This window comes from Strix aluco, chromosome 10 (genome assembly GCF_031877795.1).
Source record: "Strix aluco isolate bStrAlu1 chromosome 10, bStrAlu1.hap1, whole genome shotgun sequence".
Taxonomy (NCBI): Eukaryota; Metazoa; Chordata; class Aves; order Strigiformes; family Strigidae; genus Strix; species Strix aluco.
In genome coordinates, this window is record NC_133940.1 from 9,827,541 (window position 1) to 9,971,719 (window position 144,179).

At 41.1% G+C, this 144,179-nt stretch overlaps 4 protein-coding genes and 1 long non-coding RNA gene across 10 annotated transcripts; 2 read left to right on the forward strand and 3 right to left on the reverse strand.

Annotated features, from left to right (window-relative positions):
• Nucleotides 1-4,501: 4,501 nt before the first annotated feature.
• Nucleotides 4,502-17,365, reverse strand: FAM199X (family with sequence similarity 199, X-linked). The gene is made up of 6 exons (XM_074835185.1): nucleotides 17,031-17,365; nucleotides 13,918-14,137; nucleotides 12,002-12,151; nucleotides 11,541-11,702; nucleotides 10,171-10,431; nucleotides 4,502-9,280 (listed from the first exon to the last, which is right to left on the reverse strand). Exons 1-6 carry the CDS (start codon nucleotides 17,216-17,218, stop codon nucleotides 9,110-9,112), a joined length of 1,152 nt encoding a protein of 383 aa, XP_074691286.1. The 5' UTR covers nucleotides 17,219-17,365; the 3' UTR covers nucleotides 4,502-9,109.
• Nucleotides 17,217-36,399, forward strand: COMMD5 (COMM domain containing 5). The gene is given in 9 exon segments (XM_074835186.1): nucleotides 17,217-17,362; nucleotides 17,364-17,426; nucleotides 17,428-17,651; nucleotides 20,820-20,980; nucleotides 22,110-22,138; nucleotides 26,055-26,105; nucleotides 30,079-30,174; nucleotides 32,018-32,093; nucleotides 34,634-36,399. Coding segments are annotated over 9 exon segments (948 nt in total). The 3' UTR covers nucleotides 34,736-36,399.
• LOC141927857 (uncharacterized) lies at nucleotides 34,177-42,248 on the reverse strand. Its single transcript, XR_012624596.1, has 3 exons — nucleotides 41,684-42,248; nucleotides 36,853-37,673; nucleotides 34,177-34,506 (listed from the first exon to the last, which is right to left on the reverse strand). It is a non-coding gene; the product is annotated as an uncharacterized LOC141927857 (long non-coding RNA).
• A 210-nt stretch (nucleotides 42,249-42,458) lies between these two features.
• Nucleotides 42,459-63,472, forward strand: LONRF3 (LON peptidase N-terminal domain and ring finger 3). 2 transcript variants are annotated; one of them, XM_074835182.1, is made up of 13 exons: nucleotides 42,459-43,187; nucleotides 44,441-44,559; nucleotides 45,159-45,281; nucleotides 47,440-47,595; nucleotides 49,007-49,250; nucleotides 49,934-50,024; nucleotides 53,280-53,394; nucleotides 53,819-53,940; nucleotides 54,602-54,760; nucleotides 55,772-55,934; nucleotides 56,784-56,933; nucleotides 57,659-57,819; nucleotides 58,547-63,472. In XM_074835182.1, the coding sequence occupies exons 1-12, from the start codon at nucleotides 42,551-42,553 to the stop codon at nucleotides 57,815-57,817; spliced, it is 2,238 nt and encodes a 745-aa protein (XP_074691283.1). In that variant the 5' UTR covers nucleotides 42,459-42,550; the 3' UTR covers nucleotides 57,818-57,819; nucleotides 58,547-63,472. The 2 variants fall into 2 exon arrangements, with proteins under 2 accessions (XP_074691283.1, XP_074691284.1); XM_074835183.1 differs by lacking the exon at nucleotides 47,440-47,595 and having other exon boundaries at nucleotides 57,659-63,472.
• A 19,709-nt stretch (nucleotides 63,473-83,181) lies between these two features.
• KIAA1210 (KIAA1210 ortholog) lies at nucleotides 83,182-127,977 on the reverse strand. Of its 5 annotated transcripts, none has more exons than XM_074835177.1 (12): nucleotides 127,809-127,977; nucleotides 112,325-112,401; nucleotides 107,206-107,374; nucleotides 102,431-102,560; nucleotides 99,740-99,898; nucleotides 98,628-98,693; nucleotides 94,640-94,852; nucleotides 93,435-93,537; nucleotides 90,758-92,356; nucleotides 89,847-89,998; nucleotides 89,050-89,155; nucleotides 83,182-85,322 (listed from the first exon to the last, which is right to left on the reverse strand). In XM_074835177.1, exons 1-12 carry the CDS (start codon nucleotides 127,868-127,870, stop codon nucleotides 85,150-85,152), a joined length of 3,009 nt encoding a protein of 1,002 aa, XP_074691278.1. In that variant the 5' UTR covers nucleotides 127,871-127,977; the 3' UTR covers nucleotides 83,182-85,149. The 5 variants fall into 5 exon arrangements, with proteins under 5 accessions (XP_074691278.1, XP_074691279.1, XP_074691281.1 ...); XM_074835178.1 differs by lacking the exon at nucleotides 127,809-127,977 and adding an exon at nucleotides 118,002-118,159; XM_074835180.1 differs by lacking the exon at nucleotides 107,206-107,374.
• Nucleotides 127,978-144,179: the final 16,202 nt, after the last annotated feature.

Here is a 144,179-nt window from a genome sequence, read left to right on the forward strand (position 1 = left end):
TCAGCAACTCCTATGATGAACTGCCACGTTGTACTCACTACTTAATGTAGCAATGTATACTTCCTGAAGGAAGTATAGACAGGAACTAGGTGACAAGAAAAACAAGTTGAGAGAACTATGTAGACATTAACAGCTATATGTCACATGTTAAAGCTCTTTACTCTGCAATCATAATTCAAAACTTTACTTCTTCCTTTCAAGATTATTTGGGCACACATTTTCCCTAGGGGAGATATCCTAGAATTAATGACTTAAGAATCTGCTACTTAGAGCCTGAGTAGGAAGCATACCTTCACAGGAGCCACCTTACAGACGGGCATCTATACAGGCGTTAAAGTGCTATTTTGAACTTGGCACCGCAGCTTTCAGACCACTTGCTCTGTATTTTTTCCCCATTTACGAGCCATCAATAAGGAGGGATAAGCAAAGCATTCACAAGAAGCTTTATACCCTGGTCACAGTGGAACTAACAACCCTTCAGATCAGTTCCCCATTTTCAAAGGAAAAGTGCATTGGGCGCCCAGCCACCCCAACTCTCCCACAGCAGAAGCAGCATACTGCTCCGAGACGTAACATTCTGACAATATACTGGTATAACACAGCTCATTAAACTCAAGATGGCAGTATTTAACCAACTGATATGATTACGAGCATCCTGTCTTCTTGCAAGGCCGTGCTGTAGCGATCAGGAGAAATACAGTGCATGTGCTTATGAAGTCCAGGATTCCACAAGTACTCGGCCAATGAGCTCAGTTCTCCCAACACTGAAGACAGCAGCCAAGTATGCTGTGAACATCGCTAGGTCGTAGGATACGCATGATGATGCTTCTGTGAAAAGAAAGAACTTAGAACAGAGAAAAAAGAACTTAGAGAAAAAATACTGCTTTTCTTAAGGGAGCATGGCTAAGGCAAGGACCAGACATCCTGTTTGCAGCAAGCTGCCTCAGGTCCCCCTGCAACCAGCCAGCATGCTCAAGACCTGCCGACAGTAATTTCCCAGCTGAACACAGGGAAGTATCTCTCTACCATAGTAATGTGACAGTTTTAAACCAAAGACGTTATAAACCATACACTGAGCAAAGATTTGTCTAAATAAGTATTTCACTTCATGACTAGAACTTATATTTCTTTTGTATTTTGTTTTTATGACAGCTACTGACACAGAGACAGAAGAGGATGAGTCACTAGCACATCTGCACAATCGCATACAAGCATTCAAAGCCTTCCTGTTTCTCCCCAGGACCATTAAAAGCTTGACTTCCAAGAATGAACCTGAGGTTCCAGGGAGAACTCCTCACATGCTCTCTGCAGTTATACCATGTGTTAGCAAGCTCTTTTTAAAGCTAGCAGTAATTGTCAGACAAGTAGAGACAAAAAAACCCCGTAACTACAGAACAGCTCCCGTTGAAGCAACATTTTCCTTTGCTCTAAAGGAAGCCCCAAAGCCCTATTCACAAGTTATTATTCAAAAAAATAAGGCAGTCAAGCTCCATCTTCTCTCCCCTGCCTCCCAGGGACAGACAGGTATCTACATTATGAGACTTGGAACATTAAAAGCTGACTGCTTGTTTTCTATCATCACTCAATAATTCTCAGCCCACGTTGAGGAAGGCTGAATTTAAAACAGACCTGAAAATTTAAAGCAGTAATACAGTATGCGTACAAAAGTTAACACTAAACAGGAATATACTTCCACCTTTCAATTGTAATAAGCAGTGCCAGGCAGGAATTAGCAACCACAAACAGAAAAAGCAAATTTTTTCCTTACTCACTAGAAAAGTTATTATCGTAAAACGAACTCTTAACAGATACATTCCTCTTTCAAAAATAGCATAAGAGGAGAAGCAAATCCCGCTAATATTTTTTTAATAGCACATAACAGAATAAAGGAAAGTGTCTTAGCAAAGCAGCGTTGGCAGCTGTAGTCTCAAAGGCGAGTTAGACGACTACAGTGCTCCCTCTAGTGACAATATACATGAGCGAGTTACTCGCCTGCCGTTAAAATGACAGCAAACGTGTGGTCAAACTAAATTCCAGCTACAGCAATAAATCTTTCTCCGAGAAACTTTGTAGCAATACAGCAAGTACTTCAACTGAAGGAGCATTTGAAGGACTCCACGACCATGATGAATTATCACACTTAAGCCTCAGGAATGTGGTCTACTTTATGAGAAACAAGCTTTTACACCAGTGATGCTGCCACTTGCAAGCCACTGCAGCATGTAGAAAAGAGCATGAAGTGAGGTCTCAGAGCAGAAATGGGGATTTGAATTTAAATTTGATCTCAGCACCAGAGAAACCATTTACAAGAGATGAATGTTCTGAAAGGAGGTGAAAAAAAATATTTTCTATCTAGTAGAACACAGGATGCTTAGGAGCACATACAAAGGTGTCGGGGGAGGCAGCGGGTCTGCCTCTAGTCTAACTGAAGAAGAATTTAACCTTGACGAGATTCCAGTGTATCCATGAGAGGCCCGAAAGTCCCAAGAAGTGCCATGGAAACAAGATTAGAGAACTAAGATAAGAACTGTCCTGATGATTCAGCCGAGAAACTAACACCCAATCATGAACTGTTAGTTGCTGTAAACCAATCCTGTATGAACACCTACTTTGAAGAAGGTTATAAAAAGGCTTGTTAGAACAATAAAGTAGCCTTTGTAGCCATTTTGGCCATTTTATACAATCTAATGTTTGTCGTGTCCGTCTCTACTGCGACACAAAGGATCTCCAGAAACCAAACTGTAACTATCTCTGTACTGGAAAATGTTTGGATCAAGTGTACAGTTCAGGCCAGTAGTAAGAGAGGGCTGAGGACAGCATGATTATAGCCAATGCCATCTTTCCCTATCAATTTAGTAAAGGAAGTTTGTCAATTTGTTTTGCCAGTGTGGAAATTTTGGTTCAGTTTGTGCCCAGATAGCGTTTGGCCATCAAATGAGACTTTCTCATTGCAGTGAAACTTGATACAGGAGAGATAAATGAAGAAATGTTTAAGGAGGGATAGTAAGAGATCCATAATGTGCATTGTTTAGTTGTGACTGCATGACCTCACTTGACCAAGCTGCTTGCAGGAGGTACAGCAACTCATCCACGCAACTGTTACCTCGGTTGTGAACTGCCACAACAGGACTGACTGGGAAAGTTCTGAAGTCCAAAGCAGAGCACACCAGCCCACTGAAATCCTGTGATTCAGAAAGCATAAATATCAATCAACTTCCCTGCAGCTTCTAGGTGCTATCCAGGGAGCAGTAAGTCCTTACTACAAGCCACCACCACAACGGTCAAGGTCCTTGGCACATTTCAGGGTTTTTTTGCTGCAAAATACTCTGCACTGTCACTCACCTTTGTGTGAAAACAAACAAAAAAACCAAGCAGGTTGCTGAAGGTAAAGCACCACAAGAGCAATAACTTCTGCAGTTACATTCTGCATCCTCCCAGTCACAAAGTCACAACAATTAAAGGTCTCTGCCACTTTGACAAGACTTGCTGTGATACGCAGTGTTTCTGCCCTCATCTGTCCCTCTCCATCCCTCAGTATCTACAGAAACAGGCTGAGATGGTAACATCTGGTCAATTTTAACTTCTGTAAGTGTTTGATGAGAATCAGCTTCTGTAAGTGTTTGATGAGCCTTAGCTGGGATGAACAAGGCAGTTTAGATCCCTGAGATGCTGCAGGAGACTTTCTGAAGGCTGAAGAATACATCCTTATGCCAGCTATTCTCCTCTCTGGTTTTCAGGATATTTCTGCTGGATTCCAAAGGGAAAAAGGAATTTTTGTAATATTACACTTGAAACTTCAGTATCGCAGAAGGCAAATTTGGTTCAGGGACTACACAGAACATAAAGGCTGGCGAGTGTCCTCACTGTCACCTACTGACACTGGTGATTGCAAAGCCATTGTCACTGCCGTGTCCTTGCTGGTGCTGCGTGTCTTGCTGTGCATCACTGCAACTTCTGGTACCACCAAGCATACCTGCTTCTGCTGTAGCAAATGAGATCTGGATGTACAGCAGTGACACAGTGGTGCCTGCGTGATGAACTGTAAGGCTGTCAGCTTTTAAGTCCTGTTAGGGATTTTAAGCATCCCAGGATAGGTGGTGGTTTGATGGCTATGGGTACTGAGGGTGACGGCAGAAGAAGATTCAGAGTTACTGCTGGCAACAAAAGTGATTAGATTTCCTACACCCACAGCTATAGAGTATATAGTATAGAGATAAAAAATCCTCTGGCACAGAAATCAAAACTAAGGACAGACAGCTTTCAGTACAAGATCTTGGGTTATACCATTCACAACAAGTTAACTGTTTTCCTGTGAAATAATTCTGATCAGATTTTGTGGATAACAAACCACAATAGTTAAGGAGGGACTGGTTAAACTTTGTCACAAAGAATAATTAACGTGTGCCACTTTATTTTTACTTTCTGCCTGAACAGTGAGTATGCAAGCCCTGTATATGAATCCCTCTGCTCTGAAGATACCACATAGTTTCATCAGAGTATCTTTGCTATGTCATCAATTTTAATTCCAACCTGTACTTCAGTATGCACATAACTATTTTCAAATACAATGAAAACTTGAAGTCAACAGCATCCGTCACCAGCATTGCAGCTTTCAGTAAATCCTTCACAACTTCAGAAAAATCTCTATAAACATTGTGTAAAGTAGATACAGAATGTACAGAGGACAGTTTTCTATACAAAAGTGCATTTTAGCAATACAATTAGCAGAGAACCTGGGGAAAAAAACCAACTCAATTTAAGCAGTACCATATACTCTAATCTATACTCCCATCTCATCTCCCCCCCAAAAAAACCCATCACAAAACCCCACTTTCCCCTTGCTTTGGTTATGAACTATATTCAAGGCTTCAACATTACAATTTTTTTTTTAATTGAAGAATTTATTTGTAATTTGGAAGTGTTTTAAAGTTAGCCAGATGAAAGAGAATGCAAGTATGATTAATCAGAGTTAACAGTCAAAATAGAGTTTTGAATATTACTAGGATTTTCCCTTGGCAAACTATTCGAGCAATCCTCGAATGGAAAATTGCATGTTGACTTGTCTTTTCTATGCCCAAGAACTGCAAGATCAGTAAGCTAAAGAACATTAAACCAATGAATCTAACAACACTTGCCATGAAAATCTGGCTTATAAGAATGAACTTCAAGAGCACCCAAAACAGTCAGGTTTATTAATATTTATAGACCAATGCATCAACTGATTTCAAAGCTGAAAGTGTGTTAGGAGAAAAGAAATGGCTTCAGGCCATTTAGCATAGATGAACAGTAAATATTGCCATTTTTATATGTTTCTATATTGTATATGCTCTCTGATGTAAATGCATATGAGTAAGTTCAAGCAAGTTGGTTTGATTTTTCCCCAGAGAATGATCTTCACAGGTTTCAAACCACAATATGAGAACTAAAAGTTAAGCCCAGGAAAGTCTTGCAAAGACTCTTCTTGTTCTTCTTAGTAAGCATCCCATACTGAGCATACTATAACCATCTTTCAGTCAGTTTCCCAGATAAAGAAAAATAGATATTATCTTAACAGAGACAAAGGATGACATTAGATACACAGACAAAAATTAAGACAGGTTTGTCAGGCAGCTAGTTTTCTTCCGCATATTTAAAATCATATTAGAAAAGAATGTTCTCTATTGTTTACAGTCCTATTGCAATCAGACTTTCAGTGCTCCTTCTAAGCCTTTTTAGAGAAAAAGTTACCATGGAAGCAAACTGTTAACGTTACAGAGTGTAAATTGATTACATTCATATTACAGTGAGTACAAAGCACCTAGATATACAGCTTCAGTACCACGGAGCCATACAACTGAGCTTTCTCATGTTTGTCTCTATTTTGCTTTTAAGCTTGACATGTTTTATCTATGAATAAAAAGCAGAAATTTGGTTCTTTTTTGAAAAAGCACTAAATAAGAATGCACGATTTTAGCAGTCTGTTACTCTTCTTTCTCTATCTGAACCCGATAATCTGTAGATAACTTCCTGTAAAACAAAGCAGTAGCCACAATGGCCAACACTCGAACCAGCAAGACCAGGTTTAACTAAAATTCCAACCCTTCGACTAATGCCACGGGTACCCAATACAAATTCATAGAATCATTTAGGTTGGAAAAGACCTTTACGATCATCGAGTCCAACCATAAACATAACAATGCCAAGTCTACCACTAAACCATGTCCCTAAGCACCACATCTACATGTCTTTTAAATACCTCCAGGGACGGTGACTCAACCACTTCCCTGGGTAAGCAGAGAGCATATTGCAGGGAAAGACAAGAATCTGACAAAAATCATCTCCCCCTCCATAAAATGAGTGTGTCACTAGAACTAAGAAGGATGAAAAAAGAAAAAAACCCAAACATGTAGAAGTATGTGAGAACTCTTGAATCCCACAGCTACTTCAGGCCTGATGCTCTAAGATACCAAATACTTGGCAAAGACCAACATTCAGGCAAGCAAGATGTTATTCTGCATTCTTAGCAGAACATTCAGAGTTTTGTATTCTTAGGTTACAAGCATCCTGGGACTACGAGATCACAGAGCTATAAATTATTACCATGGAACCCCTAGAAATCCTCTCTCTTCTATCGTTTTAACTGTCGCACGAGTGACTGAAGTACCCAGCTGGAGACAACTTACTACAATCAGCTCCTGTGGCACCCAGGACCTTTTCATCCAATGTAACAGATGAGCAACTGGACCCATCTAATCGCTTGGATTAATTTATACGTATGTGCTCACACTAAGATCAAGATGGAAATACTATCCTCCCATTTCATGATCTCTGGAAGCTAGTAGACAGGTGACCAAAAAGAACTGTACCTCATCAAAACAAGGGGGTCTTCTCTCAACAAAGCCTGAGGGATTTTAAACTCTGAAGAGCTGCTGAAACAGAATAAAGTGACACACTTTCAATGCTCCACACACTGAGATATTGCACTTTTCTTACAATTCATTTCAGAGTCTCAATTCTCTACAGGATTAAGCATACGTTTTTCTTTGGGGGGGGAAAAAAAAAAAATCACATTTTAAAGTCACTGCAGAAATTAAAGGTTGTACTGTACTGAACTGCAACAGTGTACACAGTGAAATGTTTCATGATGAATTCATCCATTACTGCCATGGTAAGTTGCAAGAGTTCAATGACTGCACCCTGAAATCAGCTGAATAGACAGCAATTCAATTTTTTCTTCCATCCAAAATATTTTAAAAAAGCTCCAGATTTAAGACAATCTAAGTTCTCAGTAACATACTGTTAAGAAGTTTTTGGTATTGTTTCTACAGGGGGAAGGGAGGCATCAACCAGCTATGTAGTGCAGTACAAGCAAATACTGACAGGTAACAGTCCCTTCTGGGTAGTGGCCAAATAATTGGCCATATGAGATAGCTAGCACTCGAGTTTAAAATGACATTACGTAGCTTTTAATCAGTCAGTGGGCAAGTCTGGGTACCTGCTGTCTAGCAGCTGTAAGAGTGACTAAGTTCACACACACTAGTTTGACTATGGACCTTGCTTATTTCTCATCTAAGACCTTTCAGAGGCCATTGTTCAGATACCTTACCCGGCTGTTTATTTTGAGGCTGCAAGGAATGCCACTTCTGAAAGAAAAATACTTCAGCTGTCAGGGCTAATAAGTCTGTGCAGGACATGCAAAATGAATGTGAGTAGTCCTATATAAAGTTGATCACGCAATTCTAGAGGATTTGGCTAGATCCTGCCATTACAGGCACCCGTGGCCACACTGAACTGCCAAGCTCCTTAATTCACAAGAGCAAAATGAAAGTAATGAAGCATGATGATAATGAAAAGTTACTTCCTAAACTCAGAACTAGAAAATACTTTCATAATCTTTTAAGTTTCACATTGAAATTTAGAAGTATCATTTTTAGCTCAGCTCTGAAGGGAAGGAATTCTGTAACAAGTAGTTCCAAGATAAAGGCAAAAGTCACCTTACAGATTGTCAGAATTAGGAAACAGGTTAAAACTACTTTTACCTCCCTACCCAAAAGCCACAATTTTAACTCATTTTCTTAGCAAGAGAAATTTCAAAAGCAGATAGACAACAAAAGGAGAACTCTGAAACATGTAATGGTGTAACAACCCACACAGAAGACACATCCTCAGCTAAACATACAATTAAAAAGCACAGCTGCATTAATTAAGTTCTCCTGCCAACTTGAATCTATTCAGATATGCTTCTGGGGAAAAAAGCCACCAAAGTTGTGTGCCACTTGTTTGCACTTCTGTTTCCAGTAGCATTTTTAACTATTGTAAGTAGTGTCCTAGACATCTTAGTTGCAGATTAGTGTACTTTCAATGCATAAAGATGTTTTTATTTGAATCTTTTCATAGTAATACTAGGGATGTACTGGTCAACCATTAGTAATAATCATACTATAAGATATTGAGCAGCAAAGTAACTTTCTGAAGACCAAGCTTGCAAGTTGTTTTTCTGAATTCTAATTGCTTCCCAAAGAACGACGTTATTAGGCATTATCTGTGTTACAGATTCCCTGCATTAGAAGTCCTGCTTCTCATTTTCTGTGTAGTTTGAGTTAAACCACAACTTCTAAAAAAGCCTTTATCACAGTACTTGGATTTTGCACGATCCAAGAGCAAGACTTGAAGAAAGCCCTATAGAACGAAAGATATTTTTCCTGTGCTAAACAGTCTTCCTAATAATGGGAAAGGAAGACAGAACAAGCCAAGTGTAATATTAACTCTAAGTTGGAAAAAACAAAAAAGATGAAGCATAGTAATGCATGCCTAGTGTCATTCAAAAGCACCCTTAGATTTACATCTTGCAAGGAAGACAGCATGTTAGCCAAGTTCAAATTTCCTTAAAATTGTATCTATTCGGCAGCTTTTCAGAAGACAGTTAAGTTTCTGAAGTCTTTGTTGCAAAATTAGTCTCAAAAAGCTGAAGTTACTCAATACTTAGATCTTCTTACCAAAATTACACTTGAGAAAAGATCTGGTTTACTGTTAACTGTTAACACTAATCAAAATTTGGTCAAGAAATATATGTAAACAATAAAGATAATACATTTAAGGCTTAGAAAGAACACTGATAAATTCACCCCTGTCACATCAAAACATCCACATCTCCTTCATGGTCCTCCTCAGTCACTTTTAAAGAGAGCACTTCTTCATTAAGAAATAATCCACTCAGTCTTTCCTTACGAGCTTGTCTTTGTTCTTTCAGCTGTCTCTTGCGTAAGGCCTTTTGCTGTAGTTTCCGTTGCTTGGAACGTTTCTGCCAAAATACAGAAGAGAAAAAATAAGATTTTGTTCTGTAGATTAGACACCACCTTTAAAAGCTGGCAAATATAAACTAAACTCTAAAATAATGTCTGCTCTGAAAAATAACTAAAATGAATTCTCAGACGTGGTGCAAACATTCATCCAAAATCATATCCAACATTACAATACCAAGACCATTTACCACGTCTGAGTTACGAGGCACAACATGGGATGTTGCATAGCTGAGTCTTTGACTGGAAGAATCTTTACTGTACAGGAAATGTTACAGTCTTACAGTAACAACCTGACATGTTGAAGAGCAAGCTGGAACTGCTCCTCCCCTTCACTCTTGGATTTAAGGCGAGAGGACAAGTGCCTCAGTAATTCAACTTCAATTGAAACACACTTCACCAAGTAATCTCATGAGACACGTTGGGAAAATAAACTGAAGAAGATTCAAAAAGCCTGATGAAACTTCTGGCTGGGAAAAAAACCACAACTAAGACAGTCTGCTATCCAAAAATTATGCCTAGATTAGGTTGATCAGTCTTGAATAATTTTTTTTTTTTTTTATAAAACTGTGTGTTCATTCAAGGAATTAAGTTAGATGCATAAGCCCTTATTTGAACCCCACCCACCTTATTCTAAACAAAAGTAATGAGAAGATCTACTACATACAAACATCAGGCTTTCATTTAGAAGAGAAGTGATGGGAAGAGCACAAGTTTAAATTCCTTATGGCCATGTCAGAGGAAACAGTCAGCATTGGTTTAGCCAGATAACTTCAGCAGATCCTCAGTTACTAACCATGCTCCTTCAGTACAAATATCCCAGTTAAGATCACATAAGCAAACTTAACAAGTTAGACAGCTCAATGCACATGTACATAATTAGAAACTTTACTTTTGAATCCCGGATTCTTTCTGCAGCACTTGTGGACAAATTACTATCACTGTGCGCTCGACTCATGTTGGCACTCGAGTTTGAAGCGGAGTTAGCAACACTAGAACCACTGCTGCTTGCTGAGCTGACCATGCTGGCGCTGCTGCTGCTGGCACTGGCACCGCTCACACCACTGGTGCTTGCACAACTGTAGCTACTCCTCTTCCAGCTTTCTCTTGCAGACCGTTGACGAGGTCCATGTTCCTTGATGTAGTTTCTCACCTTTAGAACAGAGGCAGCAGAATTACTGAAACCTGATAAATACTGTACAGAGATACTCCTTTTCATGGAAAAAACATAATTTGCCTATTAATAATGGTCAAGTTATTGGACCAGTTCAGTTAGTCTTAAAACATTTTGCTGTGGCTGCTTAAATCCCAACCCATCTGGCAGTCATCAAGAGAACTTAACCAAGAACTAAGTTAATATTAACTTCATTATGGAAGGAAGAAAACTAAGTAACGAGATTTGGGGTTTTTTTTTCCCCTATCCTGCCCCATAAATTTTCTACTACATAACAGTAAGTTATTGTAACACCAAACACAAATATCAGTCAAGTTCAACTAAACTAAGTTGTTTACCTAATGTATCAAACCCCTTTATTTTGCTAGGTATACTCAAACAAAGGTGGGTGTAAGGAAAGTGGTACTTTTCTACTTTAAGATGACACTTATAAAACGTTCAAAATATGAAATAGGCCAGCCCATATGAGCAGTGAATGTTTTCCCTTTTCAATCTTTCCCTTCATCACAATCACAGAGTAACACTGAGGAGTTCTACTTGTTTGGATACTGCATCTTTTCCCAACAACACATCACAATAGTACAAAGACTAAAAAGCAGTAGCATAATCTAGATCAATCAGGTACCCTGCTTTGTTGTAATTTGTATTTTGTAACATCTTTAAAACACATTTTTCTGAATCCCTTTTTACATGAAATTTATGGTCTTCCCCAATGAATTCCAATCCTTTGGAGTTTTAAATGTTAGTTTGTATCCAGCGAGCAAATGAAGACCCTCAAGCAGTTGATGGTCATGAAGTAGAATATGCTTTGTCATAAGTGGTACTGGGCCCACAGCATAACTCACTACACACACACCAGTTTAGGCTTAACGCATATTGAGAATATATAACCACAGTCTTCCATATAAAGGTTTATTACATACAATATGCTTTTGAACTCTGTTTTCCCTCATTGACAATATCATGCTCTAGTGTATCTCCCTGTATCTAATGACTATGTATAAAAATTGATCACAACTCCGTAAGAGATTTTGCAAGGCCTATCAGATGCTGAAACCCCAAAGTCAAATGTACAAACCTTAACTCACCTGTTTCAGTTTTTCATCTGTGAGACAGTTCAATTCAATAATGAATTCACTATCTGTAGGTGAGATCTGAGCAGTAGGATCAATAATTTTAATAATATCAAGTTGCTCTCGAAGGCCCATCTCTGTACTGACTTTGCGACTCAAATATTCAATATATTCAACCTAAGACCCAAAGAAAGGCAGTATTAAAGTAGTATTGATTCCAAATGAAAAAAAGCAAGGACCAACAGAATAAAACATGCTCATCGAGTATCCTCAGAAACTCAGGGTGAAAACCTGCATAGATGTTAAACTGCCTACTACAGATGCAGAAGACAAGAAGATTTAGTTGCAATAATCCAGTAGTTCTGAATAGGTCTACATTTACACCTACAGCAATCAGTATGTCCTTCAAGATGTGGCACAAATTGAAAGATCTTCTGTATATTACAGTTCTCACATAGGAAAAAAGTCGATTTCACCTGTTCATCATTTGTCATTGCACTCCATGGAAGTTCATCAAGATTCCTATGCTTGTTTTTCTTTTTTGGAAGCAGACAAGGAGAGCTCGGAATACTAGGTATAACATCGGAAAGTACATCACTCCCACTTGTAATGTCGCTGCCAGGCAACTTGTAATATGCAAGAGAAAGAACAAAGCCTTAGAATACAGTAGGCAGATTTAAAATCATTCTAACACTATTAACAATTCAAAACATACTGTCAAATTAGCAAAGCATCGCTTATCTATGTACTCTAACAACTTAATAATTACTCATAATCCTGCAGCACTCCTTTGAACCTTCCAACAAACAGCAAGTGCAGCAAACTCTATTCACACTATGCTCTGCTTATCAATCCTCTTTTTAAAAATTTGCATTTAAGAAAACAGCAGAATGATGTGGCATTTCAACTATTTCCCTTCTCCATCAGTGTAAATTGTCCATTACAATCCAAACCTGAATCTAAACCTCCCATTTTAAAGCATAAGTCTAGTTTAAGGAAGATCATTTCAAAGTAGGTTTGTAATTTATACCACACCCCATAATTACACAAGACAATTCAATTAAAATCACTGTCATTTTCCTGGAAGCAACTGCAGAACTTTAGCTAGCTTCATTTATACAACTGACATGTAACTTCTGAATGCAGTTCCAGTCTGAGTGTGACAGTTGGATTACTCATGCTCAGATATTGCCAGATAACACCATAAAGAGCCACAAAAAAGTCTTTCCAAAATTCTACAAGTCCAATCAAGTATGTCTCTTAAGAAATGCTTGTTTTAAAAAACAAAGAATAATAAAAAAAGCTAGTTACTAATCAAACATGCTGCCAGCTAACTAAGACACGGGAAATTGCTTCTTTTCAAAACAATTGCCAAGTTTATCAGACAATTAAAATTTCACAACTCGACGAAGCTCTAACTCTTCGGGATCCAATCTGAGTTGTTCCTACAGGCTGCATTATACAAACACACTTGTAGCTTCTATGATACAATATACATAGAGACTAGCAGTTAGACTAAAACAGTGAGAAATTCAGAGCTAATCTCAGTCCACATTATCTTAACTTCATCTGCATCTTCTGGAACAAGATTTGCGCTTTCTTGAAATCAGTATTTTCGGTTCTTATACTGGCACTTCAAAGGCTCTGTACATGTTTTGACTAAGCTTTATGACAAAATTTAAAAGCATTCCTCAGTATATTCTGAAGCACCATGTTTCCTATTTCAAAGTTATGCATACATTCACAGTTGATTTAAGTCTATAATATAAAAAGTCAATTTAAGTCTATAATATATAAAAAGATTTGCATATCACAATTGCAAAACTGCTGAACAAAGACGACTACCACAAACTAGAGATACCTGACCCGGACTGCATCCAACAGAGACTAGGAAAAAGGAGGGTGTGATTCACCTTCACATTTCTCCCATCCTGGTGAGACAAAGTGAGCTCTGTACTCTTACTGGCACAGAAAAAAAGATGGAAATAGGCTATGGCAAGAGCTTCTACACTTCACCTAGGTGCCAGCTCCATTCCCAAGGAAGGTTTAACACAACCTAATCACTGGAAGCAGACATCTATAACCAGATTTCATTAGTAGGGCAGATCCTCAGTACAGAGGATCTGAGCTCCTGCTTACAAGACACGTGTTGTCACTAAACCCAAACTATCATAATATGTAAGTGTCCCTCTTTGAAGAGCTGACCTTCAGTCTCTCCCCCAGATTAAGAACACTGGAACAAAATGGAACAAAACGTTTTCTTTACTGCTGAAGATTCAGATATCTGCTCAGTAGTTACAAAGAAACAAATGGCAAGGTCTTTTAAATTAAAGCTAAACCCAGCACTTAATAGTCTATACAAAATTTTACATTTACAGCGGAACTAGTTTACCTGCCACTCAAACTCACTGTCTGACCAATCCCAGTATGTGCTGATCGAAGAAGAGACATCACTGCAGACACTACCCTCAGGGAACAAATCAAAAGAGGTGAACTCCTGGTCATCCAACAGAGAGTAGCAGTCATCTTGATCACCAACTGAAACTGATGAGAACAGCTCCTCACTGCACTCTGAGCTGGCTACGCTGGTTCCACAGGACGTCAAGTTCCACCTGCAAAACAGGACAAAACAGAAAACAGGAAACATATTGGCATCGTGTATGCTGATAAACTCTTTTCAGCTTCATAAAACTATCTCCACGTTGCTTGTCAGTAACATTACACATGGATTTTACTGAAATAAGTTATAATTACGTAAAATCAAGTATTCTATTTTAAAACATTTTTAAAGGTCCCTAAACAACACCAAAGGGAATTCAACATTAAAAATGGTAAGGCAAAAATCCACAGACAGCTAGTATAATTACATCTTTATTCTAATACATTAACAGTTTCCACTCCAGAGCCATGATTCCTGCAGTGTGTAAATTGTTTGTTTGTTGGGGGGGAGGGTGTTGGTTGTTTTTTTAAATACATTGAACTAAAAATATAATTTCCCATATGCTGGGATATTTAAATTTCCATGTAAATTGAAATAAGCAAAACTCAGAAGTAAATCAGCTGGCCTTCAGGGCAAATAGAAGTCAAAAAGAAATTCTAGGTTGATAATCCCCCACAAAACTAAGGCTTAATAAAGAAACACATAGATATACCCTAGGCTCCATTATTCACTATTTTCAACTCTGAATGCCAAAAATATTGGACATGCTGTTGGAATGAGACAGTGCAAGATGGGAAAATGACCTGTGTGAAAATGCTACCACGCCAAAACTAAACATTTTTTTCCCCTCATAATTTCATTTTAAAAGCTAGTTAATGCTGTTGCTAAAGGAAAGCAATGGAGGACTCAAACTTCACAGAACAGGTTTTTTCACTCTAATGAGAGTAAGTCAGAATTTAACAAGCTCATGAAATCAGTCTCCATATCTGGATTTATTTTACATATTGGTGAAAAGTAGGTCGAGACAACTATGAGTCAGCACAGCACTGCAATACAGCCAAAACAATTTGAAAAGGGCTTCTAACATTCACCACGCAAACCCATGCGATCAACTCCCGTTCCATCAGCCCATCCACTTCAGCCTGGCTAACTACAAAAACATTCCTCTATCCAACTGCAAAAGCTGAGCAATGCCATCACCCAGAAAGGCTGGTCCTCCCCGTCGTTATTTAAGCTGTATACAGGTTGGCTAAATATGTTTGTGACTCCCACATCTATCTGGCCAGCAGTGAATTCATCCAATGTGAAAGATGTTTCAAAAACTTGTCTTTTAGCAGATTCAGGAGATCTTGTCCTCCCTCCCTTTCTGCATCCCTTAAACATGTGCGATGTTTTACTGGCACAGACTCTTGTGGGCAGGGCAATCAATTGGTACAGAGTAGAATATGAGAGTGGTGACACAGCATGCTTCTGAACAGTACTACAGTTGCAGTACTCATGAAATATCGATGAAAGGAAAGATAGAGTGGACAAAGTTTCCAGACCCATCAAAACACAGATGAAGTACAGGGTGTCTAGCACCAACCAACTACGCACAGATACTCCAGGTACACAGTATCACTGCAGGAACAGGCAGTCAGCCCTCGCCTTCTCATACCTAGGGGGCCTGCTGCACTTGCTGGGGTGAACTGGACTAACAAGAGGAGGGAACTACATTGAAATCACTTGTAACTTTAAAAAAATAGAAAGCCTTATGCGAACACCACAGATTGAACCGTGCATCTGCAAGGGCTTAAGCAGTGCAAGACAGGGCATGTCCTTGCCCAGAGAGGGGAAACACTCAAGATGCCTGGGTTACAAAACTGGGTTTGTAAAATGAGCGAGCCTGAATAACACACTCAGGAAGTGAAAGGCAATACAAAGAGAAACGTAGAAAATTAATTACATGCAAATTTGGTGAATATCAGACATTTGTCTTACAGATATGCTACGAATACATCTTACTGCTCGTGTCACAATTGGGTCTTACAATGCAAGAAAGCATATCATATTTGATCAAGGCTCTTCATGCTGAATCATTTAAGAATCTATAATTAAGAGCACGCCCTTGTGAATGACACTTTTAAAGTGTCATTTCCACGATTTCATATAAATTCAACTGAAAAATTACCTTATTATTTACTCTTCATTATGGTGTAGTAGAAACACTAACAACCAGTAAAAGTATTTTGCAGCTCTGGAACAGGCACTAAAACTATCCCACACGTATGTTCAAGACTGAAAGCTCACAAACTGTTGTCAAAGAAAGCTGTTGCTATATTCAAGTTTAATACTATGCATAAATAGTAGCAGAAACAGGGTCTTAGGTAAGCAGGACAGTGGTTTTGGTATTATAAGTACAACTGGAATTTCTTTATAGAGATGCATTTACATTTTTAGAATAGACCTTTTCTACAGATTACAGACATAATAATTTGCCCTTAATTAGTAGCATAGGATGGAAATGTTTCTGCAGGAATCGGTGCAGTCACCAAGCCGCCTGACTCATTGTGAACCTCTCCAGGTTTGCTTGATGTCGACGCAAGGCCTGCTTTTAATTATTATAAGCTCATCACTCTCTAGCTGCCCATCCTACAGTGCTCAAAACTGCGTTTTAAGAAATTCGGAGAGGAATAAACACATCTTAAAAACGAATCAAGCTCACGCTAACAACACAAACGTCATCAGCCAAAGCCAGACCAAGCTCACACACCACCCTGTCAACGGGAAGAGGCATGCGAGCGGGCTACCGGGCGTGCGAGCGGGCTACCTGGCGTACCCGCCGCACAGCCATAGCCGGGCTGGTACCAGGCCGGGGAGCGGGGGGAGGCAGCTCCGGCCCCGCCGCTGCCTCGGGGGCTGCCCGACGGGTCCCAGGCCAGGGGCGGCAGCCGCCGCCGCGCCTCCGGTCGCCTCAGCCCCGCGCCGCCCCCCGCCCCTCGGCATCCCCCAGCCGCCGCGGCCCAGCCGCCGGGGCACGCCGGGTGGGCGGCAGCTGTGGGGGCCCCGCGGAGCCGCGGGCGGACCTGTTGGAGTGGAAGCGGTGCAGCGGGTCGGTGCGGTGGCAGGACGAGAGCTGGCAACCGAAGTCGCTGACGTCCAGGCAGCCCTCCTCGCTCAGGCTCAAGCTGCCGCCCCGCGGCGGGTGCTGGTGCGAGAGCAGCGGGCACGGCTCCTCGGGGGCCAGGAACTTCTCGTACGGCTCCTCGGTCATGGCGGCGGGACCGGGAACGGCTCCGGCGCAGCCCGGCGGTGGGAGGAGGCGGCGAGCGCCTCACGCACGCAGCGGCCGAGCCGCCAGCGCCGCCATGAGCGGCCGGTCCCGGGATGCGCCTCAGTCTCGCGGCCGGCGCGCGGGGGGCTCCTTCCGGCGCCGGCCCTCTGCGGCGCGACGGCACAGCGCCCCCTGCCGCGGCGGCGGGAGCCTGCGCGTGCCCGCCCCCAGCGCGCGGGGCGGGGCGGCCGCGCCAGGCGGGGCCGCGCTGCCATGGCGGCGGGCAAGGCCCCGGGGGCGGCCTACGGGCATGGCGACAGCGGCGGGGGCCGCGGCGGCGGTTTCCTGGGGCCGCGGGTGCCGGCCGAGGTGGAGGCCATGGCCCGGGGCGTGCAGGACATGGGCAAGGAGACCTTCCGGCGGCTCCTCAAAGGTAGGGCCCGGGGGTGGCCTGGCCTGCCCCGCCCCGGTGCTCCCTGCCGCCTTCCGCGGGGTGTGGGCGCAGGAGGGGCCCTCGCTGTCCCGCCGCAGGGGGACGGGAGGGATTTCCCTGCCAGAGCCGATGGGCGGCCGCCGCCGCCTTCCTTGAGGGAGCCGGGGGGCCCTCCCGGGAAGGTAGGGACGGCTGGAGGGTCTGCTCCCCTCTGCCGGGCTGCAGGTCTCCTGGGACGCTTCCCATTGCTTTTCCCTGCAGGAAGCTAAAGCTGAGGGTTAAACACAATGACGGGACTTCTTGGTTGTAGTCTAAAATTCCGTGAAATCCGTGAGAATGAGGTACGTACACTTGCAGCCATGAATGGCCCCCGAACTCACACGGAGCGCTGTTAAAATCGTTCCTCTCATCCCTCAGTCCTGGAGCCGGTGGTCGAGTCACTGGCAGATTGTGTTGGGCGTGTAAAAGTCAGAGACCCCATGGCTGTTTTCATAATGGGCAGGAGAAAATAAAGGAACCTCAAAGTGCAGGAGTCTTATTGAAGTTAGGGCTGTAAGACTGAAAATAAGTGTTTGATTTGTTTTTTGTCCATGAGGCTTCTCCCTGTGATAAGGCAAAATAGGTGAGACTCTCTCAAGGCATCTTTGACCACCAAAATCAGAGTTCCTTGGTTGAGTAAATTTTTGTATGTAAGATAATCGCAGAGTAACCGAAAAGTTGATTAACAGAGCAAAAGCACAGCTTGCTTGTGGTTAACTGCTGCACAGCACGGCGTAGTGCTGCGACCCTTACACGCATGTTCTCTCAGCTAACTTCTTTTCAGGCTTTTTCTTCTCAGTTTGAGTTAATAAGGACTTAAAGCATCTGGTAGCTGGTTTGTCTTTAAAAGTGTTGCTGCATAGTGTCAGAAATGGAGCAATGTATCTAGGGTTTCCTCACAAAAGTGACAAAGCTACATATAGGCAGAGGCATTTGGGACAAAAGTAAATACAGATGCTGACCATATTTGCTGTCTAGTGCAGGAACAATGGGGACCGAAAAGTTGTATCAGTGCCAGGAAGCCTGACCGTCTCCTAAAGCCCATCCAGGTTTAATTTCGGTGTAAACTACGGCCTTCATTTAGGTGTGCAATAAATGCTTCCCACTGCAGGGGGAGCAAACAGTCCTCCCCAGCCCCCTGGAGCCAGGGCGGTGATGCCCCCGGAGCCGATGGAGACGGCCTTCAGGTGGGGCAGAGCGGGCACAAATCTCCCGTCGGCTTCTGCTCTTGCTGGTCTGTGATGAACAGCCTGCGGGACAGCGGCTTCTCCTTTGAAGGTTTAGTAGTCTTTGAAGGCATGATGGATTTCAACAGAGTATATCTAAATCCCTCTGGCACTTGCACCGAGTTAGTTTTTTGAGGCTGTGGCAGTTACTCTGTTGCTAAACATTAATTAATATAAAAAATGAAATGCTGCTTCTTCATATGCCTGCTCAGTTCATGATGTAAAAATTTCATATACCATTATCTCAGGGCTATCCAGCCAGTGTTATCACAGGCTCTGCTAAACTGCAAGTGTAAGTTTGAGACAGCAGGCATCTTCTGCCAGGAGCATGTGACCCAGCAGTGAGATTTTCTTGGGATGTTTTTGGGCTATTCCTTGTTTTCTCCCTCCGATTGACTGTTAGAAATGTTGGTACAGCTGATATTTCTGAGTTCCCTGAGTAAAAAATCTTGTATGCTAGGGTATTGCAAGTAGGTCATAAAAGACGACATGGATTTTTAGCCAGTCATTAGGGTTGGTCAACAGAAAGACCAATATTGTCATTAAAGCTGTCTAGTTAAAAGCCATAAGCAACCTGTTGTTCTTTGAAGAAACAGATCAAAGTTGTATTGAAATAGGTAAGTAGACAGGAACCTGTTTCCTGCTCTGTGTATGATCTCATAGTCAGGCCTCAGTGCTGATCTGTATTTGGCCTTTCCAGTAGACTCCTCAAAGTCAGTTTTGTTGTTGTAGAGCAGAGCTTATTTCAGATAGCGTGGAAAGCTTGGTACTAGCATCTTGCACACCCTGGCTACAGTGTAAAATCTGCCATGCAGATAGTGCCAGACAAATTCAGTCAGCCACATGAATGATCCAAGAGTCGCCACTGAATTTGATGTGCATTAAAAACTGAAAAGCAAAAAGAATTTATCCAGAATTAGAAGACAGCCAGTGGAACTCACCTACTATCAAAAGTAAGGCTGGCAGTTTGATTAAAACTTTTTTTTTTTTCAATGTTGGCATTAAGCTAATCTCTTAGTGTTGGCTTTCAGTAACACTTGGTGGATATTTTTAACTTTTCATGTTTTATTCACAGCACTAATATAGCTTGTTATAAATGACTAATCTAATGCCCCGATCCCGCAATGGGATTGTGTCAGTAATCTTATTTTTTTATCCACAGTGGGGCTTCCTGTGGCTCCAGCAGTCCATCCAGACTGATCAGAGTGCAGGACAGAGGCTGACATGACAACAGAAATTTATATAAGCCAGTGCATATATGGAAAAAGGAGGAATAAGCAAATGATGAGGATTGAGATAAACCCACACCAGTTATTACTGTATAATATTGCCACATGGGGTAACAGTAATTTCCTTTAGAGTTTGTATTATCAGCAGTTGTGCAGACTACAAGACTTGAAGGTTTAGTTTTGTCTCCTTGCTCATTTAATCCTTAGTATCTGCTGATGTTTCCAAGATAAATTAATTATGTAAAACATTGGAGAACAGTGTTGAATTGTTTACTCTCAATCCTCTCTTATCCTCTGTATCAGAAGTGAAATGAATCTGTAAGCGGGCTTCTCATGTGAACAAGTTTGTTGATAGAAACTCAGTTTGAATTTGTACTTGTGAGCAATGAATTTTTTTACCTTTTTTGCATTATCCCACTGGAACAAATTTCAGCATGAAAACATCTTCAGTTTTACAATGCAAAAGCTTAATCCATTGAAGTTCCTTTGGTAAAGTGTGGTGAGACTGACCTGTGGTGGTGGATGATCGGATGTATTTACATGTGACAGTTTCACATCAGGAAAAATGTCAGTACATTAAGTCAAGTAAAATCATAGACATGTGTATGTTAATGTTCGCCGTCTCCAGGTCTTCCTCTTTTTTAAGGGATCTTGCTTTTCTTTCTTATTCACAGTCACTGTTAATGCATTGGAAGGAAAAGACTGCAAGGAATCTGTCAAGCTGATTGCAGATAGCACTAATCTCTCAGAAGAACAACTTGCTTTCCTCATTTCTGGCATGTATACCCTTCTCCGAGAAGCATTGAGACTCCCCTTATCAACTTTCAAACAAGAAGTAAGTTCTGGGAGTACTTGGAGTCCTGATAAGTTAAAAGCTGCGTCAGACACGAGTTACCATCTAAACCCTATTTGCCAGGGCGGGGAGCTGCACATAAAAATGTTGCTCCAAGTTAAAGTGGTTGGAAGAAACTGTTAAAAATCTAGAGCTTATTTTGCTTGTTGGATAGATTTACAGTGAGCATTTTGGAAGAGTATTTAAGCTTTGGGAAAGATATCTTCTTTTGCTTCAGCATCTTGTTTTCTGTGCATGTTTGTTTTCACTCTTACTTTTAAATTAAAACCCCAAAAGAAACCATTGCAAAGTGTTATTTCCTTGGCATCAACTCTCTCACCGTAATGGTGTGTTCACACATACCGATCATTTTGTCCACACTTAAAATTTCTCGTATTTGTTTGCCTGCCTTTCTTCATGCTTCTGCCAGAGAGGAAGGAAGGTCTTATGGCCAGAACAGTATAGTGGGAATTGGGAGAAAGTGCTGTTTCTGCTTATGCTATGGATGTTCTTTGTGAATATGTATACATCTGCCATGTTCCCAACCCCTATCCCTTTTTCATGGCTATTTTCTTTCCTTTTTCATGTTACTTTACCTTACATTTTTTCTCTTCTCATTTTATTTTTATGTGAGTGAACCACTTCTGGGTATCCAGCACCTCTCTCTGGTTTAAGATACTGTTTTCCTGTTTACCCAGGCACACTGAGAAAGCTCATATATTGCAGGAAACAGTGAAAGTATGCTTGTGGTATTCAGAGCTGATCTTTTGCCACTTCCATTCTGTTCTCATAGTTTAAACAAGTTACTGCAAATCGTATTTGAGAATAAGGGCACATAGTTACTCTAAAAGAATGTGTTATGGATAGCTACAGAAAAGAAATGGCAGGGATGTTGTTTTCAAAAATAAAGGCTTCCAAGAGATTTAGGTCTTTAAAATTAGTTTCTCACAACTTGATTGAACACTTCCGGAAATTCTTCTCAATATGTAACCTGTCATTTCAAAACTGCTGGCACTCAAGACTAAAACTTCTGGGGAGAGATACCAAGAAAGTAACCACTATTAATTCAGTAGGTAAGACATGATCTTTCAAGACTACATCCTGTAAAATCTCACCTTCTATGTCTTTCTAGGTTTTTAAGGAAGACCTAAAGGAGCTCAGGTATGCCTGTTTATGCCTGGTTTTTTAATCTGTTTGTTTTTTTCATAACTTTTATGTAACTGCTTCCCCAAATCAACTACTTACACACAAAGTTGGTGTAAAAATTACCTGTAAATAACGCATAATACATCTGTTGGCAAATGTCATGTAAAGCCAGAGGAAAAAAACAGGTGTTGTGTAAGACTTGATTTAGCACTGAGCATGAGCAGTTGATTTCACATGCTGGGGAGATTGGTCTAATTTAGTCCGTAATGTAGGTTATGCAAATGTGAGTGACCTTCTCACTGCCATCCCCACCTTGCCCTGCAATATTTTTTAACAGGTTTGGTAAGACAGTGGTAACATTTCAGAAGCTAAGAAACTGCCCTACTTTTTTTCCTTCTTTGAAAGGCCAATGATATAATGCTCATGAAATCCTACCACCTTGTTCAGCTACAATCTCTCCTGCCCTAATGGGAATGGCTCAAGGAAGCGTAACATTTGTTACAGACTTACTCTGGCCAGACTGTTACAGATTTTGACCGTCTCTGAATAGAAGTCCATATCCTAAAAGCTAGACATCAGATGCTAATAATCTTTACAGGTTTTCCCTTATTTCCATACTCAGTAGCAATGAGAGAATAACAGCAGTTGATGTTTTCATCTGTAGAGAAACCGCTGCGCTAAGGCTCAATTATTTTAAAATGCTAATTTCCCATAATTCTTAGCATTCTGATTGGTACCTAGGAGAAATAGATAGATGTTTCTGATTCTGTCTTTTTTCATCCTTATTTGTCCATTAACCTGCACATTGGCTGTTCTGCAGAGTCATAAGCATAATTTACTTTATGAGCAACTTCAGGCATAAAGCTGCAGATTTAGACATGTAATCAGGGTGTAATCAGTGAAAGGTGTAATTGGGGCCATGATGAAAGGTGCCTTGCTAGTTGATACAATTTTGTCTGCAGCTCAGTGCTGGAGTTTGGCCTGCCTTTTGTCTTGTGAGCTAAAATGCAAGCTGCTTCCTCTGCCACGTCATGGAGTTCACACCCAGGTTAAAGTAGGTCAGTAAGAAACTGATGAATTGCTTTTGACCCAGTGGGAGTTGGTGTTTTTTATGGTGCACACAAAATGTGTTCCGTGTGATTAAGGAGTAATGAAGAGCACTCAAAGCTCCATGCCAAGTTCTCTGATATTCCTCTGTTGAGCAGGGGAGAAGGTTGGTATACAGGAGTACCAGAAGTCACTGGCTGGGCTGGCTGTGTACACTGGCTGTATCTAGAAATACAGACTCCCAGGCTCCCGTCCTTGTCATTTGACCACACTTTAATGCCTTACACTTTTGTAGTTGGTTTTGAGGGTTTTTTTCTCACTCTATGGATTATTCATGGAACTATGAAGACACTTTTAAGTCTGGATGATCTTTTTTATATCTTTTGTATCTTGATAAATCTTTTTTGTCTTGTTGTTTTGGTTAACACGGCTGATACAGCAGCAATAGTTCAGGTAACTGCATTTGTGTTGCTTGCAGACTTGTATGTTTTATGTGCTGCTTGTTGCTGCTCTGCTCCCATGATTCTCACATTATTGGGACTCTTCCTAACTTCCATCTCTGACAGTCTTATTTCCTGTGAGTAGCTCTCTTCACCTTGTGGCTAAACTTTTAGAAGAGTAAATAGCTTATTCTACTCTCAAGCTGTGATACTTAGTAAATTTGGTAGCACCTTTAGCATCTTTGATTCCTATGGGAAATGTCATTTCCTATGTTTCCCAATGCACTTGAGTTTAGAGATGAAATACCTGCTCATTTTTAAGGCACCTGCTAATTACATTCAGACACTTATCCTTCTGCAGTGACTCCTGTGGGTCATCCTGTGATCATGTGCATGAAGAACACATGTAATCGGTTGAACAGCCATGTCTTGGCATTATTGGCACCCAGTGTTCGAGCAGATATTTTGCATTTTAAGGCAGAAAAATGGCCTATTTACCTTTTTTGTTGTTGTGTCTTCTTTTAAAAGGTTTGAACTCTGAGCCAGGTTACTTTTTTTTCCACCTCTCCTGCATTCTATTTTCTTTCCTTCAGTGAAGCTGAAGATTGGACTAATTCCACCCATATAAAGCCTTGTAAGTCTCAATTTGCTGGTGATGCAGCTGGCCTTGGCTTCTAGTTTTGGTGCAGAGAGAGGCTGGGAGACATGCCCAATTGTGATTAATTAGATCAGTATTACTGGCTTCACAGGGTTGATGTTCTGTATCTCCTATTTCTTGGCCTGATGGTCTGAGCCAGTGAGAACAAATTCACTTTTAAGTTGTAGGTGCTATTTTTTCCCTACCCTCTCAGGCTGTTTAATGACTTTATGGCTCAGGCCAACAACATGTCATTGAGACAGCCTCACACCTTCTTCCTTTGCCCTTGCCTTCCACTCGTCAGAATGGTCCTTTGAAAACTGATTGCCATCTGTAGCTCAGGCCTGAGCTGTGCCATGCTCTGTGTCTGATCTGCTTAGTATGTCACTGGCCTTGTGTAAGCTGCTTGAGCCAGGAAGAGAATTTTCAGCAAAATCATTAACTGCACAGCAAAAATAATGCAAGCTCAAAGGTAGCATTAGTGCTTCTGTTTTAGAAACGCTTGCTCTTGCAGTTGAGCAAGTATTGTGATAGGTATCATAATAAGCATATTACAACCCTGTCTCCAGCAATTCCACTACATACAGAGGATATTCAGTCATCATCAGGATGGGTTAAGTGATACACTTGCACGGAAAGTATATGTAATGTTTGCAGAAATAGAGCCTTGACTCTTCTGAAAGGAAGAAAGACACATGCAGCCAAAAAAGCACTGTCTAGTCCCTCCTCCTCACTTCCCAGTTTGCCTCCAATAACTACCTTGCTAATATGAATTCAGTTTTATCCAGGTACCATTTAAAAATATGTTTTAACCAACTTCTTCCATTAGGAATTCAAGCTCTAATAACTGCTGTTTCATCTTCCCACTGTGTGAGTTGATGAGTTGTTTTTTCTCCCATCATTAGACACTGTAAGCCCTTTAAGACAGGTAACTTCCTTGTTTGCTTTGATTTTTCTTTGATGTACCGCTGTGTATCTCAAGCCACTGCTGAGTAATGTCTCTGGGCACTGATTCATGTTGAGTGCTGGATTTAACTGTGGCAGCAGAAGTAGTTACTTCTCCCACTTGTCCAGCCTGCCTCTCTGTAGGAGGTTACTGTCACTGTGGCAAAGGCAGCTGAATGGGTAGTGTTTGCTCTGCAGTCTTTGCAATTCACAGCCTGACATATTAAACTGAAAAGCAACAACAGTGTCAGAGGAACTGTAAAGTAGTGGAGAGGCATAGGGTGGATGGAATGTGAGTTAGTCTATTCGACCAATTCTTGTGGTCAAATTTATGCTTATCCTCCCCATGTTAGATATGCTCCTTTTGTAAGTAATCTTGGGTACCAGGATGTCTGGTTTGCTTCTGAGGGAGCAATCCATTCTGTCTTCTTTTGATCACACTTCAGGTGAAAGTGAAATGACATGTGTCGGTTTGGGATTTCTGAAAGAGTGCACTGCTGGGCCTGCCTGCTGCACTTGTCAGAGCCATCAGCAAAACTTTTCTTGACTTTACTGAGAGAAGTTAAGCAAATATTGGATTCTTCTGAAACTCACTGTTGCCATACTAGGTAGAACAGGAAGATGTAATACAGTTTTTAGGGTTCTTCATATAAAAACATAGGCTGTCCTTTTGCGAGCCTAGACTGAATCAATACTGAAGTGCTTACGTAAGAGCTGATGGCAATTTTAAGCAATAGAAGATGGAAAATGTTGACACATTTTTTTGTGTTCTATAATAGAATTTTTTTTTTTTTTTGTAGCTAAGGCCATATATTTGTGGTTACAAAACACTTAACTATTTTGTATTTCTCTTCTCTTTAAGGATACCAGAAGATTTCATTGTGGACTTTTCCAGTATAGTCTTTGGTAACAGGTTAGTGTCTTCATGTACCGTGCATTGTGCAACCAGCAGGGTTGTACAGAGCTCTGCTGACAAAAATCCCAGGCCTACTGAAGGAACGGCAAAATTCTCTAAATTAATGAGAATAAGATTTGTCCCATTATTCTGATTCAACATAACATGATGTCCATCGTGTATGGCTATATATGCTGTAAGTAGCTTTCATGCCAATTTTCAATTTTTCTGTGATCACCACCCATCAGTTTTGATAATGTTCTATAGACTCTGTAAGGTGTGCTAATACCTACAGATGAAAAATGCATTGCAGAACTAAGCATTTTTATCATCATTATCATTGCAAGTTAGAGCAAAAGTGAAGGACTTGCTTTGTTGAGAGGCAGGCTACATATGTCTTCTACATGCTGTGGTTCATGGAAGCTGTCTCAGATAGCGTTTAATCGAGTCTTAATGTACAGTTGAATTGGGAATTCACACTGGGTGACTTGATGACACGTATGAGATATCAGGTGCTCTCCTAGCTGTAATTCATTTTCTAAGCAGTATACCTCAGTAGCTCCAGAGGAAATATTAAATCACAACTTTTTGAGCAGCCTATCTCTCTTGTCCATTCTCGGGATTCCTTTTTTCTATATGGTTCTCTGCTCAACCATATTTAGCTTATTTTACATCTAGAAATTGCTTGAACCTTTTGCATATGAAAAACTTTCATCCTTGAAACTTGAGGTCACTCAGCACATAGGCATCACTAACCCAACACTGCCCCAGATATTCTGCATGGAATCCTGATAATCATAGTTGTGGTATTTCAGATACCCTCACAAGAGTCTGAGTGCTGCTACCAAAGTTAAAAATATTTTTAATTTCCTTGGTTAGGATCTTGGCTTAAAGCTAAAGGTTCTTGGAGTAAAAATAAATTCAGCCTTCTCATCTTTTCTTTGCTCTTCTGTTTGAATTATAGGTGTTAAGAATGCAAAATTCATGGTTGCAAAGTGGAAATATTGTTTGCAGTGGAGAAAGAAGATAAATTTAGATGTCATTTGAAGCATGCATGATTGTCTGTTTTCTACTGTGAAATCACGATGCTGGAAAATTTAGCTTTTTCTCATTTTGAAAGCTGTGATTACCCAGTGTAATCTTGCTCTGTGTTTTGAGACCAGAGAAGAGCACCTCAGATTTGATTTCTAGACAGATCTGCTTTTATAATCTTAAATGTAACACTGAATCATACATATGCTTATTGAGTTGTAAATATATATGATTGTGATGGTAAGAGAAGTATTAGCATCTGATCAAAAATTCAGTATGAGCTAAATAACCTAGAAAAATCCATTTTTAATACTTTTCCTGGCAGCTTATCCTATTTTTGCAATTTTCTTCACTAAACAACAGCTCTGAAGTACTGGAAATTTGACATTTGTATTTCTGTGTCCCCACAGTTCCATCAAGCTACATAGACTGAAAGGGAAGAAAAACTTGCCACACTGACACTATCAAATAACTGCATGAAATCAAAACTTTTTTTTTAAGGGAAAGGATAACCCTAACTTCCCCCTCTCTGAATGTTTATAATAAATGTACTGCTTTTTTTTTTTTTATAATAGTGTAGCCTTCATTTCTCCCAGAAGAGTGCATTCATTGTGCCATTTGTCAGCATTTCACACCAATTTATTCATTCTTCCTATTCAGTGGCCTGCTAGGCATGTCTTATGTGCCTAGAGAACCATCCAAAATTTGTCTTTAGTTTTGATATTGTTAGGTTAACTACTGCTTCAAATTCTCTAATCTCTCATTTTTGAGTGCTCTTCTGTTGCATCCTTTGGCAGGTGATGTTCTTGTCACCAGGTGTATCATCCTTTTGACATATAATTTGGATGGTCTGTAGTTGATCCGTGGTTCTTTACTTGTTCTGTCTTTTGCACTATGTGCTGACAATATATTGCAGCTGTTGGCACAGAGTTTACAAAATGTAATTATAGTCTATAGATTTTGGATATAAGATCAATTGAGTCTTTTCTGCTCCATTTTGCTATTCCACTTAAAAATCAATGGCTTGATTAATGGCCTGTATAATTTCTGTATGTATGTTGGACACCATGCACATTCTGTCATCCTTCCAGGATTCTTGCAGTTCCAGCTGCGATCTTATCCAAGCTGGGGAAGATGGTGACAGAAGCTTAAACTAAACTATAAAAGCTGCGACTCTTTCTGAGGGAATGGTACTGAAGTGCAGCCCTGACCAGAACTAAAGCTTTGTGGTTTGGCCACAGAAATGCCACAGCTTAACAGTATTCAGAAGCTTCACCTCTGGGTGCTGCTGACCTTTCCCACCACCGCTAACTAGAACATCTTCCTGTTTTCTCTGTCTTTCTTCCCCCGAAATGCTGGTGCCACACAAAATGGACTGTATTGCACTGATGGGAGTTAGCATGTCTTTGGGTAGCGGTAGCAGTGTGGCTATTTTTAGGCATTCCCCAAATTAAGCAGTACTCTGGCAGCAGCTCACCACTGAGGGAGAGGCCTGTTCTTATTGCTTAGTCCTGCTAATGACCATTCTAGACTCCAGCTCCTCATGGTTGCACCCAGCTGTGGTGACCTACTTCCTATCCAGTAGCTGACAGTGAGTAAGAACCAGCTTATCTATTTTTTCTGCTCATTCCTTTACCATACTATTAGGATCGTGTGTCATTTCTGATACCACCCAATCCCCCCCCCAAAAAAAGGATAAATTCTTTCTTGTAATGCCTTTGCTAAATGCAGGAGTATTAGAGGGTCTCAGCCTGTCAGTCCTGTGTAGCTTATCAAATCATTAATCTTTCTGGGCAGTTTCTAAAGGCACCAGCTAACTTGCACACAAGAATCTGAGTAGGGATGCTAGACTGTCATTCCTACAGTCCTTGATTTGTTCAGAGAGGATTCCTTCCTGATGTAAAGTCTGTAATTAGATTATGTCTAGCACCATGGATAAAGGATGTAACATTTCTTATCCTGCCCTTAGCAGGAGTACTGGAGTAGCTTTGAAATGTACCATAAATAACTTCCAGAGACATGGGATGCTTAGCCAAAAAAAAAAAAAAAGTATGGTAACACAAAGTCCAGACTGGATCCTTCATGGACCAGCTGAGTGACCTCACTCTGAAGATACTTCTGCATATATCTAAAAATGGGTGGTGGTTATGTCTTTGTATCAGATTTGGCTTGTTTACTTACCCAGAGCTTAAGATGCTGTTAAAATTTTAAAGATTGTCAACCATCTGAAGTTTAATTGGTGTCAACTGTATTTCCTCACAGAAATAAACTTGAGGCTTGATCAGCCTGATTCTTGCTGCAATATGAGTAATAAATGAAGTCCTTGGCTTGGTACACATTAGACTAGACAAAAATCTTGAAGGGTGTGCTGGGACTGACAGTAAAGAACTTAAAGTTTGTAAGTTAAGTTGGATTAGCAAGAACCACTGTGTGATTTTATTTTTTTTAAATTATGCTTGAAAGTACACTCTAATATTATTACATTTTAAAACATTGCTGCTGACTAATATTAGAAGCTTTCTGCTGAAGGAGCACAGTGACCTTACTCCAACTTTTTTGCTCAAATCATCTGTCTCGTTTCTGCTTGTTTGTTCCTGTTGGATCTGCATGAAGGTAAAGATATATTTGCAGATCCCCTTCTATGCCTCACAGTTGCATATAATTTAAATAATAGATATGCCAGCCACCACAATGACTCCTACTAAACTTCACAGTGACATCAGTTTACTGGAATTGCACAGAGTCACTTGGTCTCTTTTTTCTAACGTGGACCATAGTTAAGCATAGCTGTCTTTAAATACACCTAACCTCTACTCATTCAGACCTCTCTAAATGAGAATAGATGCAGGAGAGAAACAAGTTCCAGACAGGTTTGTTCTTGAGGAATCATTTTCTCTTTAGGTTGTTGTTTCTTTTACAAATTTGCATTTCAGCCTCCCATTTCTGATTTACTCTGTAGGCGTCCTGCTTCTGAAGGCACAGCTCTGATACAAGGAAGTAGGCTGCCAAGTGTCCAGGACTTCAAGTGGAGAGTGGACGTAGCTATATCCACAAGGTATAAAAGAGAATCCGGCATGGCCCTAGAAATTATTTTGCCCAAGGTTAAACTGACTTCTTGAGCTGCTTAAAAATGTTAACAGTGTTAAAATGTATCTTGTTGCTGTTGGGGATTGGCTTGTAGCATTAAATGGTAAGATATGGAGGGCATTTTCTGAACAGTGTAGAAGTCAGTTTATATACAGGTTACTGCTGTTAACATGAACCTGCCAACAGGCTGCTGCCTTCATCTTCTACTAATGATACTTTTTAGGCTCCTTATTTGTTTTGATCTCTAAAACCTCTGTGCTAGAAATATTGCACTCAAAGTTTGAGTCTCTCTTTCAATATTTTAAAACTTAATGGAGCTGATACAACCCCATGGGTCCTCAGGGATGATGGAATAAATTAGATGGGTTGAGCCTCACACAGCCAGCCAAGCTCTCGGTTTCGCTGGAGCAGGGGAGGGAAATCATCTATTCAACTTCCCAAGCAGACTATAATTTCTATGTTGTACACGTTAAATAAAATTGCTTTGCATCACCTGCAATCTGCTGTAGATTCTACAAAGAGAGGCTTCAGAACAGCACCTTTACATTCCCATAGTTATGCAACTGGTCGTTGATCTACCTCCTAAGTTTCTTTCACGAAACAGTAGTAAAGGCTGTTGTGATCATCCTGTCTGTGCCTGCAGTGAATAGCTTCTTGCCATCTGCCACAGCAGAGGCAGCTGGGGGATGGATCTTTGGCTAGAGCCAGAAGGAAACAGAAACCTGTTGTCTGGGCTGTTCCTGGTCTTTGTCTAGTTCTAACCAAGATGGACCAGGGTGAAAGAAATTGGAAGATGATCCAGTATTTGTCAGTAGTGTAAATTGTTACCGTGAGTGACTTCATATTGCATTCATGAATACCTGCATCCAAGGGAGTGTGCAGTCTCTTTGCTGCCGTAGTTGAGAAGCCCGTGGGTAATCGGGGATGGTCTTCCTGAAATCAAGAAAAAAGGCTCCTAAGTGAAAATTGTTATGGCCACAAGCTACTAGTTCAGGTGACTCTCAGATGAGCAGTGCTGTGAGCACCACACAGGTATCACTATGCAGAAAAAATCTGTACCTTTAAGAGAGCAAAATGTACAGATAAACATCCTCAGGCACAATGCTTGCAAGCTGCAGGCAAATCCTATGATTTGTTTTCCAAATAACACAGGAGCAATAGATTATCCTTTTCTATTTTCCTTCCTCTTATGTTCCTTTCCAGTCAACCTCCCCCCTGGGATTTCATGTTTATCATCCAACAACAGCCTTTGCAAAGAGGTATGGCTTCTGGCTGTAACGCCTGTCAGTACCTGAGCAGGCTTTGGCAACATCAGTTGATGGAAGCTGCACAAGAATGACTCATTTTCCCCTCTTTGGGTCATCAAATAAAATAACATCCCACAAATTTCGGATGGAGACTGGAAGAGCTTGATTCTCCAAATGAGATGGCAGTTGAAAGTATGAAGGGATGGAAAGGATTAATGCAACATGGTAAACTGCATAGAACACTGTACATTATTACTAGCAGTATTTGGTAGCTCTTATCCCTATCATAATTCTACTAAACTGATTACTATGTAAAATCAATATGCTCCTAAACTTGCAGTTACTAAACTATTAAAAAAATTTTTAGTCTCAATTCTGAGGTATATTGGCCAGGACTCTTATGTTCATGAGTTTCCAGCCAGCCCGGTACAGGACTCTATGATTGAAATTACTCAGGTTCTGTGTAAAGCCTACATGAACATCTTAAATTGTTAATGTACAATGCTGTACTCATCACACTGCTGATGATTATTGTTGTAATACTAATAATTTAAATAATTTCAGTTCACTGGCCCGTGCACTGCAACCATCCATTCTAATGATGATGAAGCTTTCAGATGGGACAGCTCATCGCTTTGAAGTAAGTCTGATTGCCATAATAAATAAAAAAAAAACCACTTGAAGTTCTTTTTAGAAAGTTCAATTACTATTTCAAATATTAAAGCTTTTGTAAACAATGCATCATTATTGATTAGTTTGCTTTGGAATCCTTCATGTTCAGTGTAGCTGCATATGATATATAACAAAATGCTAACCAAAATCATTTCATGCCTTGTTCCTACGCATGTTTTGCTGAAACCTCATTTTTAGAAAAATATTAATTACTGAAAAGAACTGCTGTATAATGTCTGGTTTGACTAAAAATTATTGTTTTGTTATCAGCTGTAACCTTCAGACCTGATGGTGGCTCTTGAGGGCAGAAACATTACTGGGGTAGTTTATATAATGTATGATACATTTCTAAACCTCCTACATTTGGTAGAGAATGGTATCATTCTCTTCTGTGGCAGAGGTAGTTTTATTCTTTTTCTTCGGTACGGTTCTTGCTGCCAGAAAGAAAATAAAAAAACCTCTTTGCTTTTTACCTCAGACTTAGTCAGTGGCAGTATTTATGACACCGTACGTAAAGGCTTGCCAGAAGATGGCATAAACTCTTCCATATTTTTAACCTTTGAAAAGGAATGCTATTTGTTCTATAAATAACATGGTCGTGCATACAGGAATTCAGTGCACAGCAAGCATTGTTACATTTGAATTCTGTAGAGATTTTGGATTCATGTGTTAGTAGTAGTCTGGAGGAAGCACCAAAGAACTGTGGGTTGGAAGAGATGGACTGATTTTACTGTTGCAGTGCTTCACAAGAGGGCAGCTATTGAGGAAGGCACAAATTCTGTGCTACATTGCAAAGTGTTGAGGGTGTCACTTCACAAGAGATCAAATTCACCCCTCTGACAGTCCAGCTCAGAGCATCCTGTACACTCTCTTTGAGGTCTTCCATGGAACTTAAGTGATGCCCTGGACTTCAGGTTAACCCTTTACAACAGGGTAAGTTTCACTTGTGAGAATAAAAACTAGTATATGTTCTTTACTATTTAGATTTGGGGCTTTATTTCCTGGTATTTAATGTCAAGTCTCAGTGGAATTGTTCCTGGTTGGTTTGGTTTGGTTTTAGGTTTTTTTTCTTGTAAATCTGTGGCAGACTCTTTGCTATTCTGCAGTGGAGATGTGTTGGTATGCCTGTCCGGTACGCACAGAAGTGCAGATACCTGATAGCAAACAATGTGCTTCTCTTAGAATCAGCTCATTGCTTGCTGCTGCTTAGATCGGAATGCCAAAGATCTGGCTGTAAACAGGATTTCTGTACCTGATGAGCGGTCCTCTTGCAGTTAGTAGCTCTTTGGGATAAACCTGTGTTTTGGTTCAGGGTACCATATGCAAGTAAATATAGTCCTCAACTCTTCAGTTTTCTTTCATTCAGACATGTTCAGAAGGCCCTGCTAAGTAACAGGGCTTATGTAAAATGGTAAGTCCAGAAGATAATTCTATTATGAACAGTTTTAAAAGGTGCATGCCACACGGAGAAGTTACGCTCTTCGGTCTCTTGGGTTTGGTTTGGTTTTTTAATTGCAGTATGACTTCTGACAATGAAGATTTTTCTAAAAAGCAATGGGAATTGCAGCATTTCAAGTCTTGTTGTATATATGTCAAAAGTGAAAAGGACATGATGCCTTTTTCTGCATTTCTGATGCATATGGAAAATGCAAATCAGATGTTGGATTCCTCTCACATAATTGATATCTGCTACAGTAGGCAGAAGGATGACAAGGGACTCTGTCAAAAGAACTGCGTGTCTTCAGTGTCGTCAGAGTAGAGTAAATTAGGCAGTGCTCTGCAGAGCAGCCTGGGACGAGCTAGGCTGCTGTCGGTACTCACGTGAGCACATGCGTTTGTGCACTACGCTGATGTTAATCTGTGTCACTCAGTCTGTGCCTGTGCTCAGATGTGGTTCTCTGTCTTGATAGATAATAGATTTTCATGCATCTGGCTTCTCAGGCTTGAAATGGTAAAGGAAAGTCCTTTAAGTCTCCTGCACGGTTGAAAATGTTTTGTATATTTAATCAAAATCTTTTGCCTTTCATGTATAGACAGTGCCCAGTCCTCTTTGCTCTTGGGGTTGCTGCCGAGTCTCTTGCTTTGAGGCCCAATTCCTTTCTCTTGGAAGTTTGGACAAGCAGAATATCTGGAATTTGTTGCTTGAGAATTCTGTAGGCTCCACGACCTTCCAGGTGTCTTTCCTTCCAATCCATGACTCTCTTACTTTACAGCAGCCATCAGTTTACATTCTGAAGTACTTCCTTTCTCACATCAGGCAGTATAGAAGATGTACTAATGTAGCTGTTATTTCTGCTTTTCCCACTCCCCTCTTCTTTTTCACCCAGATGCTTTAGTTGAATTGACTGAATTTTATTAACCTCAAATCCTTTGTCTTAAGTCTAAAAAAAAAAAAAGCATTTTAAGAGAGGTTGGACTGATGATCTGAAACATTCCCTATCCATAGGCATGCCCTAGTCAAAGTACCAAAGATGTTTCATGTTTTCTAACCTGAGTATTCTGTTTCAGGTGCCGGTTGCAAAGTTTCAAGAACTGAGATACAATGTTGCCCTTATACTGAAGGAAATGAATGATTTGGAGAAAAGGAGCATACTGAAGATCCAGGACTGAACACACTTAAATTGGGAGTTTATAGAACAGATCTGAAACCCTCACCATGATTTGTGAATGGCAAAGCAGGGGACCAACACCGTTTTGCCTGTCTGAACTGCAATGTAGCATTTATGATGTCTGCTGGAAATATTTTTTTGATTCAAGTGTTAAAAGCACAAGCTCTTTTCATAAGACTTAGGAAAAACAAAAGATGTATCTATGAAAAAGTGTAATGCTGTTTGCGAGCATTTTTGCATGATTCATCAAAACATTTTTTAAATAACTGTCTTAATAGATGTAAGAGTCATTTATTTCTGATTCATTATTCTAATTATTTTTGAAAGCCTGCTACCGGAAGCCCCATCAATGTGTATCATAAGAAAGCTCTGCAATATCTCAAATAAAAAAGAAAATAAAAAAAACACTCCTGTGCTCTAGTATGACAAATGTGAACTTGAGTTTTGCATAAGTAAAATTGCTGTCTGGCTTCTCACTAAGTGACTGAGGTATAGCTATGGCTATTTCAAGGCTGATTTTGAAGAAAATTGGAAGTCTGGATCAAGAAAGAAGTTTTGACTGAGCTTCCAGAACTAATTCCATGGAATTGCAGAAGTGGGAAGATGTAATCTAAGTCTTCATCTGGTTGATCAGAATGGGCTAAATACCAGTAATCTCCCAGATCTCTAACTGGAAGCGCCTGCCTCTTGTTTCATGTATTGCCTATACATGCGATGTGAATGGAATCATCTGACTTACTACTGGGCAGGAACCTCTGGCACTGTGCTGACAGCAAAGAGCAGGAGGCAGTAACCTTGTAGACCACTACAGCCATGTACTCATTAATAGTGCAAGTCAGACCCCAGGATGAAGTGGCTGCATATGGCCTCTGGGATGAAAGTCACAGGTACGAGGACATCCAAGCCCCCGCATCAAGAAAACAGTTAAGCATAGGCTGAAGTTCTCTGAATTGGTCAGGCAGTTGGACTAGATGATCGCTGTAGGTCCCTTCCAGCTGAAATAGTCTAAGTTACTCCTTTGCCCCATGAATAAACCTTGGAAGAACTCCCTTAACTTGAATCATATGATTAAAGTCTCATTTAAAGGCTGTGGGACCACAAGTATGTCCCTAAGAGTTTTGCCAAGAAGGGATGCAGCCCTCAATCATTGCCTGAACGAGTTTTTCCCCCAGCAGCAAAGATAGGGAGGCTGTGAGCAACGGCCCAAAGACAGCACAGGCCCTGGGCCCTAGAACTGTATGATTTATCTGGCTGTCAAAGGTAGTTTAGAAAGCATGTGCCACTACCATTTTTAAGCATTGGCTTATTCTAGCTGCTTTCAGGGTTTCTACCTGAAATTGCCCATACTTCTCTCATTTTTTTGTGATTGTAGAACTTGCCTATATCTTCCTCACTCCCTGCAGGAAACTACTGAAATTAAAATTGTGGATTCAGGAGGCCTTTTACGCTCCTGTAGATGTTTGTGTAGGAAAGGATGACTTTGCTCTTGGATTTTAAGAATCACAGCAGGCATAAAATGACTTAATTGTCATACTTTTATTTAAGAGACTTCTTTGACAGCAGTCCATACCAATCTAAAGACAGCTAAATAGCTGCGGTCCAGAAAGCTTTTAAAACCTGTGCAAGAATGTGTCCTCTAGTTTCAAATAAACCTATTGGCCATGATTTCAGACTGTTTAGAAGCTGCATCTTCCATTTGCTTTATAGGCTACTCATCAATAACTTCCAAGTTTGATCCATACTGTGTCTTAACTACTGTGTCCAGGTCACACCAAAGGATATAGAGAGGAATTAGTAACTTCAAGGGGACTGTAGATTGCATTAACGTGGTGTTTTCTTTTTTGGTTTTACTTTGTGAAGCTTGTTTATCTTCTTTCAGGAATTACATCATCACAATCTGTGAAACAATACATTCTTATGTTCCTTGTTACAACCTTTCCCTTCTGAATGTTTAGGTTTACATGGTTTCAGACTGGAAAGGTATCTCAACTGAGACCATAAATGAAGTCTTTTCAGACAAACAGAACACTGCATGGGTGTAAAATGACCTATTGCTCAAGACATTTACAAGGTTTTTTTTTTACTGATCAGAGTAGAAGAATCCATAAATACCTTTACCTTCTAGCCAGAATATATTCATTCAGTTGTTTGCCTGTAACAGCAATTGCCCATGTTCTCCAGGAATAGAAAGGCTTCAGGCACTGTTTTTCTCATGTTCTCTGCAAGGGGTGATGGACCTCTTAGTCTCAGGTTTGTCTTGCCACACATTAAGCAGGGTTTTACTGTAGTTGGAGGTCTACCATGCACACTGAGGGGTACTTAAACACTTGGAATTTTCATTCCTCTGTATTTAAAAGAAGGGTTAATTTGGGCTTTCCTTCTGACAGATTAGCTTTCCAGTGAAACAGCAGTTGTCACCAAAATGGCTAGTGGGAGGGGCTAGTGGATAGTTCCTCAGTTTTGATAAAATATGAACCTTCAAATTATTGTTAGAGTTCTCAGAAATTTGTGGTGAACTATGTGTTAAATATTTGTTCAACACTGAAAATATCTTCTTACTTTACAATTAAAATACTCTGGAATTTGCATTCCACTGAATTTCTGACTAGCCCTTTCATTCCAATACAGAAAAAAAGTAACCACCTCAGAATCTGGGTATGTCTGAACAGAAACTATTTTACCCAACTCATTCTAGGTTCAGTTACACTTCAAGGACGCACTGTGAATCCCCCTTTCTGTATCACGTGGTAAAAGATGCAACTTGAATGGGATGCTCGCCTTGTCAGTCCTGAGGTCTTGTCAAGCTGATCACTAAGTCAGTCATCAATTAGGAAGGCAGGAGGTTTGCGTGGGAAGGGCACTGTTTTTTTTCTTATGACACACTGTTCACGGACCAGTAGGTAACAAGGACCTTTCACAGGTTCTGTTGGTAGTTGTGCCTGAAAAACAAAGCCCAGTGATCCAGTTGCTTTCTCTCTTTGATGGTGCCATGCATTTATTTAAACTGAATAATGTATTTGTGAATGTCTTAATTCTAGTGATTTTCTAACCATGGCACATGAACATAAATTTCTCCATTACACGTTTTCTTTTTTTTCCTTTGTAGCATATGGGAACATTATGCCTTTTCTTTCAAGATTGATGTGTCAAAACATATTTAAAATAGAACTTGAACTTGATTGTTTTTTGGTGTAAATAATGTGTGTATAATAGCAGAGAAGCCCAGTGCATGCAGGAGTACTCACAGTAGGCAGAATGTGAAAGGAGAATTGCGAGAAGTCATTCAGAGATTTGGTGGAAAATAACACTGAAGAACTCACATGTCTTCACTTCCTGTTCTCTAACCTTAAGTTAGCGCATCTTCCTGATGTAATGGTCAGACCTCCCTCTTTTTTTTTTTTAATTGGCTCAACTCCATGGGCCGTCAGTCCAGATCTGTTCTTGCCTATGGACTGTTACAGTGTGTGCAGAGCACTTGAAAATAAAAAGCCATCTGTGGCTGCATTTGTGATGTGACTTTTCACATCCCTACTTCCAGTAGAGAAGGAGCTCTGTCAGCGTGACTAGTAGGTTGGAATTTCACACTTGGGTTAGTTGTGTTTGAGAGGGGAAAGAAGCAGGTTTGGTGGTTGGTTTTGTGGTCTCAGAGTGTGATGCGGGTTATAGCTCCAGAAGAAGGCTGAAGAATGTAGTCATGCTCTCATACTGCCTGCTGATACACCAGCCATTAACTGCTGGAAGAAGATCGGTATTGTGCTCATTGTCACTGAAAGGAAGAAATTAAACCTCGCTTTGTAGAAAAATCATACAAGGGAGATGTGCTTTTGCAGAGTGAGTCACCTCCTAGCTTTAACTACTTCTGTTTAAGTGAAGGATAAATCTGTTCTTGATCTCATGAACAATGCAGGTTAGGTAGGGGGGTTGCTTTCTTTTTTTCTGCTTTTTTCTTTTTCTTTTTTTGCGCTCTAATCAAGTACACCTCATGACCCACTGCTGCTCCAAATCCATGAATATATGTATGAATGTATGAAAACGCCATGCTTTCAGGATGTTATATAAGAACACCCCAGCATATCTAGATTAAGTATGTACATTCAATTTACACAGCTGTTTGTGCTAAAGCAGAGCCAGGCCTTATGTCAGAATCAAATATTTTGTAGTTGTTTGACTACTACTTCTAGTAGTAAATTAGCATCTTGGCTTTAAAATATTTTGCCGTTAGTGACTGTACGGCTCGCTCTGTACCTGTCACACCCCACAAAGTACTAACATTTACCGAACACCACAAATACCAGGAACTAGCAGAGGCAGAACCAGCTGGTTCCTCCCCTAAGAAGTCACAGAGTTGTTTGCCCATAGGCCATCCACGATAAGGCCTTAACTATTTTCTGGCTTCGGATAAAGGTCTCTGTTCTGAACCTTCCTAAGCATACAGTTTCCACCACAGGAGTAGTTCTTAAGCACAGCTGCCCTTTTTGCCCTGAAATGTTTCAGCCACGTTCCTGCTGGTGTAAGAGAATTCCCAGAAGTACATTTCACAGTGCTTTTCTGAGACTCATTTCAGTCCCGAGTGATCACACTGTCAGCTAGCCCTGCGGATGCTTTTGATGTTGGATTATTAAAAGAAATGTTGAAAGGTTAGAGGACAGTACAGTTTTGTTAGGAACACTGTAGAATAAAATTATTAGCTGTTAGGATAATGATAGAAACAAATTATTAACTTTGAAACAATCCACTATTGTATATGCATGTCAAAGCTAGGAGCCTAGGTAGATTAATGGGAAGTAGAGACAACGAGCTGCGACGGCCTGCCTGTGTCTGCCAAGTTATGAGGAACCTAAGCAAAAGGTAGATCTGGCAAGGGGAGATCGTGACCACCGACTCTAATTACACCCCAGACTCAAAAAAAGTAGGCGGAGAGGGCAAACTAGGCATGCGTGCTAATTTACATGCTAAGTGTAGAGGTTATGACCAATCACTTAGTAGATATGTATCAGTGTATTGAATATGAATAGATTGTGTGTATAAATAATCGTAGTTTTTGGGACCACGTGTGCTGTCTTGGGACAGGCACCTGTGCATGCGCATTCACTTAATAAAAGAAAATACCTCCATCCTGTGTGTGAATTGGGCATTTGCACACTGGGTAATGAACCCCCAATTTTTAGGACTTTCATACGTTGTGAATAGAAACTGTGGAAGTTCCTTTCAGAGCACAAATGCTGATTACGTTTTCTATGATAATCTATTTCCATTCCCTGTCTTGAATTCATGTGCTGCTAGAAACCCTCCCTTTATACCATGACTTATCTCTTTAAGTGTCTGCTATGTAACTATGTAAATACTGGTGGCGTATTCCTGATAGAGCGAGATTGTCATTGCATTGCTACTGGTAACCAGTGGTTATGTCACTTTCCCTCGCTTGAATAGGCTTTGACTCATAGTGGTTTTCAGGACAATGGTTATAAAATAACACACTGAGGGGTTGCCGAGACTATAGTTTTGCAATAGAGACAACTGTTGACCTCAAGGCTGCAAGAAAGCATTTTTCTTTTCTTTTTTCTTTTTTGTGTTAAGGCTTTTGTTCTTTTATAGTACGAGTTTTTCTTGCATGGAAGTTGGAAAACAAGAAGTCTGTGTTAGCAAGCTTGAGTCTGGTGGGGAAACCCCATACTTCTGAGCACAAGCACTAATTCTTTTTAACTGTTCTGAAGCATTGCTTAACTGAAGTTTTAAGGGCTTCAGTTGTCCTACCTATCTTTGAATTATTTATGGCAGGCTGTGTTATACCTTGGATTATTGTCCGACTTAAGTGATGGCAGAAGGAATTACTGAAACCAGTCAATTAACCTTTTTCTTTTTCTAATTAAAGGACTTGCCTAGGAACAACAGTTAGATGTTGAACTTTTTTCTTTTTTCTTTTTTTTTTTTTTAAAGATTCAAGAGCCCTAGAGACAGGGGCCAAATTTTTGGCAGGTGCAAAATGTCTTAGCATCATAGGAATCAAAGACTATTGAAGGGTCTGATGGCTGGTGTCTGTTTCCAGGTATGTATCTGCCTTTCTGTATAAGCCTAAGGATTGCCTACACATAAACATCACAAAATTAGCCCTCACTATTTAATGTGTATATTATTAAGAGTTAAGATCCAGAATTTAAGTGGCTTTAAATTAGTTTTTCACTTTGAATCTAAGTTCATCTGAACTTTTGCAGGCATCCTCTCTAAACAAGGTCTTACAAAAGTCATAGTACCTCTCCTCTCTTCCATCTTTTGTCCTGTCCATTCAAACCCCACAGGCAGGGCTTGTCCCCTAGTATCAGCTTAGTTTACACAGTCTAAGCTGGGCAATCCAGACACTTCCATAAGTAAGAAACGGGAAATTAATTCCTTCATCCCCTCTCTGGAGCTTTGTGAGGAGGCCAATAGTGTCAGTAATAGGATATCCTCAGAAATTTCAAATTCTGCAGTGGATTGTAAGACAGTGTGAAAAGTGCCCTATATTTTTAGAGTATTTTCAAATGTATGTATATATATCACAAACATTTCTAGAAACTGTAACTGTAGATCTGTGTAAAACTGCAAACAAAAATCAGATAACTTCTTTTAAAACAACCGATTCTATTCTATGGTAGCACAGGTCATTTTCTCCCTAGACTACATTTAGCACAGTTACACAACTAGTGTGATCCTTTCATGTAACAAAAACTGGTGAGACCGTGCATATTGAAGTGGTCAGCACAGCTGGTCTTAAATAAAACAACCATCCATCATAAGGCATGTGCTTTTTTATCTCGAACCTGGCACAGACAGGTGTATCTATGCAATATGCCACACTGAATAACCAAATAAACACAACATTTTCCTTCTAATGTTCTGCTTGTCCTAAAAGCATGATTACTGGACATTAAAATAGCTTCACTACTACGTAATTTGCTTAAAGAGAGATTACCTGTATAACTACAGCCTTTGAAATTCCAGTTCTAGCAGGAAATGGCATTCTTGTTTTTCAAAATCGCTTTGAACTGCTATTTCTTTTGTGCTACCGTAGGTACCAAAACACCACGCCCAGGAGTGAATTCAGTTTCTCACCGTGGTGTCACCGCAGACCGGCGGGTCAATGGTAACTTTTAAGCTCGGTGTAACCGGCCGCCCGGTGGGAAAGGGCTGTCAGCTGGGTGCCTGCCTTCGGGGCACGGCTCTGCCAAACCCAGCACCGCCCGCCGAGAAACACGGCCCGGGCTCCGGGGGAGGCGGGCGAGTGCCGGCCGATGTCGGCTGTGCGGGAGAGCTGCCGGAGCGGCCGCGGTGCCGAGCTGGAGCCGCTTCCGCGCCCGGCGGGACTCCCACACCGGCCCGGCCCGGCGGGGTGCGGCCTGCCCACCGCTGGTGGGGCACCCCCTCCCCGGGCCGGGCCCAGCCCCCACAGCACCACACCCCCCCCCCCCGCGGGGGCAGCACCAGCTTCCCCCCGCCCTTGCGGGGCTTCAGCGGGGGCTGCCCGCGGCGGCGGGGCCGAGGCGGCGGTCGGCCGGGCCCCCTCAGCGGGCCGGGCCGGGGGCCGCTGGCGGCGCGTTACAAAACCGCCTGGTTTTGTAACAACCTGCGGGCGCTGCCCAATGAGCGGCGCCGCCCGGCGTCACGTGCCCGCCTTTATATAAGCGGCGGCGGCGCGGGGCGCTCCCGGCGCGGGGCGGCAGCAGCATGGGCCGGCGGGGCCGCGCCGCGCCCGCGCCCCCTCAGCGCCCTCCGCCGCGCCCCGGCGCTCCGCGCCGCCCGCCCTGCTAGAGGCGCAGCCACCCCCCCGCGCCCTGCCGCCATGGGCTCCCACCTGCCGCCGCAGCAGCGCCCGGAGCCGCCGCTGGTGCTGCAGCTGGCGGCCGGGGCTCTGCAGGCGCAGAACTTGGAGCTGTCGGGCGGCGGCCTGGGGCCCGAGTGGCAGGTGCTGCTCCGGCGGGCCGACGCGCTGGCCTTCGGCGGGCGGCTGCACGAAGCGCTGCCGCTCTACCAGCTGGCGTCCCGCCACCAGCAGCTGCGGGCGGAGCAGCTGGAGAAGCTGGTGGAGTGCCTGGCGCAGAGCGTCCGGATCAAAGAGGGGCTGCCCGCCGCCGCCGCCGGGAGCGGCCCCCCGCAGCCCCGCGAGTGGGACGTCTTCGGGTGCCGCAAATGTCAGGGCTTCCTCTTCGAGCCCGTTTCCTTGCCTTGCGGACACACGTTCTGCAAAAAGTGCCTGGAGAGGGACCGGGCGGCCGAGTCCCGCTGCGTCTTGTGCAAGGAGGAGGGCAGCGCGGCGGCCGGGCAGCTCCTGCGGGTCAATGTCATCCTCAGCAACCTGCTGGCCAAGTGGTTCCCCTGCCAAGTGAAGGCTTCGCAGCTCCGGCACGAAGGGAACCTGCTGTACAAGGAGAAGAAGCTCCAAGCCGCCCTGCAGAAGTACAACGAAGCGGTCAGCCTAGGTAACGGCTTCCCCGCCCCGGCGCACCCCCCGAGCGCCGCGCTGTCCCCCGCGGCGGGGGAGACGCGAACTGCCACCGGCCGGGGCTCGCCGGGGACCGCTCCGGCGCGGCTCGGCCCGGCCGGGGCAGCCCCCCACGTCCGGGACTGCGCCGGGGCCGCGCTCCCGCCTGCCACCGGCTCCCCCGCGGGGGGCGGCCGCCGTCCGGGCCGGGCCCTGGGGAGGGAGGAGGGGGAGCCCCGGGAAGGGGTGGGGGCTCTTCGGCCCGCGGTGAAACTGGGTCAGGAGAGCAGCGGTTGCGTAAGCCGGAGCCTGCGGTCCGGCGGGGCTCCCCCCGGCCGGCGCCGTTGTGTAACCGGCGGGGCCAGGCGGGAGCGGGCCGCCTCGGCCGGGGCATCCCGCCGCTCCCCAGGAAGGGCGCTCGGCGGGCGGGCCCGCGGGGCGCAGCCTGGCCCTGGCGACCGGCGCCAGGCGCGGAGGAGCCGCTCCTCGGCAGCCCGGGGCGGGGGAAGCGGTGGGGGGCCGCGGCCGGGCGGGCTCTCCGTGCCTCGGCGCGGTAGGCGCCCGCAGGGGCTGTGCAGGGAAAACTTTGGATGCACCCGTTTCCAGTCTAGTGTGAGGAAAGGCAAGTAACGCTGCACTCGGCAAGCGGAGAGTAAAGGCGAGGTAAGAGTTCGGTTTAAATAAGAGAGTGCTCCAAGCGAAAGCGTACAGCCCTCACCCAGCACACGCTCTGCCGTGATGCTCCAACGCGCGGTGTGTGCAGCAGGCGATCACGTTATCTGCGCTGCCGCGGCGTTACCGGATTCTTGTAGTTGTCACTTGTTTTCCTGTGTTGAGCTACGGCACGAAAAGATCCTTATGTATCCTTTAAAAACTTTGATGCTAAAAATTTTGAAACTCCTCCCTGCACTATGACAGCATTCTTCTTGCCGCCTTAAATGTCTCCTGTATGTTTCTATCCACCATCTGATCCTCAGAGCTGGTAATTTATTGTGTGAGCGTCTCGGCGTTTATTTATGCAATGTTCCCTGCAGTTATATAATACATAGCTGACATTTTGTTTGGAGTTGCCTAAAGAGGTTTCCAGATTTCATTTAGTACATAGTTATCTAAGAACTGGGTATTTTGTGGGTTTGTACAACTTGAAAGCACCAACATGTGGTTTTTAAAAAAAAAAAAAAAAAAAGGAATAAACCTTATGTAACTAATTTTTAATTTACTTCAATCAACCAATTTTTCTGTTTCCTACAGCTCCAAATGACCACTTACTATACAGCAACCGGTCCCAGATTAACTCTACCTTGAAAGCTTGTGAAGATGCTTTGCACGATGCAGAAACGGCATGCAGGCTCCAGCCTTACTGGCTGAAAGTAAGTTCTGACTCCAGTTGTACTTTGTTTTAAAACCTTGATACTACCCCGATAGAAAGCCATTAGAATGGTCAGACAGCTGAATCTGAGGGAGGCTTTAAGTCCTGTAACTTCTTGGATGCCTGTGACTTAGACATTTAACCATGATATTCTTGAGCTTCATGGGGTGAAGGAAGAGAGCGGTAATCCTGGAGGATGAGCTAACGCTATTGTCATTGACCCGGATGAATCTCAAGTTCATGAGCTCTGTAAAAATTGAATGCTGTGCTTATATAAATCTACAAGGACGTAATGATTATTTTAGGAGATTAATGTAGGGGAAGATTTTCTTTCTCCGAGATCAGCTGGGCTCAAGGGCTGTGAGAATCATACTTGCTTGAGTTAGAGAATATCCCAGTTCTGCCTGTAAGAGTTTTCAGGACCATTGTGGTTAAAAACCCAGACACTGATGGTGTCTAGGTATAAGAGACTGTTACAGTGATTCTCCCTGCCTAACTTTTTCTTCTCTGGAGAGATCTTTTGTAATTTCATCTTGCTTTTATTGCATATTTTTATGACAAAAGAACAAAAGCTGCAACTATGGATGTGTTTCATTGCAGGGTCACTTAAGGAAAGGACAAGCATTAGCTAATCTGGGGAAAACAGAAGAAGCTTTGAGAGAGTTTCTATTCTGCCTTGCTCTAGATACTGGGAACAAGACAGCCAAGTCTGAGGCGCAAAAGGTGAGTTCCCTGAATCATCTGGAACTGCATCATTGTTTTCAGTGGCCGTTTGTAAAGGAGGCTAAGAATTTTTCTTCTCTCCTCCCTTCTCTCTCATTACTTCAAAGAGCTGGATGGAGACACATATCCAGACTGTTGTTCAGATTTATGTGTATTGCTTACTTGAAGACAGGGAGGTAGCAAGAAAACATTCTCAGCAGGCGCTGTGTAGAAACAGTTACAGTGTTAGCATCAGCAAATCTAAAGTAAAACTGAATTCTTAATAATTGCCATGCACAGACTATTGTGATTCTCTGTAGTCAAATTTCTCATCTGTTTCCTAGCCTGGCAATGTGTTACCAATGACAGAGTGCAGAGGAGGGGGAGTTGCTATTGAATGTTGGATCAGGCCGTTGACTGGCAGAATGCAACACGCAGCACCCGTCAAACTCCACTTGGGAGCAGCAGCTCTCTTCCTACCGCCAGTCGTGCTGTGCCGAGTATCAGTGTGTGAACGAGGCGTGAAAGGAAGCAGTCAACAAAAGAAGAGCTGGTTTAAAATAGTTTTTAAGGGTTGCTAATAATTAATACTAAATAAGCAACAAAATGGATCTGCAGTGAGCAGCCTACAATGTGGTGTGTGGATTCTTAAATGGCTTTTGTCAAAACTGCTGTTTTGCACACCCCTCAAATCTCTGATGTCCTGTGAATCAGTGTTTTGACATTTGACCTTTTTTGTTGTTGTCGTAGCTAAAAGGCTCAGTGTCGCAGTGATAGTTTATGGTAATGAAAATGTAGTAGTTCTGTTTTCCTCGCACTGAATTTTCTTTTATGGCAGTGAATTCACACTTTTCTCCATCACTGGTGGGATGAGAACTTTGGGGTTTGTGTGCTGTAATACATAAAGCTTTCTAAAAAGCACAGCAGAATTCTTACAGTAAAGCACTGTTGATAAAGGTAACAGAGTATAACCTGGATGGCTGTTGTGCAATCAAGTTTTTATCTCATTTTGTATATGGTTGAAATTTCCATCTCCCCTGAGTTTTTTGTCACTGATATTTGGCAGTTTTGGTCGGTTGGTTTTTTTTTCCCAGTAGGTTCCATGCAGTCTTTCACTGCCATTGTGTCATGATTTGTTCTCATAATCATGCTGGGAGACTTCCTGTGCACTAGAGCAAAAAGAGCAGGAACAAACAGATATGTTTCTAAATTCTGATTCCAAATAGCCTTATCCAAGACACCTAATTTCTGAGCAGCAGGGTTCTGGGAAAAACTAGGCTTCTTATGACTCAAAGAATTACTCATGCACTCATCAGACACAGAGTTCATCCATGATGCAATATTCTACTGGGTCATTTCCAAGGCTGTTTGCATAACAATGACATACTACATTTTACTAAATTCTTCGTGTGCAGCTGTGATGTTCTGCTTGTATTAACTGTCTGTCTGTGTTAGTTTTGACATAGTGTGATCCTGTGGAATCCTTTTTGGCTTTAAAAAGAAATCTTAGCTGTCACATGGCTTCCTCAGGCATCAGCAGGATCACCTCAGTAGTATGTTGAAATTAGTTTTTGAAGCGTGAATCTTCCATTCAGCTCTGTTTCTTTCCTTAAATAATCATCTGATAAACTATGTCGCAGAAGTGGCTACAAGCTGCTACTTGAAACATTCACTTATTTTCTGATAGTGAATGAAGAAATAGCATTTTTCTACTGCCTACATTTTTTGTATTCTCACATAAGTGAATTAAAAATAGCTACAGTTTACAATATCAGAGACGTTTACTTAACTGAACTTGGATTAAGCCTGTGAGATGAGTGCTTTCTGTACTAGTAAACTCCAGTGAAAGCTTCTGATGTGCAGCAAAAAACATTTAAGATGTTAGTAATTGCTGGTGAGCTCTGAACTGCAGGACAAAGAGGACAAAGGCATGTGTGTGTCACATCACAGAGAATGGTTAATAACTTTATGGGCTTATTTAACTCTGAAAGTGTCTCTTGCTGTCTGGCCTATATTGCATTAGCTCTTGCACTTTTTGTTCTTACCCTAGTTTAAAGGGCTCTTTAAATGGTTTTAACAAAATCAAGGATGCTTCTTTCGGTTATTCCCTTACTTGCTTTTTCATTTAGAGGTTGCAAGGAAGGAACTAAGCAGTGAAGTATTCTGTTTTATATCACAGCTTCTACTTAGTTTGTTTTCACTCATCCCGGGAAATGCTCAGGAACACTTACCCGATATCCTGCAGCTGTTGTCACATCACTCTAGATTAAAGGGGAATCTCCTAAATTCAGTGGGATCTGGAGGCACCAGCCATAACCTACAAAGGTTGCTCAAGGTAAAGATCAAGTCTGATGTGTGGTTCTTAATTTGTTGTGTGTTTTATGTTCACATTGGGAAGCCTTCTCTCCTTTTCACCTCTGCGAGACAGGAGGATACCTTTTCTCAGATTTTTACTGAGTTTCAGAAGATACAAAACAAATGTTGATTTACTGAAGTCTCTTTATTGGATGATTTTCTCTTGAATAGAAGTCCTCTGTTGTTGTTCTGATAAATTTTATGCCAGAGTTGAGTGGGTTCTATTCCTCTAACTGTCTTTAGCTCTTCCAAGTAGTTGGTAGTGGGAAAGGGTCTCTGAAGATTGGATTGAGATACCCTCAAAAGCTGTGAAATGCTAAAATCTAGGGTTTCAGCTTGAACTGTAACTGATGATGTCCGTGACAAAATCATCCTGTGTTCAGATGCTATATGCTGCTTAGAGGTTATTGTAGAGCCACATAAGATGTATTATCTACTCCATAAGTTTGGTTTCACAGCCGTAGTTTTGTAAATGGCTGTAGAGGTTTACATTCATGGGTTTGTAAGGACCACTTCTGCTTCACCGAAATCTGAACTTGGAGGATAAGTTTTGCCTATACTCTATGTAGGAGAAAACTCCACTAGTCCTTACAAACAAAATGGTAGGTTTTGAGCAGCCTTGTTGAGACTGATAAGAACAATTAGTGACATTGCCTTCTGGAAAGGCTGTTAGGATATTCTGATGAGAAATCCTTTTGTATGACCCTTTCATGAAGTCATTTGAGGGACAGTTCACTCATCTTTCTGCATGTTACACATCACCGCAGCTCCTGATCACAATCCACAGTATCTGCTTTCAGGTTCATCTGGGGAGTTGATGTGACAAGCTGATAGGTGATGTCCTGTGCAGTGGCTGCCCACAGGTGGTTCTGTAGCCATAATGGGATAAAGACTGATTGTTTTATTCTTTGCAAAAGAAATCTGTCTGACTAAAGGAAGCTCCGTGCATTTTCTCTGTTCTAAATTCTGTGTGTTTATATTGCTTCCTTAAAATAAGCTCACATTGTTTTGGTGGTTTTGATGGTTAATACCATCGTTATGATATAAACAATAGGCATTTTTCCATAGGTTAAGGGATAACAGTATATTTAACCTGAGATCTAGCTGCATTTCTGCCTGAATCAAGTTTCATGACCAAGCTAGAGAGCCACACATAAGGGCTGAAAATACTCACTGCTGTGGCAGGGCTTGGAGGGGTGGGGAAATAGTTTGCTTTTCTTTTCTTCCCCATTAAAATCAGGCCCTGACACAGCAATTCTCAAACTGTTGCTTCTTGACCTACAAAGTCCTTCCTGGTGATGCATAATATTAAAGACTTGTGACAGGTTTGGGGCTTTTTCCTTACCAAGTCGTTGGAAGATTGGTCTAACGTCAGTCCCCTCTTCACACAGGTAAATGTGGAACAGAAAAAGGGTTTTCCCGTTCAAGAGGAACCAAATGTAACTACATCTGGTAGTTTGAGGAGATCTGTACAAATTACAGAGAGTAAAAAGGACTGCTCGGAGGAGGAGAACAAACTCACCTCCATGCCAGAGTCTACCTTTCTCTTTTCCGAGAAGTGCAGCCTCCTGAAAAGGAAATGCTGCTCAGAGGAGATGCGGAATGCTGAGGTACCCTGCAAACTGATGAAGAAAGGTATGTTTACACACAGGCTAAGTCCCATAGCACGCAATCAGTGGAAATTCTGCTTTTATAATACTTAGAGGAAGAGGGTCCAAATTACACTTTGACTTTTATATTTTCTCTTTGGCCTAGTCAGGGCATGATGTGGAATCTTTGGGGGGGGGGGGGCGGGGGGGAGGTGGGAAATTATGTTAGTCTAAAAAGAGGGCTAAGAGGGTTGGTTCAAGTGCTTGTTTATCAGCACAGCCCTGAATCTTTTAAGGAACATCAGTGTTGTGCATGGTCTTAGCACTTTCTGGATCAATTAAAGTTTAAAAGCACAAACTGTTTGTTCATTATATCTGGCCTTGTTTTCACGCCGTGGGATGTATTTACAATGGTATGACACAAGAATTTGTCTCACTTTAGACTTCCAACACTAATAAAAAATGTTTTGACATTAATTGTTAATGCAAGGCTAAATTAAACCCTCTAAGTGGGTATAATGTCACCAAAATTAAGGGGAGATACACTGATTTGTGCCAAGGCTGCATTTGTGCTTTGCATAGGAATTATTGTAATGGTGCTTAATGGTTCAGTAACATACAAGTGTATACAATACACATTTAAATATCAGATGCTGCTTGTAGATACATGGAATACCACTGTGTTTACATAGTTCTGTTCAATTACGTTATGTTTTTTGTTATTGATAGATACAGTTGATCCGAAGGGAAGTAGTACTGGACAACATATTCCATTTGAATTTGTGGATCCATCAGATCTGGACTGCTCCCTGTGTATGAGGTACCCCTTGTTTTCTCATGGAAGTCTTCAGCTTTTAGGCTGTATCTCTTTCCCCTTTATGACCTAGAGATTTTCTAGCTTACTCGGTACTTATCTTTCCCTCTGACTTGAAATTAGTTTTTATTATAATTGTTACCCCAGTGATGCATTTCTAGACCTTTGGTTCTGAACACTGTTGATGAATAGGAACTTTTTGACCTGCTCTAGGCTAGTGATTGTTTTGGAAAGGGCACGTAAGGTCATGTGAGGGTTAAGCATGTTAGTGAGGGTGTCTGAAAGATTTCCTCTCCCCACTTACACATGCCCACCCACTGACACATATTGTGCACAAAACCACAGTTTGTCCCGTGGAATTTGTAGAGCCACATATGATGTTATATAATGCACAAAATAGCTTAAGACACTCCATCCAGTGAATATTCCGAGTATGTAAAATAAATACTGCATGTAAAATAAATACTGTGTTGCTGCTATTGCAATAGGAGGATCTTGCAAGCAAACCAGAGCATGTTTTTCCTCTACTGCTAAAGAGGTGTGTTCCTTAGTTTACTAAGGCCATCGCTCCATTTGCTTGATGATCTCTTCTTCCAGTTAAACAATAGTTGTTCTTGGTGACAGCAATGACTTGATAAAACACGGGGTTTATCAAGTTTTAGATGGAGTTGTCAACTACATCTATTCTACTCCTTGCTTTGTAAAAAACACTTTAACTTTGGCAAATACACCTGTGGGGCTTTGTTACTGACTTAGATGGAAATATTGGGAAGGTGTTTCAGAGGGGTCTTGGCCTCTGCAGTGAGTGGAGATTAGGTCTGTCTTTTGAATTACCCAGATTTATCAGTGATGGACGTGGGGGTTAGTTTTGCACTATATTTTAAATTCTTAAATAGCAGATAGCCTCTTCATGGATTTATTTCTGAAGGCCTGTGATTTGAGAAAGCTGGATTTCTTTTTGTTTGTATGCAGGGAGGGGCAGAGGGGGGGCAGGCTTCAATTTATTTCAGACAAATTGAAACCTTTGGGGGAGCAACTGCCGTGTTGTTTGATTTGCTTCTGCTTGGAATAAATCAGATCTACCCCTCTCCCTCTGTCTGCCTACAGCTGAAACGTGCTCCAAAAGTTTACACAGCTGTCAAAACACTTGATACTGCTAAGAGCAAAACTTTCCTCTAACAAAGCCACACAATTAGTCTTAGCTGGTTTTAATGAGTCTGCATGTTTATGATCATTATGTCCACAAAGCACTTTTCAGATGTTTTTAATAAAATTAATTAGCCCTACTTCCTCATCCTTTATGTTAAATCAGAAACAGCCAGGCTACAATACATTTGTAAAGGAATTAGCTCAAGGATTGCCGATTCCCTTACTGTCTAGAGGATGGTGATGCTGATCTTGTAATTGCAATCACAGATGCAGGCCTTGCATCAAGAAGGATGTTATCTTTGTAACATCACTGCAACAATGAAGGCTAAGGGAAGCTGTCACAAGATCTTTTCCTGGCTATTAATGCAGATTGATTATAATTATTTCCTGCCATGTTCTTCAGAAGTAGTTTAGGGATTTGGATCCTGAGATACTTTGAACTAATTACCTAGTAACCTACTGACCTGTTCACAATTAACTGCAGGAGGTGTTATTAACCTATTTGTCTGATGGAGTGGCCAAAATGTTATTGATCTAAATTCACTCCAGGAGCAAGCAGAAAAGAAAAAAGGAATAGTCAAAGCAACATACTGTTGAGAAATAAAGGAGCATTACTCAGCAGGAGTGAATATTTAGTGTTACGATAGCTTAAAATGATGTCATGAGAAATCTTGGTGTATAGTGCTTCTTTCTGCAAGTCATGAGGCTTGGTCAAGGTCCCCTTAGAGTCGTTAGGAAAAAGCTGCTGCTGGCTTTTGTGAGAGCTAGAGCAGAATCATGCATTTTAACAGGAATTTCTTGTCTTTATGCTAGCATTTCAGATCAAGTCACTCACTGCTAAATAATTACATTTGCAAACCAGTGCTTAATGAACCATATTGTAGAATTCAGTACTTTACATAAACTTAAAGCAGTAAGGTAGCCTTGGTGCAGTGAGGTTTCTGTTCACGAAACAATGAGGGTTTTCAGTTATACAGTCCAGTTGCAGTAAGATAGGTGAGGTATTTTAGACACTTGCTCATATGTTGCCTTGCTTAAATGTCAATATTTGTAGTAACTAATGACATTTAATAAACTGGCTATGGTAATTTTGTTAGGAGCCAATTATGTTCTTAAATATACTCATCTTATTAAAGATGCTAATCAGTGTGAGTTTACATATTTATAATTTCCACGTGAATAATAAAACTTAGTGTATTGTTTTGATAAACTGATATTTTAAAGTAAACTTATTAATTCACTTAAATTATAATTAGACTAATATTTGAAACCTTAAAATGCTTAGACAGTATGTTGTGAAATAAATCATATGCCAAACAATTTCTAGTTTTGAATGTTTTCTATTTAAAAAAAACCCAATTTCCACATTATTTAGGTCTCCTTAAGGTACTTACTGGCAAGGAAACATCACTTTGCAATTTCACATAATCATAATAAGTAAAAAATCCTTACATGAAAATAAGTGTCACAGAGGTACTTGAAATGGGTAAAGTATCATGATACTTTGAAGACCTGGCCTTATATATTTAAATATTTTTCTAGATGAAACATGAACCTAATATCACTCATTTTCCAGAAAAGCAGTAATTTGAAGGTTAAAAACCGACTATTCCAACAAAACTGCTTTCCAAGCCCACATTAGAGTTGGCAATAATAGTTTATTGCAATCACTTATGTGGGCTATTACTGGAAATAGCTATTTTGTGCTTACCTCTACACATACAAGTAATCCCATGATTTGCACAGTAATAGTTGTGCAAGTATTGCTCAGTTTCATTGGAAAAAGTCAGATGGTCCAACTTCTGCTTCTATTTATCGCTCACATAGAAGGAAATTAAATCCTAGCTTGTTGGAAGTTAATGACAATATTCTCTCACATTCACTGAAATCAGAATTCGTGGGCTGCCTTTCATGTTAAGTGACAATACGAAAGTCTAAGCTCAATAAATACAAAAGTTGCTTGAAGAAATGAAAAGCGAGGAACAGCTTTATCCCAGGAGTAGTTAAGTCAATTAGTGAATGAATACAGCTTTTTTTTTTTTGATAACAGCTTTTTCTTTTACTTTGGTACACGATATTGTTGTCTTTTTGGTTTGGGATGTTCCAATCCAGGCTCTTCTATGAACCTGTCACTACACCTTGTGGACACACCTTCTGTCTCAAATGTCTTGAGAGATGCCTGGATCACAACCCAAAATGTCCATTGTGCAAGGAAGGACTCTCAGAGGTAATGATGCTTGGATTTTCTCAGCGTAAATTCAAGGGCTCGAGATAGGATCCAGTAGCACTTTCAGAAACCTTTGATATTTCCCAACTCAAAAGAAATATTACATAACTTAAGAATGTGACTTTTTAAAACGCTCTTGTGACTTACAAAGCACAGACAGTCTCCTCTGTTCAAACCTTAGGGTGACCTGTACTTAGAAAATCTGTAGGTGATTTTACTTTCCAGATTTCCCAAGATAATGCCTGTAACCTAGGGAATAGTTCAATAAAAAACTCTTTAGTGGCAGTGCAAGCTTAAAAGATCATTTTGATTTGCTATAGACATAAGAAAATGGAGCTAACAAATGACAACCTTGTGCATAGGCCCCATGCACTTTGAAATGCTAAACATTATCTATAACTGCTTGCGTGTGTCTTTACTGCAGTGCTTGGCTATGAGGAAATACTGTAAAACAGTACTAATGGAGGAGTTAATAGCTAGATATCTTCCAGAGGAACTCACTGAAAGAAGAAAGATTTATGAAGAGGAAATAGCAGAGCTTTCCAAGTATGTAATCCATTTATGTAAAATCCAACCTTTAATACTATTGCTGTTAGCTGATGAGTGACTCCTGCTGCTGTGGAATATGAGCTAAGATGCTGACAAAGGAGCTTCTTTCTTGGTATCTTGTGATTTCAAAGAGAACAGGGTCCAGGTGAAATTGCGCTTTGAGTTAGCGTAAAAACTGGACACTGATAAACCATAAAGAGAAGTAGAAGAAATCCAGAAGGTTGCTTTATAAACAGAGTATAAAGAAATGTGGTTGCTTTCAGTGGGCCTCCATGAAAGCCACAGTGTGAGACAATTGGTGGAAGTAGTCTCACCGGCTGGGAGTTGGAATGTACTGGGTAGGGAAGAAATGGGATTAAAGAAAATAAAGTAAATAAAAGCAATAGTAGAGTTGTATTAATGTTCTCATGAGCAAAACCAGAAAGCATAACTAAAAATTATTCTGCTAGTGATATATCACTTTCCATAATATCTAGTCAATTAAGGGGAAAAATAGTTTTAACTTACTCCATTAAGAATTTTATTCTAAAGATGTTATAGTTTCTGTTTAGGAAAAAATCATAATTTTAAAGAACATGTTTATTGCATAAAATGTATTTTATACCTTGTCAGTAGTTTGGTAAAACATCGTATTTGATTTGTCCTTTCTTTTTTACAGCCTGAATAAGAATGTTCCTATATTTGTCTGCACCATGGCTTACCCTACAGTCCCATGCCCTTTGCACATCTTTGAGCCGTGTTACCGCCTGATGATTCGAAGGTGCATGGAGACTGGCACCAAGCAATTTGGGATGTGTATCAGTGACCCAGTAAAGGGGTGAGTGAGCAGCACGCTCGGACCGTGTGATGTACCCCACCGAGGCTGGAGCAGGTCTCTCTGGAGAGGGGCAGAAAGGCCCATGGCTGTAATATCTGTGATAGCTTCCCCATAGAGAAAGTTTCTTCCTAATCATGCTGGCTAAAGACGCTGAGAAGACCAAAGTTTCTCTCTTGAGCACTTAAATTCTAATATGACTGCTCATTTTTCCTGAAACACACATAGCCAGGGTGTATTACATGAAGTTGAGCTGTAGATCTCTTGTAATACTTGAAAAGGAAGTGTATTTTCTACTGTTTTGAAATCTGAATGCTTTGGCACAAGAAATCAAATTGAAATGGCAGTAAGGTGTGGTGGGTTTAGGGTTTTTAAATTATGAAAAGAATAGCAAAGCTATTGGGATTCATTTATACCTTCACTGTTCTGAATATAGTGGAGGCTGCAGGGGTACACCAGGACCTTCATAAGCCATGAGCCATTACAGTCAGTCTTAGGTAATGACCTTAATGTCTGTCTCTGTACTTAGCTTTCCTCCCTTTTTATGGTGTATAGCTACAGGGTAGCTATACACCATAAAAAGTACGATGTACACAAAATACCTACAAAGGAAAATCTGCTGAAATTGTGGGAAAACATTTTTCTTTACAGATTTCATAGTCCTTCAATAATTCTAATATTCTGAATTGCACTTGTTCTTCTGTACAAATTGACTGAATTTAGGATTATGGAGAATGTGCTTCTGAGCTGTATAACTTTCAATTTCATAAGATGTTCCCTGTATTCCAAAACATGCGGTTAGTGTTAATCAGATTAGACAGCCTGAATCTTCCTGATAGTTTTGAAAACAATTGTGGAATAATTTGAACTACAGCAGGTCAGTACTATGAACAATAGAAATGAGCTGACACTGGTAAATACCTTTGTGGTAGGGACTGGCTGTATGGCAGTTCTGTGGAGCTAAGGGTGGAGAGAATAAGACTTGTTTACTTGCTTTTGTTCTGATTTCAATAGGTTTGCAGATTATGGCTGCATTCTGGAGATAAGAAATGTTGAATTCTTTGCTGATGGTCGCTCTGTTGTAGACAGCATCGGCAAGAGGAGATTTAAGGTGATACAGCACAGTCAGCGTGATGGCTATAACACAGCAGATATTGAGTACATTGAGGATCAAAAGGTAAATTTAGAAATATTTAATTTAATCTGTATTACATGTGAAATTCTAAGCACATATGTTTTCGGTGAGTTGGTTTTTGTAGAACGGTTTCTAGTAAAACAAATTTGTGGTATTTACTAAGTGCTCATGGTTAAAGATGGGGAAGCATAATACCTACCACAAGCACGCACACGCACTGCCCATCTACTGAAGAGTGGTTTTCCTAGATGTTTTTAGCAGAAGACAAAGCTAAGTGAATCCAGGATGAGGTCTTACCATTCTTCTAGACAGAATAACAGCAATTTATAAGGGGGTGGAGGGGAACCTGCCTCCATTTGCATGGAAGCTATTTAGAACACTCGCCTTCGGGTAAGAAGGAGCAGGATTAGGTCCACTACACCTTCAAAATTATTTACATTAATTCTTATTAAAAAAAAAGCTATCTAGGCAGTCAAAGTATTCTGGGTGATGTAGGAGCTTTTGGTATACAATGAGAAGATAAAATGTCTACTCTGAGGAGCTGCTAATAATTTTTTTTAAAAAAAAAAGCTTTGCATAATCTTTTCTTGTGTGTTGTATGATGTTTATGTAAATGGTTTCTTGTGTAGAAATCCAGAAAGTTCTTGTTCTGCAAATAGGTTTCTTTGGTTTAGAATATAGGGTAAGAAAGTGAAGGATTTGATAGACTGGGGTGGGGGAGCAGAATATGGGACACCAAACTAGCTTTCAGGATTTATCCCAGAAGTCTCTTGGCATGCTTTTCTTTCTTTTCCTTTCCCCTACCCACCCCAGAAAATCCTAAAAATTAATCTTGTGCCTTCCCCAACAGGCAGACTGAACTAACAGTAACCTTCTCTTTACTCATCTCAGGTGCAAGGACAAGAGTATGCTGCATTACTTGTTCTCCATGATTCCGTCTACGATCAGGCGTATATGTGGTTTAACTCCCTCAAGCAAGCACTCAAAAGTCGAATTCTCAGTCATTTTGGTCCAATGCCAGCTAAGGATCCTGACCCACAGGTACTGAGAATCAGTGGCTTATGTAACTTTTAGAGGCAGAAATAGCAGGGATATCCGATAAGCTGGGAGGCCTTGTGTTTTAAGATGAAAATATGAATACTCTTCATTTATCCTGCATAAGCTAAGTATCTAAGTTATGTTGCCATACATCAGTAGCACGGTAGCACCGTTGCAAACAAAAAGCTCAAACTGGTAATTTCTTGAGACTACTTAACCGACTGGAGTAATCCCAGGAGACTTAAGTGCCTTTTGGCCTCTACTTCCCCAGTTAAATGACTGAGAGAAAATAGACAAGAAGAAACTTGGTATTCTTGTTCAAGGACTGCAAATGGTAGGGATCCTAAAATAACAGAATATAACAACAGAAGCTAAGTATGAAGTAGTGTCATAAAGTATGAAGGGAGGCAGGAATCCCAAAGAACTGGGTCAGTAATAACATGGGGAAAAAAGTACATTAAAAAAACATCTAGAAGGCCCAACCTATAAAACTGTTGCTAGAAATAGAAATGCATCTTGTTTCTGCCTTCCACATCCTATTTTTAGGAAAGGTTGCAATTTGTTTCAAGCCAACCTGTAATCACAAGCCGTTAGGCTGGCAATGAAATGACCTGCTTGCTAGACAGTTATCAAAATACTGCGTTTTCAAAGTTAAATCTTCAAAAACAAGACCTTAACAGATATATGTATCCTAATTTCTCTCTTTTTTTTTTTTCCCCTTACTGCAGGCTAACCCTAACGGGCCAGCCTGGTGCTGGTGGGTTCTAGCTGTCCTTCCACTTGAGAACAGAGCTCAGCTCCCTTTCCTTGCCATGAAATCCCTCAAAGACCGCTTGAATGGCATCAGACGTGTCCTTACATTCATGTCTCGTACAAGATCACGGTGATGGTGAGAAGGAGAGCTGTGAAGTCTCCCACAGTACTTGACTGTAGACTGTCTCTTGTAACTTCATCTAACTGCAATAATGTCTTACAGATTTGAGTGTCAGGATGTTTCAAGCCTGAATTTCAAAGAAAATGAGTTATAAAGAGCAAGGGATGTTTATGGATACTTCAGTAGTTTCCATCTGGAACTCTGAGATGATTATTCAATCACTGCACTGCTAAATTAATAACAAATGTGATAGAACAAAAAGTGATCTTGTTTGCCATAAACCTTTTAAAAAGCTTAAGGGGTTTTTTAATTTATTTTAATTTTTTTTTAGTGGATAAAGGATAAACTGTGCAGTTTAATGTGAAGCAGAAATAATAATGTTAACGCATTATTTCAGTGAACTGCAAAGTCTTTTATTCCAAATGGTTCAGGTTTTATATAGCATTGTGTAAAATAATGTTCACGACTTCCGTTTGATAATTTATTTTTGCACTATGATTTTTTTGTTTCAAAATGTATATTATTTACGTGTTCATTCTCTAAAGGAAAGTGAGCTGCTCTATTTATTTATAGTGTTTTTACCCTGTATTTATGACTGGGGGCAAAATGATGATTCTAGCAGTGCACAAGCAACTGCTTTGATAATTTTTCAGATATTTGTGTTCAAATACTTTTAATGTTTTTCTACTTATCCCCAGTTCTACTGTAGCCTAAGAAGGATTTTTTTTCCCCCCTGAAACAGCCTGCCGTGAAGTCTTTGAATACACAGATTATGTCTGAGATAATTCAAGCACAGTTGCTGGAGCTTGATCCTGTGCTTGCAACGAGGTTCCTGCTATCACAGAACAGCCAAGCACATGCTTAACCTTAAGCCTGAGCGTTAAAGCACTTGGGTAAATTCAAGTATTTGATCAGTTGATGTCAGTGGGAATTGGCCGTAGAGGTGACAGAAGGATCTATCCCCTAATTTTTCACAGAACAGAGAATAACTTGGAGTTGAATTTATATCTGAACTCTTTCTTCCAAGAATGAATAATGGCTACAAACAACTGTGAAGAAAGAGCCACAATATATGAAAAGCGGCTTCTAAAGAGATCTGGAAGTACTGGTTTCATTTCATTGTAGGTTACTACATAGTTTATTTGGGTTTTTTACATCAACTCTTGTTGCTGTTAAGATCAGTTTTATTTCTTTTAATTGTTTGGTGGTATTTGGCTTTGGAGTGTGTGTATGTGGGGGGAAGGGGAGAGTTATTTTGAACTGTAGGACTCAGAGGGCAGTTTGTGTCACATGAGAAGGAATATGTTGTAATAAATGCGATTTATTTCACCCCAATCTTCAGGTTTCTGTTAGCTTCAAATCTCTACCCAGCCATTGCATTTCTCTTAAGAGATTGGGTAGTGTTGCTAATACTAGTTAACTCCTAAGGAAAACAAGTGAATTTTAGTGTGATTACTTCTAGCTATAAAGCAGGTAAAAATAGGGCAGAAATGAGAATAGGAATTGGGTTTGATTATTTTTTTAATTTTTTTTTTTAAATCAACAGTTCACACTTGTTTTGCTGCTTTTACTGCTTTCAGTGTACCGCTTTCCGGGACTGATCTTGCCTCTATCTGACTTTCACTGATTTCAATGTGAGCAGAACTGGGCCTTTTATTCTAAGCTACTGTTTTCCTTTTCAGTGGGGAAAAAATAGATTGAATTGAGAACGTTATGGAATGCTACAAATTTCTTTGTTATTTTACCCTGGATAGCACTCTCTGCCATTCCATGCCTTTATGAAAAAATGCAGTACAATTTAATGTCAATTTTATGTGTGTTTTTTCCATCATCATCTCATCAGAAATATTTTAGTTAAAAGTAATTTCCATACTGTTAAGTTTCCATAAAACTACCTTTGTTCCCCCTCTTGTTAAATTCTATAGAACTTTTCCATAAGGGTACCAAAGAAACGAATGGAAGACAAACATGTTTCAACTTTGTGATGCAAATGGAATGTGTATCCAGTGTTTGCACTGAGCTACTTTAGAAATGCTACAACTTATTTCCATACTGCTAGATTGCTGCACTTGTTCCATAGGTGGTACTTTACATGCTTCTCTGTAAACAATGTGTAGAAATACATACATGTTCTGGACAATGAGTGTATGGTGACTGACACCTGCTATGGCATTTGTCTTCATAAGTCAATAACAAAGTGATTTCTAATTGTTTGGAAGTGAAGCTGCATTAAATGCAATTCTTACTTAAACCATCATGTATCATTGCATAACATAAGGGGCCCATATTGCTCCCATAGAAAAAAGCTGTCACTTTGTTACTCTTAACTGTGAGAAAAGGAACTTAAATATCTATTTTGAACTGTTTTCTCACTGACATCACTGTTCTTTTTTCCTGCATGCTATGTCTTCTACATACTCATATTCTGCCTATTTTGTTGATTTAGAAACTGGCATGGAAAGAATCCTTGATTTTTAAAAGCGAATATTGTCTTTTCTATTAGCCTTGAGTAAAGCTGCCAGAATTTCCTAAGCAGAAACTTGTGTACATGCCCTATATCATGAATGCCCAGTGTGTTTGTTGCAGCCTGGAAACACTGGACCTACTGCATGTAACGCATACAGTTGATCTGCATATGCACAACAAATCAAACACACCAAGAAAGTTCATCTGTACAGGTACAGTGGCATTCTGTCTGGGACTGCTCTGTGGCCACGCATCCTAGATTAATGGCTAAAGTCTTCAAATTTCATTAGAAGAAAAAAATACTGAGAAACAGATTTGCTAGAGAATACAGACGTGTCCAGGAAAAGCTGGACATGGACTAGCCTTAGCCTTCAGTGAGTTGAGATGGTAAAGGTTCAGTAAGGAGGTTTAAAAGCCAAAAAATCTTCTAGTTATGCCACAGTATTGCTGATTTTTTTTTTTTCAGGTTGTATTAATCAGTACAAGGATGTAAATGCAACGTTTATTACAGGCATGAATAAACAGCCGAACAGATTTAAAAATACCTTCACTTTAATTATAGAAATGGCATTGATCAGGTAAAATACTAATTGGGGGACTATTTTATTTAAGCTTCTCACATTTTTCTAGACACCAAACCCAGTCCCATAACTAATTTTGTTCATCTGTTTTTAAAAAAAAAAAAAAAACCAAAAAAAAACCCCAAACAACTGACTCAAGCTTGCATTTCCTGTGTGGCCAGAAGTATTGATTAATCTGTTGTGAGGGCATAATGCATAGGCTTCCTGCTACTTCTTCAAAGAAGTCAGTTTCCATTGACCCTAGATCACTGAGTTAGCATTACTAAAATCAATATAGAATTTTTTTTATTTCCAAGGAAATTAGATTTGTCCCCCTTCTAAAAAAAAATAAGGGGGAAGGAATACAAAAAGCAAGTCTTCCATAATGGGGACAGAGAGAGAACCAAGAATAGATCAAACTATAACTGAGTCAGTGCCAGTCTCTTGGGCAGTATGACCTAAACATCTCCCAGAGATTTCTTGAAAGTTTTAGACTTTGTAAGATAGGGTCTTGTTAATTTGAAATCTTGTCACTTTTCTGTAAATTAAGTATTTAACAAATACATTAAATAACAAAGACTGGGTGTATTGCCTTTCCAAATCCCTGTACATCTACATTATATGATTTCTAATTAAAAACAGTTGAAGTTTTCTGCAGGCAGTAATACTAATTTTTTTATTCCCATATATAGACAGACTTATGACACTCAAAATAACTTTGCTTTGTCTTATATGCTCCTTTGTCTAGCAATAACTTCAGGGGATATGTTTCCATGAAAAGACCTTGGCTAGCATGACTTGGTTGAACGTAAACCTGAGATTCCTGGATTAATCAGGAGAAATCATGAAACCTGACAGCAAACTCAGACGCAGTTGTGGAAAGCAGTTCAGTAGTTTTAATAATGGAATGATAAAATAGTGTGATAAGATTTAGCATGATAACGGCCTAAGTGACATTCTGGTGTTGTAAAAGTTCCTCTTACATTATTTTTTTTATTTTAAGTGGTGATACCTTATCTCCCATTACCTTGTAGCAATAAGAGATACCAGCTGTCATACTAAATGGCTGACCTGTTGCTTGGCCAGTCCTTCTGTCCTGTATGTCTAGTTGCTAACAGAACACCTGAACCATGGATTTCTTAATCCAAAGATTATTTTAATCTAAAAAAAAAAAAAAATCATGGATTTGGTTGTAGCAGGTCTGGCTTAATCTGTGCTGTAGAGAAAGAGCTTTATAAAATTAAGTTTTGTTTTAGATGGTCCTTCCATAGGATCACAGAATCCCAGCTTGGAAGGGACCTCAAGGATCACCTGGCCCAACCTCTCTTGGCAAAAGCACAGTCTAGACAAGATGGCCCAGCACTGTCCAGCTGAATCTTTAAAATTGTCTAATGGTGGGGAATCCACCACTTCCCTGGGGAGATTATTCCAGTGGCTGATTGTTCTCATTGTGAAAAATTTTCTTCTTAATTTCTACTTGGTGCTGAAGTTTTACTGGTGTTTAAATTAATAACAGACAGGAGTTATATTTAAATGCAGTGTTTAGGAATGGAGAACATGTTCACAAACTCTTATTTAAAAAAAAGTGTAAATTAAGTACAGGGGTTTTGTGCGTAAAAACCCAACGGGACTACATGCACTTAGGGTAGCGCTCCCCCTTCCCGAGTCCTACATCAGATGAACTCAACCCCTGCTTAGTTCTCATTTAATTTGTCAGCTTCACAACCGCACTTGTAACTGGTGCAGCACATAGTTGAGGATCTGGGGTTTATTCCAAAGCCCAGTAAATCACTGGAAGTCTTATAGCACAGAATAATGGTAGTTTCAGCAAAGTCACTACTCTGAAACACTTTGCTAAATAAATATTGTCTGGGTACAAGAAACTAATCTGCTTAGACAGGATTAAAATGGTGGATAATAAAAACCTGAACTATTACATTGACTTACTCATCCAGGTATCATGTGAAGTGCTTACTAATGTTGGAGTTTCATAAGGTCTAAAGTAACCCTCACATAGAAGTGCCTGTATTCTGTTATTGCCATTCTTGAGCTTTTTAATAGAGTCATAGCCATATATTTTATAAATATAAACATATGCACCTTTAAATCTTTACATTCAATTTGCAGAACAAAGGTTTACAGAGCAGAAGTGTAGCAAAAACAATGTAATAGCTTCTATAATTCTCTGGTGAGGAACGGGAGAAGTACAAAAATGAGGAGCAAAAGACTATCTGTGTAGGATGTCTTAATTTGGCACCATATACTTGTCCAATTTAATTCCATCAAGCTATGTGGTTACAAGAGTGCCAGAAACATATCTATCAAGCCATTTTAAATAAAAAGTTTTGTGGACTTGTATATTCCATTTGTTTGTAAAACATCCTTTTGTGCACTGTAATGAACTTGAAACGAAACTTAAGTTATACTCTCATATCACTGAACAGCGTACTGTTCAGCTACCTCTACATAAGGTTGAAGTAATTTGTTTTTTCCAGATTTGTTCACATTGTCATATAAAATATATTTTAAAAAATCATAGTCCAAAGAACCTGTATGTGTTTGTAGATGTACTTATAACTATGTTGTACCTACAAAGTCTGTGTGGAGAGTTGTTTGCTAATTAAAATTTTTGTGTTCTTTACTCTTTGGCTTGCATAACAAAGAACTACAGAGGTGAACAATTATTACGCATGAGCTGCTTTTTTAGGTGTTTTAGATAAAGGAACAAAGAACAAATCCTAGATCCTGCAGTCACACAGCAACACTTGGTGTGAAGGAACCAAACCATAGAAATGAAGTTGTCCAAACCTCATAATTTGTAAAGGACATCAAGTGCTTTTTTTTTCCTCTTTGCTGTAGTAAAGTAAGAATAATGGGAAGTGAAGAGGGCCTGGCTTACAGCACTACCATGCATTTCTCTGGACTTTGGTACCCCTCATGCATTACTGTTTGCTTTACAGGTTTCTGGGGTTTAAAACTATAACCAGGATACCCTTTCACTTACAGTCTCAGGCAAGACTGAATCCCAGCCACATTTAAGCTGCATCTGTGAGGCGATGAAAGGACTATTCTCAGTTAAGATCCCTTAACAAAAAGTTCCATAGAATTTTCAAAGTCCTTAACTTTTATAGAAAAAGCTAGAGAATAGTTTTATTCATAAACCTAACATTGAGAGGAGTGGCTCCATATCTTATTCTACTAAAAATGTGTATGAGTTGCCAAAATTTTTATAAGTTACATATGTATGTTCCTTTTGCCTTGTCATTTAAGCAAGATGTGGCATGCTTGTGACTTGCTGCCTAAGTCCCAACCATCTCTGGTATCAGAGATTGGCTTGCTGGTCTCTTATGTAAGCTTGTTCAGGCCCTGTATTTATTTTAGAATCCAGGGCACAGGCTAAGACTGTATATGGTAAGTCAACAACTAATTATGTCAAGACTGCTGTTTTCTATAACAAAATACATTTGCATCTGAGTAGAGGATGTGTTTTGGTTGAAGTGCTTTTCCATCAGGAAATAGTAAATAGCCAAAACTGAAGCTTTGCTTGGGAACATGTTGATTTAAACTATTCCTTTTAAGTGATGATTTTAGTTTTGAAAGCTTTAAGAATGGTTATAAAAAAGTGGTATTTAGATGCAGTATAAAGCAGAGAAAATTTTAACCAAATATAGGATAGCAAATTATTTCCCAACTACTTGCTCACTGTGTTCTCATTTTATAACAGTGTACCTACACAGATTTATTCAAATTGTATTTTAAATATTCTAAAGTCATCTACACTTACATAATGCTTCATATTAAAATGATCATCCAAAACTGATCTCTGTCATGTAAAGCAGTTCAAGGGAAACTATTTATTCCAGTCAGCCTTTGCTTCCCGGTATAGTTCCCTGACACAAGAACCTGCACTGACTTCCCTGGGACTTGGAGCAGGGCTGTGTGCCGGGCTGAGCAAAGGGAAGGACGTGCCACACCATAGCTCCTGGCTGTTACCCGCCACAGCTTTGACAGTTTTGTCATTCAGCTGTAATATGCTTTTTATTCTGTAAAGAAGATGCCACAAAATCCTGGAACATCTCTTAATGTGCTGTGGTTCCCTGTATGACTGAGTGAAAGGTATGGCAACATTTTTGTCTTCAAAAGATGTAGCTGACTTCTTAATTGAACAGTTACTTAGCCTTTGCTATAGCAGTCATGGATTGATTGACTGGCCTTTACTCCATACTACTCACAAGCAGTAACAATGTAAGGTATGAATCCTCTATCATCCTCTTGGCCACATGTACAGATGAAGGAAGAACAGAAACTGCATTACTAAACTATTGCAGGGTTTCTTTAAGTGTATTTCTAATTTTCAAACAGATTTTTATCAGCAGTCACTAATACCAAGTTCTCCAAAAACTACACAATAGAAGAATAGATTATGTCATGCTTACTAGTAAACAGTAGTGTCGTCAGGCCCCCTTTACCAGAAATGTTATGTTTTTAACTAACCAGATAAATTGTATATTGATACCAAAAATTTATATATAGAGCCTCCCTGAAAAACAGAGCACTGACATAAAGAGTGAGATTTGCTATGAAGACTAGCCTTCAGCTGCCACATACTGAACAGTTTACATCTTTCTTATGATAGGATGGCTTTCAAGTTGTTAAAGCAGAAAAATTACTGGCTGAAAGAATCTATATAATGAAAGCCTGCACATGCTGTCAATACTGGTTTTATGCCAGTGTAACATCTTTTGTTTCAGTAGATCTGCTCTTGATTTATAATGCCATAAATGAAAGGAGAATTAAGCTATTTATGTAAGTGACTTTATTTATATAACTGACTTATGCTGTGTTATGTGATGGAAAAGAAAACCAAGCACATGCCTTTTTTGTTTTCCATGAGCTACAGAAAGATTTTGTAAAAGTAATGCTAGTACTAGTTTTCTCTATGTGACATTAGAAGTTCAGTCTCATCCGCATGGAGGTTTTATCATGAGTAGAATACATGGCAATAGATGACATGATAATGTGGAAAGATTTTAGCAAGTCTGCAGACAGTCTAGAAAATGTGAATGCTGAACATCACAATTTAGACTAAGTTAGTTCAACAAAGCAATTGTTATTCAGGCTCATCCTTGGATGAGTCAGTGATTTGTACTGTGACTATTAGTACTGAATGTACCATCTAAAATTCATTTTGAAAGATTACTGAAGCATTAATGATTTAAAAGTGGTTTCTACAAGTATTTTTTATCAATGAGAAGCCAAAGCACTATTAAGGCTAAGGAGCATACACAAGGATTTTCAACATAGCAGAATTAGGGTCTTTTCACATGCTTTTACATTGTTTTTTACTCCTTGGTGAATGATGACTATATAATATTTAGGAAATCAGGGTCAGTAGAGTAAATGTTTCTGTAGCAATTTGGCAGACTCACCTTTCATAACTCATAAAGTCACTACTGGAAAGGCACAACTGGGTCACAGAAGTGCATGGTGGGATGCTGCTTTCCAGTTATGCAACCAGGGTAACTAAAGGTTAGAGCAAGCACTTGAATAACGAGCTTTTTGCCAGAAAGAGTAGAACAGAAAAACACAGTGTTTTTAAATGCTGGCTTCTGAGCAGCAGCCGCCTAACGTGTCTAGTTAGGAGTCATCAAACCGAAATAGAACCGGATGCGTCAGAACTTTGAAGAATGGCAGTTCAACATCCCAAAAGAAAAATACATCTGCTTGTATTCCAAAAGCAGATCCTACCGGTTCTCTCGTTCCCATAGATGATACTAGAGCCATTTGCAGCGTGCTGCTCAGCTTTTGCTCCCAGCCCACTGTAACTGGCTTCATCACTCATCTCTTGCCTTTTTACTTTCTCCATCATCCAGCAACATCTTCAACTTTAAGGAATTCCACAGTTTGCCTCTGTTCTCTTTCCTGCTTCTATATGTATGTTACTGGATTAATTCTCATAACTATAATTATCGCAGAATTCTTACCTAACTTCTGACAGACGACAGAAGAGGGAAAGGAAGTTGTGTTTCCACACTATAAAGATTTTCCAAGGTTTGAAGGGCTAGGACCATAGCCCAGGGGCACAAATTATGACATTAACTAACAAAGAACTCCCATCAAGTTTGGGGATACTAGTTACAAAAACGGAACACTATTGCAAAGAGACTAAATAAATGGTGCTCTTTTAATCACAATTACATCTCCTGTTACAGCTGCACACCAGATAAATATATTAATCAAAATGACCTCATTTTAGGCATGCGTGGCAGTGTGTTATATAACCATGTTAAGTATGCTATTTTATTTCCCTCCTGCCAAGGAGAAATGGTGTTTGTCTTACAAGAGTTCCAAATAAGTCTGGTTATAAAGTGATGGGGAAAAGAACAGGAGGGAGAGACGAAAGTGAGAGAATTAATAAGCAAAATGACTCATTCCCCAAGTGCAGAGGTGATGTTGCACTCCACTTAAATCTCAGTTGTTCTATAGGAAGCTAATGTTGTCACCAGCAGTCTCAGTATTCCTAACATGCCCAACATTTCTCAGAATGGGAAAAACAGATGTGTTACAAGGATGGAAACTACGTCTTTTCAGACCTCATCGGTTCACAGCATTCCTGTTTTGTTTTCAAAGCTGTTTGTGAAGGCTGCCTCCACAAACAAGGAGTTTGCAGAATCCCCTGCCACTCTTTTTGTTGCTCACTTCTTTGGTGAAAAGTGGAGTTCAATTAATTCTTTTCTAGTGCTACTAATGATGCTTTAAACAAGCTCAAAAGCACCCTTAAAAGTAGAATACATCCCCCCACACACATAACAAGGCTGAGACTCATCTAGATTTATCCTGCACTACAGAAAAAAGGACCAAGAGGCGTACATTTTTGCAATATAAGATCACTCAGCCAGAGAACTCTGATAAGTGCTGAAAATGTGAAAAACAAATGGCAGGGTATGCATTTCCCATTTGCTCAATACACACACATAAAAGAAACACTGTGTAGGCTTCACTGCAGCATACCAGTGCGTCCAAAACTCAAAGGTTAGTTACATAAATGATAAGGCGTGGGCTTAAATGCTTCATTCAGCTTGTTAATTACTTGCTTTGTGGCCTGAGCCAATGTTCTGAAACAGGTTCATCCAATATTGTGTTGGTTCCTCTGAATTTTCCTTTAGTGTATTAAGTGCTGGGAACAATTTGTTGCAATACCTAGGAAGAGTCTGTTTTCTTTTCAAGCAATTTACAGAACAAACTTACTCAGACTAATCCACAGATGCTCTTCAAATGTCCTTGCTATTTCAGAAAATTATGAAATTTAATTCTGAGAGCATTCTCTTTAAATAAGGGAACTTCTGGCTGCATAAACATATAAAAGAACACTTCTTAGTGTTCTTTTTAATCTACACATTCAATGTGTGGAAATGAATGGCAGCGTGTTAAAAACCTCTCAAAATAAAATACTTAATATGTCTCTGCAGAAAACTAGTAGAAGCTATGTTTTAATAGTAGATAGAAATATTTCCACCTTCAATTCAGTTAACTGGGATACCTAGTTGATGAGGCTCTTCAATGCTGTGGCTATGAACAAGCCTTCATTAATGAACAGCCTATCCTAAGACACACAGACCACCTATCTATTTCATGAGAAGTGCAGGCAGGAACCAGAGGTTTAGAATTCCTTACCTCTGTGGAAATAAATCATATTGTATTTGGAACAAACTACAGTTTTACCATGAGATATCTCATCAAGATTGTACCTGGGAAGCCCATGTAAGATTTACTTCAAAGAACAGAATTTGTTTCAAAACTAAAACTTCACAACTTGCCTTGTTTTCATCACTGTACACTTGCAGACATCTTGATTTTTAACTCAGACATGGGCTAAGAAGCCTATTGAGACTTTGAATTTAACAGCTACAATGAAGTGGAAGCAAACTGAATGCAAACATTTCAGAAGTTTTTGACTACCAGCATTTTAAAAGACTGTAATGAATATCCTTCAAACCTCACCTTTCTATTTCTACATGAAGGCTTCATCTTTTTCCTCTATGATAAGGATGCCACTTAGAGATTTCTGAGTCACAAATGCAGATTAGCATTTGGATTTGAATTACAAGTCAAAAAACGGAGGTTGACTGAAACAGAAATCTCATCCGGTCCATTACATGGACCAACTGCAAAATATAGGTTGCAGCTGCAAATCTGGGCTGAAGCTATTTGGCAGTATGCACTCCTGTGTGAAAGGTGATGAGATTATCACATTGCCACTCTATGTATAACCTTCTTTGTACATCATTCTCCAGATTTTTCAGGAGTATTACTTCTGAGGTTTGTCATTCCCTTTGGTTCTGCATTTCATATTCTTTTCCCTACTTGTACTGGCTTGCTTAACTTTCCACATTTCGTTATTTCCTGCCCATGGGCCATATCATATCAGTTCATCAATATTTCATCAGAATGACTCCCTGCTGGAATCAGTATGGATTTCTGCTTAAAAATTGATACTGCAATATGGCCCAAATTTCTATCCTTATGCACCTGTTCCTCTTGAGTTACAATCCCTCTACGTCTTAATACTTCCATTCTTCACATTGCTCAGAACATCAGAGTATTCTTAACTGTATTTAAACTATCAAATGAATACAATTTCTAAGTTAGAACATGTATAAAAATGCCTTTTCTGTTAGCAAGTGAGACTAGACCACACTATTTAGCTGATTTCACTACACAGATTACTTTTGTCTTCAGGCTAAACATTGTTTCTTCAAATTGAAGATGAAAACTGCAATTAAATATAGGCCACAGATGTTCAGGATGCAGAGGACAAAAATATAGGTTTCATAACTCGACAGTTATGCAACCAGTTGCTTTTCACATATTAAAATGAACATTTAATTTTATGCTCTTATTTACCCTTAATCTCAACACAAATAAACCTGTAAGGGGTCCTTAAAATGGTGAGACTTAAAGAAAGATGTTTCTTATCTATTTTAATCATTGATACTATTTTCCTCAACATGTTCATTGTTTTCTAATTTAACTTGAGATCCCCAAGTACTCCAACATCCAGTTCTCCATTGCATTAATGAGACATCTAAATAACTTTATCAGCCTTAATTTTGTCACAGATCTGGTAGAGGCAAGGTCATTATATATAAATGGTATTTACTCTACTGAATTGCATTTAAAGTGTCTACCCTGACAGTCAAAGTCCTCTCCAGGACTGGCTGCATGACACCCTGCAGCAGTGAAATTCTCATCTAATACAGCACAGTCATACATGCAAGAGACAAAATCTTTATAGCAGCTGAATCTAGACTATGGAATTTAATCCCTTAGCACATAAAAATGATCAGGGGACTAAGCACTTTCTGTACTTACATAAAAATTCTTTTCTTCGATTTATTTCCCTCTAGTAAATCACACATTAATTCTCTCACACAAAAATAAAGCAGCAAACCAAACAACTTGTTCTGTTTGCTGACTGTAAATGGAGAATGCAAAAATGAGAGAATGGTGTTCTTACAACTGTTTATACTTTTAGCCTGGTTTTCTATGGAAGCTTCACTTATAATATGACTCTGCCTGTCCATCATCTCTGATAAGTTTTGAACCAGGTGGCTAATTTTTAACCCATTTTTTTGACATATCTACCACCTACTTTCAAATTTGAAACTGCCAGCCAGGCATCCAACATGCACACACACACACCCCCAGAGGAGGCGGTGAGCTTCCAGGTGGCTTTGGACTAGCTGCAATGTGGAGTGGACAGCACAAGGGATGGGGGGGACAGATGCGGTGGGAAATATGGAAGGGAAGGTACACAACTCTGTATGAGAGCAAGCTTCTTCAGTTTCAGCATCCACAAAACTAACTTCTTAAATATTTAGGAGACACTTGGATACTTTGGCAACATGAGCACAGTTCACAGAATGAGAAAAACAAACGGAAAGGCTTGCTAGGTATTTAGCATTTTTTTTTAAAACTAAGGCCACAAAGCACTAACTTAATAGTAAAAACAATAATGACCAAAAGCAGAATAGGAAGACAACAGCTTTGCCCAGAGTCAATAAAGGCAGTCATTCCCCAAACAAGTCATTTTTCGTGATGAATGAGATAGGCCATGTAGATATCTCAATTTGTATTTTACATGACAGTGTGAATATGCAGAACTGGTATGCTTTTATTTTTAAGCTAAAGAAGTTTAATTCAGACACAACACAAAGCCTCACAATACCATTCTGCAGCCATTTTAGAAGCAGAATTGCACTTTGGAAAATGCAGATAAGAGCTAAGAGCCTAAGATTTCTTAGAACAAAATCCATGTAAACACCTAGAAGAGCTGTTGACCCTTTTGCAATGTCTGAGGAACAGGAAAACTACACAAACAAGACACTTAAACTTGAATTACAGCTGCTGGTATAAAAACCTAATGTGTGCATCTGTTCATTCTGGGTCCTCACAGCCTTGCAAAGGCAGAATGAGTTGTTCCCAACCCCTGAATAAAATCTTCATTAATCTCTTCTAAGAATCTGACACTAGTCGTTTGAGTTTGTCAGGTTCAGCCAAGCTACATGAGTCAGGTCACACGAGTCAAGAATAGAGTTTCACTGGTAACTTAGAAAGAGAGAGACAGAGAGATGGTTGTTTTAAACCCCCTATAATAGCCAGTCTGAATCTGGCAGGCCAGTTCCTCTCCACAGCACAAAGCAAGCTTCTCACAGTTTCTAAATGAAGCACAAAGTCCTTAATGCAGTTACTAAATGAGAAGTGGCATCTCAGTGGGCTGCCTCAGTGGATTAATTTTAAATGCATAATTCACTATAGACCCACATAAACCTTTATGAATAGAAATAGAGGTTATATAAGCATGTTCTTACAGCATATACTGCAAATTTAAAGGCCAGTTTGAGTATAAATCAACTCTATCTTTTATTAATATTTTCACCTTCCCATTGGTTCATTTCTCTAGCAAATGTGCTAATCAGATTACTTTGCTCACTCATACATTGAGATGCCTAAAATAAAAACAGCGTTTCATTGCCAGAGACCAACTTTTTTCCTCAATCCTTTAAGAAAAGTTTACGTCGGGCTTGTTTTGTGGAGGCAGGTTTCATCAGTGACAGTTCAGCAAAGGCACTGAATGTGAAACCATCATTTCACATTGGTCAAAGTTAAACATCCACAAGTCCTGCAGGGACCTGCATGTCTCACAAAGACTTGTCTCACAACAGCAGAAAAGATGCTGGACAAGCTTCTACAGAAAGCCAGTGCTAGGAGGCAAATTTGCCCTTTTATGTCCCAGGAAACCTCCTTGGGCAAGTTTAACAAGGTATCAGGTAAGAGCAAAGTAGGACACTCCTAAAAACAAGGCAAAAGCTCTATGCCCACTCCCTGCCTTCTCTGGAGCCAAAACACACACACTCCTCAGGGAAACCAGAATGGAAACCAGCTTCCTATTTTCAGCCCTTCCTAGCTAGACAAAATTGGCCTGCCAGCTTTAGACACACAGGCACTTTGCTACTTCTGCTACAATAAATGGTCACAGGTTCATCAGTTTAGCTATCATTTCTGTGCTTTAAGCATACAGCTGTTAACTGATCAAGTCAAAGACTTCAGAAAGCCAAAATAAATTAAAACCTACCTCAAAACTATTTTTCATGTGGTAGATGAACCATTTCCCATAAATCAATTTCTTCCAAACCAATAATGGTATATTTCACTGCACTACTAAAAAAAAAAAAAAAAAGATTAGTTTGGTGATCCCAGAAATATAAAGATAGTCATCTTTTTAGCCGGGGATTAATACTGCCTTCAAGCAAGGTAAATCCCTAGCCCACAAAACTGATTAGCAGCTTCACCAGTTAAAAAACATGTCCAAAGCATTACTACAATTTATTATTAAACATAATCAGATTAATTAAAGTCTGAATGTCAGACTTGGGCTAATAGTAGAAATATTTATGATTACGTGTTGATAGTAGCAGCTCTTCTGCTATTAGGCTGTATATTAACAGACTGAGTCCAAAATGAACATAGTTTATAAGAGCTAGAAAACTGCACAGGTTTAAAAACAAGAACAATCTTCCAAATATCCCCAAGCTTTGAGGAAGTTCAGATCCAGATCTGAACCAGAGCAGTGCGTCTGAATTACAATTCCACAACACACAGAACCAAAACCTTGATTCATATACTTGTTGAACTCTGGAGAACTTTATATCTAGCTCAAAACACAGCTTTCTATCTTGGGTCCACCACCAGTGTAAACATAAATGAAGTACATGCTGTGATGATTGTGGAAATGCCTACGCTGTGTTTTGCAGGGAGTTGTGAGCTTGCTCTGCTTTCTCTCAGAACCAGGCAGACGTCAGGCAGTTCTAACTTAAAAGCCATTACGCCACAGGCACTACGTTACATCAGTAATGCTGTACAACAGATGACGTGTGGTGGCACCCAGGCTGGTGCCAACTCACATCTCCACAGCTTTGAACACGAGCCGAGTTAGCTGTGGTTGGCCTGTGAAATAGAATCATAGAATCATTTAGGTTACAAAAGACCTTTAAGAGCATCAAGTCCAACCATAAACCTAACACTGCCAAGTCCACCACTAAACCATGTCCCTAAGTGCCACATCTCAATGTCTTCTAAATACCTCTGGGAATAGTGACTCAACCACCTCCCTGGGCAGCCTGTTTCAGTGCTTGACAACCCTTTCAGTGAATAAATTTTTCCTAATATCCAACCTAAACCTCCCCTGCAACAACTTGAGACCATTTCCTCTTGTCCTATCACTTGTTACTTGAGAGAAGAGACCGACTCCCACCTCACTATGGCCTCCTTTCAGGCAGTTGCAGAGAGCGATAAAAGTCTGCCCTGAACCTCCTTTTCTCCAGGCTAAACACTCCCAGTTCCCTCAGCCGCTCCTCACAGGACTTGTGCTCTAGACCCTTCACCAGTTTTGTTGCTCTGTACATGCTCCAGCACCTCGATGTCTCTTGTAGTGAGGGGCCCAAAACTGAACACAGCATTCGAGGTGCGGCCTCACCAGTGCTGAGTACAGGGGGACGATCTGTCCCTGTCCCTGCTGGCCACACTGACACAACCCAGGATGCTATTGGCCTTCTTGGCCACCTGGGCACACTGCTGGCTCATATTCAGTCAGGTGTTCACCAACACCCCCAGGCCCTTTTCCACCAGGCAGCTTTCCAGCCTCTCTTCCCCAAGCCTGCAGCGTGCATGGGGTGGTTGTGCCCCAAGTGCAGGACCTGGCACTGAACCTTGTTGAACTTCATACAATTGGCCTCAGCCCATCGATCCAGCCTGTCCACATCCCTCTGTAGAGCCTTCCCACCCTCCAGCAGATCAACACTCCTGCCCAACTTGGTGTTACCTGCAAACTTACTGAGGGTGAACTCGATCCCCTTGTCCAGATCACTGATAAAGACATTAAATAGAACTGGCCCCAGTACTGAGCCCCAGGGAACACCACTTGCGACCAGCCACCAACCAGATTTAACTCTATTCTCCACCACTGGGCTCGGCCATCCAGCCAGTTTTTTACCCAGCAAAGAGCACACTCATCCAAGCCGTGAGCAGCCAGTTTCTCAAGGAGAATGCTGTGGGAAACAGTGTCAAAGGCTTTACTAAAGTCTAGGCAGACAACATCCACAGCCTTTCCCTTATCCACTAAGCAGGTCACCTTGTTGTAGAAGGACATAAGGTTAGTCAAGCAGGACCTGCCTTTCATAAACTCATGCTGCCTGGGCCTGATCTCCTGGTTGTCCTGTATGTGCCGCGTGATGGCACTCATAATGACCTGTTCTATAACCTTCCCCGGCACTGAGGTCAGGCTGACAGGCCTGTAGTTCCCCAGATCCTCCTTCCAGCCCTTCTTGTAGATGGGCATTACATTTGCTAACCTCCAGTCAACTGGGACCTCCCTGGTTAGTCAGGACTGCTGATAAATGATTGAAAGTGGCTTGATGAGCACTTCCACCAGCTCCCTCAGTACCTCCAGGTGGATCCCACCCAGCCCCACAGACTTGTGTATGCCTCAGTGGTGTAGCAGGTCGCTAACCACTTCCCCTTGGATTATGAGGACTCCATTCTGCTCCCTGTCCCTGTCTTCCAGCTCAGGGGGCTGGGTACCTGGAGAACAACTGTTCTTACTATTACAGACTGAAGCAAACAAGGCATTAAGTACCTCAGCCTTTTCCTCAGCCTTTGTCACTATGTTTTCTCCCACATCCAATAAAGGATGGAGATTGTCTTTAGCCATCCTTTTGTTGCTAATGTATTTATAGAAACATTTTTTATTATCTTTTACAGCAGTAGCCAGATTAAGTTCTAGTTAGGCTTTGGCCTTCTAATTTTCGCCCTGCATAACCTCACAACATCCTTGTAGTCCTCCTGAGTTGCCTGCCCCTTCCTCCAAAGGTCATAAACTCTCCTGTTTTTCCCTGAGTTCCAGCCAAAGCTCTCTGTTCAGACAGGCCAGTCTTCTTCCCTGCTGGCTTGTCTTTCAGCACCGGGGGACAGCCTGCTCCTGCACCTTTTAAGATTTCCTTCGTGAAGAATGTCTGATCTTCCTGGACTCCTTTGCCCTTCAGGACTGCCTCCCAAGGGACTCTGTCAACCAGGCTCCTAAACAGGCCAAAGTCTGCCCTCCAGAAGTCCAAGGTAGCAGTTTTTCTGACCCCTCCTCCTTACTTCTCCAAGAATCAAAACCACTTACCATTTCGTGACTGCTGTGCCCAAGGTGGCCTCCAGCCATCATGTCACCCACAAGTCCTTCTCTGTTCACAAACAACAGGTCCAGGGGGCACCTTCCCCAGTTGGCTCACTCACCAGCTGTGTCTGGCAGTTCTCTTCCACACACTCCAGGAATCTCCTAGACTAGTTCCTCTCTGCTGTATTGTATTTCCAGCTGACATCTGGTAAGTTGAAGTCCTCCACAAGAACAAGGGCCAGCTGCTTACAGAGTGTTTCGCTGCCTCTTCATCCTGGTTGGGTGGTCTGTAACAGCCTCCCACCACGATACCTGCCTTGTTGGCCTTCCCCCTGATTCTTACCCATAAACACTCAACCCTACCATCACCATCATTAAACTCTAGACAACCAAAACACTCCCTAACATACAGGGCTGCCCCACCGCCTCTCCTTCCTTGCCTATCCCTTCTGAAGAGTTTATAGCCATCCACTGCAGCACTCAGTTGTGCGAGTCATCCCACTATGTTTCCATGATGGCAACTCTGTTGTAGTTCTCCTGCTGCACAATGGCTTCCAGCTCCTCCTGGCTGTTGCCCACGCTGCGTGCATTGGTGTAGATGCACTTCAGTTGGGCTGTTGATCCTGTCACCTTTTTCGGGGGAGAAGCCCTAATTAAATCTCCCATCTTGTGAAAGTTCAGTGGAAGAAATGTCTGCAGTGACATCAAGGAACTCAAAGAAGCCAATAAAACAGTATTTTCAGTAAGAAACAGCTATTAATTGCAAGTCAAGTTCTGAAAGGGCTACCTAGGAAACACAGATATTTATTCAACCATTTTTTCATTATAGACTATCAGACAGTGTGAATTTGGGGCAATTTCCCCCACCTTCAGCACAGTTCTGGAATAGCTAGGAGGAGACTTGACCACAAGCTATTTATTGAGATTTATTTTTGAGCAATGCAGAAACAAAAAGGCCCAATTATAACCTTATTTAGACCAAACTAATTTCATTGGCTTTAGTAGATTTTTTCCTGACTGACAGAGCTGTTCCTGAGATGTGAAAGAAAGCCCAAAGTACCACTTAGCACTGAAATCCTTGTTATTTTACATTTCTTTGGAAAATTGCATAAAGTCTGTTGTTCTTTAAATCAATCCCTGAAAGAAAAAAATCTCTGCTGCAGTACTGTGGTTACAGACCCATACTGTTAATAAAAACAAATGCAAAAGCCTAGCAAAAGTATCAGTTCTGTCTGGAAAATTGTTGGTTTTATCTGCTCAGTCAATACAAAAGTGTGTGCGCACACTTCTAAAATTCCCATTATTAAACAGAGTGAGAAGACTGACAGGCTGCCTGTCCAAGGCAAAGAAATCACATGTTCCAGCAGCTCTGGCTCTGGACACTGCCAGCATTGCTGGCTCAACTTCTTTCATGTGGTAAAAGCTACAAGAAATTCATTGTGAAGACCAGGTTATTCTGCAATGGCCTTGGTTACATCAGCACAGCAAGGGAAACACTAGGGGAGAGTAAATAAATGTCAAGGCTCTGCGCCTGTGAGACAGCAGCCGCCTGCAGAGAGCCTGCAGCGAGCCGAGGCACTGATCTCAGCCAGGGAGAGCACAAGCAGCACCCGGGCAGCACAGGCTCTGCCACCCTCCCGCAGCAGCACAGCTCAAGGCTGGCTCAAACCGTGAGACTCTGGTGCGCACAGCAGCTCACAGCACAGGGCTGGGGCTGGATGTGCCAACCCCCTGGTTCACCCTGTTGCACCAGAGCCAGGTTTCAGCACTGCTGGCCAGGGCAGAGGAGGTGAAGCAGGGAAGGGGACATGCTCTGGTGCACCTGAAGTCTCCACAGAGGGGTCCAGGCATCCCATTGCTCCCTTCCAGCTCCCTCTGCTGTGCCGTTAGCTTTCCAGGGATACAAACTGTCCTAAAGGAGTGGCATGCTCTAAAAATGAAAAAAGAATTAGTCATGGCAGTATGTCTGTGTCATCTCACTTTTGAGCCACTGCCTTCAAAGGAGAAATCCGTAAGAAAAAAGATGGCATAAGATATAAACCAGCATTAACAAATTACATTCCCACCCAATTCCAGTCAATTCCAGTGACTTTGGTGAAGTCACAAATGAGACTGTCGCTACATATGAACTGAACATATTGGGCCAAACCAGTGGCGTGCAGTCACAAGGCCACCCGTGCTGTAGGAAACCTACTGAACAAAATTAATTAAACTTACTATGAAAAACACCAGAGATCATGTCTGGACAATGACTGGCAGCAGCTCGCTCATGACAGTCCTTAAACTGAAGCTGCACAAACATTTCTCTTGCTGTATCGCAGTAGGGAGCTTCTGTCTGAAAGTAAAGCAAAATGTACTGTAGAGCAGGGTGCCTGTTGGCACGGATGCAAGCACGCTGCGTGGAGCAGCCACTCTTCATTTGGATTTAATAGACTCTCAGGAGTGACTTATCAAACTTGGCTTTAAGGAAGATGCATTTGCTTGGAACTTCTGACTGACGTCATCAGCTCCTTCAGATAACACCATCTGGGGGTGCATTACCTAGGAATAAGTGAAGACCTTCACACGCAGCAAGTCTAAGCCAAACACGTCTCCCAGAGGCGTTAGACTGATCACAGCCCCAGAGCCACACCGACCTGGTTACCAGACTTGGATTCCCAGGAGTGAGTGGTAACACCCAACTTTCCCCCCATCCAAGGGTAGGTGGACTCGATGGCAACATTACACTTTGTCACAACAGCCTGTGCCTTTTTAACCCCCAAGTTATACTGCTTGAATTTGCATGACATGATTGACTATCAAAAAAATAACACACTTTTCTGAAAGACTTAGTTCCATTTTGTTTAAACATCTCCTAAAAGGGACCAAATCCAATCCCTACTGTGGCCAGTCTGTAGTCTACCTTTCAACAGGCCACGCATGATCAGTCCAAGCCCCAGCCCATACTGATCCACGCTAGAGTACTTTGCAGAATTTGGCCTTCAGCAGCAAGTCATGCTCCGGAACTATTCAATAAATAGCAAGTAAAAAGTGATGTTGATTCTTTTAGCATTTTACATGTAATGTACATTTCCCAGCTACGATTCTACCACAATATATAGTACTTCTCACAGCCATTTTTTTTTTGTTTATTTTATAAACAATGTAAAGTAAGGAGACAATTATTTTTATAGGGGATCATAACACTAAGAATGCTTATGTAACAAATTGTCCTATCAAAATGGAAAAAAAACCATAAAATGAGGCTCTGTTCTGATTTCCTTTCATGCAAGTACAGATCAGGTCACTCATCTTTGGGTAGAACTCCCTTTACCAATGAAATGCTCTACTAAAACAGATATATATTCCTCCTCTTTGAAATATGCATGATTCAGGATCCAAAATGAGTAAATGTCTCTTGTGTTTAAAACACAGCTCTAGTTTAATGTAGATGTATCCTAATTTGTACATCTACATGTGACAGAAAAGTCACATTATTTACTCCTGTATGAATAAAACATACTTCCACAGCTCACGAAGTCCAGTGAAGCTATTTCATCCCACATGCACAACTGGTGCACCTCTGGGGGGCACAACGCCCCTCCAATGCTCCTCAATGACTGTCACTTTACCCCATTTGCCCACATCACCAATGACACAGGTATTTAGCACAGCAGGAACGCACTCACTAGGAGCCAGCCAGCAACATCTCCTCCTGCTTTGTTAGCTCTCAACGGTGCGGATGACATCATTAGGGAAGGCTGCTGCATGTAATTTAAACTCTATGGAAACACAACACAGCCCCAGGACTTCGACCCTTTCCCATACATTGCTGCAGTTGCTACAAAGAACTTACTGTGTAACTTGGAAAAAGTTACCTCAATGCCACAGAAGCATATTCCTGAGCAATGTGGAAAGCTTCTAATTTTAAAGCAGTTAACCTCATCCTTCTCTGTTGGAAAAATACCTGCAAATCAAAACTCATTTGAAGCCAGAATGGTGTAATAGGGAAAATGTAATGAAGTATTGGCTTAATATAATGAAGTATTAGCTTAACAAAGTAGGTTAGGGTGAACTTTGAACAAGGCATTGTTGCCAGTATTGATAGGTATGTAATCTTGGATTTGTCAGCTTTTCATCAGATTTCTGTAAAATATGTCTGACTACAAACCAGGTTAAGTAAAATGTAGTTTTGAATCCACAAATGAAAAGTAAGAATGTTTAGAGAGAGAAGCTGTGGGGTTTTTAACACAACTATTCTAAGACAGATAGAAGACAGGCTGGAACGAGAGTTTCAGGTTCTAAACAACCTTTTCCATTCAGGTTATTTATATCAATCAGTCCCTTCTTGCTGCGTATTCATTTCTACATCATACAAAATTGTATCAATGAAACACTCCACACCTCAGCCATTTTCATACCTGTTTCTTGTTTAGTGACTCTTGGTTTATTCATCAGTCTAAGAATTGACAGTTAATAATCCTGTTTAGATAATCTGCCTCTAGATTTTTCTTCTTTTAACTGCCTCTAAAAATTAGCTTATTTTTAAATCTCTCCTAGCACAATAAGAATAATAGTGGCATCTCACATTTTCCATAGTCAATAATCTGCCCCTCAAGTCAGGGGAAGGTGCTAAACTTTGGCTTAGCTCACTTCTGAGAAGCTGCATTTTTAACACACAGATCACACAGCAGTTCCATTTAAAGCACTGCACTGCTGTCAACTTGACCAGCAGGTCACAACATGCTTTGACTTAAAGTGCAGTCAAGGTGCTCACCTGCTTAATGTGATTCAGAATAAGGAATCAGGTCTGGTAACAAAGAGTTACCTCTCCTGGATCAAATAAAGTGGAAATGTATGGACTGCAGGGAAAAAAAGAACTGTGGATGGCAATGGGCATCTCTGATATATTTCCATTCAGTTACAAGAACATACAAAATTCTGCTTCCTCATGTGCGGAGAGAAGAGATGCATGAAGAGCTTCGCTACTTAAAGGCCCCTTTCAGTACCTTTCCCTGGGCTTAGACACACCCCACTATGAAAGAGTAATGTCAATTGTAGCTTCCCACTCTAAGCCTTTTGTCTCTCAACTTGAACTGTCATTCTTCCCTAGTCATTCACCTTCATCCAGCCATGCCCCTGCATCCATCCAGCTGGAAATACATGAGCAACCTTTTTGTTCTGGGCAGGTTTTGTCTTCCAAGTTCAGAATTTACATTTTATGTCACCTGCCTACTTCCATAAAAGACATTAAAAAACACTTTCAATGAAAAACAGAGGTTTCAGTCAACCTCTGCACCAAGAAGTAACCCAGACCGTAACAACAGCCCGTAACAAATATTGAGGCTTTGGGTGCAACACTTCCTGACAACACAGAAGAGACAGAATGCAACAACTACAGCAAGCAAGAAATCGAGGTCAGAATCCTAAACAGATGCTCAGATTCCCCAAATACAAGAGGTTTCACATCATCATTACTAACATTTTGGTGACGGTTGATGAGAGAAGTTTGTCAAATCTTATAACCAGGATAAATATCTAATAAAAACATAGGCTAACACACACTAGAGGAAAAGACAAAGAGAGGTGTTTGCCTTATTTATTAGGCTGCTAATCACATCCCTCATTACCAGTATCCTTCAGATGTGTCACCTTCCAGTAACAGTTCTAAAGGACAAAGCATCTCCACAGGCTAATATCTTTCCTGTATTGATCTCAAAAGCACTTAACAGAGCAGGTGGCACAAACTCAGGAATTACAGCTTTTCTAAGCTGAGAACGTCTACTATAATACTTCAGAACAAATTGTGTTTAATATTTTAGACTACAGCATTAAAAACACATAAGGTAATACTAGGTAGGGGTCCCTCTCTATCCAAACTTTCTAACATGAAAAGGGCTAGTGTTTAGTGTTTCCAATATTGTTAGTCTTCCCTCACTATTCTGTCTTTCCTTCTAAGTATGGTAAATGAAATGAGTAGTGGCTCCTCAGTTATATCTGAACTTTAGAATTTATTCTTTGGGTCTGTTTAAGGAGATGTGTACACAAGATTCTCATAATAAAAGTGTTGTCAGAGTTGTGCTAGAGCAGAATTGTGTAGCTTTGGTAATTTTGGAGTCTTTTTCCCTCATTTAAACTGACTCATTCCCTCTTGTCCACAAACCCACTTAATTACAAGAAGATTCCCAGCTGGATGATAACATAAAAGATTCTGGTTTAGCCCAAGTCTTTACAGCTCACTGTTACAGCAAAAGGAATCTTTGTAATCTACAGCTAGGTGCACGCCAAGTTGCTGTTTGTCTCTCTAATCTCTTCTGTAAAATCACTGGATTCTACATCTGGCTTGGATGAAGATCAACCTCTAGCCAGACAGCAGTTGTTCTAAGCAGCAGTTAAAATGCCAAACTGCAATGCTTTTTTTGGACATGTTGACATACCTTCCCACATGGCCCCACTGTAGGACTGAATTCACCATGTAACTTACCTCTCCCCATCACTGTCACCAATTCTCAGGGGCTTCTTGTAACAACAAGGTAGGGTTTTTTCCAATACTTTATAGCTCCAAAACCTCCATCAAATCTCAAACATAAATATACCTCTCTTTCAGACCTCTCTGCATTAATGGAATAATGCATAATTCTCTGCATTAATGAAAGTCTCTGTTCTCCTCACTGTAATAGAGCATATACAAATGCATACTAAAATCTGCTTTCTGCACACCGAGAACCCTTCTGCACTCCTCGGGGACGGCACCAGCACCCTCTGCTGTCACACAGCAGCACCAAAGTCAGCCAAAACCCCAGTCGCTGTACTGTGCACAGGGAATTTCAGGGACAGCTTTCTACATCCTCCACTAAAGATCCCAAGACATAAAACCTCAGTGACATTCTGCAATGAACTCTGCACTTCAAGACATCTTATTTTCAAAGACAGTGACTATGTCTAGAAATAATCACTCAGAATGAGCTTATTATATTAGTTACTTGCACTGACTGAACACCTAAAAACTATACTAGGACAACATAAAATCAAAGCCATACTAACAGAGCTATCAACTTCTATAAACGCATCAATAAATCACTAATACTTCAATGTGTATCTTAAAAACCCATCTTCTAAACTCTTGTGATTACATGAGACTCAGTTTTTATTTTTTCTCTACATGCTTTTTGTTCTCTTCGTTGAAGAGAAAAACTTGAAAACATTCATTTCAGAAATCCAGAAGGCAAGAAAATTTCAAATGTAACATCACAGATCCTCATGTAATTTTCATCTTTTTTAAAGCAACCCCAAAATGTCCTACAGCAGCTGGCTAGCAATACCAAAACACATTCAAACAAGTATTTACAAGGCTTCCTGTGACCACAAGACTTCAAGCCAACCCTGTACTGAAGAATCAATAGCTCCAGAACAAAAGGAGAGCCATCAGCTCTCTGGTGATGTTTTAAACTTTTAAATAGCTAGAATTAGAAAAATTCGTTCGTCTGACCAACTGTGTTGATCAATCCTAGGCCACACAAAATAATTTCAAAACAAGTTCTATGCAGTATATCCATATATAGGGTCTATATTGACCAAAGGCCTCTTTTTATTTTTTCCTTAATGAATGAGGGCCATCTATCATTCTTCTTTTCCCAAGAATTATACCATCACCACTGGCAACAGCATTTAATCATAAACCAAATATGGGAATGGAATACAAAAGGGGTTCCTTCAAGACAAGGATTACAAAAACATATATACATACCAAACATAAAAGACAGAAACAACATTAAGATCAAAAGCAAATACAGGGAAAGAGAGACTATATATCATTTGCAGTACTTTGGGTGAAGGTTCACAATCCACACTAATAAAAAGTTTGCTGAATATAGAAATGCACATATTTTACACAGGGTCAGAAAGCTTGTGATGGGATGGCAGCTGTACAAAACTTCAGGAATCAAAGCTGAGTACGTTCATTTACATTACACTCAAAAGTTTCAGAGAAATACAAATGTTTCAGTTCTTTGTAAGAGAAGATATGCTTCCTAAAATAGAGAAAAAGAAGTAGTAAAATTGGTGTGGATTATCAAACCAATGTGAAACTCTTACTCTTTCTGGTGTTAATATAAAATAAACAGTATCTATAGCTTCAATGAGCCTACTTGGGTGAGTAAGTTTCCACCTATATATTAAGAAAAAAAAAAATCACAGTCTAGCTCCTAGTTAATACTGTTTTCAAATTGCAAGAGCTATATATTAAATTCAGGCCAAGACTGGAAGATTATAGTCTTGCCTGAGCTGACCTGAAACCAAATTTTTTGTTTTGCAGTTAATTCTACCACTAGATAATATTTTCCTTAAAAATACCTACCAACTTTCCAGCTAAAAACTGTCCATCAGTCAAGTCAGCCTTCAAATTTTGCACTGACTGTAAACAAAAACTACATAAATGTGCAATGCTGCAAAAACTGAAAAGGACCGTTAAGTGCCACTGCCACTTTAAGCCACTAACATCACTTTACAAAGCTTCTTTTTCAAACATCTGCTTCCTTCAAAGTCAATAGCAAAACTTCTGTCACTTAAGTGATCAACTTAAGTGTCAACTTAAGTGACTGCAAGGCCAGGCCCTGAGAGAATAATCCTTTCCCAGCTGCACATTCTTAGACTGATGTTGAGTTACTGGTTAAAGACTGATCAGGAAGGAGAAAAGCAGATGCCCCTTTTAACACTAATATTAAATACAACTGACTAAATACACATCCACATGAACATGGAGAGTAGAGTGGCATTTGTTGAAAACAAAATGACACCTTCTAGGTAGCAAATAGTTACCATCCCCAACACACTCTTTAAGAGAGACAATTAGCTGAGGAATCTCACAAAAAATAAATCCCTATTTGCCATAATTAACGAAAGCACTTTTTTTGGTAGAATGCCCAAATTATCCCAGATTTCCAAAGGTGTAACCAAAAGCAGAGTATATGCTAGAGCATGGGAGAGAACAGGTATGTGGCTCTGGGCCATTCCAGCAGGCACCAACGAGCAAAGAACAAGACCCACAGCGTTGTGACTTCAAACCACCCAAAGCCAGAGTTACTCCAACTCACAATGCTGTTCAGATCTTACAGCTATTGCAAAACAGATCCATTAACAATCAGAAGCAAAGTCAGACTGCCCATCCCAGAGCATTAGAGAAAGAAGTGTGGTGACATCAATGCCCATGAGTCATGATGTGTCAGTGCACAGCATTATATCTATTTTATAGCATACATTAATTTCTTAGCCAAAGCCACACTGCACAAAATACTGTATGGTCTGTGGAAACTTTAAAAACATATTTTGCAAGGGAAATGTTTCAAAAGCCTGAAGCATGTTTTCTTAGAATATCACTGACAGATGTGTAAGGATATAACAAATTGATCAAGTTTTCCTACTATTTGGTAGTAGGAAGTGCTCAGCTTCCTAATACTTCAAATTAAGCCTGCAACGGCATTTCTTCATTGTGTATTTACACACAACAGTCTGATCGAAAGTTTTAAGGCTCTTATTTCTCAAAAAAATGGTCACAGTAAAGAAAGGATTAAATGGAGTTAACGCAGCTATTGGCAATATAAAGAAGGATGCTCATGTCATTTGCTATTGTACAATCTGGGGCATTTCACTCCATGCTTTGGCTTTCTTCTTGGCCAGGGACAGCCACGGTGGTTCAGCAGTGCTGCATGGTGTCATTGGCAGGTTAGAGGAGTGTCTTGCTTCCTTTTCAACAGCAGGAATCACAGATGCTTCCTGAGCAATAGGTCCAACTTTACCTGCCAACAACAAGATATCCATCACTCATCAGAAGGCTAGAGAGTTAAGAACTCAAGTTCTGCCAATAATATTTCCTTCTCTCTAAAGCAATTGTTTTATAGCCCAGAATGTCTGTGACTCAAAAATAAGTCAGAGGAATTGTTAAACTGAGTATTGCTAGCACTATCTGGTCCAGCTACAACAATGGCCAGGACTAGCTATTGTAATGGAAAAATTGATACTAAGCTGTTAGTGACCGATCTGCCCATAAAAGAATCTTCTCAGTCCCAACAGCAAGCGTCTAAGCTCTGATAAATGAAGAAGTTCTTCAAAATTCTTCAAGTATGTGCAGACTATAGCCCCAGGTATTTTTATAATTCATATTCTTGGCTAACTCATTTCTTAATCTTTTCAAACTCTTAATTTCCATGACAGTGCGCAGCAAGGAGTTCCACAGGCTTATTCTGCTCTGTGAGTGCTAGAAAATCTAGGAATAAGACTCCTGGGTATGCAAGAAAATGCAAACAAAATATCTGCAAGGCAAGGATCACCCCAGGCTTGCTGTGGGGTTAAAAGTAACTGGTATATGTTTTTCAACACTGAGAAGTCTTAAAGATTTTTTTCAGTCTTAACCACTGGCACAAATATTGCTCCAGCAATATTATTAAATACTAGGTAGGGATCAAACCAGTGGTTTATGTTCTTGGATTTGTAAGCCAAGAAGGTGGGATTCTGGTGGGGCTAGGCGTTCCTCTTCATGCAGCCTAACACAAGCCTGTCATCCTCACAAAGGATGGAAGAATACAGATAGCAATCCTTGTATGGCCTTGAGTTACAATTTAGAGAAGGCCTCCTCCATCCACCTTGTTTGAAAATTTTCAAGATCAATGTCTTCAGACAGACAGGCTGGATTGGGGCTTCACAGAAAGCAGCTCTGAACAGATGCAGCTCATTTCTCAAGATACGGTTCACAAGTCTTTCAACATCGTGCTCTCTCCATCCATTTCAACCCAGGCAGTACTTTATTTCTGTGTGTAAGTCAAACTCAGAAAATTCCAACTTTTTCTCATACTTGATTAGTCTGTGCGTGGCATGTGGCAGGCATGATGAGGTTGCTGTGCTCCAGCACAAGAACAGAGGCCACATGGGGACTTAAACAATGTTAAGTACAAGAAGCTTGATCTTGCTTGCACTGAAATCAATGGAAAAATGTCCATCAGCTCCACCAGCCGCACTCCTGCGCCAAGCCAAAGAAGTTCTCTGTCTCCCTATCTCAACTCAGGAGGTCTCTGGTCTTTTAAAAATCCTGGCTCATTGGTAGCTCTTGCAGGAGGCAAGCTATACTTAGGAATACTGGAGGGAGTATACTATCCATTACAAACAGGCTGCAGCTCTACATACACAGTACATTTTTCAGAAGTATCTAAGGTGATATAGCAATTTAAGTGTTACAGAAACTTTGATTTTGGAAATTCATTTTCATATTTTGGGAGACTTCCTTCTTTGCAATAAGCAAAAGCAAGTCTAAAGCCCTTTGCATGCTCTCAACAGCACAAGGTAAAACAAAACCCAGAAACGGTGGCTCATGCCTATTTGAGGAAGACAGGCTTTTGGACAAACCTCACCATGCTTAGGGTGAAGTGGGAGACAGAAGAGGCAAGATAAGTAATCCTTCCCTTGGTTATGACATGGGCTGCCACGCAGCAGTAACAAAACAGTAACACTCAGTAAAGTAAGGATCTGATTTCTTGGAATTCTCTTCCAAACTTAGCTGATCTGGAGCTGTCCTGGCTCCTGCTGTTGTGTGAGGGATGTATGCATTGCACAGAAAACCTCAACCATCCATCAAGAAAACCGCTAACAGTTAACATAAGCCAAAAAACATGATCCAAATTAATAACTCCTCTGGATATTAAATCTACATCCTTTCCACCACCAGTGCCTTTAACTAGACAAATTGCTGGCTGTGTTAATGGGAACCAAATCAGGAAAGAGGAGAGTTTACATTTGCGATTCCCAATTTCCTACTCATGTGCTGACAGTGCCTAAACAATTTCCTAAACAATAGGGCATGGCTTTCTGAGCAGCAGAGGAGTAGTGTTTTCCTTAAACATCAGCACTGGTCAGAGCTCTTTGTGATATTCAAGGAGTGGAAGACTAGAATAGGCCTATAAATGCTATCCCTGGAGAGCAGGAAACAGCCATTGGATGTCAGGAAACTAGGCCAATTGTTAGGAAGAGGTGATGCAAAAATCTTGTAATTCTGCTGCAAGGACCACAAGTGGTGTGAGTTCTAGTAAATGAGTAGCAGACTAATTTGTGGAGTTCTGAATTTTGCCTGAAGGCTGCTGGGCTTCCAAGGTTTAGATCATTCAACACACAGAAATTCAGTCTGTTTGTGTCAGCCTGTCAAATGTGAGTAAAAATCTTGGGCTGTTTACCTTTCATCTCTCACTTTGCACCTAAAACCATAAGACAAAGCTGGTCTGTAACAGAATCCTTTTTTAAAACTATTGCATTTTAAACACACACACAGAGTTAGGCTGGCAACGGACATCAGAGCCTCTGTGTCGGTGCACATCATCGGCTGGTCAGCTACCTTTAGTAAAGGAGAAAGCTTATTTTGTAGGACCTGTAGATTAAAAAACAGATAACATCTCTACAAGCAACTACTACAGAGAGCAGGCACAGAGGTATGCCCTAATACCTCTAATACAACAATTCTGGATGCTGGTGGATTATAAGGGGAAAGTGGCCAGATGCATGTGCTCTCTCTAGACAGCATCTCTTACTGACAGCGGCAGCAGCAGGAACCTGAAACGGAAAAGCCACTGCTCTGACACGGTGGGGCATTTCTTATCTTCTTAGGCAGTATCTGAAATCAATAGCTTTCAGCTAGCACAATATGCTTTTACAGCTGAAGAACTGGCTTATCTATATCTAGCTGGAGAGTGTCTCCGAGGTTTGGCACCACACTGAGTAAGCAGGGAGGGATAAGCTGCAGCCCAGCAGTAGCCTTGGAAGAGGTATGTGAGTCACGATGTCTGAGTCACTCTTCCACAGCATCTTTCTTATAGAGAATCACAGCTAACAGGGCAGGAGAGGGGCCATCGAGCCTCTGTGCTCACCTGAGGGTGGAACTGACTCCACCTAAATTATTTTTGATACATGTTTATCTATTAAACACATCCAGCAATGGAAACTGCACACACTCTGTAAGCAACCTATGCTATTCCACACTTCATCACTCTTACTGTTAGAAAATATTTCCTAAAGTCTAAGCTAAATCTCCCCTAGTACATTTTAAGCTCATACAGGGCATAAAGACTAGTCTTGTCCTCTGCAGCAAACTAAGTTGTCTTCTCTAGACTAAACAACTCCACTCCCATCAGTATTTCCTGCCTGACTGGAGGTCTAGAAGACCTGACCTTTTTTGCTGCTCTCTTCTGAACACTCTCCAACTTCAACTGCTATTCTTTAGTACTGACATTTGCCAGTAACAAATCACCACACTGTTTATATGCCATTCCATGAACTGGCAGTGGAGATAAAAATTCCTTACTTGCTTTCTCTGCTGAGTGAGCAAGACAATACATTGACTTATATGCAAACTATAGTCTGAACAGGCCTTATATGAAGTGTGCTGATTATCAAAAACATAGCGATATCCCCACATTACCTGCCACCCACACCACTTACTGGTGTAAACTGTAGCCACTTATGTAAAGATGTAAAGAAAGAGAATACCTGCTGCAGCAGACATACTAGTACTCATTTGTGTTTTCTTGTCCTGAGAGCTCAAGCTGGAAGGCATGTTCTTCTTCAGTATGTTCTCACTAGTACAGATCCCTTGCTACAAATGGAGGAGAGAAGAAAAGAATGCAGCTAAGAAACCCACTAGCCACTGGCACTCATAAAGCTCGCCCTGGCAACATCTCTAAACCTGACTGTGGAAATGCAGCAAGAGCCAGACAAGGATGGTTGGGGACATCCTGTGGGAGGGAGGGAGAAGGCAAGAAGGAAGACAGCTGCTACATATGCAGAGTTACTTCATATGCAGGCAAGTTCTCCTCTCTCTCTTACAGATGGGAGATTGAAGAACTTGCCCAAGCTACACAAGAAACCTGCACAAGAGTCAGTGGAAAAGCCAGACTTTCAGTATGCAGTCTCCACAGCAGAGCAGTGAATGCAGTCTCTAGGTCACGAACGGTGAGGAAGCTAGAGCAACTCAAAGCAGCTCTTGGGCTACATAAATACATCCTGGGCAACAGGCAAGCTCTGAAAAGGTTCAGGTTTCAGTAGGGCAGAGGAACATATAGGAGGATTACACTCTGAAACTAATCACTGTGACAGTATAGTCACACGTGTTTGCGCACTTACATCAGTTGTCTGTCTCAATACATTTTAGAAGCCAGCCCTGAAAATCTCTCTTTGAGTAGTGCTCACAACGCACCTCCCATGAAGATGACACTGAACAGTGTGCAGAAGTACCCAGGCACTCTGGTGCAGAATTCACACCCATGCAACATTACTTGGTACTTTACCTCCTCTTGATCCACTTTGGTCAAAGCTTTGTCTTCAGCTTTATGTTCTTTGGCAAGAGGGTGGTCCTGGAAACCCTTTTGTTTTAGTTTTGCCATGGAGACCCAAGCTGGTTCTGAGGAAGCAGTTTCCAAATGCAGAGAGGTGACTTTTTCTACAAAAGAAGCATTTTTGAAGTGAAGAGGGGATTTAGGTCAAGTCAGTCTGAAGCTAGAGTTTTGTGTTTTAAATCCTTCAGCATCTGTAATACCCTTTGAACACTGCAGAGATAAAATTACCTTCCCTGATGATTCTGTCCTTGGCAATAACTCTTTTTCTGTTTATTCTGGAGTTTTTGACCTTACTCTGCTTCCGTTTAAGTCAATGGCAGAACTCCCACTGAGATCATTGTGAACCGGATTTTGCCTTTGAAACATCATCCTTACATTGCAGATTAGATGAGTATGATAGCTATTATTTTTTCATGTAGGCAGTAAAATACAGACTGCCTTTTCACCTTTTAAATATTTTAAATGAAGTGATTGTAGAAAAAAAATAATCACACCTAATGCAACTCCTAGTTAAGGTTTGAACTGCTGCAGGCTGGAAAATTAACTACAAAACAGCAGCAAGTTTTAAAAAACTGTGTTAAAAATCCAACTATATGCACAAGCAGGTCATACCAGAAATGTTCCAGAGCCCCTTAAGCTATTACTCTTTTGTTATTCTTGCTGGAACACACCCCTCATTAAGATAAGACAAGAATTCTCTTGACTGGCCAAATCATGAAGCCAATTAAATTATGGTGCTGATGAACTCAAGGCTGAATTTAGTCCCCGTCAAGAGGATTTTAATCTTTTGTTTGCTACTTTGCCAAAGTTCTTACATGACCACTGTTTTCTACAATGTCTGGATAAAAATACGGCATAAATACCTGAAGGTTTATGACCATTTTGCTTCTTTGCCACTTCTTCTGATCTCGTCTTGGGAGGATTTTTATCTTCTAGGAGATCTGTTCTTTTACCAAATGATTTTGTACTGACAGGAAGGCCCAGAGGTGGCTTCCCGGTGCCCACTGATTTCTGATCCTCCTTGACTGAAGCAGAAGAAGCAGTGGGAACAACTGAGGGGATTGGCTTTGGAGACTCAGCACGGCTTTCATTCTGGTATTTTAGTAAAGAAGATGTTCTCCTTAGTCTGACCCCAAACGGGTTTTCAAAGTTTTGTGCTTCATGGTCAGCCCACTCCATAGAAAAATTCAAATGCAAATCACCGTCCTTACAATCTCGATCAAATCTATCTGTGCTGTTTTTTGCTGACTCCTGGATGACTGCATCAAAATGTGTGTGTTCTTTTGGCATTGCTTCAAACAACTCCGGCCTTATAGGGGATGTCGGCGAACTTCTGGTATAGGAATCTTCCTTTGAATTTGAACCCCCTGAGAGAGATCTTTGCCATGCTGGTGCAATGGTAAATCTGACTGGTTTAGCAGAAGAAGTCTTCAGTGGACTTTTTCCATTTTCATCTGAAGATCGACTGTCTTCCACTGCTTTTCTGTGAGAAGCGGTACTGCTTATCTGGTACTCCTTACTGTCATCATCAGAACAGATATTACTCTTCAAGCCAGCCAAACTTGAAGAGGCAAGACATCCAATGGAAAGTTTTTCAGAAATGTATGATGTGTTGGCCTGTGGATTGCCCTGGTTACCCTTCGAAAGAGAAACGGTTTCTGCTTTAAAACATACTTCCAATTTACTGGGAGGTAGCATGCAACCTGCTTCTGAGACAGATGCAGCAGTGTCTATTTTTTTTCCTACATTGCCTTTGGATGACTGAAATTCGATTATTTCACAAGTTTCTTTGTCATGTCTTGTTACTGAACTGTTTTCAGGCTTCAGAACTGTCACTGTCTTGATGTCAGAAGATGACTCTGAATCAGCTACCGCAACTTGTGAAGGGCTTGGTGCAACATCGGAGACAGTGTGGCTGGAATGATTCTCAATAGTACCTAAGCAGGCTTCTACTTTGCCAATCAACAGTGGATCCCCCTTTCCCTGGTCATTGATCTTTGGGTCCACAGAATTTACTGAGGACATTTGTGCAACATCTGCCAATATATCTATGCCCTCTGTTTCCGCACCATTGCTAACCAAGTCAGCTGCTAGTACGTCTGGAAACACAACAGCTTCTCCTTCAATTTGTTGCAATTCTGGAAGTGCAGATACTTCAGTATTGGTATTTTGCTGATGTAATTTCAATTCATCAGCAGACTCATCTGAACAGTATGACACTTTTGCACTGTGGTGTTCCTCCAGGTTCACTGGAGAAGGCTCAGGTCGCAGAAGGGGTGCAGCTCCTTTGTAGTGATGGTCCATGTCTGGAAGGCATGCGTCCTCTTGCAGCAGAGCACAAGAGTCTTCTGCCACAAGTGTGCAATCACAAGAGTCACGGGCAGCATCAGTGGGACTTTTTACACCTGGCGTCTCCTTAGAACCATCTCCCTTTGCACAATATCCCACCTGGGCTGATAATCCTGTATTACACAGAGAGGAACAGTGTGCACTTAAAGGTTACAATTCAAGCCCCATCTGTATCAGTAATTCATTCCAGACAGTGCAGTCATTTAGCGTGAGTTCCCCATGTCTGGGCACTGTTGTCTGATAAATAAGGCTGTTAAAATCGTATTTAGAAATGGGCTGTCCGAGTGAGGAGACTAACAAAGTTTTTAGTTTGAACATACCTAATCCCAGGAATGACTGAAAGTTGTTGTCTGCTTAAGGTGTACCAGATCAGTTGCTGTTTAGTTCTTTTCTGTGCATACCCCCAGTTGTAAGACTACTAGCCAGATTTCTCTAGACATTTCCTCATCACATGTATGCCTAGAAAGGCTGTCTAGAATGATCTGGAGGATTTTCAGTATTTAAGCGACTATCTCAGCACCAGGTAGCTCTGCCTCCTGCAGCTCCAGCAGGATAGCTTAGATGTGTCTGCACACACAGTAACTCTGATGTATGACAGGATCAGGTCCTGAGTCTGCCCTGACAACAAAGTGCCAACATTCCCACTACACTATAGCATTACCAGCAGCCAGTGCATTTGTACTGCAGTGCTAAAGAGAAAAGTCTTCAGTGCTGTTTTGGAGAAATTTCACCTGTTTTTACAATTACAATTATGTTACCACTGGTAATTATCTATTATTTAGATGATAAGGGGGGAGGTGGCAAAGGAAGATCTAGCAAACACAAGCCAATTACAGTCCCCTTACACACATAACAGATAAAATGCCGAGGTTAAGGTTCTTCTGAGTTTCAAGGAACTTGGATCCCGAGACAATGAGATCTAGCCAACGCTGTAGCACAGGTACTTCTGAACATGGTACTTTCACCTCATGTATTTTTTAATACTGCCCTCAAAGTTCACCACTACAGCACCACTACGTTGAGTGGAGTACCTGACTTTTTCCATCATAACACTTTAGCTGCCAGGATTGAGTTTATGACATAAAACCAAAAGATGCCTAGTTTGAAAGGACTTACAATTCAAATAGGTCCTGTCAGCCTTATGTAGAAAAGTTCAAGTACCCAAAGTAGCAATACATAAGTCTTCATTACCTTCCCAATCACTTTTATGCTGGTCATTCTCAAGTAATTCCACTGAATTTCCCTTCTCTTCTGGAGGTGCAGGAAGACATGCTTCATTTTCCAGCTGTTCCACCTAATGAGGTGCAGCAAGAAAGATCTTTTATTTAAAGAATAATGCACAAAAATTGTATTTTATACACATGGATGTTTATGAATACTCAAATCACAGTCACAAACCCCCTATACTGTAATTTACCAACACTGTGGGTAATGTACTATTCCAGTTAAGAACCTAGAAATCATTTATGTTTAAAATGTCAAAGGTAGCCCATTGATCTCTCTTGAATCTGAAACATTCTGGGATTGACATATTCTGAGTGAATGAGTATGTTTTTAAAACATCACCCAAGCTACCTGGTGGCACAGAACAGACCAAGCCAGAGACATTATCATCACTTCTGGTATCTCTGGTTGACATTCCACAATTAGCTCTTCTCCTTCAGCACTGTAGTTGTATCAGTTGCAGCACAAAGAATATCCAGCAAAGATACTGTAGTGCCCAAGTTTCCAAGAAAACCTCACTCTGTACTACATTCATCCTGAATTTCTCCATCCCCAACCCCCTCTTCAGGGCAGAGCACTTCTAACTCCAGGATAGATTTTCACGCATAACTCTGATGGAGAGGGGAACACACAGTAGAGAAGTGTTACTCCTTAGTTCTGTCACACTCCAGCTAAACCTTTCCTATCTGGTGAACTTCATCTTCACAATGTGTTTCCTAGAAGCCAGAATGAGAAGCATCTCATCCTAATTTCCCACATGCAGAGCCACATTCCTTCCCAAAGTCCTTCAGTCTTTCCTTTGATATACAAAGAATTAACTTAAAGCTAATCTGAAATTGTTTGTAGAAATATACTTAGGCTTCTTCAACTGAAAACTAGCTTTTCAAACAACAGGAATGTTTTTACAAATGAAGTGTAACCCACAACTTTTTTGGCTAAATAATAAAAAACAAAAGTTGCACTTTTCTTCAGCTCCCATGATATAGAAGTTTTCTGAGGTTTTTTTGGTTGGTTTGTGGAAAATAGGTGGTTTCTCTTCTTCCAATGGAAGAACAAAAAAAGTAAAGGCATGTGGATAGGAAAGAAAAAAGAAATTTAAATATTTAAAATAACAATTAAAAATTCACATCCATTTCCTTCTACACAGTGATTCTTTTGCAGAAAACACTTACCTGGGGGGGTTGCTGATTCTTGTTGGTAAAGCCTTTCTGTTTCCGGGGGTTTATGGCAATCCTGTGCCTGGCTGCTGAGGTGTCCAGGCAGCCAAGGGGACTGGCAGGGATGGTGAAGTCGACGGGAAGGGAGCTGCTGCCTCGTGAGCTGGAGGCCCCCAGAGTGGCAGAGGATGAAGGACTGATGGGCCTGGAGGAAGCTCCAGAAGGTATCTGTAAAACACAAACATCACTATATATTTTGCTTGGCTTACCCATATGTCTGAAACAATTCCTTTACTAGCTCATTCCATTTCAGAAGCCTGAAATGGCTGTATTTTTGGACATAAATCCCCACTTTAAAATGCATACCTAATGTCGTCTCTGCATAGAGATTACTCAGTTCTGTGTGTTCAGCTGTATTTTACAGAAAAGTGAGAAACATGTGTCTCTCCCTCTCCCACAGTAAGAGCCTCAGCTTGTCCCCTTCCCAGTTCTTATCTGAAAAACCATTTGCAATATATGTATGCACCAGCAGGAGACACTGGTGCAGTTTTTATAGCTGCCTTTTCATCCCAATAATGTGACACATTGCAGGAATATGTTATTAAAAAGCCACTAAAGTAGCATGGATGCTTGCTCCTCATTATGTCTATTTCTAAGAAAGTTACCATAGCTGCTTTGCTCTTTTAACATCCACTCTCCCAGGAAAATTAAATACTTCTCTCCCAAGGTATCCCAGAACCATCTTCCAAGACAGTGATGTGGATCTCATGCTCACAGCAATGCTGCTCTGGGGAACTAAACAGCAGTAACTTTAGATTATGCTATCAACATAGAGGGTTTACAGAAGTGTTTGTAGAGAAACCCCTAAACATGCAGTTTGACTGGTTTTGTTACTGTTTTGAAATGTGGACCAGACTTTCTGGAACGTTTGCAAAATTTCACAGACATGCCAAACAAGCTTCATTCAGTGTAACACACCTGCTATTTTGGCTTTGGCCATAAAGGTAGGTGAAACACAGCCATTTAACTCTGCTTGGCATTCAGATTTTAGTTTTATTTAAGCTTAGGATATAACACAGCATTTAACATATGTATGCTGATGAAGTTTTAGAGATAATGAAAATATCTTCCCATCTGATCTACAAAAATCGTCTAGATGCATTGCTTTGTGTTTAAGATAGCTAAAATTAATTTCCTTATTTTCCATTGAATTTTTTAAGTTCCTAGATCTGAAATAAACCAGAATGTATTATGACAGATACAGACTCTTTTCATGAAAAATTTACACATTGCAAAAAAGAGAAGAACACAGCTAGTAAATAAGCTGATTATTGTTATAATTCTACAAAATTAATGATAAACCTGTAAAGATCATAGAACTTACTAAAATAGTAACATTGTTACTTGTTTCTACATACAAGTTCTTCTGCATTTCAATTATAAAATTACAGTTGTACTTATTTAATATAAAATCACCCGAAGCTAGTATCTGAGCTACTGCTGCACATAAATGGCAAATTCCTGACTCCACTGAGGATTCAGGATTTTTTTTTCTCTGAGCACTGACAGTTGGTATCTTCTCTCAAAGACAGTGGAACAGACACAAGATTTCCACATCAGAGTTTAAGTGTAGGATATATTTGGTGCTTGTTGGTTACTGGGCAGAGGCAGAAGCCTGCACAAGGAGAATGCTGCAGCGAGGAGGCCCATTTCCTAAAGAGTGTTTGTGCCAAAACACTGTCCTCAGCCCCACAGGCTGAGACCCTGTTTTGCTTTTAATCAGTCCATGCTGAAGATGCCAACAAGGAAGTTAGATTTCCATAAAGGCTATCTGGCAAAGGCAGGGTAATGCTGGTTAATGTCTCTGTGAAGTCACTTGCTCTTCGCTTTGAGTGATAGCCTCACATTTAGCTTTAGATTAGTCAGAAAGTGGGTATTTATAAACGTGGAAAGCACTGAGAACTTATATGGCTGACACATTAGGGTTTCACACAGAGGTGACACTGTGTGTAACTTCAGATTGCTTAGGCTCAAATCCTCTTTTTCCTTTACTAAATATACAACACTGTTAAATGGAATAACTGGTGCAGATTTCTTGGTGCTTTTCACAATTTTCCTCATCTTTGGGATGAGGTTATTCAGTTTAACAACTTGTGTTTTGCTAGCTCAAATCCTGGTATTACATAAATAGTTTCAAAAGCTACTGAAAAAAATTATTATTATTATTTAGGAAAAGGCTTTTTATTTTAGATAAACATATTGGCAAGATTTCTGCTAAGTCAAACTGCTGACTAAGAAAAATATTTGGGTAAAGGAACATACACAGTATTGTAGAGAAGTTAGACAGATTCCTAGTGTGTTGGGAAGAAAAAGGAAAAGCCTTTAAATGGGGAATTCTGTGCAATATAGGAGAAAAAAATTTCTCCTGTCTCTGTCTGTCTCATAGAAGATGAGGTTACAAGACCAAAAGATCTAAAAGACTGCAGAACTGGGCAGAAAAGGGCTTTTTGCATTGTAAGGAAAAAACAGTATGCAGGCTACAAAATGGAACATTTTAGTCGAAATATGAAATGGGAGATGAGTTAATAAAATGTACATTGACGTAATGATAAAATATACACAAGAAGTTATTAAAAATAATGACAATCCAAGTTACCTAGATCACTTGGGCCTCTAGCATTGTGTGACTAGTAGTCTACTACGAGGGGGAGACACTGCTTTATCTTTCTATCCCTAAAGCAAAAGATCTCAGAATGACTGAGCAGGAGTGTGTCTGATCTCAACCACAGACAGGAAAGTTGAACTGGTCTTGCCCAAAGTTTGCTCTCTCCCTTCTCAAAGACTGGCCAAAGAGAGAGTGAAGGGGAAAGCTCCCTTAGCAGTGGGGTTGGCACCAACTGTTTGACCCTCAAGATGCTGCCCTGGCTGCTTAAGGCCCTCTTCATCAGGAAGGAATCTTCTAGGTACTCTGCTACCTCCCCTTTACTTGTGGGCTATTCTCAGTGTCACAAAGCATGAAATTGAGTTCTCTCTGGTGAGCTTCTCAAGCAGGGATTCTGTATGGAGGACTGCAAAGCTTGGGCCAAAATGACCAGTAGCTGTTCTGAACCCATAAATACTCCCATTCTCAGCTAAATGGCAGAGTATTTTGCTTATACAATTGCAAGGGCTACCCCATAAATCAAATCAGCTCTGTTGGAGTGGTGGTTGCCTCTGTCACTGGCATTTGAAGACCCCATTGGCATAACTGCAGTCTGACTGGTCTTTTAACACTGGAGAAAGACAATATAAGCAAACCTTGCAACCTTGCAGGCCTGCCTTGAAAGCATGAGATGGGCAGGAACTCAAGTCAGCTTCAAGCAGCAGAGACAGTCAAGGTGAAGGTCCCCTAGGCTCCACTCCAGAAATATGACCTCTGTAAATTTTTCCAAGCTGGTGAAGGAATAGACTGTGTTGGTCTGACAGCAGAACCTGCTGCTTCTGATAGTCACTTACCATCCAAAGAAAATTGCAAATTAACACAGACCTTTTCCTGTGGAACACCTGCCATCAGAAAAGGCTGATCCTGCAATTATTTCCCATGATAAGAGAGATGCAGGGCATTGCTCACAAGCCACTGCTGACAAGCAGGTGTTATTAAGCTATTACTGCTGTTGGGTATTGGGGCCCTGGGACACGGAAGTGGAAATGAAGTGCTTTGCCTTGTCCAATTTTCTGCTGTGTAACTTTACAGATTCACACTGTGTAACAGAGCTGACTGTGCTGTTCACACAAACCACTTACCAGTAGATTTCTGTCTCTCCTTTTTTGGTTCTTATTCAAAACTCTGTGAGAGGTACATTTTCAGTATCATTTGCATCACTCTGGATTGTTTATGAATTGTTTTCTAGGGTACACTGTATCCAGAATAGATTTTTAAAAACCCCAATTATTGTACTGGCTCCATACAGACACACACATGCTGTCTCAGGAAAGTTTATTAGCAGGAAAAGTAGCTATTTACCTGTTCATCTTCACTGTCTGTCCCGCCTAAACTCAAAGAGCTATGACGCTGAACAGGGTTGGAGGACTGTGGGATAAAATAAGGAAGAGGGTAAGTCCAGGGAAGTATCACATTGAATCATCTGGGACTGGATATCCAGTGCTACTTATGAGAGAACACAAGAGGAAAGATAAAGGAAGGGTCACTGAGTCCCTGCCTCACACAGTAGGTTTCATTTGTTCGTTAGGGATCAAACATAAAGTAGAGGAGCTTTATCCTGCTGTGAGATATGTTGTAAAGATTGATCACATGAGTCAATACATTAGTTATAGTCACCTTGACATACTGTTTTAAGATCTTCAAATTAACAAATGCTCACATGCTCACTCAAGTCCAAAATCATGTATTTGCTGTGAGAAGGCAATTCCTAAGAAAGAAGATAATCCAAACCTCCTCTGAGTCCCATCAGGACCTGTTCTCCTCAGACCCATAGGATTGTCACTTTCCTGTCCATTCAACTAATATTGCCCTGGTTTTGAGCTATTTCATTCCAAAACCAGTAACTGTTTAAGATTCTCTTGCAGTCCCCATTATTTTTATTTTCCTCACTAGCTTTAAAACACCCAAAAACTCTTACCCTTTCACAGATGAAGGAAACTGCCAATCTCTCCAGCTCTTTGAAGCTGGAAGACATGGGAAATTCATTTGTGCAGTGCGAGTACCTCAGCTTGTTCTCGCACTGGAAGTCACAGTAACACAACCCTCACCCATCAATAATTGAGATTTTATGCTTTCTGCCATACAGACCTGCCAGGAGAGAGCACCTTGTCCAAAGGCACTGCGAGTTGTCACATCAACTGAATCCCTCTCCTCTTTCCCTAATGATACAGGTCACAACTGCCCAAGCCCTGGTCTACATAAAAGAATAGAAAATTGTACTCAGAAGGGGTATTTGTAAGGTCACTTCCTAGGTACCCCTCACAGTGACAAGTCCACAATCCACCTAGGTAATTTGTTCTAGTTCTGACTGATCTGTACCATCAGATTTTATCACAAGCAAAAAGGTCTTCCCCTTCTCCAAGCAAATTTTCTTTTCTGTACAGGTGGTCACTAAAGTGACATAATAATTATACCTTGCTTGGTGAATCTGTCAGAACTTCATGAAGGGTTGAAATTTCAGGAGGGCTTCTAGGTAAACCATCATCTTCAGAAACAGCACCTGCATCTTCTAGTTTCTTTCCAGTTATAACAAGAGGAGGAGATCCAAGCCTGATGTTCTGCTGCAACTGAAGCTGTGGTTGAAAAGAAATTTAGAATATAGACTTTCAATGGCTTTACTTATAAGGGACATTCTGGACACTTTTAACCCAGTTGCTCCCATTGGGCATGCAGAATCTCTTAGTTAACAGAAATACTTGAAGAAATAGACCATTTACAGAAAACAGCCATTACTAAAATTTTATTTAGTTACACTCATCAAGGACCCATCATTAGAACTGGCTTTGGTACAAAATTAAAATCAAAATCAGTTTTATTAAGTTGTTACCAACGACAGAAGTTTCACGATTCCAGAAAATTTACAGCAGTTTAACTCAGTTTAAATTTAAAACTTTAAAAATTCTAGATTTAAGTATTCTTTAAATAATTCCATATATCCGGATGTCCCAAATAGTCACACAAAGTATTGTCAGCAGCAGCTCCCAACCCCAGGTTTATGTGGTCAGCTTTCCTTCATAAAGCCCTTCCAAATATTGAGAACTTGTCACCACTCTTTCCCACACAAGCAGCTGAGTCCCACTTTTTATACAAAGACAATTTAATTCAGTTTCTGGTCCACCCTAATGAATTCTTTGTTAATTTTCCCCAGCATCACATCCTGGTCCTGTCCACAGCAAGAACGGTAACAGCAGCCAGGAACAACTTTGTTTGTACAGGAGTATGGGGATTCTTTTCCAAGATTGCATAAAAGAATGCTCTGGCAGGCCCTGACCCTAGAAAAATAAAACAAAGTCTGCAACCTCACAAGCAGCCAGATGTTCCCTCAAACTACAAAAGTTCAGATCTCAGGAAACACCATTACTAAAATTCTTGGCTTAAGTCTGTCAGCCATGTCAAAGCTGGAATAGAAACAAGGTCTGAACAGAAACTTTGTCCTTCAACTCAAAACATCTCAACTGAATATTCCCAAGATAAATACGCAGACCTGTTTTTTCTGTTTCTTTGCTTATTAAACCAGATTGGGAAATTCTAGGCCTAATTCTGTGCTCTTCTGCAAGGTATGCATTCATTTATATCTCCGTAAAATAGATCTAAATAGCTGCCATTCTTATTCAGCAAGATTCACTTGCAAGGTAATTCCTACAGATCTAATAGCCATACAGGGTAGCACAATGTCACCCTTTAATCCACCAGTCCCCCAGTTCAAACAGCCTTCTTGCCCTCTTACCCACAACAACCAAAGATGTATCACCAATATGATCTGCAAAAGCAGGACTGATGACAAACTGAACAAAGATTGCAATATACGGGCAAAACAAGACATACAACATACCTGTGCACCTCATGGGAGGGAAAACACAGAAAGTCAATTTTGCTTTTCTCTCTTTTCACAACTTCACATCTTTGATTTATTAAATTTATTACATGCAGACAGCAAAGTGTTGTGGGGGAAACTCTGAATTTACAGTCTGTCTTCTACTGGTAGAAGTTAATTTACATTGCTAAGAAAATAACAGCTTTTATTAGTGCTTGGCTTTTATTCTGACAAGAGTCAAGCTCACAGAAAAAGGCTGTCTTTTATGGCTATAAAAATAGTGCTGGCAGTATTACATTACCATGCAGGATAATGGATGAATGAAGAGAGGGCACAGTGGACTGGAGATAGCATGAAAAGAGCTTTTTTCCCCCAACAAATTTCTGTCATATATAAACATGATTTCTCCTGCTACTCTTACTGTTATACAAAAAGAACCCTGACTTGAAGCTTAGCCTGTTTTGCAGTCTTATGGAGGAACAAATCCCTCTGTGCATCTTCTATTACTTAACATGTGATGCAATTGTGTTTTGCAACGTGAAGCTCACACTGAGCAAAGGAAGAATTTCAATGGCCTTTGGCTGCTTTATCAACAGTTTGTTTTCAGTCTCTGGAAAAAACTTAAATTCTTATCTCAGTGCTCTGAGCTGGGCAGTTATTTAAATGCAATTAATATAACCAACAGTTGATAGGGAGCTGTCAAGGAGGGTTCAGTATGTGCCTTGGAAGAAGGAAATGACCTAGCAGAATACAGTATCCTTTGCTGGCAGAGATCGGAAGAACAATGATATAAATAAAGCTGTCACTGAGAGTGCCCTGACATATCCATCATCCCACACACTTACACAGCTGCTGGTGCTAGCATGTACAGTGAAAACATCATAGCCAGAATTGCCAAAAAGAAGAATGTATAAATAATATACAAAGAATAACAGTGCAAAGAACACGCTACGGTATAAATAAATGGCCTTAACCCAAAAGCAGTAGCTGTGAAGTAAAGAATGGAAATCCCACTGGAAGAGGACATGCTCATTAAGGAAAGTTTCCAAGAATCCATGAATTGGATTCATGTCACTCGCACACTGTGAGACCCAAGCAAGGCTCAAAGCAGCAGAACTGCTCAAAGATGCAGCTTCCAAGAGGCAGAATAGATCCAAAAGTAGTAAATCTGTCTTTGCACACTTTAGTCAACAAAATCTTAAGCCACACAGCAGAGGAGTCAAAGCAACAGAGTTTCCTAGGAGACAGCTACTACAAAGCAGCACCATGAATGAGAGGACGATGTTCTCACCTGCAAAGTTTTCACTCTTCCAGGTATGTTTTCCTGAGACAATGTGTCACCTGCCACATTTCCTGGTGCAGACTCAAAAATGAAGACGCTGTCATGGGACAAGGCTTTGTTTCCCATGTTTCCTTTGGGCCTAGGAAGGAAGAAAGAATGGTCAGTGCACTGGGTACAGCCCTCCAAACACTTCCCTGCACTACTTGACCAGGGCAGAAGGATCATAAGGAGGCCAGGGTGGGATGCATCTCCCTTAACTTCAGATTTGTGCATGTTAGCTGTCTAAGGTAGTCCCTGCTAGCTCCTTTTATACTCAGAAGGGAGGAAGAAACACTTTTTAGGATGCTGATCAAATGCAGGTGTCTCTTTTCAGATGTACTCAGCATCTGCATTGAACACACAGGCCAGTCTCTGTGGACTAGAGAGAGAGTGCAGGGTGATCAGGTCAGATGCTGGGGTTTAGTTGGATGCCTGCCACCCTGAGAGATGTCTACAGTGCAGAGGGAGGCAACAGGAGTCCCCTGCCCTCCTTTAGTAGGAATGTGCCTGGCATGAGACATTCAGGATACAACCTTTGCAGCCTGGTGTTTCATACCTGCCAAAGATTGTGGATTACTTCTCCCCTTCTTGCAAATGCAGGCAGAAAATGTAATTCCACAACATTAACAAACTTGATTCAAAACTTCTCATGTCCAGCAGTAAAAACAGTTCTGTTCACCTCTATTATGAACATCGTCAGATCCCAAGAACATTAGAAAATGTAGATGGGACAAGTGTCCATGGCCACAGTTACCTGCCTATCCATGGCCAAGTTAAAGTACCCAGGTAAGATATTCTTGCTCTGCTTCCATGCTCACTGGGTGTTCAGCCCAGTGAAGCACTGATGAGTTCCCACAACAGCTGTTAACTGAGTTGTAATCAACAGAGATCAACTGAGGTTGGGCTATTAGGTTGTGCAGGGCAAATTTTGCACTTGGGTGGCACAACAAGGAAGGCTCCAAATCTTTTATTCATCAAGTTCCACCAGCACACACAGGCACTGTCTGTACACAACTTTGTCCAAAAGACCACAAGGATGGCCTCTACCAGGATTTTATTCTAGCATTTACCTGGAAAACAGCAGAGAATACTCTCATGTTATTGGCTGCCAGCCTCATAACTCTCAAGTTACAAGGATTCCTTGGCTCTGCTGCCATGCAGGCAATGCTCATTGCCTCTGGAAGTTTGACTCTGGGTATCAGGGGATGATCAGGAACAGAACTCTGACAAGGAAAATCCAGTAAGCCTAACACTCTTCTGCAAGGAAAGCCAATAGAAGAGGTCTCTGCTATTTGCTTAACCCCAGATTCTCTCTTTATTTAGAAGAAAGCCCTGAAAGACTGTGAACTTTCATAAACACACCATGTAAAAAAACCCAAACAAACGACCCTTTTTCCTCCTGCATCTCCCTTCTTTACATCTCCGGAGACAACATATCCTTTATCTGCTCGACTAACCCTCGTGTTACCCCAAAGGTGTAGTCAATCAATATACAGTTATGCCGAGTCTCACAGTAGAGCAAAATAATTTTGCTCTATGTTTATGTTGTGTCAAAGACAATCTGAGCTCGCTCTTTCACAGCACAGGTCAGAGTTTGTGCTTCCTCCCATTATATGTAATAGCTAATGTCTGTGTTATTTTATAGGACAGTAATTCTACACACAAGTAAGGCTTGCCTTGTTTCATCATCAGAGCGAATGAAGTCATCCCATCTTTTCGTGTGTTTGATATTAGAGTCCTTTTCAGCATGAAAGACACCCTATATGGGCAAGACAATTTTATTGCGTTCAGAAAGACAGTGTCACGCAACTTTTATTTGCTGTAACGTATATACATTATTAGTTGGCATATTTTATTTACTGCAAAGAATGCATGTGTGTTAGGATGTATTAACCTTTTTAATTTAGGATTTCCTCACTTCCTTTACTTGGAATTCTTTAGCACTAAGAGCTGAGGTTTCCTTGTTCTTGAGACTGCCAGTACAAGATCTATTTCTTTCTTTTTCTGCATATGTATTGTATGTGGTTGCAAGAGAATCACTGTATTTTCTTCTGGCAGTCACAAAAAGAGCATTGGATTAAATATAGAATTAACTGCAGGTTTAGTACAGATGAGTCTCTTATGTGCAAATATATGTTCATGTGTAATTCCAGGCAGTGTATTTATATTTGCGCTGAAGCTAAAGACGCACTGTTAGCTAAACCCCAGATGTTTTAGCCACTGTATCTCCACACTGATTTCCCTACACAAATGCTCAATTCATTCACGTGTATCAACACTTGAGCTGCCATGACTGAGGAAATAACAAGACTCTACAGCCAGCAATAAAGTCGCTCTTAAACTCATCATGGCCTGTTCTATCTTCCACTTCTTACTGCTGCAACCCCACTTTATTAATGCTTGAGGTAGGGTGAAGAAAGGTGACAATTCCTTCAGGCAGCTGCTCTCAAAACCAACTGCAGCCTCTCAAAGGAGTAAGTGTTCATTACAAAGACCAGGACAATTTTATGTATTGTCCCAGCAGTTTTTCCTGCTCAAAGCTTTTTAACTGGAATAAGACTATTTGAGACTCAATTTTCCTCTGTGTAAGGTCTTTTATCCTTTTGATGATAAAGAAGTCATCCATGGCACATGCTTTAACTTTGCCATAAAGGTTTTTCCATTTCCATTCAAAACTCATGCCTCTTGGAAGATAAAGAGGCAGTGGTACATAATGTTCCCTTCCCCTTCACAGATGCCCAATCCCGTTGATTTCCTACAGCATCTTGACATCTCGGCACATCCCTTTGGCTGTTACAAGAAGTATCTGGCACATCTGGGGGTTTGGTCTCTGGTGAGTATTCAGGAAAGTTAAATTTTAAAAAGATTACATGGGGGGGGTAAAAAAAAAAGAAGTAAAAAAGAAAAACAGTGCTTCTGCCTCAAGAACAAAGCAACAGCAGCATTGTTCTAGGATTGGTTTTGATATTCTGCATGACAGAAATTGCAAAGCTCAGGGTCCTGTAATAAATCCTTCACAAGCTGTGTTTCCACTGGCTTTCAGGATCAGGTTTTCCAAAGGATTATGTAGTTCAGTCTCTCTAGGTACTTACAAAGTGTGCTTATGCCATGCAGGGTCTGGACATGATAGGGTTTTCAAGTAGCGCAAACATATCCTCTAATTTTTTTAGAAAGTCCATCTAATCCTATTTCTAAGGGTTTTACTCATTTCCTGATCTCCGATCTTGCAAAACAGTTCATAATCACTGGAGGATAGCACTGAGGTAAACAGCAATTGGACTTGAAGTACTCGGTTAAGGGCATGAGAAAGAGTTCGCACCCACACTGCCTCTGGAGTAGAGAGCTGATTTTAAGCCAGATCCCTCCTATGGGCTGATGGGCTAAGCTCAGCTGTTCCTAAACTTTTTGGACTGGGTTAGCTGAGTCACTCTAATTCCTCTTACCCCAGGGGACTGGTTGTGCGGTCACTTACTCTGTTGCTGTTATGCTAACAAAGAAAAATAAGGAGATTGTTGTTTCATTCCCAGATCATTTCCATGATGCAGTTGCATAAACACAACAGAGCGTGTAGAAAGGTGGGGTAAGGAGGAACAAGCACCCACGAGAAAGTAAGATCTATAAGCTGTATCACCAGAAGAAACGCAGTCTCCAGCTCCACTAAATGCCTTATTTGATGACACAAAGCATTTGGCAGCAATGCTGATTTCAGCACATCCCACTCTAGTCACTTATTCATGCCCTCTGCTAGTGTCACACCCATCCAACGTCCCTCCAACAAAACACTGCAAACCATAGGATGTGGCTGGTGTTTTGTCACACTTTGTTAGTCTGCAGCTCCACAGCCTAGGCCTAGAGTAATCCATAGAGAGGCCTGGCTGAGTAGCTAACAGGGGAGTACAAGGAGGGTGGGGAGCTGGAAAACAGCCAAATTACAGGTTGCCAGATATCGATCCATGACACCCCTGGAGAGAGACATAAGCATGTTCAGCGGATTGTCCCACCCCAGATTCAGTCAGAGGCGAGCAATGGAAGTGTTGTGTAGCTTGATGGTCTAAGGTTATCAGTAAAGCAGTGCTAGCAGCGCAAGCTAATAACTTGTATTACACTAAATGAAAAAGGACAAGTTTTTGAACTAACATCATTCAGGGATCTGAGAATTGCTTGGACACACACCTTAAGGCCTTGCAAACCTCACTCACATGCGTAGCCCTTCAGGGGTAGCTGACACAGAACTAGAGGCCTTCAGTTGTTATCCATACCTAAATGGCTACATAAGAAAGTTAAAGCAGCAATCTCATACTGATAATACAACAAAAATACTTCTTTCCCTTTACCCCAGCCATGATGGAGGGCACCAATCATGCTAAAAAACAGCAACTCAACTTCACATATATTCTCTGTACTAGCACTACTCGACCATCAGTCTCCTTTAAAGCTGCTGCTGACCAGACCTTCCAGGACAGATTTCAAACACTAAAACCAATCAAAACAATCTGGGCTATCTGCAGTTTTAGAGTAAGAGGTTGGATCACCTCTGCCCCTGGCTGCCCTCCCCCTCCTCTCCATGCTGGCTCTTGAAGCATTAGCAAAGAAAGAGGAAATTCCTGAAATTCCTACATCAGCATTAGGGCTTGTTTTGCACAAACTTGGACAGAGGTTGCTCCTAAGGGGCCAACTCATGCTTTCATCCTACTGCTGTGAGAGGTCCGCGTTTATTTATTTATTTTCCTTCCCCGCCAGCTTACCCAGCCTCCTTCGGTGAATGAAGTGCAGTAGTGTCGAGCACAGAGATGCTGACATCGCTGCTGGACTGGCTAGGTTTTAAATTACTTTCCCCCCTGGGAGGTGGAGGCTCTTTCCTTTTCTTCTTGGCAAAGAAGTTCTTGAAAGTCTGAAATTTGGATTTTTTCTTTCCTGCAACATGAGAAAAATGAAAATTTATGGAAATTGGAGGTGTTGCTTGGCTTGGAGAATGTTATCTCTTAAATTCTGGATGAAGCCTCCAAGCTAGAGCAGCCCATTCAGTTTTAGTCAGCTCCTCTGTAAATAATTCAGCGCTCGAGTCCAGTGAAAGGTGAAGCTGCAGTTCTTCTATTTGCTGCCTATAAAGCCACATTGGCATAAGCTGACAATAGTGGTGCCTACTTAGGTTCCAGTTTATGAAAAATACACCTTATATACAGAACGTATCTACCTACAACTGAACAGTGATCGTGCCCATCATATTTGATATCTTTTCAATACAAAAATTGATGTCAATATCTTGAACTCTTATTGTACTTTACTTAGCTCAGTTTAGCTCTGCTTTCTCTTTACTCAGTGCTGTAAGGAGACAACACCTGAAGCATATTCAACATTTGGCAAAAAGATTGAAACTGGCAAAATAATCTGTAATATGTAAGAATTTAGAAACTCTAAAACCAAAATACCTGTTTCCACTTTAAACCACTGCCCCAAAATAAAATCAACAACTCCTCCAAGGACAATGGAGCAAACTTAAATTAAGATACTGCCCTGCAGGAAACCCCCAAACATAGCAGCCCTAAGAACACAATTAGAAAACTGTTAATCTGATTTCAGATTTTTCCATTGTCCAAATGAAAATACAAAAAGAACAAAATAAACCATACAAAATATCACTGACTTCTTTAATTTTTAATAACCTATGATACTTTAACATTCTTATTTATATTTTGTTTTAGCACACAAGTGCTGCATTTTGTCACTGACCCTTACATTGAGGGGTCAGTATGGAGTGGTTTGGGCCAAGCTATTGTACTAAGACCCCTGTGATTGACTGAAATACATATGCAGAGCAGTAACATCACTCCATATCTGAGCCAAATTCATTGTTCAATTAATACTTTACAGGAGCTGGCATAATAAATGCCCACAGCTGGAGGATTCCTTCATAAGCAAGGCATTATTTCAACACAATTATTGTCTTCCAGCAATGATTTAGTTGGCGATGCTCTGTCTCAACGTGTGCCCTGTACGTGTGGGGATCTCTGCCAATGGGCCTTATCTGGGCTGAAACTGTGCCACCGCACAGCTGCATCAGACAGTAGCCACTTTGAGAAATAAACAATGATATTGAGATCTACTCACCCTGCCTCCTCCCTGCTCTCAAGACCAGTGCCAGCGCCATGCGTCAGGACACATAAGGATGCTGCTACACTGTCCAGCACAGACTGATGAAATGGCTACCTCCCTGCAGAGCAGTAGCAGCCAGGGAAGACCTGCACATTGCCTTCCAAGTGACTTGGGCTGTCACTGAGACCAAATTATCTTTCAAACCATGTAGAGCAAAACTATCAATGGAGTCCCACTCACCTAAATAATAATGGGATGTTGTGCTCCTATGGAGGGTTTATCAGTGGAAGACCTTTTTCTCTTCCACTGCTGCTTACCAGGCAGTAGGTCACAGAAAACCTACAGGTTATATTGCCTGCCCCAGACTACTGAGCTGACCTCAGGGCTTTTGGATTTGTTAAGACTCTCATGGGGCTCAAGGAGTTTCATGCTGCACCCATAGCAAGAACTGGTAAGAGAAGACAGGTCACACAACCAACCAGAAGACCACAGTGCCTCTCAAATAAAACAAGGTTGTTCAGTGTCCTTTAGAGAGTCTTTAGAAATGTCTCCCTGCCATTACTGCCATTCATATCAGCAAGTAGACAACATATATGGTATTCTCCCAGAAAACTTGTCAAAGATGAGTTGGTTTATTTCAGATAAGCAAAACAAAAGATTAAAAAGTTTCATGAAAGCAGTGCCCCAAAATTCTCAACTCAGCAACGTCTGCTGACACAGTCCAATGACTTCAAGAACAAACTGGCAGACGTTGTTACCTGCAGAGAGCTCTGCAACTTAAAGGCAGTCTAAATGAAAAACAAGGACATTGTCATGTACACTGGTCAGCTGACAGTGATATGGACAGAAAGCAAGTTCGATTCTTGTGCAAGTATTACCAATAAGCTTAATTAGATGCTGGTATTTTCAGAGAACTGGGGGAATGTTAAAAAAAAAAACAAAACACCACCACAACACAATAACAACAGAAAAAGAAGTGATCCTAAGGACATTTATGAGAAACAAACATAAGTCCTACCACAAAGGATAACATTGCCAAGGTAATACTCCAAATACTTGTTTAGATCAGAAGTGGTGCTAACTTTAGAATGGAGGCCATGGAAAGCATTTGCAAACACTGCCAGTGAGTAAACCTCAGCTGGCATGGGACAACACTTGGGCATCGTTGTGCAACATAGTCCTCTGATGCAGACACATCAATTACTTCAGGGCTTTCCCTAGCCTCTAATTTATTACTGATGTGCAGGGCACACCCCCTCCAGCAATAATTCCTCTTCAGCCGCACTCTGCTCAGCTGCGTGCCTTCAGCTGTTTCAGATGAATGAGAAAACAGTAAGTGTTCCTGCAGTTCCAGAAGATGGGCACTTGCCGTATTATTACACAAAAAAAGATAAAATCACTTAGTGCTGCATGCAGATGAAAACTGTGGGACTGCTCTATGTGAGAGCATTTGTCAATAAAGACACAGTTTAGAAAGACGGTGTTCATATTTGTTTCCTGCTGCAAACGTTGCATGCTGGTTTCACACATCATTAAAAGGATGCCACATTTAATTAAAAGGTGCCTACATTTCAGTGCACTGTGAAGTAGCCCAGCGTATCACAAAATTGGTAGAGTGCTCTATGATACTTGAACTAATAATATACAAGGGGATCTTTTTACTTAAAATGGAAAAAACTCATTGCATAACAAAAATCCTGTAGAAGACCCAAGCTCAGAAAACTATGCTTACTTCCCCTTCACCCACTTCTGAATAATGACTCATGATTTTTGAATTCTGACGGTTGCCAAGCTTCAAATTTATGGCATTAAATATAAAAGATTAAATTTAAAGGCCACTGCCCTAAAAAGCAAAAGCCTTCCCAAAAATTAGTTGCTTATGTTAGCTATGATTTAGCCCACTATAACAGAAAAGGAGCAGGAATAAGCATTTTGCTTGCTCTGTAAAGTTTGTTTATTCTGTATTTTTTACTGTTTGTGTACTGCCTATTTCATTGTTTCTCCTGTGCACAGAGAGAATTAATGCATGTCCTTCTGCCCTTTGCATGATTCTTCCTGATAACAAGATAGAAGAGAAAAAGATGCTTTTTCCAGTGCCAAACTGAGACCATAAAAAGCACAGGGAACATCCGATCTGGGAGCTCAATTATCATATTTAAATTAAACAGTTAATTTTAAGATCTTCTATGCTCTCTGACTTCCTAAGGTGCGTTCAGGACACATTTTCCATTTTTTCCTCAAATCCAAGGACTAGATACTTTCACCACTAAAAAACACATGGTAAAAAAACTCCACAGACAAGATCCTCAGGAAATACCATAATTCTAGCTTCATAAAAAATACCTGATATTGCCAGAAAGACAATTAAATCATGGAATTCAGCAAGCCTAACATGGAGTACTGACAGTTTTTAGACAGTGACCTGGTTATTGCCATCAGGAAGGAGCAGCAGGCACTGGAAGCCCTCTACTACTACTCAGACAATAAGGTAAACCTCAAGAAATTAATCTAATTGACTAGACTGTGAAGGCTGGGAATTTTAGCCTCCTAGAGCCTTTACATCACAAGCCAATTAAAGCTATAAGGAGGAATAGGTGAGGCAATCCTACATTACATGGGAAGTAAACAAAAGATCCTAAAATAGCTTTATCCAGGTCCAGTCAAGTGTCTCTTGAATACTTCAGCAATAGTGCTGCAGCCTTTAACTTTTTAAAATTTTGGTTCAGTCAGAAACAGAAATATTTCTGGTGGTTTTAGGATCAACACTTAAGACAGCAAGCCATCTCCTGCCTTTCCTGTCACCCGGGTCAGAATTTGATCCATGTTCTGAATCTTCTAGTGAACCCAAGTACAAAATTTGCATGTGTGTGTTTCACACAAGTTCACCAGTGTGCCATTGATAGCACTGGTCTATGTGATAAACTAGATAATAAATTTAAGAAACCAGCTGCTGATGAGCATCCGTCATTACCCTTTCTTCACCCCCATCTACTTGCCATGCAGAGTTCAACAGTCACTTTGTCATTTGCTTCTCTCTTCTACCAATATTCTGATGGTGGCAAACGTAATTCTAAAGGATAAAGCAAGATGATGCTTGAAACACAAACATTTAAGATGATTGTGAGACATTAGCCAAAGAAAAGAAAAAAAACCCAAGTGATATGACAGCCACTTCTCCTGAAATGCCTCAGCCATGATGCTGTTCTTCATATTCACCTATCTCCTCAAGAATAGTCTGAATACCGGCAAAGGGGATTTCCTTTAACTAAGACAACTCTTTGCCATAAGTAAGATATTTTCCTTTCTTGCCTATTATTCCATTCCCTCATGGCTGTTTGCATCAGCCCATGCCACTAGATTAAAGAATAAGTAACAAACGGTTGTGTGGGGCCAGAAGCAGAGAATGAGGCTGCAGTGGGAGCACTCATACAGCTCCCACAGGCAGAGGCTGGCTAACAGGCTCAGCTACCACCTCTGCAGGATCCATCAAAGCAGGCACAACAATCATCCCTTCAAGCTCTAACATCCTGGTTTTGAAAATCCAAGCCAGAATCGAAAAGAATATCCTCCATCAGGTTATGACCCTCCAGTACGGCACATTAAAAGACCCTTCCCATAATATTGCCAGCTGACAAAGCCACACAGAATTTTTTTTTTTACACCACAAAACCCAAAACAACACTGCAAAACAAGTCACTACAGGCTCCACGAACTGAAGAAAATTAATCTTGACTTCCAAATCAGCTATACATTTGGAGAACAACTGCTTACCTGTGCACTCTTCAACTGTCTCTCCTGTTTCAGGTGACTGTGTGACCTCTGTTGGCCCCGTGGCCATGATATAGTCACTGAAATAGAGATGAAAGCATCAGTTAAATTTTAGTCCGCCTTCCCAGCAGAATATGGTCCCACCCAGCATGAAGAAAGAATATGGCTAGATCCCTTCTGAAACTGCACATCCAAACGCTTATCACAAACACGGCTTGCACGCTTTTTTGCACTTTGGTCACAGAACTTTTCCTCATTTTTCAGTGACACTTATTTCTCAAGCCAAAACTAACAAACCAGTCGAACTTCTTGCCAGTACCCCTCTCTTTAGGAAACCAGGATCAAAGTTTCCATTAATGAAAGATGTCATTAAACTTGCTCAGCAAAGACTGTCATGCTTCCCAGTCTCTGAATAATCAGCCTTTATGATTGCTCTTTGCTAGAGAGTGACAGCTCCATGCTACTGTAAAAAACATCTTAAGTAAGTGCTCTGCTGCTGAGGGATCATGTATTACAGTGGCCTTACAGTAAGCACCAGGCTAGTCTGTCAGCATTATTAAAATTAGTTAAGCATCAGCACTGAAGCATCATCCTGGGCTATGCTACATTTGTGGAAACCAATAGATCAAATTTATTTTGGATGCAGTGCAGTCAGCTTTTAGCCACAAGCTTTGAAACCTTATCGCAAGCCGGGCTATTGATCAACCAAATTAGCTGATGGCATCATCTTCCTCCACGATGAAAACAAAAGTTCAGCCTAGTTTTAAGATCATTCAATGTTAACTGGCTCCACTTTGTATTTTCCAAGACTCCTACATGGATGTCTGTCAGAGACAAAGGAATTAAGTAGCAGACCGTAAGAGTTACAGTACAAATGTCAAGCAACAATGAAAATGTGACAGTTTAGCAGGGCAGCTCATAAATACTGTCCTTTGTTACAGAAGATACCTAGGTGATACATTTACATAGTTAGCAGTGCCAATATGCTGTGTCAGGACATAAAGGGTACGAAATCTTTACAAACAAATGAAAATATACAGAAACAAATCCTGCTCCCTTTTCTGCATAGACCTCATCTAACAATTTTTCACCTGAAAGTGGTGCAACAATACTGCTAAGTCAACAGCAAGCAAGATTATGATTCTATACTGATTTGGCCAATCAGTAAACTATTCTATTTCTTCTGTATTACCCACACATTCTATAATGCGTCATGCTCAAAAGCACTGGGACTTTCCTATGAGCCCACATCCTCAGATAACCTTAAAAGATAAGGTGCACAAAATCAGAGGCAGAGCCGGTGGGGCTGTCAAAAAAAATAAAAGGGAACAGACCATAGAGGTAAAAGAGGCAGAGCTCCTGCAAAAAAAAACAGACCATGGAGTAAGCTTTCCCTGTACTAGCCACACAGATATGCAAACTGCCATGCTGCTGAACAGTAGGTAGAAATGGAGGAGATATAAAACAGAAGAAAACTGCAATCTAACAGATCATCTATGAGCAGTGAACACAGGAGTGCATTAACACACTGTAGTTCCAAATAATCTCATCTCAGCTTGCTAAAATCAATTAAAAAGCCATTGCAGCAACCAGGACCGATTATAACTTTTCTAAATAAGATGCACCGAGGATGTTCTTGAAACAACTGTTGGACAATATTGAGAAGCAACAAAAAATAAGACTTTTAAGATTTTCCCTTTTAGATGTTCATTACTATTCAACTCTTCTCCCTTTTTTCTCCACATCTCATCAATTATCCGTGAAAATGTCTGCATTTCCTGCATATTTTGATTAAAGTGGTCATCAGCAGACTCTCTCATAGACTCTGTATTAAAAAGAAATTTGGTTCCAATCTTCCCCCTCAGCTTCATACACCATGCATATTGATTGTTAGATTTTTCTTGAGGGAAAAGCATTTGAAACAAAACATGAAGAAAGCACTCAACAAATTTGCAAGGACAAACTGGCAAGTCCCCAGACTTGAGCTTACTTCCACGGAATGTGAGTGGGCCTGACACCTTGCTCATTTAGACCTCTAACTTCTGCTTTATCCACCTTCAAAAAAATCAAAGCAAGAGAAAATGCTGCTTTCAGATCCAGCTTTGTTTTCACCAGCTCTACATTTATTTAAATTACTTGAACATCTCAGCTGCTCACTCAGAATCCTTCTGGCCTTTGGAGATATTTTGACTGCTGTGTTTATTATAAACTGCAAGCATTTATTTCCAATTGGTATATCTTTTATACAAGTAGAACTATAATTGCAAAGCAGTTCAGCTCCGAGGCAGTCTCTTCACAGTCAAATCAGCTCCAGCATTAACTTGATTTTATAGCCGAGTTCTCTGAGGCATGTAGAGGTCAAGTGTCAATTGCAAGGGTGGATGGGTTGTTTGAAAATGTGCTCCATTTAGGACCTAATGGCTTGGTGCCTTTGCATACCTCATCACAGTATCATCTTTTTCTGAACAATGACTTGAGGTGAACAAAATCATCACAGATTTTTCCAAGGTTTAAGTTAACAAGTATTCAATAACAAAAAAAAAAAAAAAATTTACAGCGAAGTATAAGTTCCATCATTAAAAGCTTGATGACATACCTAAAGGAAAATTAGCAATCAGACAACATTTAGACTTTAAATTCTGGTGGCAGTGAGTTATACAGCTAGCAAATGTTCTGAGCAACAAACCCTGGCCTGGGGATCAATGGAATGGAGAAAAAGAGCACAAATACCCATCAATACAAATACATGTGAGTGCACAGGCATTAATTGATCGAACCTTCAGACATTCATCACTTCCAGGCCTTAATGACAGCTGACAGACACAGTGTCAGGACATATCGATACCATGCACATTCAGTTCAATCAGCTGTACTAACCATGTGCACTCTTGCGAACTTTCCCAGAGCATTATGCCATTAGAGACAAAGTTTTAAACAAATACTGTATGCATATTGGTTTTTAGTGATAAAAATATCAGGTTAAATGAATGGCCTTTTAAAGCGGTATTTCTGATACTCTTCAAGCTAGGCGATGCTAGAGGACAGCTGGGAGAAGGAGCTCACAGAGGGATGAAGGCGACTGTCTCCTCAGTGGGGAAGCAGTCAAGGCAGAGCAGCGACAGATTGATAGCTGCCGGTCAAGTCCCTGATACTGTTTGCTTCCCACTAGAAGTGGAACAGTGGGCACATTTCCTCAATCTACAACTTTCTAATCATGTTCTCTCTCAAACAGCATCTGCAATCCCTGCATATGCACAGGCCTCCCGCTGCAGAGGTACAGTACAAACAAGATGTCAAGTCTCTGCTAGATACCTTAAAAGCCAGGCCTGGCTCTGTCCAGTAAATCACTGCAGCAACTCCTGTGTAAGGCCATGGAAATGACCAAAAGCTTACTGAGAACAGCAAGGATTAACTACATGGTGTTTACCTCTCCTTGCACAGGGTGGTGGGCTGGATTATTACACCTATGAATTAATTACCTACAAACAGTGAAGCGGCTTTCTATACAGGTGCAATCACAACAATCAACCTGACATTACTAGACCCTATTTGCATTGTCAGGGTGTATTTTAAAGGCATAAAACTCCTACAAAGTTGCAGGGCTTGCCTTATTTTCAAAGCAGGCAACAGGACCTAGTTCACAATCATCATTACGCTCACCTGGTTTGATGGCTCCCTGCTATCCCATACAAAACTTCCATTAATAACCCCACTGTGTTACATTCACTTGGAGCTCTTCAACTCATTAAAGGAACTAATGAGTCTTAAGAGAAAAAAGAAATCTCCAGGAACAGGAGAAATATCCTTGCCTCGCTTTTACAAACTGGGGCAACTGGACAGACATTTGGAGTGCTCCATGGGAGGGCAGCGATAGGGCAAAAGAAATACAGTCCCAGAGTGGTGTTCTGACTATGCCCTTTCCCCAACTAAGTACATTACTGAACATATACATCATATGGGGGGTGGGGAATGCTAAAAGAAGAAAAGACAATTCCCTTTCACTGCTTGGTTTGTGTATTTAAGGACTCCTGGGAAGTTAACATTGTACAGGACTCACATTTCCTGCATTTAACAAAGACCCAAGAGAAACAGAAACACTTTCTGCTCAGCCTCAGAAAAGGGACACAGCCTCCTTGCTGTCTCTCCAGCAGAGCAGAAGACTCGGAGTCTGCACAGCAAGAAGGCGCCTACCCCACCTTTAGTGTTTCTTCAGCTTCAGTCCCATGCTTCTGTTATAAGCATTCCAGAAGGCGTTTATGACAGAGAGATCAAAGGAGATGCTGAATGCTGAACAGCCTCTTTCCTATCAAATAAATCCTTGAGGAAACAAAGACTCAAGAATACGAGGCACTGCATTCAGTTAGCCTCTTCATAGCCTCTAGAAGACAGCCTTGGCAATCAGCCAAGAGAAAAAGGTGAAATTTTTGCCTGGAGCTTTTAAAGATCAATTTCCTCCATGCTACAAAAATTATCTCAAATCAAGCTTATGCTCCAGTTTTCGGGACACCCACTTTGCACAGTGAGATGGATCAGCATAGGAAAGTGCACGTCCCTCATCCGGATCTCTAGGCCACCACCCTGCAGCCAGCCTCCCCCCAGAACACATTCAAGATACTGCAGGACCTCAGAGAAAGCCTATTTCTCCTGAGCACCAAGTTTCAGAAAAAACCCAGAATGCAGGATGGTTTAGTATTCAGATTACCTTCTGCAGTAAAAGGTGACTGACAGGTTAAATTTTTACTCTATCTTAATAAAGCACATTAGAGGACTTTGTTCTGACAAAATGTGGTTGATTGCCTTCCTCTCAGGGAACCCTACAAGCTACCTATCAATGAACTCATTAATGCAATGACAGTTAAGCAAAGTTAAGTTTACCCTCTGCAACTCCATGGAACAGGATTTCAGAGTCAATCATAAAGCAATAACAGCGCCAGCAAGATTTCTATTCAATTTTCATATCCCTTGAGCATATCAGAAACTCGACAAACAAAGCTCCCTTTGCTCTCCATGCAATGAGCCAAGCGAACTGCACTTCAAGGTCCACGTTCAGGGAACATGCTGAATAGCGTGGGATCCCACAAACAACTTTGCTGAAACAGGGTACGACCCAACATGACAGCAGGAACTGGGATCTGACCCTGCACAGCCGCTCCCATTGTACTCTCCTAGAGTGCAGTGTTTCTAGGATGAAATCCCCAGGGTTTTTTGCCAGCCCCTAGCTGGTATGTCCCTAGCTAGACTATGACTGGTTTAGGTAGGCATAAAAGAATAGCACAAACAGCAGTTTCCATTAGGACTCTTGTTACTGCCTCCACTGATAACAGTGAGGGGAGGAGTTTACAAAGTTAATGAATATTTTTTACTCTTGTAAATTACTCCTGTAATTTTCACGGAAGGAGGGAGAGTTTAAGAAAGTTTAAGGTCCTTTCCAAGGATCATAAATAATACAGCAATAGTAGCCATCAGGAAGTCTGGATAAGCAACTAGATAATATTTAATAACAATAAAATACTCTCCCAGGATCAAGTAGGGGGTCGTAATTCCCCATAGCAACAGACAACATTCAGCTCCTACCCTTGACGAGATATCCAGAGCAAACAACCGTTCACATAAAGAAATCTATTCACAGCTTTCACACTTTGCATTCAGATGACACCCCCTCACCGCCCTCTGTCCCCACCTTGGCTTCTCCAAGAAGGCTTGCCAGAAGACAGGTCCCAATGTGCTGAACTCTTTTTACCTACGGTCTGCTTTGAGAAGCCTCTGTCTGACAGCGATTCTGAAGGATTTCTGCTATTCAGCAGTGCCTGAAGCATTATGTGCTGCCCTCCTAGTGAGTGTGTGTGTAACACTAATGGAAAGCAGCTGGTGGGCTGAAGCCGACTTAAAAAAAAAAGTAACAGGAGGAAATGCCTTTCATACAGTCACACAGGCTCAGCCTGTAATTGTGTGAGAAGCCAAAAGGCTAAGAAGGGGGAAGGGCAGATGAGACAAAAACATTCATAAGCTACTACAGAAACGAGTGGAAATGCACTCCCTTACCAGTCCAGGAACTGAGAGAGTAAATGCCTCTGTTCCCTGCACGCTGTCCCATCTCCCTCTCAGCAGTCATGCCATTTGCTAAATCACTGCAGAACTGTCTCCCTGCACATGAGGACATGACTGCAGCACACATACACAGACCTGTGTTACCTTAAACCTGAGGCAGGTACCATAGCTGAACAGCTCTTAGTTTGTACTCCGCTCGAGAGGCCAAACTGAAGTCCAAGCTACCACACCTTTGCAGCACCTGGTATCCATGCCAGACAGATTAACCTGTTTTGGACATGCCACTTCAGGCTGCCCTCACACACCTAATTACTCTGCAGTGCTTATTAGCATGACTTTGCATAGCTGCTGTCAGTGAGAGGATCTCCACTGCAAGTTTGTATCTGCTCAGACAATAAAGCAAATATCTACCTGTTTGCCTAAAGCTAAGTAAAATGTTTCTGAATAGCCCATCCCTGATAATAATTTATCACATAGTTTTTCCGGTGCATTTTCTGATCTGCACCAATCAGGAGAAATGTGACGGAATTTTGCTCAAATCAAGACTGGCACTAACATAGTCATGATCTAAGCACACGCAAGAGCTCAGCCAATATTTTGGGCCCAGACTGCCTCCATTTTAAAGGAATTTACATTAAATGACTCAGTTGAATTGCACCGTTTGGCATTAGCATAGGAATAAGTCAGTGCTTTTCTCATGTAGTAATTCTTTTTCTTCACACTACCACGCTGGGGAAATTTCAGGAAACAGCTGGAATGAGGATCTTCTTCCACTCTTCCTAAAAAGAAGTAAATGAAGCAGCAGAGTCATCCAGCAACCGTGCTAAGGAGCCAGCGGTAGAAGAGAGACACTCTCAGATCTACTTGACATGGATATATTTGGAGTAGTTGGAAGGAGGGGGAACACGCATTTAAAAATCAACAAGGATGTAACCAAAGCCTGCCTTTGCCAGTTAGGGAGCTACACCCAGTAAGCATTACTGCCTTTAGAAACAGTTTCAAGAGCAAAGCAACAGGAAATGTCAAGCGACTATCACTAAACAGCAGACACACCCCATGCGAGCAGAGTCAAGATGTCAGAGTCAAGTATGGGAATTAAAGTAAAGCTTACTGTCTCTGCCTCTCCATGTGGCAAATTCAACAAATACACGTAATCTTCCATCCCACACCTGGGTGATGAGCATATCTGGTCACTGTTTTCTAGCTCGTGTGTGTGCTTTTTGCTCCCTCTCCAAACTCCTAATTAATTTTATTCCACCTGTGGCCTCCCAGCAAAAAGTTAGATGACTGATATCTGACCTGTGGTGTGCAGAGCCCTGGGAGTCCACGGGCTGCTTCGTGGGGATCAACAAAAGGTAGCTAAGGAAAGTTTACCGTCAGCTGGCTTCAACATGCTCTACAAGGGCTTGAAAAACTGCATGTCTGAGAAAACTCCATGGAAATTGCCAATATCTGCAAACTGTGAAGGTGACAATTATTAGTTTAGACAGTAAAATCTTTGAGACAGAGCTCATCTTTTAAACATATCCTAGCAGACGGAAACTACTGGGCTGGGACTTGGGAGAATTGGCTGATTTTCCTGGCTCTATCACTGGAGAACTGGGCAAATTAATGGATTGCTGACACTGGCTGAGTTATTTATCGCTCAGCCTTCAGTTTCTTTACCTGTGGAATGGCGATGGTCACACTGAATGCCTGGAAAGCTTAACGAGCACTATGGAGGAGCCAGGCACCTCCTCCGCTATGGGAGACCAGCGTGCTGGAATCATACCAATTGACACTGCTATCAAGTACTACCACTACACAAAAGATAAATAACAAAACCCATAAAATTTCGCAAGAGTAGCCTGCATATCTGCCATGCCCTTGTATTTGAGTCTCACGCTGATTTCCAAGATCTTATTCTCACAAAATGTGAAGAATCATTACATCCTGGGCCTGAAAGACAGACTCTGGAGACATTTTTACCAAATTAAGCTGTCTGAATATTGCAGGGGAAATGAAGCTGAAACAATAGCAAACTGAATGCCAGAACTGAAACATGGGACTTTAGGCTATGTCTAAAGCTTTCTTTTTTTTAAGGTTTTTCCAAAACAGATATTTATCCCTTAATTTGTGGGTTAAAGAGCAGCTTAAGGATGAGAAAAAATAAAAAAAAATTCTTCAGATAGATCAAACCTCCCAGGACACATTTCTTCCAAGAAGAGATAATACAGATATTTAATGCCCAAGAATTCAAAGCGCACTGAAAAAAAGGAGAGGCTAACAGAAATTTCCAGGGCAAACTGTGTCACAAATTTTCACTCTGAAGATCAAACTGTCATAAAAACAGTCAGCCATCTTTGGCTATAAGAGAGCAAATAAAACGCAGGCTTTGTGGTCTCAGAGGCTGCCTTTGGCAGGAAGCTCAGGAAATCTCTCTCCATGTGAAGTCCCAAAACCTAGTTGGGCAACATCTACAGCCTGTACACACACAAAAATAAAAACAAGGCCAGCTCCTTCCTATGTTGAAACATACTGTGTCTGTCTGGCTAAACCTCCTGAGATCCCACTGCCTGTGGGTATTTCTGGAATTCAGACCCCATTTTGGCTCCTGATCAAGGAAGGCCTGGGGTGACTTCCACGCTTACAGAAGGAGCTCTTCTGGAGCTGTGTCTGAAGTTTGAGGGTCTCCCTTCTTTTGCTCTAAAGGAAACCTCCTGCTGTCCCTGCTCATCTCTCCTGGCTGCTCTCTCTGCAGCCTCAAGTTAGGCAGCTTCTGAAGTACACTTGGTCTTGAAGCACATGGAGAACTGCTAGATCCAAGGGAGACCATGCATGTGTCTAAAGCAGTCCCTGAGCCATTTCTGTCCCAAGGGCATGTACTGACTAAACTAAAACCACTAAAAAGGGATCCTACTTCTCTGGGATTCCAGACATAAATACCTCTCTAAAATAGGATCATCTGAAATAAGATTATCTGAGCTAATACTGTTTTGCCGCAATAGAGTATCAGCTGTATTCAACTGTGTTTTGAAGAAGATGGTATGGTAGCATCAGGGAGCAGAGAGGGTACATGACAGTAGAAGAACCCAGGAGGATGACAACAAGGACTGCAAGATGGGGTACTGACAAGTAGGCAATGGCAAGGGTGGGGTAGGGAATCAGATGGGGATAGACATTCTGTAAGGTCTTCACAGGCCAAGGCTGCAAGAAAGGAAGCAACAAGACAATTTGCATTTCTTGAAGGAAAGGAATGAAATTTCAACTTCTGGAACATTCTTTTCACTAAACTGAGATGATGAAAAGCAGTATGACTGCTAGAGTGAACCAGCAAACAATTCCTTTGCACCTCTGTCAAATCTGTATTTTCCCACAAACACAGATAGCTTGATGATTAACACGATGTCTGCATCATAATTCTGAGCTAGAGTATTCAAATACATCCCATTTGCATCCGAACTACTGTGTGGATCAGAACTGCGTTGTTAGATGAGTGATACTTACAAGCCCTGGCAAAAGCACACAGTTACATATTTCTGAGAATGAATAAGCATAAATGAATTCATCATGAATGTAAGTCAAACATTTAGTTCGCTAATTAGCACCAGATCCTTGAAACTCAGAGGCCAAAAGAAACAACCACCACAAAAATTTGAAGCTGGAATGCCGCCTTAGCTCTGGCTGGATGGTTAAAGAGCAAAATCAGGAGGCTTTGTCTGCACAGCCAAGTTACCCTGCTCTGACTGAGAGTGCTACAGTCCTCTCTTAACAGTCACAAAGATACCAACGTGCTATAGCATGGTGACAGGGTACCATAGACCACAGAGTACCTTGGCACCCGTATACCTGTATGAATGCAGCAACACACACTGGATTAATGACACAGTTAAAAAATTAATTATGATGTGTGTGGCCCAGGTCTTAGCTTTTTCATGTACATCATGTTGGAAATGTTGAGCTGTTAGCACAGCCTGGACTGTTACGAACAGTGACAGCTCAGCATCTGCAAGCAAGATCAGCCAGGCTATCAACTGACTGACATTTTTTTGTTGTTTAAACAGTGACTCCCACAATGGAGCCATGGAGGGCCACCTGCTATCTTGATACAAATAATTATGAATAATATAACAAGATAAAAAAATCTGCAGTTAGGATTTGTTGTATTCAAAATACTGCTTAAAACTCCTTGATCATAATAGTTTTACCAACCTTGAAACTACCACAGATTTAATGCAGAACTGTAAGCTTGGATCACATTAGAGCAGAGCAACTTGTGCACAACTGTTTTCCTACAGCAGCAATCCTTAGGAGAAATTAGGGGGGGGGGGGGGGGGGGAGAAAAAAATCAACTTTGGCTTTACCTTGTTTTTTTTTTCCTGTTTCCCCACAGACAGACTTATCTCACATTTTCCCAAGTTTGGCTGGTAATCAGCTCTAGGTAGGTTATCTACTGGAAGTACAGCTTGGACCTACTACATTTTTGTCCCACATACCTACAGCCAGATTTCAGCTTCTAAAGCCAATTCTAGGCCTTCACATCACAGCTATTAAACTTTCTAGATCTCTGTACGAGGAGGAAATGACAAATTAATCTCTCCAGCTGGCTGTAAGGATACAAAGCCAGACACTTTAAGCAGCAGAAGTTTCTGTATAAGAAGAGAACACAAAGCAAAATTATGACATTTTCATGGCTCAGTCTGGCAAAATAATGTAGACAAAAAATCTGACAGCCAAATGGTGCAGAAGAGTGAGAATCACATTCAGCAGATTGTCCCAAACCAAGAAGCTTTTGCTCCAGTGCAAGAGGACAGGCAGCATCAGAGGTGCACATCTGTCAAATACTCAGCACCTTGGTGATAGGGAAGGGGCTGTTCTGCTGAAACCAAACAAACAGGCATGCTTGCTTGGATTCCTCTGCCTACAGCCGGCAAATGCACCACATCACCGTGGCTGCTAAAACAAACACCATCCAGAGAGAAGCACGAACATAACGAGGAGGACTGGGAGACGTGGAGTGACTCACTGGCATATTAAACCAGAACTGAACTCCTTGTACAGAGATGAGTCAAATGGAATGAATCAACAGAGAGAAATAGTTGATCTTTTTGTTAATAATACAGCACCATTGTACTAACTGTGCTCAAGTGCCTGCAGTGCCATGGTTCTGCCACCTCCTGACTGCTTTTGTTCACCCTCTCTACTATTCTTGAGTAGCAAAACAGGACTTAAGCCTCCACACACTTAATACCAGGCATAGCACTAAACAATCCCTGTGGTCTGAAGACAAAATGCTCACAAATGTCCAAATACTGTGTATAATTGCCATGTACAGGAACATGCTGATAGGTTGTGTATTGGAAGATTCCCCTGAGAGACTCACAATGCCAGGGAGTCCTGTCACCTCAGCTCACCCTCTCTGACTTGGCCCCAACTGGGAGAGCTCTCCACTTTCCAAAAAAGCACATCCCTTCTTCTGTTCAGTGCTTTGCCTCTTGCACCCTCTGTAAGCTGTTTATTGAAACTCAGTATTGTCACCCTTGTGCGGATCCAGGGATTGTCTCTGCACTGGTGAACTTGTTTTGTTGGGCTGGAACAACCTTTCATCCTCAGATGTTCTCATCTCAAAAAAAACACTGAAAAACTGTTAATGAGTGATTCTTGCCCTCATTGGGAAATACTGTGTTAAAGTTGCATACAATAAAGACAGGTAAATGAACATATTTCAGGATACCAAAGTATTCATGAGAAGTATTTCACCTCACCAGAATTCATTGGTCACACAGACAGACCCCCAGGTCACCACAGGACCGTGGCACTAGTTCCTCCACAGCTCCCAGGCAGCACGCACTGACTCCAAGGCCGCATGGCCTCCTGAGAGCTGCCAGCCCCGCTGAGCCTATGGACCACTGCTGAGCCAGGCCGAGCCCAGCTATGCTGGGAGATGCCACAGGCAGGGATGACCAGGGAACTCAGTGTCTTCCTTTAAACAGCCTCTGAGCCCTGGAGAGATGCCCCATGTCTAAAATTGTGCCAAAGGGCAAAGCGTCATGTACTGTGGACAGTCAGTAAACACTCAGGCCCTGCAGCGATTACATGACTCCAAAAAGTGAGAGAGGACACAGGAGGCGAACGAGCTGCTGACAGAGAAGAGCCAACAGTTTTAAACTGCCCCATTCCCCACAGTGCCAAGTTGCTACTTCAGTAGCAGTTGGTGGAGCTTTAAACCACTTCCAATTCACTTGCTAGTGTCCAAGCTAAAACAGCAGCTGCTTGCTGTGGATAGGGAACCAAAGGCTCTAAAGACCCCACACATATAAAAGCTGTAAAAAGCGTATTACACATCAAGGATGACAGAACCTCTGGCACTCCTTCCACTGTCCCCTGTGTTGTGTCCCATCAAGAGAGCTTGGGGCAAAGGTGCGGGAGGCAGTGGACAGACATCTCAGCTTAGCTGGTTATCCATCAAGTGGACAGCACTACACCATCTTTGCTATAATCCCAGCAAACACCAAAATCTCTTCCTGACACTCATCTGAATAGGCAATGATGCAAGCTACAGCAACAGAGCAACAGCACTTAACCCAGAAAACACATTTTACTCAATTTCATGGTCATACCATCATTTTACATTTGCAATGCCTTTCATCTCAAACAATCTAAAAATATATTGAAAATTATACTGATGCATCCCTTGATCAACTTACTTTACCCAAATGCTGAACTTCTTTGCTGGATAAGAGTGCACATCAGCATTTTTTGACAATTTCAGACTGTAAGAAAAGAACACAATACCCCACTGAAAGTACAGAGCTTGGCATATCAGAAGACATTTAAACTGAAATATGTCCATATTCTGGGATTGCTTGTGAAAGGCGCCATTAAATCCTGACTGACCACATTAAGTACAGATCAGCTAAATACATTTCCTTATAGGCTGTTATAGAAACCAGTTCTGAGCTGGCATGCAAAGCCTTCAGCCAAGTATTTTATATAGCTTCTAACACACTATATTTGTCCTTGGAAATTGGCAGTTTGCATTGACCATCAGTGAACCTTACTATTCAAGCAACCACATTTTCAGCTCATAACTATGCATTTGGCTAGTACCAAAAATTGAGAGATGTAGGGAAAGATTCCTCCACAAGCTTTAAAAAACTCTGTCTTATCTGTGCAGGTCTAATATTTTTTTCTGACACCATATTAGGACCAAGCACAACAAAACTTTGCAATAAGGGTGATGAGCTATAAACTTACTGGAAGAACAGTTTAAGATTATTCAGGATACAGATGCTGGTTAAAGAGAAATATGAAAGCAATCTACAACTTTTATTTCAGCGGAATAGCAGCCAAGATTGGGGCTGTGATGAGGAATTAGCTGGATTTGGCTTTGGGCTTTTTTTTTAATGTGACATCTCATAAAAAGAACATTAACAAAGCACAGGGACAGGACTCTGCACAAAGATCAGATTCAGCCATACATTATCACAGTGGACCAAGGTAGAGCCTTTGCTTCCCTTTGCAAAATGGGGGGGCGACAGCAGCACAGGACAGCACTACCCAAAGCAGCTTTTAAAAGAGTCCAGGTGCTTCACCTGGACCCAGCAGCTCAAAGCCCTGGATGGAGCCCTTTCCCAGTGTCAGTGGCAGGTTTTATGGCCTGCACTGAGCTCTATGCCACTTTGGCTAAATCCCTACTGGTACCCAAGCCAATTGTTTAAAACAAAAAAGTCATTTCATTCCAAAATAGCTTTCATTCAGAAAGCAGACCAACTCCTACAGGTCAAATGACCACGTGAGGAGTGGGGAAGCCATTCCAATGACCCATTTGTCCAGAAAGACAAACACTTCAAGTCAAACTCCAAACAAATTTCATCCAAATTAATCTCAGGCTAAAACCATCACTGCTACTGCAATTGGTGTCTTACATTCATTTTAACTGCCAATAATCACAACCAAAGCAGCATATAAAATTTGTGAAGACTGCAAAGTATTAATAGTTGCACAAATCCACTTGGGAACATATCACAGGACTGAAATAACAGGTTGAGGAATATAATCTGTATATATATCAAGTGTAGAGACCTAAATGAAGAGTAACAAGAAAGAAGAATTTGTTGAAGAAAAAATCCCTGTTCCTCATGAATCAGGTAGAGATCCACCAGTAAAGAAGAGATTGTATGCCACATGAATGAAGCTTCGCCTGCTCAGCCTTTATAGCCTCTCTCAGACTTCCAAGTTTGTTTTAACTGCATTAGATGCTGGAGGAGTTGAGGGGAAAACAACTTAGCACAAATCAAACAATGTAAACTAATTTTTTTTTTGTCAATTCAAGTGCCAATCCTCCTACCTTCATCAGGTCTCACTCTTAGCCATTTTGCTAGTTCTCATCGCATCCTCCCCCTTTATCTAAGGCAGACTTACTTTCCAAATAAGTCAATATGGGATGCAAATGCTAACTGAAATCCAACAGGAATTGCGTCCCTTTGCAAATGCACATTTCCACCAGAGTAATGCAAGATAAACTGTTGGTATGGGGGATACAACTTTTAGGAGAGGGAAAAGGAGAAAGAGTGAATTGCCAGCTTCACTTTTGAACTATTTTTTTTAACTCTCTGCTAACCAGGACTTACCCATACATTTAACTGTCAGCATTCACATCTTAAGCCTCAAGATACAACTTTGCTTGCCTTTCACTGTGCATTTTCACTTTCTTTAATCCCATACTGTATGCAAGAATAGAGCCCTCTACAGTCTGCTGATGCAAAACATTATCAAAAACCACTGCTCAGCTTTTGCAGCAGAAAATTTTGTTCCATTCCTTAGCAGGGAGAATGTAAAAGGAAAGACAGAATGTATCTTCATGGTGGTTTAAAGCACAAATACTAACGTGCATTGTCCCATTCTCTTCTCCTTTTATGTCTACTCCAACAGAAGTATGTCAGTGAAGCAATTAAAAAATATTTATTTTAAATACAACTAAATCTCTCAACAGGGAGTGATTACAGAAACAAACCTCAGGTTGCTTATACAAAAACTGAGCACATTAAGTTTTCAAAGAGCATTTACTGCCAGATTTCTAGCTGGTTTTTTTAAAAGCCAATGTGCATTTCTGTATTTCTCATTTTTATGTGTTAGTATATAAACAATATAGCTAATCAATACAGAAGAGGACATTTTCCCTCTTGCTATAATTAGACAGGAAATGGTTCTTAATTCCTTATTCAATATTTCATGTTTATACCTCTGAAGGAAAAAAAATGACCAATTTTCACTGATCTGGTATGTCTGCCAGGATTGATTTTTTGCACTTTTGTACTCAGAATGGTACTTCAGTCTCAAGGCATGATCATTTTGTTCTGTGCTGCTGCTGAAATACAACAAAGACAGAATTTCAAAGTACTCACTAGACTCTGCTCACTTTGGAAAGGTGGAGGGGAGGGCTCAGCATGGCACTTACTTTTTACTTTTCAGGCAACCGTAGAATCCAGCCATGGTCCTTCCCGGGAGGCGTGTGAGCATTTAATTCATCCTTGTGTGTGGATGCCAGCACAAAGATTCTGCAGCTTCGTATTCTGCTCACCAAATGCCCACACACGCACACAAGAAAGCCAGCATGCTGATGCAATTACTAGCCAGATAAAGTTCCTGATCTGAGGCCCTCAGACTCCGCTGAAATGGGTCCAAGGAGGGCTGTGCCTGTTCCATAAATGGTTATGAATTGTTAACTCCCCCTTTTCCTGTCTCCTTCCAGCTCTTGGTAAGCACAGCATCCTAAGTGTAAAATACCATATGGCATTTGATTCTGTCTCCCTGTGGGACTAATGAGAGGCTTGGTTGTAATTAGGATGTGAAGAAGCCCTGAGGAGATTAATTGTTATTGTTATTTTTTAGACAGAGAAAGACTACAGAAAATATTTGCAACATCTTTGAACCAACCATTAAAAATTGTAGTCATTCTCCAGCACATAAGGGGTGCACGGGACCTTCTAGAACAGGCATTATCCCATCTCACTGTAAACCACAATCTATTCTAACAAGCTATTCTGCACATTAACAGGAAAAAAAAAAAATACACCCCTGCAATACTGCAAGGTCAGGCAAAAAGCTCTGGAGTTTAAAGTAGCCAGCACACCCATATGAGAAAAATACTGTCTCATGATGCTCTCTGACCATACACTAACACTTGTTACTCACTACCACAACTAAGGAGGCCCTCACTGGGTGTGGAAGGAGGAAAATGGCTATGGTTTAATGCCGGGGAACATAAACCTCAAGCGGTTTCATTCACAGGCGTGACCCAAGCCCTGGGGACAACATAGCTGCACACATTTCTGACATTATATTGCATTAGACTCATATAGAAATTAATCCACATCATGGCTGTTAGTGACCTCTGTCGAGGTAAAAGCAGAGTGGTGAGGCAAGACATTGCTTGTGCTACCTGCACACAACTAGAGAGTATCAGCAGCCACTAGCAAAGTGTTAGCCTATTCCTGGAGTCCCATGTCTTGGTAAGAATGTCAGCTCTTGATTAAAAAAAAATGCATGCATATTTAAACGTAGTAAGTTCATAACTCTCATAATTGCAAAGGAAAGATTTACACTCATTCCTAAAAGATCAGAAAAAAACACATTTACTTGTATTTCTCAGCTAGTACATAATATTTGAATACTTGGGTCTGGCAAGCCAGTAAGAGAGAGTATTACAGGAGTATTTCTACACGAGTTCCTCTTAAAGGTGTTCAGTAGCAAGACCAGATCGAAGGTAGAGAAGTTCTTCTGGAATAGTAGGAAGAAAATATTTTATTTTAACACCTTTCCCATAAGAGAGACATGAAGTTTGAGAAATGTACCTTGGGTGAGAAGTCCCATAACTGACCCCCCTACAGCAGTTTCATAATGGTGCAGAACTTTGAAATCTGTGAACAGACACCTCCATTTCTCTATTTTCTATAAAGTCCCCTACACAAAGGAAAGCCATGACACAAATAATAAATGAAAGCAAGTGCAAGGGCCATCACAAACAGGAACCAAATCATATTCTAGGCTAGTTTCCCACTTAGCAGGAAAAAGAAAGCCTCTACAAGCAGCCAACTCCATGCCATTCACAGAAGAACTGCAAATCAAACCTGACCTCAAGCAGATACACTTTCTCGCTCTTGGGAAAAGACAAAGAAGCAAAAATACAGTAACACTAGTTGAAGTTTTACCCAAATGAGTTTTGCTATTGTTCTGAACTACTGCATTTGTCACGATGACTTTGCGCTGAACTCCTAATCCTAACAGAAAAAGGCTAGCTAGAGAGCATTAGGGTCGACCCATCAGAGAAAGCCCACAGGAAAAAAAATAGTCAAAATCAAGGCTCTGGTTATTGGGTAACAACCACCAAGAAGGAATTCCTAGAGATTACTGGAGAAACCTTCTGACTGGCTTAATGTACAAAACCTTGGACGTAGGAGTGCATCTGAAATCTGCCTGGCATTTCTTTCAGAAAATGCTGCCAATGGAAACATTTATAGTAAGAAATGAAGGAGACCTCATGAGAAATTCGCATTTGTATTTAAAAGCAAGAAAGATCAAATGGCCTTCCAGTGGGAAGGCCCAATCCCTAAAGCCAGTGGAGTGCTGTAATCCTGATGGCTTTGGAAGAATTTCATCACTTTAACTGGTATAGAATACGGCTCACAAGCTTCAAAAGATCAGATTTTTTGCTAACATGAAGCAGATTCCCTGTCTGCAAATCTCCTTAGATGGTCTGTCTTCAGAACACGCTTCCTTTCATTATTCTTTTTTCTTTCATGTATTTTTGTCTTGAAGTTACTTACTTGAACATGCAAATCTTCATCTGTTGGGTTCCATTTAGGTCAAACATAGTCCTGTTCCCAGGAACTGGCAGTTTAGCAACACACATTGCACCATCTAGAAACCCCCTTACTTTCCAAGAAGCACAGACTAGTAAACAGTCATTAAAAATAATTACTCCACCTCAGGATTTAATCCTTTTTGATTCTCTATCTTCGTATCAGTCTCCAAGCCACTTCATGGTAGCATTTATTATTCACTGCTCTGTCTCTTTATCACTAGCACAGCTCCAAATAGTTACACACTGAGCTTTTTGAGTACAGATCTGAAATCTTAGATGTTGATAAACATCGTGGCTCTATGTCCACAGGTAAATCAGTGCAAGTAAGCAGTTATGTACCGTACCACAGGTCTGACAGCCAGTCACTGCACTGACATTAGCTCTTCACTTGTCAAGTGCTAAAGCTGATCTACTGCCAGTTAATTAATTAAAGCTGTTTTCAGCTTGGAAAGTGGATGAACACCAAATAACCACAGAATACAGACCTTGGCAAAGTAAAGATGGTTCTTTAAAGATAGAGAAGACAGCAAGTTTAAACACCTGGAAGTTGAATCAGATCTGAACTTCCTCTAAAGTTTGTGGCTTGGCTTGATTGAAATCATGGCCAGTCTAGGCCCACTTTCCTTTGAAAATTATGGCCTTCTGAACTGACGTCAAACTCACTGTCACCGCTTACCCTCAACAGCCCAGCATTGCACACCACATACCCCACTGTGATCACTGCACATCCAAATCCGCCTCGCTTCATCTTCTGAGTCTGCAGGCAGAACAAGCAGTCCAGGTGGCAAGCTGCCCTCCCGCAGTGGCACTGGCAGCGATGCAGAGGTAGCAGCAGAGCTCCCAGCACCTGGTAAACTTCCCAACAAGTTTCTTAACTTCTCCAAAGGGAATAAGGGAGGCAAGTCTGAGCAAGGCCCAGCAACCCAACCATTGAGAAATGCTTGCACCAAAATATAGCTTCTAAAATCAGCAAGTTACTTGTTTCACAGGCACTTTCACCTGTGTCATTGCAAAAAAGGCCTCTTCAACATAAGCAACCAACAGCAGCTAGTAATCCAATGGGGAAAACTCAAGCGAGCTAAAAAACACTGGCATGTTTCCACAGTCACTTCCTACACATATACACGTACACAGGGTACACGCCAGCAGCCAGACAGCAGAGGTGTTAGGAGCTACACACACAACCAGCAATTCAAAATATGTTTCATGTCCAACAGATCTACTGCTTTTCTTGCAGCCGCTTGCAGCTAGATCTCTAAGGCTAACCATGTCCTTGCCTCCCCGGCTCACTGATAGTGAACACTTCACACTTCGCAAAATATCCATTCAAAGCTGGCTTGCATGCAATCAGGACACATACACAGTGCAAAGCAGCAGGGATGGGCCAGATGTCACACAGTTAGGAAATCCCATGAGTCACAAACTGTGTTTAAACCTGGATGTTTGATTTATAAATTTTAATTTATTTTCAGAAAGGGACAAAAGTTTCATGCGAATTTGTCACCAATCAAATGTAGGGGTAGGAGTAGAAATCCTACAGCAAACTGATAGACCGTAAAATTTCAGATTTCCTGTATATTTTGATGTCTCCGAACTGACTTCTTGTTAACAAGGCAGCCTTTGGTCTCTCACTTCTAGCCTTTAGCCTCTACCAAAATCCAGTCTCTCTCTCTCATAGTCACCATAACAAAGTCATATTTTGACTGCATTCTTCTGGTAAGTTTTCCTGTTGCAAAAAACTTACCAGGTCTATCAGGTGAGAATTCACTGAAGAAGCTTTGCAGCTCCCCCTATCACCACTGCAATGGGGTGAGCGGTCACGTACTGATCTATATGTACTTGGATTTTATATAATAAAGATTCTGTGTATTTCTACCCTAGCAACATTTTGCACTTTTCAATTATTTTGCCTCTCTCCACCTTTCCCATCTACTGTCAGCCTGAGCACCACATGCCCTCCTGCATGCCGTAATGCAGTTGAAGCCATGCAGCTACACAGACCCTCCCCTCCTTTTAGGGCAGGGCTGCATACCCTCAAACAACTGATACTGTCTAGTTTAACTCTTTAACGTTGCCTGTTTAACTCTGAAAAAGTAACCCTGTCAGTGTCTGGACATCAAATGAGGTATCTGGGGCAAATCCAGCAGAATCCAAGCCTAGCTTCCAGTTCCCGTGTCTTTACTATTGAGCAATAAAGACTAGGTTAATTGAGAACCTTCAGACTAGATTTTATGCTACACTTGATCTTGCCCAAGTATTTCTAAAAATGTGCCATTCCAGCTGAATTGCATGTAAAGCACTCCTTCCATTACAACCTGGAATAAACCCTGCACAGAAATCTAACCATAACATTGCAAGTCACTCTTCCCATACCACAATTCTCTCTGCATCTGGCATGTGGATTGTTTACCTGTGTGCTAATATAAATGTGATTCTCATGAATCACCTTCCTGAAGCAGAAATGGATTCAGCTTTCTTAAAAGTGAGATCTCCCAGGCTGGCAAATGGGCCTGTCTTGGAAATTTTCAGTGAAAACTCTTCAATACTAAAGAAACAACTAAACATGCATCACTGTTAAAAGCTGCAGTATCGGAGCTTTAAACAAACAGGGTTGGAACCAAACACAGTACACTGCAGAAAACAAAGAAGTGGAGATAAGAGGATTTCTTCCTTGCAGAGTTTATACATCCATCTGTGATTAATATTAGGAGAAAAATGAGGGTCAAAGACTATCTCTGAAACTGAAAGCAGAGTGTAGTCAGGGGCCTCTAACAATATACTTTATCAGTTTTTTATTCATGCATATAATCCTGAAGAATTTGCCATGATACTTGCTCTGGAGTCTAATTACTGTATGTTGCTCTAATTATGCCTATTTTTACACTTTGTGTACAATGTGTGGGATTTGGGGGATTTTTGTTGTTGTTATTCCCTGCTAGAGGACTTCCTGCAAGCTCCTTCAATAAAAAGAGTATTTCAAAGAAAGCAGCCATACATATAATCTCTTTGATTCCAGTGTTTGGTAATTCTGAGTCTGAATTGTTTCTTGCAGTTTATCAGAGACACACTGTCTTCATGTCTGAAGGAGTGAAGATAAACTTTGGTATGGGGTATCCAGTGCATTACTGAATTCTAAAATATGGCCAAAAAGATACTGATATGTTAAATCTGTCCCTTGTGTCCCCACAGCCAAACGTGAACTCTTCCTGGATTATCTGGAGATGAAGGTCAGGCCATGTGTCATTCAAAAGGTAATTTCCCCTAGATTTGCGACAGGATCATGGATGTAACCTCAGACTTCAGTGTCAGAAAATATCAATTGCCAAACAAATAATACAGATAAAGAGACAGAAGTGTTTTTAGGACATTTTACAAATCTACAACAAATCATTTGCATATAAATATGTCATTTATTTATAGAGAAAGAAACAGCATCCCTGTATACATAGGCAATATAGCCAGGATGTGCTGGCTCTCACGTATCTGCTTTTTTCATCCAAAATCATAAATCTAAAATCTAAGATTTTAACGAGTCTGAATGAAAAGCAGATTATTTTTGACACAGTGGAAGAGCTTGGTATTTCCTGTGAAAATACTAGTACGGTCAATATTTTATATACTGGGAAACTGTGGTTCTTTTGTCTAAGAGGGGGTAGTGCAGAAGCTGAACAAAGGAGCTCTATTTCTACACATTCTGACTTAAGAAAATACCATGTTAAAAAATATTAAGTTCCAACAACACAACTTTTCCTTCTCAGTGTCCAGGCAGGCACCAATATACAAGACCATCTGGAAAGAAATGTGAGAACACAGTATGTAGCTACAGGCACATGGACCAGTGCCTAGTCTAGATGTCGAACATCAGAGGTAACAGTTACTGAGTCTAAACAAATATCCTGAGACGATGTGAATAATGAATTGAGTTTTCTACACCCCATTCTTCCCAAATTCCCTCTAGGGATAGATCCAGTCAATGTCCTTGCAACACTCTTGCCAAGCTCCCTTGGAGACAGATCAGACCAACATTGCCACTAATGCTTGTGCTGTGAATAGCAAACAAGTTTAATGACTTCCCATGTATATTAGTTTTGCACTAATGTAGGCCCACCTCTTCCACAGAATTGCTCCCAATTTGTTTGTACGGGTATAAGCAAGAGGAGAAACAGGGCCTCGCACATCTGGAATAATATTCCTAAAACCATCAACATGCTGAATTTCAACTGTGACTGAAATCAAAATTCAAAAGTGAAGGTCATCTCTGATACCATCTCACTGGCTGTCAGCTGAAGTAATAATACGGGAAATCACAGAAGAGCAGCTCTGGGGAAAAGGCTGTCTGACTCCAGTGCCTGCAAACACAAGGCTAAAGATAAAGTGACCATTAACCTTCAGAGAAGGGCAGTGAGGTCCCACAATGTCCTGCCTGCAGGCTTTATTGCTCCAAGGGGAAATGAACAGAAAAATAAAAATCAAAACTGCATACTCTTGACATTTAACTCAAATTAGTAGGCAATGGCACCACTGCACTTTCTTTGTTTAGCTTTCCTCTGTATAAACGCATGAATACAGTACCTGGTTCTACAAACTGCAAAGTAAGTAGTAAGCATTGAGTAATAATAAACTTATTCCTACTACTTGATATCTCCAAGATTAAACACAAGCACCAGACCTGTGTCCCTCTGCACAGACTATAATATTACTCCGTACAGCAGATACAACTGGGGGAACAGAGGCAGAGTAATTCAGTGACTATTTCAGAATCCATAAACTGCAACTGAAAAGTTCCTGGTGCCTGGAATTGTGTTTTAGAGTCTTTCCCCATCCTCCCCTGCTCAATAAGGACAGCCAGAAAGACCCTACAATAATAGTCATCCTATAAATATCCAAGATAACTTAAGTTCACTAGCCAGCCTTCAGCCGTGGGAACTCTTACAGGATCACTGGCATCAAAATGCTGAGTTAAATTAGAAATCAATGACTGCACTATATGATTTGGCACAGATTGTCCAGAGTTTTAAAATCATCACATAATAAAAAATACCTCATACTGAGCCAATTTCACCAGAACAGACCCATAGCACAGCAGAGTCCTCACAGGGCAACCCAAAGCGTTACTCAGATTCAAGTTCTGGGAATCTTTAAATATCCCAGTGTGTTCCCAATTGTCTCTTAAATATGCTGGAGCTGTTCCCATCATAATGGGAAGGGAAAATATCTAATAAATATCCAGAGGCAGGAAATAAGCTAATTGCAGAAGAATTTTACCTAAAACTGTTGAATAAACTACAGTTCTGTGTCACTAAGTCATATAATCACATGCTTAAACTGGATCTTTCCCATTTCAAACAGTGCAACCACAGAGCTGGGCATACACTTAAGTAATGCACTGAGCTGATGGGCCTGTCTATCATCCCAGGATCAGCGGTATCTGAAAAAGCTACAGTTAAGAGTCATGACAAAGTTAAGTCCATTGCTTTAGTGTATTTCTGCTTTACCACGAAGCTTAGGGGATACCTACAGCTTTCCCAGGATAAATGCCACTCTTAGCCTCACCACTCCAGCCCCTACTGCTAGCCTTTAAACAGAACATCCTTGGGATCCACTGGTAGTGGCTTCAGGTGTTGAATCCTTGCTACTAAGCGGTTCCTTCCATCTAGATAGTTTCCATACAGTGGAATACCAGCCAACGCTGCAGGTCTGAACAGAAAGAGGAGCAGTTGTCACCATGCACCGTGTAGCTGAAAAGTCACCTACCCCTTCTACAGGTTTTATCAGCACCTACACAAGAACACAACCTCAGATCCTCTCATGAAACAGCTCCTTTGGATACAGCAGAGGCTGATATAACTGATACTGCCTGGCACAGTACTAATTGACTCCTCAAAGGACTCAATATATCACCCGGAGATAAGTTAGTGTGAAGTCTAAAGATTAGCTATGTTTGTTCTGTACTCAGAGAACTCCCTTTGGTCATGAAAATACTAAGCAAGCCCTCCATCTACTAAGGAGTATTTATACATTATGTGTATAAGACTAGACAGTATTTAAAAGCAACTAAAGGTTGATGAGCTAAGTTACAAGATGGATTTGCACTCCTTTCTTGATTATACAATACCTATATTGTAATATTTTCTCACTGTGGATGAAATTTAATATTTCACAAAGGCAACTGCAACCCAGTACAAATGCTAAATGCCAATAAGACTTCTGGATTTTCTTCCTAGTTTGTGCCAAGTTTTCTCACCATGAATTCATATGTAATTGCTAAATAGAATGGGATGCTGGTAAAAAACATCGAAAGGAAATGCCATTGAATGTTGCAGAATAATCACTGGTCATCAGTAAAAATGGTATTAGTGGTGATATGATCAAGCTTTTATTTTGATCAGAATCAGTTACAAAAACAGCAAATACACTACCTCTGAAGAGTCCCATGCACACTAGAAATGTAACACCCCTTCAACCAAAATGAAAACCTGTTCAAAATCTGAAATATTTTTCCTTTGGAGGAATGAGGGTACAGGACTGTGCTGAGCTGTGTAATGTACAGTAGAATAAAATTTAAGTTACACCCTATGACTGTTTTGATCCCTCTGTAACTGCAGAACAAAAAGCAGCGGCAATGGCCATAGCTTGAGGGCCAGCAGAACAGAAGAACAGTGATCACCAGAATCAGAGCATGTAAATTGCTTGTATTCCTTTTTTAACTCTAATCCAATCCACAAAAGTTGTGGTGGTATTGTTTATAACATAGTTTCCTCAGACTCATCACAATAATAATGGTTGGTTTGCTTCTTATGTTCCTCTTTCCTCTATTTAACATGATTTTACACTGCTTTGCATTAAAAAGATATTTAAAACCTTCTGCATAGCCTAGAAGCTTGACAAATCAACTAAAGCAAGAACTTCCGAGATAAACGATAGTCTTTCCTTGACTATCACTTTAAGCTGATTTATTGTAAGAACCTTAATATTTTAATGTATTTTCTTGTACAATAGGATACCATTTTTAATTATGGCAGAACCCACTGCTTTAGGCGTTTAACTCTCATTAAACCCACTCTTCAGTCAGCACAGTAGCAACAAAGTGATAATGTATGAAAGACAGATCCAAAAAAAGAAAATAAGGATTAAAAAAAATAAATGCTTAAAGAAGTACATGCTGGTAGTTAACAACAGGTATATAAACAGTCTAATGTTCTTCTGCTCACTGTGTTGCTCTTGAACTCTTAAGAGCATAAAACCATGTTGCATTGTGGTTTTGAGATTTACTCTGATGTGGAATAGCTGCATGCTATGTCTCTTTCAAAGGACCAAAATCTTTAAAAATTTAAAGCTTTATGCATCTGTAAATAAGGTCTTTCTTAATATATCTGCAAAGAAAGAATGAAGGACTTTGGAAAGAACTTTTTTTAGTATTGTACACAAAGCAATTCTGAAATGGCATCTCCAGCTGAGTTTACTCTCCTAATGCACAGAAGGTTTTCTATGCCCCATTCTCTGTAACATTGTGTTGACATCTCCCTTTTTTTAACTAAGGCTTAAAGAGTCAGTTACACAAATCCACATGCTCCCTATGAGGTGTAAAAACATTTGCTGGCAGACTTGAATATAACGTATAGATTTGAAAAAGCAACAAAATCAAGCAAGCACTGTTCATACACACTCCCTGCTTGTAGCATGTTCCTGGGAAATTATACTAACAGTCTATAGCTTAATTTATAGAGAAACTCTCAGACCATTTCTCAAATGTCACCCAGCCTACCTCCCCTGCTTTCTTCCCTTTGCCCTTTCACTTCCTCCTACTGCGATAATAAACTGTATCATGTAAGAAAACAGAGGGTAGATTCAGGAGAACTCAGAAATCTTGACACTGCTTTGGAAGAAAATAGGATGCAAGAATATGTCTTCTCTAAACCTTCCCCCTCCTCTCATCACCAGTGCTTAGGAATACATGAATAGTTTCTTGAACCACAGGGATAAAATTTATCCCAACATTGCAAGGAAGAGCCTTAAATCCCTGTTATGCAGCTGTAGTCATGTGCAGCAAGTCAGCAACAGGCCTGGGAAAAGATGCTGGTTTGCCAGGTACCATGATCCAGAGTGAGACAAATGTCCCCAGGTTGCATGGTAAGGGCTGCAGCTCCAACTCCACTAAGCTAGGAATCTTAAAAAAAAAAAGTCTTAGCACTCAAAAGCTGACTGGCAAAGAACCAGCCAAATTACAGCAGCATTAACCTGTGATGTGCTGGCAGGTATCCTTCCCGTGTAACCTAGTTGAATACAAAAATGGTCTCATAAAGTGTAAACTGGGAGAAAGGACACACTTGACTGCAAGCTACTGTAACATTTTCTGGCAAATTATAGCAATAATATTTAACAGACTTCAATGAATGATGGCAGCCTCTTCTTACTAGTAAATATCAATTAAATTTAAGAAATGAATGTTCAGCACAAAGGGCTGGAACAGCAGATGAAAAGCCAAAGAATGGTAGTGAAAGCAGGATAGGCTGTATAACTCCTTGACATACTATTTTGCTGAGGTTAGCTCTAGAGAGGGCGTCGAAGTTGTAAGCAAATAAGTATGTGCACTAACCTCCATTTTCTCCCACAGGCTTTTAAGCAGTAATTTAAAAAGAACCTGTGAAATAAGATCCTCATTACTTGCTACAGTTTTAAGAGCTTAGAGCAGTGCAGCCACCCCAAATTCAGCAAAACAATGCAGTGGCTTAAACAAGCAGGTATATTGGAAATAATATTTGGTGCTCTCCTAATTTTCAGTTTCTGAATCATTAAAGATCCTGCTTGCAAGCTTTGTGGCTGAGTATGTATTTTGGCAGTTTTATCTGCTTTTGGTTGGTCAGAAGAATGTTCAGAGTCTTGCATGACTGCTTGGCTGCGCGAGCTATGACCTGACGAGATCTCATGAGATTTATGGGGGAGAACTGCAATAGTCAGCAGGAGTGAGGGAGGAATAGTAGTTAAAATGATCCTTGCTAATAACATCAGCTGCAAATCTCAGTGTCTGCTGCTCGCCAAAGAGATAGTTTCAAGTTCTAACCTGTAGCACTCCTTCCATTGCACATATAAACTGTCAACTAAGATATGGAGATAAACCCCTCCAGATGGAGAAGAATTTATTTGGCTTTATGCTTAAACTGCACAATAGATTGACCTTAAACAGACAGAAGAATTGGCATAGAAACTCATCTGAGGGAATGATGAGGGGACAGGACTGCATTTCTACAAAAATTGATGTCAAGTATAAAACTTCATGCAATGTGTTTGAATTCATTTAGAAGAAACTGATGAAATCCAAATGGCATCTATGCTTGTGGCATTGGCATTCCTTTTGAAAGCTATTTTAAACTTTAAGACGATGTATATGTATCTGTGTGTGCATGACTCAACATGATGCTGGTGGCATTCCAATAAAGTCAAGCTACCAATTCTTGAGTTTGGGCCATATCCAGAATTCATTAAAATCAATGACAGTCCTTCCACTGAATTCAACTCTTCCTATCACAGCCTAAGCTTGCAGTCTGATGTACAACAGGGACTACAGTCACGCTGTTTTGTCCCCTGTTTGACCTACTGCACAGCTTGATCTTTATGTTACGTAACTAAAGATATTGAGACCAACCACACCACGTACACTGTCCACAGTACAAACATAAGGATTACTGAAAATCCCAGGGAAAATAAATAAATAAATATCTACTCTCCAGTTTGCTAAAGCAAAGTATACTTTCTTTTCATTCAGAGAGAGAGAGTTCATATAAATAAATAAATAAGAATGAATCTCTAACACAAACAGAATCAAATACAGCAACTATTCTGGTCAAAGTTGTAGTGGATTTTAGCAGAGATTAAGCAGTAACGATTAAAGATGTGTTTGTTGGTATTAAACATATTAGACTCTCTCCCATGTACACGAAGTATTGTTCACTGAGTGCCCATTTTCACAGCTGTTCAAAACTGAGTAACATCTTAGCCCTTCTCTTAATGCTTATGCATGATTCCAGTATTTGCACTTGCAGCTAGTGCTTTCTTGTGAAATGTTCTAAGTCATCATTGATCTCTAAATAAATTTATCCAGAATCTAAATAAATGGGCCTGTATTAAGCAGGTCTCTGGACCAAGTACAATTTCTCCTTTCTCCTTTGACTGTCATACATCTTCTGGTAAAAGAAAACATAGCTGTGCATTTGTCTGCAGCAAATTCTCTGACTGGTAAATTAAGACACATTTCAAGTGGAGACAAATATTAACTTTGAAACAGAAGCCAATGCCAGTAAAACTTCTTAAGTTGTAAATCTTAACTTTCGCTGGTTAAGTCTGCGCTTACTGGCTCCCAGGAAGACTAAAAAGAAGTCTGAAAGGGGATCTACTTCCCAAATGTGTGAATACATCCAAAAACCTGTGCTGTGGGTTCCAAAGGACAAAGAGTTTTGAGTCATCAAATCTGCACCGGGCATATCTCCTTCTTTGTGGTCAGAGGAATCTGTGACATTTCATTTTCAGAAAACTTCCATCAAGTCTTTGATGGAAACACAAGCAAACAGCTCAAGTGGAAAAGTCTTCCAACTCACAATGATCTAAAAAAAGAGGTGTTTACTTTTGGTTCATGTAAAATCCAAGTAACTTGGTTTTGCATAGTGGAAAAAGCATTTCTATACATACATAATCACATAAAGCTATATATATATATACACTAAACTTGAGTCAGTCATAAAGTCCAAAGTAAGAAGAAGTGCTTTGCACCTTCTTATACTATAGTAAGAACCAAGTCAACTTTGAATTTTGCAGCTATGGACCCAAATTCTCTGTTGGGCTGGACAGTTCTGGAATCCTTCCAAACCTCACATCGCTTCTGTGCAACTGGGCTGCATTTTTTTATGTGGGAGCTCAGTCTGGAGAACTGTAACTATGTTGATCTTGTGATAAATCATCTACTGATGTTCTTTAGAAACAGATGAGCAATTTCACTAAGTCAATGTAACTTTTCAGGTGCAATATTCTTCAGGAATTGGCCTGAAGCACTAGCAATGTCCAAACCATAACCAATCAATCAACCAAACAGTGCAAAAAGTGATTTCATGCCCATGAAACCACTGGTTTAATTTTTCATTGTATTTGTTTTATAACAGCAAGACAAATATATATTTGCATCTCTCACCTTATAATGCATCTGTAAAGGTACTGGAGTCCTAATTATCATTCATTATATTGTGTGAGAGAAAAAGAAATAGAAAACCCACGTTCATGAAGCTGTTAATAAAAAATAATGCCATCAAACTTGTCTGTTTTTTCAGAAGAACAACTCAAAGTGTAAAAGATCTACTGTGACTGTAATCCCAATAAACTCAGAATATGTGCACTAGGGTACCTCTGTCCAGTTCTCCAATCTGCTACACCAGGTCTGAAATTAATAAAACTCCATCCAAATCTGCATCAGACAAGCTCTGATGATTGCGTGGGTCTGAGGAGAGAGATCTCCGTAGGATGTGGTGCTAGGACACGGCACAATGGCTGGAAGGGGAAAGGGACATTTCAAATGACATTTCCAAGAAAGCAGTTGGACTAGACTATGGAAAAGATTGGAGGTGGCTTGCTGGGATTCTTGCGTACTCCATGCTCATATCCTGCCTGCAGCTGGTTACCTTGATGAAAGCACTTGCCCTCGCATGAGCCACTCCTACTTGCACAAGGATAGTGATTAAGACTTGACTCCTGCATACAGCTGTTTTTGTAAGATCTAGCTCTTCAGCTATGGAGTGTATCGGCAAAATAATCATGGAAGACATGACACAGTGGGTGTCTTTTCGTTCTACTACAGGTTATGGACCCTACACCGCTCCTCTCCCATCGGCACTGCACGCTCGCTCTGGGGTCCCCTGGCTTCGCCCAGTCCCCGAGACCCGTTAAGCCTTCGCACCCGGGAGACAGCCAGCAACCCCACTCACGGTAAGAGACACAAAATAAAGTCCAGCTCGTATTAATAACCGTGACTACGCCGGCTAGCTAACAGAGGTTAAAACATTGGCTTAGGGCATAAAACGTAGAGCTCTGGCGCTGACAGACGGCGAGCCTGTGGAGCAGGAGGAGGGTGCCGGTGCAGCCCCCGTTGGCGGGAGGGGCAAGCAGGCGGCAGCCAGCGGGTGAAGCACGGAACAAAGAGCGCACCGCTGCAGGCTCACGCCGCCGCAAGCACCCCTCGGCGTTACCCCGACACCGCCAGGCACGGCGGCTTCGCGGGTGCGAAGTCCGGCCCGAGCAGCTCCCACCGGCACCGGCCCCGCTACGCCGCTGCCGCGGGGCAGGGAGGGAGGGGCGGGCGCGGCGGCCGGGAGCCGTTCCCCCGCCGGGACAGCGGGTTGGGAGCGCGGTTACCGCCTCCCCCCGTCCCCTCCACCCGCCCCCACCCCGGTCCCCCGCCGCCACTCACCGGCCGCCGCCCGAGCGCCTCGCGCCGCTCCGCACCCGCCGCCCACCGGCAGCCAGCGCGCCCCGGGCACCGGGTCTCGTGCAGCAGGTAGCAGGCCCCACCCCCCGCGCACCGTGCTGGCGGCGCCGGCGGCGGCGGGGGGTCCCTGGCGGGAGCGGGCGGAGCGGCACGGGCGGCGCGAAGGGCCGGGGAAGGGCGGCGAGGGCCCGGCGGAGCCACCGCGCTGGGCCTGCCCGCCAGAGCCGCCCGCCCGCCGCCTCACGGAGCTGCCCTCGGCCGCGGGAACCGCGTGAAATAACCGGGCGGGGGTTGCCGGTGCAGGAGTTTCGGCTCTTTCTCTTGCCTTTGCGGGACGGGAACTCGGCGCTACCTCCAAGGCTTCCCCCGTGCTTTGGGGTCCGCGGAAGGTTCCAGCCTCGGGCCTGCGAGCCCTTCTGCTGTGCGGGCCAGCCCGCGGCGGGCGTGAGGGCAGCGGGCGGTTGGGTGGCCGAGGCCTGAGGCCCGGCTGCGGGGCAGGCCGACGCCTGCCTTCAGCGCGCTGCCCAGGCCCTTCGCGGCCTTCTCGGCCTACGGCATTCGCGCAACATCTTTCGAGCTGCGGGATGTTGGAGGGTCTGAAAGTTTTTCCCACTGAGGACGTTGCATAACTAGAACAGCTGGAAGTGCGTCAAGCTGGGAAATTAACGGCGTGCTCCCTTAACGTGTTGAAAACTGGATTCCACTGGTGCATTATTTAGCAATCTAACTTTGTATCAAACCAAGCATGACTGAACCGTCTTCAACTGCTTAATAAAATCAGAAAGCCAAAGATAAAAGGAACCATTTGTGGAACAGACAAATTTGGCTTGCAACTGGGAGTGTATCTAACTAGATACCTAGGTGATTTTGGAAAAAAAACCTTCTACGTGTCTTCCTACTGCGGCTTTCTTCTTTATACTCAGTCACCCCAATCTCGTCTGTCCCACTTTGGATTTGACCACCTAACTAAAGCAGACCAGAGAAAGGCAGCAAAAGCCCTCTTTGGAATCAGCTAGGGTGTTAGAAGCACATTTCACCTAAATAAGCTCAAACTGAGATGAGAATCCATGCCTATCTTGTTGCGTTTCTGCAACTGAAGTGTTGCAAGGTTACAGCTAGAAAACTAGTTTATTGCTACCGCCTTTCTTCTAACCTTTAAATCTATTAACACTGAAGTTGGTTGTCAGTGCACATTGAAACGCACTGACCTGCTCTATAGCAGACGTAGCACTCCATCATAGCAGCAGAGAAATAACAGGCCCTACTTCAGGGATACAGAGACATGTGTGAAGACAGCTCACGCATTCCAAAATGCAAAGTGAATGTCTCCAAAGTAAGTAAAAATCGGTCCTTGTGAAGAACACATGTACATGCAATGGATACCATTTCCCTATCCGACACTAACGCAGCACAGAGAACATTTCCTACTCCAACAGTGCTACTGATTTGACTCAATCTGTGAATGCACCAAGTTTCCTTCATGTCATCCAGTTATATTT

Bases quoted from the DNA above. Each gene is read 5' to 3' on its own strand.
- KIAA1210 (XM_074835177.1), bottom strand. From the start codon at position 127,870: ATGCTCACACGCCTCCCGGGAAGGACCATGGCTGGATTCTACGGTTGC. The intron at 89,999-90,757 runs GTATTTATGCCG...CTTCTTTTGTAG, and splicing joins AAATGGTCATAAACCTTCAG to AAAAAGTCACCTCTCTGCAT. The intron at 85,323-89,049 runs GTATTCTCTTTC...TGTTGTTGGCAG, and splicing joins TAGTATGTCTGCTGCAGCAG to GTAAAGTTGGACCTATTGCT.
- FAM199X (XM_074835185.1), bottom strand. From the start codon at position 17,218: ATGACCGAGGAGCCGTACGAGAAGTTCCTGGCCCCCGAGGAGCCGTGC. The intron at 11,703-12,001 runs GTGAAATCGACT...TTTGGGTCTTAG, and splicing joins CAATGACAAATGATGAACAG to GTTGAATATATTGAATATTT. The intron at 10,432-11,540 runs GTGAGTTAAGGT...TCTGTTCTAAAG, and splicing joins CAGATGAAAAACTGAAACAG to GTGAGAAACTACATCAAGGA.
- LONRF3 (XM_074835182.1), top strand. From the start codon at position 42,551: ATGGGCTCCCACCTGCCGCCGCAGCAGCGCCCGGAGCCGCCGCTGGTG. The intron at 45,282-47,439 runs GTGAGTTCCCTG...TTTATATCACAG, and splicing joins CCAAGTCTGAGGCGCAAAAG to CTTCTACTTAGTTTGTTTTC. The intron at 55,935-56,783 runs GTAAATTTAGAA...TACTCATCTCAG, and splicing joins AGTACATTGAGGATCAAAAG to GTGCAAGGACAAGAGTATGC.